Genomic DNA, 144,179 nt, shown 5'->3' on the forward strand with positions numbered 1-144,179 from the left:
CTCTCATTATAACTTTCTTTGAAATCACCGCTTATTTGAAAAAGATACGTATTTTCCTTGAAAATTTACTGATGATCTATCTGTTTCAGTTCGGGCATTTTATGTAACCATCCTGATGGACGTTGCTCTGGTTCGTCCAAAAGCTACTTGTCATTTTCTGTTACAGTCACTTTTGATTTTCTTGTATTTTGATGACTTTATAGTTCGAATGTGACATATTTTGAACACATTTTCAGTTGCCATTCTTAAATCCAGATTCGGTGACATCTCTTTCTGCATGTCTTTCCTAAAAAAATTCTTTTTCAATTTCATCAATTTTCTAAATTAAATTATAAGTGTACGTTTTATTATCATAAAAATAACAGATATAGTTTTCTGGTCGTTTTTAATCTAATAATGAAATCCCAATATTTCATCTATCATTCTCAACGATGATCAGTTTTTGACGGAGCAGAAGTTTTATTTTTACGCGCAAGACGGCATCAAAATGTCATTGATCGAAAATTTCTTTTTTTTGTCTTTCAGTTGAAACATCGAAATACATTTTTTTGGAATATAATAGTTTAAAAAAGTTTTTTTCCCGGTCTCAAGCTGTATTCTGGCACTAAAAACAACAAATGATATGATGTCGGTTTCACTGTTTTCATATCCAAACAGGATAATATGTATTATTAATTATTGTAACGATATTGGTGTTTTAAATACACGTCTTAGTCCCCCTGACGCCTTGTTACTCACTTTTTGTGTTATCTTCCGACATCTCTTCAGAATAATGTACAAATTTTAGTATATTTAAAAAGGTTATCTTGAAATGGATTTTTTTGTAAATATACAAAAAAAATCCAAAACTGTTTTTAGGTTTCAAAGTTTCTAGAATTCGTTGGTCAAAGTATTTGAACATTGCAAACATTTCATCCCCCAGTATTATCCCAGTTCCTGTTTTTTTAATGCTCAAACTGTTAGTTTTCTAGTTTAGAACTTATCTGTTTCAATCTGAGCATTTCCAAACACGTTGGAATCCTCAAGTCAATAAGTACAGTATGCGACCATTTCTATAGTTAGTTTTCACCTGATTTCTTCATAATCCGTATCGCCTTTTTTCAATACAACTGACATATGGTATACGCCAAGTCTGTTTCCCATTTTAGTTCTGTTTCAGTGACATAATTATTGCAACTTTTAATTAACTTCTTTTAGTGATATTTTTTGCAAAGTATGTATAGCTAGAAAATTTTTTAATAATGTCAGGTTAGAAATTATTGAAGAATCAAAAAAATGAAATAATGCTTCAGAACAACAGGCAATGACAAAATGTAGTGTAAAGTGTAATCATTTTCAAGCTTTATGAATGTTATGAAACATGAAAACTATATTTCTGAAACTTGCTCGAAGGACATGACCAATAAGTTTGATAACTGAAAACAAAAGTGATACCAAAAATAATCAGAAAACAAATATGCACTTTTCATCAGATAAAAAAAAAACATTTTGAAGCAGAAATATGTAGATGTTTTTGAGAAAAGAAGTTTTCCATCCTGAATCAGAGATGCAAAGAAGACAGTTTACGGAAATGCGTAAGTCGGAAGCTTTAATTTAGGGATAGACTTGCTTTTCTTTCACAAATTAATTTTTTCCAGATGTTTCTGGTATATTTTCTAGAAACATATGTTAGAAAAAACCGCCGATAACCAGTTTTTGATAAAATTTGACATTCGAAAATTATCTTGATAAGTCATGCACTGAAGACAATTACGAAAAATGCAGAGCACAAAAAGCGGAAGGCGGGAGATTGAAGACTGAAAAAGGACCATTCGAAAATCGAGTCAGATAGTTTGGATTACCCAATTTTCAACTTTTTGAAACCGTTAAGTTTCTTTTTTCAGAAAACTAATGAAAATACAGAAGAGAAAACGAATAATTTCGAAAATATTGAACAATTTCCGAACAAGGAGGTGTTTCTGAGTGCGCAAACAAAACGATAGTAAAACAGATTGTTTTTTTTTAAATTAGAAAACTGCGATTTGGACATTATTATCTTCAAATTTTCCTGTAGAGTTTTCCCGTTTTTCTCCTGTTTTACTGGGGTAATTAGTAATGTTCAGAATGTTTCTCCAGCAATAAATTTTGATTATAGGGATTTCAAACAGGTTTATATAAAATGTTTCAAGGGGTTGTGTTTAGTGAAAAAGACTAAATTAAATTTGATGCAGCATCGAGTGTCCCAATTTTTAAATTTCAACTGTACTGTTGGGATGCAAACAAAAAAAACCATTACCGTCCAGATTTTATCCTCCAGGTAAATCGGCTAAAACACTGAAAGTAGCTTTCTGAGCTTATTTGATTGTTTTGAAACAAAACCTGTCTGATAAAGAGCTCACGTAATTGATGGGCGAACTGCGCTATCATTGGGCAGGTTGCGGGACATTTGGGCAGCCCTGCGGAATGGCAGCGGCAACCCGCCCATTTGAGGCGCAGTTCGCCCGATCCCCGCGCATTGCCTGCCCAAACTCATGCCAGATCTCGCGTCACAGCTGCCCACCTTCGCGCATCGGCTGCCCATCGCCGCGCATTGCCTGCCCAGTAGCTGCCCATCACCTGCCCATGCGCAGTTTGCCCAAAACCGGCGCGGTCGCCCAAACCACTTGGCAACTGGCGCACTAGCTGCCCATCTGCTGCGCAAAATTATGTGAGAGATGATACTTATCAAAAAGGAAAAATGTGGATTCAACAGTTTTTTGAAACAGAAATGTATGTATGAAATAAGGAAAAATAGTGGAGTAGAAAGCCAAAAAAACATATGCAGCAGAGCTGTGCGGAATTCCTTCCTTCGACTTCCTTCTTCCTTCTTCCGGGCTTTTTTCACTTTTTTCTTCCTTCTTCCTTCTTCCCTTTTGAAGAAGTTATTTCCTTCTTCCTTCTTCCTTTTTAAAATATTTTACTTCCGCACAGCTCTGATGTGCAGGCAAAATAACGATGCATGCTTGCTAGTTAGCTTTAGTTTTAATAGCATATAAAATATTAGGATGTGCAATCTATAACCAAATGAATAGCCCGTGATGAAATATAAGAATATTGTGGAACAGAAACGGTGTGATATTTTTGCAGATTGAAGCATGCAGATTATAAAAAGTGGAAAGTGAACATAGAAAAAACCAATATCAAGCCTATTTTTTCTCAATCTTACGCTCAGTCGTATTTATTTTATCTATGAACTCTGACTTGCCCACTTCCCAAGAACTCCTTCAATTCGATCACTAGTTAGTCGATTTACAGTTTCGATAATAAGCAATAATGAATTAAAAACTTTTATTTCAATAAAACCCAATAGAAAGTTCCAAGATAACTTCTTACTTCAACAAAAACTAAGGTTTCTGACAAAAAATAAAAAATTGAAACAGATTGTATTTGACGAAACAGAAAAGAGCAAAAAGAGAAACTATTCAAATGAGTTTCAAAAAATTCTAGACGTTGTATCTTGATTAGAAGCGAGTTTCGACTAACCTCGAAAAAGAAAGGATTTTCGATTTTTCCAGAAAATCTGCATCGATCCATACATCTAGCATTTTTGAGAAAAAATTTTTTTCCGTCACCACTTGAAGGGAAACAACTGAACACAATGGAGCAGTGAATTTCATAAAAAGAACGACAAAAAGGTTCGATTTCGAATCAGAAATGAATAATATCAGTAAAATTGGATAACTTATGAAACAGTCAATATTGGTTTTAGAAAGTACTCTAAAATTTTGAAGATTATTGTTAACTTATATCCAATTTGGATTGCCTAGATTCATCGATACCAATATTCTTCTGTTAAATAAGAATCATGAAACAAAATATATTCGTATTTTTACTGTTTCAAACCGATATAAACCGCCAACTACCGTTAAGCGCTTGTTATTTTGTTTGACCAATTTCTTGTGTAGCGTCTTTGATATTAAGCTATTCGTGAAAGAATGAAATTTGTTAATCTGAAACACAGTGGTCAAAGTTGAAAAAAAAAACATGTTTCACATATGTAAAATTGTTCATTTTCAGTTAAGCAAAATTATAGGATTCACAAATAATCAATATTAGACGATTAACGTTTAGTCTTGTTTCACGCAAATTAGAACAATTTGATACAGAAAATACTAAAATCGAAACCAATGTGAGTATGTGCTCAATTGTATACTTTACACTCCCCCACTTTTTTCCCGCTCCCTCTCCCGTTTCCCCAATCAGATGATTCATAAGATTGAGCCTTGAATCATTCTATTTTTTTATTTTTAATATTACATTTTTTCACCCACACACCTATGTTTAAGCTCTGGTCAGTATAAAAGCCGAGGCGAGCGTCTATATTTTATCTTCAACAAATATTATTCCCACAGCCAGTTTAACACAGAGTAAAAGAATATTCACTGATGGCGTAACAAGACGAAATGGTTTTCTGAGTGTTCAATTGTGATATTTTCACCATCTGTAACTGAAATTATTTTATGAAAGAACTTAATCTATAAGCAGCTGAGGAGTACACAAATATGAGCAATTACTCTGAGAAATAACAATGACGTGATGAAGACCATATTAAGCAAGTGTCCCTTATTCCCACAAAAACATATTACCTACTGGAAGAATTCGCAATGCGTCATATTTGAAGTTCCGCAAAAACAGCTAACTGTTTCAAGTCATCAATGATTTTGGGGTCATCAAACTCGGTATTATCTGAATAGTGGTTAGAAAAATCATCTGTAACGGAAAAATTTTATGAGAGAATTTAACCTATAAGCAGCGGTGGAGTATATAAATAAATGTTATTATCGTGGAAAAATAACAATGACGCGATGAGGACCATAATAAACAATCGTACTTTATTCTCCTAAAATGGACAACCTGGTGGAAGAATTCTCAATGTGTCTCCTTGTGGAAAAAACACCTGACTGTTTCAAGTCGTCAATGAGTTTGAAGACATCAATCTTCGGTATTATCAGAATAGTGGTTAGAAAATAGAAAAAATAGAAGACGTTTCACTATTTCACCAACTTCACATCATCAGTGACAACAATAGACATACGGTATCATACCCTTTTGTGTGTCTCAACTTTCGTTGAAAATTAACAGATGATGTATCTGTTTCAGGTTGGGCACTTTATGTAACATTTTCGGATGGACGCCCATAAGCTGCTTGTCATTTTCCGTAAAAGTCACTTCTGATTTCAAGCTTTAGGTTTTTTAATAACTTCATTGTTCGAATGTGACATGTTTTAAACAAATTTTTAGCTGCCATGTGATTTATTGATTTATCGATAGCTTGTTTTCTAGTTGTATTATTATTCAAATACTATAATCTCACTTATGTCGATTATTCTCAACGATGATCAGTTTTTGCCGGAACAGAAGTTTTATTTTGTCGCGCGGACTGCAATCATATTGATAAAAAGTTTCCGCGCTGTACTCTGCACCTAGAACAAATAATGGTATGGTGTCGAATTCACTGTTTTTACATCCAAAAAGGATAACATGTACCATTAATTTTTTTAACGAAATTTGTTTTCATGTTTCAAAGTTCCAAGAATTTATTGGCTAGAGTTTTTGAAAATTGTATATCGAATACCCCCAATATTATCCCAGTTCTTAGCTTTCAAAAATTTTTAAACTGCTGGTTCTCTAGTTTGAAACTTATCTGTTTCAATCTGACCATTTCTAACCGTGTTGTAGTTCTCAAATCACTTTCATCATCGAACTCCGTTTAGTAGTTTTTTTAAAAGTTAAGCGTTTTTATTAAGCGTTTTTATAAAAGATTGATAGCTTGAGTAATTCTCAATCATGTGAGGTTAAAAAATTATTAAAGACTCACAAAAATGAAACTAAGCTTCAGCACAACAGTGAACCAACCAAGTCTAGAATTAATTATTTTCAAGCTTTATGAATGTTCTGAAACATGACAATTATATATCTGAAACTTCTTCGGATGACATCACCAATAAGTTTGACAACTGAAAACAAATGTCGTACAGGACCTAGAGAAGAATTTTCTGTAACAGTCACTTTTGATTTCAAGTTTCAGGTGGTTTTATGACTTTGTTGTTCGAATGTGGCATTTATTAACCGTGCTTTCTGCTGCCATCGTAAAATTCCAGATTCGGTGACATCTCTTAATTGCCGCTCATCTGTTTTTTTTCAGGAACTATTTACACCTTCCAAAGATTTCATCTTCCTCCTCCTTTAACCGAGAAAACACCATGATCCATTGGTCCTGTTTTTAGTAGACTTTCTGCATGTCTTTCCTAAAAAGTTTTTTCAATTTCATCAATTTTCTAAATTAAATTATAAGTGTACGTTTTATTGGCGTCAGGATAAATGATATAGTTTTCTGGGTCTTTTCTTTTTCTAATAATAAAATACCAATAATTCATCTATCATTCTCAACGATGATCAGTTTTTGCCGGAACAGAATTTTTATTTTTACGCGCTAGACAGCATCAAAATGTCATTGATCGAAAATTTTAACGATTTCTTTTGTCTTTCTACTAAAACATTATACAATTTTTTTTTGAAATGCAGTAATTTTTTATAAATTTTTCCTGTTCTCATGCTGCATTCTAGCACCCAAAACAAATAATGGAATGATGTCTGTTTCACTACTTTTATATCCAAACAGGATAATACTAGTGATTTTATTAACCATTCCGTCGTTTCAAATATGCATCTTCCTCCCAAACGCCATTTTACTTAGCTTTCGTGTTATCTACTGCCGACATTATTTAGGAACCATTTACGGTACAAAATTTACGGTATCTAATAAGACAATCTTGAAATTGAACTTTTTGTAAATATACAAAAAAAAATCCAAAACAATGTTTAAGGCTAAAAGTTCCAAGAATTCGTTGGTTAGAGTATTTGAACATTGCAAATACTTCATCCCCCAGTATTATCCCAGTTCCTATTTTTTAATGCTCAAACTGTTAGTCCTGTAGTTTAAAACTTATCTGTTTCAATCTGAGCAATTCCTAACACGTTGGATTCCTCAAGTCAGTAAGTCTATGTGCATACTGTATTAGACCATTTCTATAGTTAGTTTCCACCCGATGTCTCCATAATCCGTATCGCCTTTTTTCAATACAACTGACAGATAGTATGCATACTCCAAGTATGTCTTCCATTATAGTTCTGTTTCAGTGACATAATTATTGCAACTTTCAATAACTTTCCTTTAGTAGTGTTCTGCGACTTTGTGAAAATTATTGATAGCACGAATCAACTCTCAATGTGAGGGCAGAAAGTTATTGAAGAACCACAAAAATGAAACAAAGATTCAGTAGAAAATTGAATCGTCATCAAAATATAGAATTGGTTGTCTTCAAGCTTTATGAATGTTCTGAAACATGAAAACTATATTTCTGAAACTTCCTTGGTTGAGATGACTTATAATTTTGAAAATGAAAAGAAAAGTGATACCAAAAATGATCTAGAAACAAAAATACACTTTTCATAAGAGGAAATGAACATCATGAAGAATAAATGTATTTTTGAGATAATGAATCTTTCATCGAGTATCAGAGATTCGCCTAAGCCTATATACGGAAATTCGTGTGTCAGAATCTTAAATTCAGAAAAAACTTGCCATTCTATCACAAACCAGTACTTTTCAGATGTTTCTGGTATATTTCCTCTGAAAGTTATCTATAAAAGCTTCCGAATATAAGTTTTTATTGATATTTGATATTAGAACTTTTTCTTGACATACATCTGACATCGAGACACATAGTTTGGATTGCCAATTTTTCACCTCTTTGAAACCGTTAAGTTTTTTGTTTCAGAAAAGTGATAAAAAGGCGGTGAGGGAAAAATCAATAAGTTTGAACGTCTGAGCGATTTCCGAACAAGAGGTTAAGAATGCACAATGAAAACAATAGTAAAGGTACATTATTTAAAAATTGAGAAAACTGTAATTTTTAGTTATTAGACATCATTATCTCTGAATTTACTTGTTGAATTTTCCTGTTGCACTGAGGTAATAAATAATTGATTAAAAAAAATATACTGATTCCATCGACAAACTGATTGAAATCTTGAGGTTTTACAAAATTTTCGGTAAAAATAAGCGTGAAATGAAGTAAACTAATAGTACACATCAGAAATATATTTAAAATAAAGAAACAGTGACAAAAAGTTGTAAATTATCTTATTTTCCATCAGAAACCGCTTCAACAAAACGTAGAATAAAAAATTCAGAAGTCACAAATTTTATAAACTTTTTGAGACAGTTTTGAGACAAATGGGTTAAAGTTTGGGAAACATGAAATTTACGCCCCTATTTTCTCACCTTCACGATATTCCCCTTTTTTTTCACCCCACCGATTGTGCTACCCACAATCGCTCCTACCTTCAATTGTTATTTTACTATTAAAAGTTCTAAAAAAACTTGTTATTGAAAAAGCAGTCTACTGACCACCACGCATCACGAAAAGGACTTTATTTCTAGTCTAATTTGAAGAACATATGGAAGCAGAGCCATTGTCAATCAATTTTTGCACCTTTTGAAACAGAATATTTTTAGTTTTATGAACTGATTGAAAAAATGAGAAACAACGGATATCAATGTCCCTAAAGTAATGACAAAATGGGGACCGTCATAATTAAAAACAATTTGAATCATGTTATAATAAATAAACCAATGAAAAGTAGTAAATTCAAACCTAGCATATGATCTGAGTAGAAAGGAATTCCGCCTTCCGCCTTTCGTCTTTTCAAAAACGCTCAATACTGAATAAGACATTAATGATAGTAGGGATAAAAATAACACTTTGAAACAGAAATAGCTGGAAAACCCTTTGAAACTGAAAAGCTACGTCCGAACAAAATGTTCTGTTGGAATCATGGAAAACGGCTTTTTAGAACATTTCTGAAATAACAATTTTATTGTTTCTATGCGGTCATTAACCAGTATTTGTCATCATTAGTTTACTATATTCTTTACAATATATGTGAGCTAGATCTTCATAGAAAATAAAAAATCTACAGTTTTTAATTGTGTTCAAGAAGAAAACCCGCATTATGACTTGTTTAAGATGTTCAAGAAAAAATTGATAACACTGTTTTAATTTCTCCTAATTTTTTATCCTCACCAATTTTTAAGATAATTGCATGGACACCATTGACCTCAACAAAAATACATGGTATTAAAGAAAACGTGGCACAGTAATATATGTATCTCATCATGCTTGAAATTTTTTTTGAAACATAAACGTTCACAATGAAATAACGGGTCGGTTATGTTTACTGTCTTTGAAGTTTATGTGTTTTAAAATTAATTTGGAAAATGTGATTGATATGAGAAGTATCATAAAACATGAAACCAAATTTTGATTTCGAGAAACATTCCTGTTTCACACTGTCATTCTATATTGGTGGCTGGGAAAGATAAGCAATTTAAGCATAAATCAAAAAAAAGAATTATGCTCTTATCTTGTTTTACAAGAGCAGCATTAAAGCAAAATGGAACCATTTCAAAGTGCTAAGTTTTTTATATGGATTCACTTGAAATTTCTGATAAAAAAAATTAAAAATGGCAAAGAAAAATGAGAACATTCTCTTGGCAATACAGTTTCACGTGCGCGAGACAAGATTTTTCTTTGAATTATGGTACGCTTTTTTGACCCCTTTGTTGTGAATGACTTCTTCGAGGCCGATTCTCAGATTTACCTCGAAAAAGAAAGAATTTTAATTTTTATAACCCCTTGTTTTTTTCTGATTGTTTTTATAAGAATAAACGTTGTTTTTCAAAAAATGGAGAAAAGGTGACACCAGAATTGCACAAGGAATGTCGTAGTTCAAAAGATGAAAAGTATGAAAATTGCAAAACAGTCTGCTTTTGAGTATCGTAACCAATCGATAATTTTTTCTTTCTTTCTAGTAAATAAGTTATAAATCGGACATCAAAATTATTACAGATGCAATTACGAACTGATTGATCAATTTTTGAGAAGTGATGCTTTGCTTCTAAAACAGAAATTTTCCTAAGGTATCTTACTAGATAGCAGAGAAATTCAAATGAACATTTTTGTGAATTTCGAACTACAAATATCATTTTGTATTAGAAGAAACTATCAGAATGTTTCAATATTGTGGGAAGAATCTTTGGCACTGAAGCAGAAGGACATGCTGCAAAATAAAAATGTTACTGAAACAGAGAAAAATTCTCATTTGATACAAGTTATTAATTAAATATATTTTTCGCTTTCAAATTATTGTGTTCAATGAACCGATAACTGGAACAAATAGTAATACCGGGTTTAACTTGGCTAGAGACATCAGTGCTAGCAGAAAGTTGTAGTGAACTGTAAAGAGAAACGAAAAACAATGAAACAATAAAAAAATTGTATTTGAAACATTCATTAAACAGAAAATATTCAATGCAGAGATTGGTTTGATCGACTGTTTTACTAAAACAATTGTTTGTAGTTGTTTTCTCTAATGAAGACTTCGAAATATCACTCTTTAACACTTCTTTCATCAACCATGTTGACAAAAAGCTTTACAGCCTTCCAGCCTTACAACTTTGCAGCTGTACATGCAATCAGTAGAATTACTTCATATAACGAATGAGCTCAGAGTCCAAGAATAAAAATAAAATTTATATCAGACTATTTATGACAATAGAAATAATAATTTTTTATAAATAAATTGTAGAACTGTAGAAGTTTATGTACAAGAAAGTTGGTGATTTTCCACTGTTTCATAAAAATGTAATATTTTTGATACATCTTTGGCTTTTTTGATACATCTTTGGCATTAGTGAGTTAGTGAAAGATTAAAAAAATTGTTTTTTGTCGGTGAATTTACAACTTTATTTCAACTTTTCAAACATAAATTCTGTCATTTTAGTCAGATTCTCTCCAAAATCTCTCAATGTTCTACTAAATTTTCGAAAATCGGGCCCAGGCAGCACGGGTAGGCGCAATTTCTCACCTGCAGGTCTGAATATTGTTCCATATTTTCGGGTAGTCCGGCTTTCAGACAATTTATTATGAAACTTCCAGAGAAAACTAACTGCTCAAAAAATGATATTTCAGAAATATTAGGAAATATAGAAACAGTGACAAAAATTGTAATGCTCATCTCAGTTTCCATCAGAAACCACTACAACACGAAGAAGAATGAAAAATATTCAAAAATCACAAGTTTTATGAACTTTTTGAGACAAATGGTCTAAAGTTTGGAAAACATGACATTTACGCTTCTGATAGTATGACTCAACTATAAAATGAAAATGAGAAAAAATTACATATTGCAGCAGAAACAAAAAAAGCAGACACATATTTTGATGAATTTCAACTGTACCAAAAAGAAGGAGAATTAGGTTTCCCTAGCGTCAGTACGTGCTTAAATAGGCTAGAAATAGTCCTGGAAAATGATAAGGATCTATTTCGCCAGGAAAATCACACACTCTCTCGCATTCTACAAAGGATAGTAGTACAACCTCACTCGTTGAACAAGATAAAGATAAAGATGCGCGGTGGACCGCGACGCGAACACGCTCGCCGCCGACGGCATTAGAGAGAGTTTTGATGTGGAGGAGAGTGCGATTCTTTACTGACAAAAGGGAATGTTTACTGACAAAAGGGAATTAAGAGCGGTAATTTGAATTATAATTATTTGAATATTCCTGATAACAGGAGATTGAAAAGAGATAAATAAAGTGAATTAGTGAACAGATTGAAACAATATTGAAATAAGAAATTAGTAAGGCGGTGATGAGCCTAGTTTAGAGGGAAAACCACATAAGGGTCATCATTCATTGTTAATCGAATTTCGTCACTTTTGAAACTGTGCTTTTGCAACAGTACTTTTTAGTCTTACAGACTGATTGAAAAGATGAAGGGAAAACCAACAGATATTAATATGCTTACATTAATGACAAAACGTAGCCCATCGCAATTAAAAACAATTTGAAACATGTATCAAACAATTTAAAAAACAATGAAACATTCAAAGTGGCAAATGCAAACCCATGTGTCATTAATGATAGTGGTCTGTTTTTCTTTAGAAATTTCTGAATAATAATTTTATTGTTTCTCTGCGGTAATTAACAATGACTGTTTTTGGATGTTACTATTCCTTGACTGGCATCAACAGTTTACTATATATTTCCACAGTGAAAGTGAGCTAGAAAAAATAAAAAATCTACAGTTTCTAATTCTGTTCAAGAAACCCACATCATCATTTGGTTTCTATCCACTTAGTAGATTGATAACACAATAATTGCATGGACACCATTGACCTCTAAAAAAATACATGGTATTACAGAAAACATGACACAGTAATATATCTCATCATAATTGAAATGTTTTTGATGTTCTCTTTTGAGCTGTAGATATTTTGCTATCGATGGAGATCTAGCTCGGCTTCACTGTAAGAACACAGAGTAAGCTACTGATGACAACTGGGAAGAACAATAAAAGAACAACAAGCACATTGTTGGAGCAGACAGGGGGAATTGGAAATAAGTTACACAATAATCACTATGTCAATAATACTTCCACTGTCTTATGAGAATTAAAAAAAGTAAAATCGTCGTGGCGGAACAGTAATTACATTTACAAAAGTGAAACTCTCGAGGATATGTGGAAATAATAGTTTTGAGAGAATATCTGTCGCTATACTTTTTTGACAGTATTTCCAGTATCAGTTTGGCGTATATGTGTATGAAGATTCAAGAACAGTTCATATTGGTTACCTTGAAATCGTTGGTTGCAACAATAATAAAATTTGAAAAGGCGAACTTCTTTCTTACTTTAAAATAACATTTCACAGTCTCCCAGACTCCGAGTAAGAACTGCAAGGAAATTTTTGATCTAACCTCATGAAACGAAAAATTTGAGAAATTAGCAGGTCTAAAACGTTATTACTTAAATTTTTAGCGTAAAGCTTCAGGTCGGAAGTAAGAAAATTTCAGTTTTATAATTATTCTGAGAGAATTATCCACCCATTCAATCCAAAAAATCCTGGTTTCATATATTATTTCAAGTCGAAATGGCAATGTTTCATTTTGATTTTGGAAAAATCTACGGGATTTTTTTCATTTCTCAACATTATCCAACGAATGATAGCTCAAATCGTGCTCCGGAGATTTGTTCACATTTCTGTAGGACGGTTTTTCAATTTGCTCATTAGTTTTTGAGAAATCGATCAAATTCCGAATTTCTTTCAATTTTTTGTTATTTTCTCGAAAACTAATAAGCAAATTGAAAAACCGTCCTACAGAAATGTGTACAAATCTCCGGAGCACGTTTTGAGCTATCATTCGTCGGATAATGTTGAGAAATGAAAAAATCCCGTAGATTTTTCCGAAATCAAAATGAAAAATTGCCTTTTCGACTTGAAAAAGTATCTGAAACCAGGATTTTTTAAGATTGAATGGGTGGATAATGCTCTCAGAATAATTCTAAAACTGAAATTTTCTTACTTTTGACCTTGAGCTTTACGCTAAAAATTAAAGTAATAACGTTTTAGGCCTGCAAATTTCTCAAATTTTTCGTTTCATGAGGTTAGATCAAAAATTTCCTTGCAGTTCTTACTCGGAGTATGGGAGACTGTGCATTTAAAAAAAAAGATTCTGAAAAATAAGAATGTTATTTTAATATTGCATGTATTGTCCACATTTTCAAATGTTATGCAAGCCTAACATAAAATGTCTTGAACTGTATCTGAAAGCGATTTCATTTTTGTATTTGAGTTCACTCAAAACCCATTGCAAAACATTGATCAAATGATGCAAATTATCCTCTTGTAACAGTTTTTTTGTTTTCAACTTATTATTTGTCATTTTGTGAATTTTGTTAGTAAGAGCCTTGGAAAAATGAAATCCGACAATGCAAATTGGAAAGTTTTCAAAAATTAAAAATTGTATGAAGCAGAAAATTGGTGTTTATTTTGAGTGAACCAGAATAAGACTTTTTGAAACCGTACCATTTTTTTTGAGGATCACCGAAAATACTCACAAAATCTGGTAAGAGCATTCAAAATAATTCTTGGAAATGTTATGGAATTTCTGTAGCTATAATTATAACAACATGAAACATTGAAGCCAATTTTTGATTTCGAGTAACATTCCTGTTTCACACTATCATTATAAGTTGGTGGCTGGGAAAATAAGCAATTCCCGGTTGATCAAACTTAGAATGAATAAAACTGTTATCATGTTTTACAAGAGCAACCTTAAAAGGGAATGGAACCATTTGGAAATGTTAGATTTTTATATGGATTGGCGTAAAATTTCTGATAAAATCGTAAATGAACTAAAATTAGTAGAGAAAATGAGAAAACTCTCTTGTCAATACAGTTTCACGTGCGCGAGAAGACGTTTCCTTGAAATGTAATGTTATTTTTACTACTAGATTTTTCTTTGTGATTAACATTTTCGAGTCTGATTTTCAAGCTTACGAAGAAGAGGATTTTCGATTTTACCAAAAATTCTTCGTCGATCCATATCAAAAGATTTAAAATTTTGAACATGGTTCCATCTCTTTTTAAGGGAAACAACTGGAATATCATGAAACAAAATAATAAAGACTGTATGATTCTATCTTGTAATTAGACAGGAATAATATGAGGGAAATTGAAAAACTGATGTAACAGTAAATATTGTCTTAACAAAACGAAAAATTACTTTGAATTATAGAAGCTTATGATTAGATTGTTTCAAATCTGGATAACATAGATTAGTCAATACCAATATTTCTTGCATAGCGCTTTTTGCAGATCAGTAGCAGAAGCGAGTGTTCCTTTTTTATAGTAAAGCATGTGATTTTATGTGTCACATTTTACCACACTAGAAAATTTTGAGAATCTGTGGAGACGGGTCATAAATGCGGTCGGAGACAGACCCGCTCCTGATAAAACCTTCCCAAACTGAATAAAAATGTGTGAAAATACGGCTATAAGTGTGAGGATAAGCGATGCGACAACAGAACACAAGTTTAAGACAAGTCGTAAACGGTATTACGAAAGTGGTATTACGAAAAATTAGAAAAAAACTTAAGAGAAAAAATTTAATATTTAGAAAAGCGTCCAACTGGGAGTTCTGCTGGTCGAAAGGGGGCCGATTGGGCGCTCACAGCAGCGAATCACTAAAAATGGCCTAAATGACCCAAAAAGGGGGAGAATTTGGTTTCCCTAGCGTCAGTCCGCGCTTAAAAATGGCTAGAATATTCGGCAAAAAATAAACGGAAATATTCTGCCGAGAAACACACACTCTCAACGCATTCTACGAAGGGTGGTAGTATGAACCTCACTCGTTGAACGAGTTTAGGATAAAGATGCGCGGTGGACACGCTCGCGTCTAGCGGCATTTCAGAGAGTATTGATGCGGAGGAGAGTGCGTGTCTGCCGCTGTGCGACAGAGCGCGTTTACTGACAAAAGGGAATTAAAGGAGGTGATTTAAATTATAATTATTTGAATATCTCTGATAGCAGGTGATTGAAAAGAGATAAAAAAAATTAATTAGTGAACAGATTGAAACAATATTGAGATAAGAGATTAGTAAGGCGATGATGAGCCTAGTTTTGCGGGGAAAACCACATGACAGAGCTGTGCGGAATTCCTTCTTCCTTCTTCCTTCTTCCTTCTTCCTTTTTTGAAATTTTATTCCTTCTTCCTTCTTCCTTCTTCCTTTTTTGAAATTTTATTCCTTCTTCCTTCTTCCTTCTTCCTTTTTTGAAATTTTATTCCTTCTTCCTTCTTCCTTCTTCCGTTGAAATTGTTCGACTTCCGTGTTAAAAGTTCACAAAAATTTTGTAATTTTCGACGGAATTTTGGCGGAATTTTGGGGGTTTTTGACGGAATTTTGTATGAAACAACATCAAAATTCGTTTTCAGAGATGACTAGAAAAAAGTTTCCTCAAATTTGTCATTTTCAAAATTAACTTCCGATTTCCCGGTTTGGAACCCAACTTCCTTCTTCCTTCCTTCTTCCTTCCTTCTTCCTTCTTCCGGGCTTTTTTCACTTCCTTCTTCCTTCTTCCTTCTTCCTTTTTGAAAATTTTCGTTCCTTCTTCCTTCTTCCTTCTTCCTTTTTGAAAATGTTATTCCTTCTTCCTTCTTCCTTCTTCCTTTTTTGAAAATTTTACTTCCGCACAGCTCTGCCACATGAGTGTCATCATTCAGCCTTTAAGTTGTCGACGTCTTTGGGGAAATAGTTGACAATAGAATCTCACCAAATTTTCAAAAACGCGGATAGAACCACTTTAACATTATGGAATTCATGAAACAATGAAATTTGTTCAACTTTGTGAGAACGCGTGTTGAAAAATTGAGAAACAACAGGTTGGAATATTTGTGAGGCTTAAAATACGTATTGTACAGTAATAACTTACTCAAAACACCAATTTTTCACGCCACCAATAAGTACGAAAAAAATTACGAAAAATTATGGAAAAAAAAACAATTCAGTATTTGTGTTCAATGAATTCAATTTTAAGTTTTTCCGTTTTGATATGGCCTGGTTATTATACAGAAGTCGTAATTCAAAAGATGAAAAGTATAAAAATTGCAAAAAAGTTTGCTTTTGAGTATCGTAACCAATCGATACTTTTTTCTTTCTTTCTAGTAAATAAGTTAGTAATAAGCTAAATAAGCTAGTAAATAAATCAGACATCAAAATTACGAACAGATTTATTATGATTCAAGTTGTGAAGCTTTTCGCCGAAGTAAAAGTTCGACTGTGAGATTATAATTTTTGAAAACAATTTCAATTATTTCTTTTCTTCATATTTATGACACCATCTTGGAATTAATACACTGAAAATAAAGTAAATATTCTTACCATTTCGAAACAGTGACAAGATGAAAATAGTAATAAAGAAAAGCTGTCAGGAAAATGTCGGCATTTTGCTTTTCTTCTCTTTTTCTGGGAAACTAGTTTTACACTAGACAATATCAAAAGTTTAAAAATGTCTTAAAACCACCCGAGGAGTATTTTCTGGGATTCAAAAATCACTCAAAAAAACGAATGAAACTGAGAATTCTGGCTGGGCACAATAGGCTACACTCAGACTTGCCACGGACCGGGCCAGGCCAAGCCGAAATTAAAAATAATCCCGGCATGTAGCCAGGCCCGGCCCGGCCCAATTTGAACCATTTTTCGAAAAAACGTTTGGACAAACAAAACTTTTTCTGAAAAAAGTATAGTTTTCGACTAAAAATTAAAAATGCAATCAAAAAAAAATCAAAAGCTGAATCAAACTTAACCAGCTGTCAAATAAATGAAACATTATCTTGTAACTGCATAGCTTTTATTTTTTTTTGGCTGAGGTCTAGAATATACAGAAAAAATTAGCGGCAAGTTGCAACCAACTGGATCGACCCAACACCAGAAAAATAATACATCATTTTTAAGTGTTATCTGAAACAGACAATATTTTTAATACTGTTTCTGACCTGCACCATAGAAAAAAATTATTTTCTAAGACCGTTGCGCGCAATTCATTTCAAAGAATAACAAAAAATCCTAATCGTGAGCTGGAAAATAAGCGGGTTTATAACCAATAGATCTTCTTTACCGTAATCCAAAATCATATCCTATCAGGCTCTTCATTTAGGTTGGTTCTTTCAATCACACTCACTGGGACTGGAAAATTAGAAAAAAAATCAATCTAACATCTAAAACGGCACCTGAAAACTTTTATCGTGATTGCGAAACAGGTGTTCCCACCTAGCGCCTATTGAATGAAATTTGTTTTCGAATAAATTTTTCAAAGCGGTATAAAACGAGCAAATTTCCACCAAAGAGATTTTGAAAAAATACGGAGGAGTCGTTCATAAGATTTCAAAATGAGCAAATACCGGTGATAAAAATGAATTAAGGATATACATTTTTATAAAACAGACTTTGGTAGATTAATTTCCAATAAAAGTGCTAGCAATAGTTTTGGGCAATGGTACAAACATACCAAATTAACGAAACGAGGTCTTCTGGTTATTCTGAAACAGTTGCTTCGAATTTTTTTCAAAGCTATGATGTTGCAAAGTAAGGCTTCCATTCGGTCCAATTTTAGACCGACCTGACCGACCGCCGACCCGACCGACCCCCGACCGACCGATCGCCGACCTACGCAATTTTTTCTGTCTGCATGCGCCATATTTGACGACAATTTTTGAAAAAAAAAATCGGAAAAAAAAACAATTTTTAACACCAATTTTCGGTCATGGTGCTATTTTTTACGAGCACAGATTTATTTTTTCGATTTTCATTTTCACAATTTGAATTTCGGGAAATTATGAAATTTGTGAAAAAAATAAACTAAATTTAAACTTCCGCCGATAAATACGCAAACACTTCACGCACAAATGCGGACCTCGGTCGGGTCGGTCGGTCGGCAGTCGGTCGGGTCGGCGTCGGTCGGCGGTCGGACCGAACCCGACTGGACCTAATGGAAGCCTTATTGCAAAGTTCCGTTCTACTAAAATATCGCATAAAATCGAGTTTTCCAGCAATACTGACATTTTATAAAACACGATAATGCTTTGTTACGGCAAAAGCTAACTGTTGTGTTTTAAAAAACAAAGAACACTGGATAGTGTATATTATGCAGACAGTCGTCATAAATATAAAAGTTGAAACATAGAAAAAATTAATAGTATTTTCAGACAAAAGTTTGAAATTCTATCACCAGGTGGGATTTGAGAATCAATTGGTTTATTTTGGTTATGTTTCAGTTAGATTTTTTTTAGAGAATGAATCAAAAATCTGCTTGAAATCGATTTTCTTCCAGCTATGAACATAAGCTTGAAGTTCCTCAATCGTCAGTGTGGTTGAAAAACTTCCCATATATCAATCACCAGCGGATCAGACACTCGATAAAACATTTCTGAAACAGATAAATGTATGTTTCATAAGGTTGTGTTGACTGACTACAGATTCAATAATTCGTTGGTTCAGAGGGCTTAAGTTCATCAAAACTTTAAAAAAACCTTCAAGATTTAAAAAAATCCGCAAAATAAGGGTTTGAAAATAGTTATAACAATAAAACATGAAAAAATGGTGAAGAATGAAGGAAAGGCAAAAACTTACATCGCCCACCGAAAAACGTTCGAAGTCAAAACGAAAGGTGGCCAAGTTTTCCGTATGCAGCTTATGCATTTTCGCGCCCGGAGGCGGGTAAGCTGATAATAGTAGAACAATTCAATGAAACAGTTTCTGACCACAATCTAGGTCGCTTTTCATTTTTTCCAAGATGAAAAACTTTGAGTGATCCTCTTCCTCAGCTTCGAAATTTTCAAAGAAAAACCTAAAGTAAAAAAAAACTGTTTCAGCATGTGTACATGAGGAAGGATTTTTACAATTATTAATAAAGTAGAGCTCCGATAAACAGCTTGATTGGATCCAAACAATGAAATTAACAACATAGTACTGTTCACTGACAAATGAACGACAGCCTCGAGAACAAATTGAGAAATAATTATTTTTGAAAATTTTTTAAAAGATTTTCAGCAAAGTTACCAAAAACTCAAAACAATTCTGATTTGAAGAACTGAAGTGTTTTTATTTTGGTGTCATTCTTATACTAAAATTTTGTTTTGGAAAACTTCGGTGTTCCCGTTTCAACTCATTTGCAAAAAACCATTGCATTTTTTCAAAATTACTATTCGATCGTTAGGCAGTAAAGAATATGTAATTTATTGAAGCATAAAACGAAACAGCTAAACTTTTGAGAAGTGTGAGAATAAGTGTTTGGATTACTGTTACACTACTGTCTTAAATGGACCCTGTAGAACAACAAAACAATCGCTTAGCTAATCAATTTGAGGCAATTGCAAAAAATTAAAAGGACAATTAGTCGCGCTTTTTCATTTTCAAATGGAAATTAAAAAAGAAATATCAAGAAAATAAGCGCTTGACACAAGTTCAGTGAGAATACTGGCGAGAGAAGCAACTCTCGAAAAGTGAACGAGCCCCGCTGGTCGCCGCCAGTAACAAGCCTAAAAATTGCAGTTATAACTAATCAACATAATGTCAAAAACCCAGACGGGTTATTCGACAATAGGTAAACAGAGCTGTGGTGCAAGGTCCAATATGATGCCAAACTAAAATGAATTAAAAAATAACATATGTTTCAACTTCAGTTTGATGTCAGAGTCAATAATCCATACACCGTTATTTTTGTTTTCATTAGACTCATGATATTCCCATTGTGCCAATCATCTTAATTCTTTCCTCTTTCATGTTCCAAGTTTCCCATGTATCGATCGATATGGCATACAAGACAGTGTGAATAAGTGTGACATCACCTTGTAAGCGTTCCCAACTAATCCCTTATTCAAAAGTATCTTCTCATATTTAGTGCGTTTCGCGCGCAGAGCACGCAGTCACACTGTCATTCTCACGCATTTTTGCGACATTATACCGTGAGCAGTCACTTTAGGTTATGAGGTTATTGTTCTCTCACTTCCGTCTATCGATTGTAAATTTGTATTGTGTTAGTTGTAAATCTATGCTATTTTTAATTGAAATAGACTATCTTTGAGAATTTGTCACGGCACAGAATCATAGAAAGTCCATATGCAGCATCTCAAAATTTTTTTGGTAATTTCGATATTTTTTGTGCGGGGTTTAACCGAAAAAAGCTAGAAATAAAAAAGCTAGCACCAATCCGCCACATGGGCGCCGGTTAGTTGCCAAACGCCACCTAGATGCCGGATACTCGCCCTCTTGACCTTATTTGCCGTTTCCATCCCATTTCGGTGCCACACCGGCTAACTGCCATATACCTCGGCTAACTGCCATTTTCACGGCTAACTCCAGAAACTCATGGCAAACTCCTATATACATGCCGACTTCGTGCCAAAAATTACCTGAGAAGTTTCATTATTTTCCACTGAAAAAAATTTCTAAACTAATAGACCTGCAACAGTAATATACTGTCCTAGCAAAATGGTTTTTTGTTTTGATATACCGGTTTCTTGTTGCCCGCTTAATTATTGACTCTAGTTTGGTAGAGCCCGTTTGTCTTACTCTCTTGCGACATAAGGGTTCAATCAATTTTTTTTAATTAAAAATTGTTTCATGTCGATGATATCAGCTTTTCACTTTATTAATTTTTTAATAACGTGTTTCCGTTCCCCAACCATACATAACAATTTTCAGTAATGTACCCCAACTACTACCAAAACTTACACAACTACCCAGTGGCGGCTCAAAATCAGCAGGCAAATCCCAACGGGCAGCACGGTAACCAGGACTACTTACAGTATGCCGCAAATCAGTATTGGACACAGACAGGATATGTGAATAGTGAGTTAGCGTCTTACAACCGCGCTCTACCGAACCCGAAGAAAATTGTGAGATTTTTCAATGGGGATTTCGGTGGAGCGCAGTTGTAAGAGGTGTGTAGAGCCAGTAAGTAGAAATATGTTTCAGACTACAATCCTCCCGCGCCTCCCGTCCAAACCCCATTCGAGCCAGTCAACCCGGACGCCATTAAAGTCACACTGCACGACTCAAAACTGTGGAAAGCGTTTCATGTACTGGATAACGAGATGGTCACCCTCCCCAACGGACGTCAAATCTTCCCCACTCTCCACTACAACGTCGCTGGTCTCCCGCACTCAGCAAATTACATTTTTGGGCTGAAACTCCAACGAGTCAACAAGAATTATTTGATGGAATACAGAGGTGGCGAGTGGAAAGAGACTGGGAAAAGTGTGAAGGCAGATTTGGAGAGTAATGAGATATTTGCTGGAGTCATGGGTGGAGGTGTCAATTTCAAAAACGCTAGGATCCAGAGCATTAGAAGATATAATACAAAAGGAAAAGATAAGGAAGAATCACAAAAACCAAAGGCAGATCAAAACAAGAATATTTCGGTGAGTCACCCTCCTTTCTTCGCTCACTTTTCCACTTGTTCTCATATGGCGAAGGTTTGGTGTAGTGGTTAACAACCTTGTTTTTGAATCTGCTCCCCCCGAGTTCGAACTTTTTTTGCGGCAATTTTTTTTTCTTTTTTTTTCTGACAAAATTAGATGAGATAATATGAAACGGTGCAAAAAAAGTATAATCATGACCTATTTCTGTACACTTTGAAAATGTTGGGTCTCGCCACGAAAATCTAGATGTTTGGGGTACTGTAACTTTTCGTGGTGGGATCAAAGCGGTTTAAAATTTATGTATTCGTGATTAGTGCGTCAGGACCAATTGGAAAAGTATAATCATGAATATATTCCGTTCATTCTGGGTCTCGACGCGAAAACACTGTATTACTGTAGCATTTCGTGGCGAGACCCGATTTCTTCCAAACTACGTCATGATTATACTTTTATGAAAGCTCTCAACGTACTGAATCCGATTCTGTTCCCAAATACGCAAAATCTTAAATTTGTATTTTTTAGCTCTTCGTCACCAGCCACTGCCGTTACACCCCCATACTATCAGTCTACTATATGCAATCTACCGAGAAGAAATTCCTCAAATCATTCGTGTTCAAGGAGACACAATTCGTTGCGGTCACTGGTTACAAGGTAAAATTTATTTTTAGTTTTCAGATTTTAAAGAAAATTTTTTGTTTTAGAACGAAGCTGTCAGAAAATTGAAAACAAACAAGAATCCATTCGCTCGACCGGATTATAAGGAGGATTATAAGGAGGATTCTAAGGAGGATGTTGTGGAGAATTCAGAAAAGGATTCAACATGGGATTCTGGAATTTCGTCGATGAATAGCACAGTGGCGTCGTCAATTGAGTCACCAACTTCTAGAAGGGATTCAGGAGTCTCTTCTCATTCTCAGAATCAATATCAGTTTTGGGGCTCATCGATAACTCCAGGACCGTTAATTAAAAAGGAGCCCACTCCCGAAAATTCCAGATTCGATATGAATTACACATCCGGAGGAGCGTCTACTTCTGATTCTCAGAATCAATATCAGTTTTGGAACTCATCAATGACTCGAGGGCCATCCAGCGATGTTAAAATGGAACCAATTTCTTTTAATATGGATCTGAATTCTCAATACAATAATCTACCACCGCTACACTCTTGGCAACAGGACCCATACCCGCTCACGGCCACTCCAGGACCATCGAATCAGCCATGGGATGAGAACAGCTTCGGACAGAAGCAGAACTATAAGTTTTGAGTTAATTGAGTTAATTGAATAATTGGTTTAATTTTGATTCATTTGGATTTCTTTGAATAAAAATAATAGAAATGTAAAATTTTCGGTTTCAAAGCAACGCAATTATTCAGGGAAAATTAGTTTTTTTGTTGCTTGACGGCATGTCTGTTTAATTGCTTAAAATGATGCAGCTTACGGTTTCAAAAATGTGATTCTTCGAATTATTATCACAACCAATGTTACAGTCAACGGCTTTAAAGGATTTTTTCTTTTTTTTTAGCAATACATGTAAAGTGAAAGAGACACGAATGTTAGTTGAAAACAGCAAGGAATTGAGAAATAATTTTGTCCGAGAGGACTACACGACCGCGTGGAAAAACTTTTTTACCTATACTACTTTTGGGTCAGGAGAACGAGAATTGAAGCATTTCATTAATGCTCCAATTTCAAAAGTTTCTTAGAATCATCTGAAATATCGGAATCTGAAGTAAAAATCATGACTTCAGAACTCCTGTAAATTCGAAAACCAAAAGAGAACAAATACATTTTATTCGCGTTTTTAACAGTTTCAAACTCCTTTCATATTGAATATTTTTTCATTGAGACAATCATCCGTCCTAAGTAGTTTGTCTGCTTAAGAGCGCCTATAAACGGATCACCTATGTAACTAGTTCTTATTGAAAAGTTATACATTCGATTATGCTTTTCTGTTTTATGAAACCGCCAAAATCTGTTTCTTTTTTTCAGAGTAGTAAAGATCTGACAAATAATTGTTAATAAACATAACACCCGACAACAAAAATATTTTTATGTCTATCACGGTTCTGAATGTTAAATGAAAAATTATGATAACTGTGTCAAGCTTAGCATAAGTGTCCATTCTTATTTCAGAAGTGTTAATTACACAAATAAATTGTTTTCGCTTTAACCTTCCTCTTTTTTTTTTTGAAAAAAAAGGGGTCTGACTATAAGCGATGACTGGTAAGACTGATTGCAGAAATGAAAATTTTCAAAGTTACAAATACAGTTTGAGACAGGGAAAAATGAGTCACTAAGAAAAACGAACAAAAAAAATATCCAAATCTTTTGAATCAGTCTGTTTACGTTTTTTTCAATTTTAAATTATTTTTCCCACTTTACATATGTATTTCTTTACTGTTTTGAATGAGTTTTCTAATTCTAGTTTTTGGAATGCTCGAATGGTAATTGCGTGAAACCAGAAGTTTATGAAAACTATAATGGAAAAACTCATGAGATTCCCTACTATCAAAATAGCTAAACCTTCAAAAATCCTTGATTTATTTGCAATAGATTTATCAAACGTTTTTTCTCTAGAGAAGAAACGTTATTAAAACAGTGAAGTTATTCTGTTTCAATAGTTCAACATCAAGTTATAAAGTAAACTATATTTTATTCACATTGTTGGTTGGTTCACGCTGTACTCTTCGATATCAGTAATCACAAATCGCAAGAACTCAATGTTGAACTGTGATTAAACTGAACCTTCTGTTTGAATGCAAACATTTCGTGTTCAACGATTTTGACCGACTAGAACAATGCAAGCGCCAAGGTTTTCAATACATCAGAGAGCATTCTGCCAAGAAATCTCCAAAATGAATAAATGTGAAAAAGTTGAGAAAAATTCAGGATAGCAATCTCGGATAAGTGCATCCCAGCACACACCTTTTCTAAAAAAGAATAAGTTATTATATCAAAACAAAAACTGATTCGTATGCAATTAGAAGGCTTCGATATATATTAAAAGAACACACTTCAATGTCAACAAAATGCAAATTAAATAATAGTAGACGTCCTGAAACAGGTGAAAAATTGTAGCGACAGTCCAACTTTGAGACAAAAAAAACTGACTAATAGCCATTGTTCGGTTGGTTTTTCAATTTGAAAGTTTATTCGGAGTTATGCTATGATGTTCCTAAAGTGCTATTTGAGAAACTTGGATACTGTACGCAAGGAATGCACTATTAAGATAAAACGTATGTGAAACAGATACGGTTTTTGTTAAATGTTCAGTTTCCGAATAACTATTGTACACCAGAGTTGCGCGGAATTCCGACTTTCGACTTCCGACTTCTGACTTCCGGGCATTTTTCACTTCCGGCTTCCGCCTTCTGTTTTGAAAATATTAATTCCCACTTCCGACTTCCGGATAAGGAGTTTTACTTCCGACTTCCGTCATTCCAACACTGTAAAATTTGGGAAGAATACATTTCGCAGAAATACATGAAAACATGGTCAAATAGGATGAAAATAGGCTTTTCTATAGCCAAAAACCAATTTTCCAATGATTTTAGCGAGTTTTATAATTTTTGGAATTCGGAATGTTTGCGAAAAAGAATCTACTTCCGATTTCTGACTTCCGACTTCCAAGCGTTTTTTTCAATTCCGGCACCCGACTTCCGACTTCCGTTTTAGAAAAAATCACTTCCGCACAACTCTGTTGTACACCTTGTGTTATTTGCACATTTCACATTCTTGAAACCAAGAAACATACACTAATGAATCTCTCGAATGTTTAAATGTTCGTGAAACACTAGAAATATCTAATTTTGGCACACGAAAATATGGAGGAAAAATTTCTGTAACGATAAGATAGCATAAATGAGTAACATTTGAAACGGGACTCGGTGGACTTTATTTCCAGCTGAATTTCAAACTTTTAACGATGAATTTCTCTAATTTTTGGTGTATTGAAAGCTTTGTGAACAAATTGGCAAATCAAACTGGTAAATTGACTCAATTATCATATGAATGTTCGGAAATATTACTGTTGCAGGAACATATCATAAATGAGAATAATTTAAAACGGGATTCAGTGGTCTTTTGATTCTGTTGAATTTCAAACTTATTATATAACAATTCATTTCTCGAAGTTTAGGTGTATTGAAAGCTTTGTGAAAAACTTGGCAAAGTTCGGAACAGTAAGTGTTTATATTTAAAGGAGGACTGAAATCATATTTATTCATTTCAGATTCTGACACGTCAGAAAATTCGAGCAACTTTCATCATTAGAGCATGTGCTAAAATCGCTCTAATCGCTCTAAATTCACGTTTTCTCGGCTCAAATAGAGCTTTCGTGGAAGAGTTTTCCCACGCGAATTTCTCCCTTTGTGTAGTCCTCTCGGACAAAATTATTTCTTTTTATTTCTCGATTTTTCGTTTTCTTGCTTTTTTCAACACATTTTCGTGATTTCTTCTTCTTTTTTTACGGTAAACGGTCTCCCAAAGTCCGAGTAAGAACTGCAAGGAAATTTTCGATCTCCCCTCACGAAACGAAAATTTGAGAAATTTGCAGGTCTAAAAGTGAATTTTTTAATTTTTAGCGTAAAGCTAAAGGTTGAAAAGTCACTTCAATAAAGGTTAATGTGATGAATACATCAAAGAAAAACAATTATTCTTCTAAAAAACCATGATATCATGTCTTTTGAGTGTTGCATTTGATATTTTTTCTAATAAAACCCCATTTTCCACTGGAAAAATTGTGGCGAATTCTCGACTTCAAACTGTATCCAGCTCTCCATTTCTTGACGGTTTCATTTCAATTATAGCTCAAAAAATCCGCAATAAATAGATCTTGATTTCTGATGGATGGGTCACTTTTTTGCCTAATAATTTTCGAGAAATAATGGAAAAACCGAATTTTCAGGACAAAACTTCGATCTGTATCAGCGCCTTTATTTTTGCTCCAAAAATAGTTTTCTTTTTTCCGAAATGTTGCTTTTGCCTTTCTCGTTTTTTGTTATTAGCCGAGCGAATTCGTTACAACTGCGCCCCACCGCAAACGAGAGAGTATCGGCGAGAGACGCAGATTTTTTTCTCGCGCCAACAATTATTTTCACAGTTTTTGACCTATTTTCACTGTTTTTCGAAAGTTTTTAATGTAATTTGTTCTTAAAAACAGCGAAAATAGGTCAAAAATAGTAAAAATATTTATTCGCGCGAGAAAAAATTCTGCGTCTCTCACCGATACTCTCTCGTTTGCGGTGGGGCGCAGTTGTAAGAGGGGGTGGGCCGCTAATATTGACAATTTTCACTTTTTATTTCCTTTAATGTTCGTAATTTGAATAAAATCAAAATTTTCAGTTGAAAAATTAATAAAAAATTATTTTTGACTACTGTAGCGCGCAGCCTTTGCGCTCCACTGAGAACTTTCGCTTGCAGTTGTTTTTCGGGGTTTGGGAGACTGTGCGGTATAAATTGAAATATAAAAATATGACTTCAGCCCTCCTTTAAACTGAAAAGAAATTTAGAACAAAAAACCTTACAATCCGGTCAATAAACGTTTCTAAAAATACATAAACTCTCATGAAAACGCAACAAGTCAATACTCCTAGAACATGTTCCAGGTAAAATGTGTAATTTGTTGGTAGCATGAAAAAATTCGATATGAAGTTCTTTTTCAGGTTTTGTGTAAGTGAAGTTAATATGTAGAAACCGATCATCGAAACCCTATTGATGAAAAAGTTATGCATTTCTCAAAATAGGGAAACCGTAAACTTTTCCATTTTTGCTTGAATCGATTTCAAATAGATTATTGTTTCAAGAAATCAATTTTACATTATCTTGTAACTGCATAGTTTTTAATTTATTTTTGGCAGAAGTCGAAAATATACAGTAAAAATTAGCGAAAAATTGCAACCAACAGGAATAACCCAACACCAGAAAAATAATATTTCATTGTCAAGTGTTATCTGAAACAGACAATATTTTCAATACTGTTTCTCACCTGCACGATAGCAAAAAATTATTTTCTAAAACCGTTCCGCGCAATTCATTTCCTTGTGATTAAAAAAAAATGATATACCACAGTTAGTACAGGTAAATTTTGCAAAACGAAATACGGGCCGGGCCGGGCCAAAATCAGGAAAAATCTCGGCCCGGCCCGTTTTGAAACATTTTTTCAAAACACTTTGAGTTTTTGAATTTTTTTTGGGAAATTTTTGGAAATTTTTTGAAATTTTTTGAAAAAAGTATAGTTTTCGAATGAACATTTAAAATTGAATTAAAATGTGAATATGTAGGATAATTTAAGCATTTTTACTCTATTTTTTCGAAAAATTTCAAAAAAAAAATTGGTAAAAATGGGTACCCATTTTTGAATCCGGCCCGGTCAAGAAAAATCTCGGGCCGGCCCGATTTTTGACAAGTCTGATAATTACTTTTACAATAGTTTCATTTTAATTTAGCAGTAAATGCATTCATGTTGAAAATCGAAAACAGTACAACAACGCTTTCCTAACAGGAGACATTTCAAATCAGAAACAGAAAATAATACTTGTATCCTCGGTTTTTGAATCGAAATTTTTTTTACACATAAACCAAAATTCAATTTTCATATTCCAGAAGTTTCCAAAATGGTGTGAACTCATGTTTAGCCAATAGAGTTGAAATGATAATAGAATAATGATAACAATAATTATGTTCTTGAATCTCTGAAACGGAAAAAAAATTAGGACACAATATGTTTGGGTCTGTAATAAGCCGGCTGAATTTTTTTAAATGTTTGGTTTTTTGAACAAATATTTAGAGTCGATTTCACTGAAAACCCATTTTTAAAACTACAGTAAGAAGTTTTCGTTGCAGGACCCGGAGTGTTGTTGCGACAGCCTCAACTGCCAGCGATAGTAAATTTGAAACTGAGATGTATGGCTCAATTAATACGTGAGACTGATTGGATGGCTAGGAAAACCGATAAGTAGTGAAACCGAAAGTGTAATTTCTGAAATTGTTTTGAAATTTCACTATTTTCTGTTCAGTGGATAACTTACCGGAAGCACATTGAAATATTCAACAGAAATGTGAAAGTTTGCGGTATTATTTTGAAAGAAACTTCCGAAACAATGGAAAACCAAGTTAAGTACACATTGTGAAGTTAGGAACACAAATATGTAAGTCTGTTTCACGTTTCCCTGTTCAACAAGCATAACAATCTGCAGTATTAAAGATCCTAGTGCATATTTCCAGACACCAGACCATTAGGGAATAAATTTTGTTCTAAGTTATGGATTAGAACAAAACGGTTATTGTCTTGAACCGAAATATGCTAGTTTCATAATATCATCTGAAAAAACGGCTTTCACTGTTTGAAAAATGTTAAAATTCTTTTTCTCGCTGTCTTGAAACATGAAGCAAGTAAAAATGGAATAACAGTTGGCTCGTCAAAATCAGAATACAGTTTTGAATTATTAGTCATCGAGAAAAACTTTCCCAGCCTTTCAAAAAAAGTTAAAAAATCCAAAATAAAGAAGGTATAGGCTGACGAACATCGGGACTAAGTAAAAATTACAGCTAAAAAATGACAACCATTTTTTGGAACTCCTGAAGCAGAAGTTTTCGGAAGGTGGATTTTTCACTGATATGTACAATTGACATGCTGGTTTCTGTATGTGAGATGAATATATTCTCACATAAAATAAGCCTCCAGCTTTCAAACAGCGAAAAATAATGAGCGTGGTGCTATTCATGACATTTAAAAGTGTGTTGGTTTAATCAGTCTACCATCATCCAATTTTTGGTATTGAAAGAATCAGATTGTACATTTTAAGTAGTACTCGTAAAACAGTAACTTTAAACAGAAACGTTAGAAAAAAGGTGAATGGAACATTTTCAGTGTTTCAAGAAGGTAAAATAGAATATAAGTTTCACTGCCATCAGTTTTGGGGAATTTCAATGTGTTTTGTAACCGTATTCAGCAAGTGTAATGTTTTTTTTTCGATTCTATGAACTGTAAACGATTCTGATTTAAAAAGTTTAATAAATACTAAACAGATTGTTTGAGTGATTAAAGAACAATTGCAGTCAGGTTATAAGTGGGAAATAATGATTATACTGAAACACAATTCTTTCAAATCTGGAAAAATTCGAGTGAAACGATTTACAAGAGAACTGACTGAAAATAAACCATATTACTGCAATACTTTGGGAATTACAGCATTTAATGAACTGCTATTTCTAACAATGAATATACATGAAGACTGTTTGAAAATCATTAAGAAAATCTTACTACATATTAGAACTAGTAAAAAAAATTCTATTGGAAAGAGTGAGGATTATTGAATGTGAGAGCTTGTGTGCAAATTCGGATGAAATTTTCAGGACTACAATTTTCTTGTTTCAAAAAAATGAGATAAATGCTTTTGTTTATTTACTAAACTTGTGTGGTTACTCTTGTTTTAGAAACATACTGAAACTGATGGAGTTCGTATTCAAATTATTCCACTGTCACTTGCTTATTTTTATATGTCATCAAGCATTCCCTCCTATCATAACACGTTATTGCTGAAACAGAAACGGGTCGGAACAGGCTTTCTTGATTTTATCGAGTAACTAAAATTTCACTTCTTTTAAAATATTTACTACCAGATTGGAGCCCCGGGAAGAATAGACATGTAACTTTTAAGGAATGTCTAAAAGAAAACAGAAAAAATGACATTTGTAACCATTTGACACAAATTCGATGAATTTTCCGAATATCTGTATCACTGTCACATTCTCGGTTTCACTGCTATGAAAATATGAAGATTTCAAGAAAATGATAATTGCCTTTCAAATTGAACAATTGATACTTCATTCGTGACGTATGTAGAAATTACATTGGTTATCACATTTTACACATAAAAAAACTACTAGAGTGAAATCGTTAATTTGTACGAAATTATAGAAAACAACGCAGCCCTTAGCTTTGGAACTGTTGTGAAATATAAAAATTAGAAAAAAAATCAGATTCAGAACAAAACCAAATGAGATTTCTTTGAAATACAAATGTTAGATCTTGATAAAAAAGAATGAAGAGAAATTGATGTGAGAGTATGGTAGTGACATTAAGCAATCCATGAAACAATAAGTTTCTAGAGAAAAAATCTTGGTTTATGAACTTGTATTTCTGAATTAGGATAGGATGTAGGTTGTTTCAAACATGTTTTCCAGAGCTGTGCGGAATTCCTTCCTTCGACTTCCTTCTTCCTTCTTCCGGGCTTTTTTCACTTTTTTATTCCTTCTTCCTTCTTCCCTTTTGAAAAATTTACTTCCTTCTTCCTTCTTCCTTCTTCCCTTTTGAAAAAGTTATTTCCTTCTTCCTTCTTCCTTCTTCCGTTGAAAAGTTTACTAAAATTTTGTAATTTTCGACGGAATTTTGGCGGAATTTTGGGGGTTTTTGACGGAATTTTGTATGAAACAACATCAAAATTCGTTTTCAGAGATGATCAGAAAAAAGTTTCGTCAAATTTGTCATTTTCAAAATTAACTTCCGATTTCCCGGTTCGGAACCCAACTTCTTTCTTCCTTCCTTCTTCCTTCCTTCTTCCTTCTTCCGGGCTTTTTTCACTTTTTTCTTCCTTCTTCCTTCTTCCCTTTTGAAAAAGTTATTTCCTTCTTCCTTCTTCCTTCTTCCTTTTTGAAAATTTCACTTCCTTCTTCCTTCTTCCTTCTTCCTTTTCAAAAAATTTTACTTCCGCACAGCTCTGATGTTTTCATACTTTATGGCTAGTGTTAATTCTAACAAAGATAAATGTTCACTGAAAATTTATGGACACCATTTGCGACGAAACAAGTAGCTATTATTGAAAGAGTTCAAATCTTCTAGGAACATAACTGTTTTTGAGAACACCATGTCTTTATTTCACGTTTTATCGCATCAAATATCAACTTTCATTTTTATTATCAATTTTTTTGGGTTCTGTCAAAAAATTTTCAAGTTTCAGCAAGTTCCTGAACACATTCAAAATATGGAACTCGATACTACATAGGGCTGAAACACTAATTGATAATTAGCCGGAGATTACTCCACAGTTTATCTCAGCACTTCTCATCTCTCTCTCTGTATGAAAGTACTAGAAACAAATATAGTTTTCTGTTGATTGAGAGAAGATACAAAATATAGAACTGTAGTTCTCTGTACTAAAATTAGCTGCAAAGTTAATAAAAAGTACACAACAATAAAATACACGAATAAATGTGTCTATTATACACATTCTAAAACAGATATTTTCTTTAAAAGTTTTTCAGGTTCTTTTCTGGAGCCTAATATTTATATCATTGCATTTTTCTTCTATTATTGAGCAGAGCACATTGAGAGTCAAAAATTTCAAAAGTTTTTGGAACAGTGGATTCATGTATCTCTCACGATTTGAATCTGGAACTTCGTTCATTTCATGTTAAAACAGTAATAACATTTCCTCTACCGCACAGTGTTATGAGTTGTAATCAGAAAAACTAAAACTGTAATCAAAAAAAATTCTGAAGCAAGAATTCTTAGAAAGTTTTTCAAACATTGCTGTTCGTGCTTTCCATGGCGTACTTATCGGAAGGATTGTGTTATCTTATTACGAATCGCTGAAGAAAAAATCGTGAAGCACGATTATTTAGTAGCACATGCTATTTTTGAAAGTTCCTAAGTATTCTGTTTCACAATATACATAAGGTACGATAAATGAAGAGTATTTACAATTGCTCAATCAGATTTAATAGTGCTAGTAATGTCAAAAAAATACTGCACCAAAACGCCCCATAAGCATAAAAAGTCGCTTACCTCTTTTAGTCTGCAAGCATTATTCCGACTGATGATTTTTAGAAAGAAGTACAGTTTGGAGTATGAAAAAATTCAGATTCCTCAATTGCCTGTCTTGGACGGCATCGATACTTTTAGTCACACGGAAAACCGGAAACCACAGAATGTGAAGGACACAAATCAACTGGACTCGCCAAACGTGATATTCAAAGGTTTCTGAAACGGTGCGTTTTTATTCAAAATTGGTTCCACTACAGAACAATTTTTATTCAATTTAACCCCTATGTAGTTTTGCATTACTGTCTAGAACATTTCAAGTATTACCAAGATGAAATAGAGCAGAACTAATTCGTGAATGACTTCAAAGGCACTAAAAGAGAAGTTGAAAGATAATTGAAGAAGTAATAAATGAATTTAAAAAGAAAAAATAGCATTTGAAGCCAAAAATAGATGTTCTATAGTTTCACGGTTTCAGTAAACAATTTTTCCAGAACACATGTTAGTAGGACATTGCTTCTGAATTAAATTGCTAGATGCTTTTGAAGTAAATTGCGTAAATAACAGACATCTCAGATTTTGACTATGAAACAGTAGTTTATTCAAGTCCAGTGATTATTACAGTGGTTTTTAGAATGAAAAAAGGGGAACACAATAAAATATATAAAACTTTTGATAAAATGTTTTAATCTTTTGCGAATTCAACGAGCAGAATATATCGAGAAAGTGAATCTTATTTTAATTTAGTGAAACTGTGAAACCACGTTTTCCCTAAAATAGACAGTTCTTTTTTGTCATTTATTCAAAACTGTTTCACGTTCTCCATTATTTGTAGATTCTCATTTTGCACCTGTCCTATTTTTGAAATGAAATGCCTGTCCACAACGGGAAGTGACTGTTTCTGACTGCAGATCAGGCTTGTTCGGAAAAAACTTTTCGGAAAATCGGAAACGGAATTTTTTTTCCGATTTACCTGTTCGGAAAATCGGATATCCGAAATTTTTTCCGAATTTATTTTTCGGAAAAACCGGAAAATTCGGAAAAATTCGGAAAATGACAAAAACGACTTATTCGGGCCTGAAATCAAGGAATATAATTGAAATATCATAGATATTATCGATAGTAAACAATAAAAACAATTTATTAATTGTCAGGCCCGCTATTCTGATGGTCAAACCCGTCAACCGAATGTTTTGTTTTTTTTCAGTCCGACTTTTTTCGGAAAATTTTCCGAAAAAAGTCGGAAAATCGGAAAAATCGGAAATTCCGATTTCCGGTTTTGAACAAGCCTGCTGCAGATATATGTAGAATCCTTGTGGACAAAGTAGTACTCTTGTTTTATAGTTGTTACGAGTATCATAGTCCTAGAAGTTTTCTGACCGTTTATTCCAAAACAGATTGAATCAAAAACAAACTACTAAAAGTAGTAAAACGCAATAAAATCATTGTGAAACGGGAACATTGTTCATAAATATTGAATACACACAAGTTTGTTAATACTAATTGAATACTTTCTTTGCATGTTAAAATTTTAATAAAAAACCACGGATCAATAGTCCGAAGATTTGTGAAAACTAATTCTTGGCAATCTGAAACAGAATTTTTCGAGTTAAAAAAAAATTCTTGGTCACACCTTCGGAATGGAAATAGAACTAACGTGGTGTAGTTGTGGAAAAACGTTCAAAAAATCTATCCCGACTGCAAATTAATTTAGAAGTTTCCTAACAGCAGCAGTTGAGAAGTATAATAATTTGTATAATGATAAATCACTGAAATCTTTGAACGTGTTTTCTGTTTCAGTTGTCCGTGAAACAGGAAACAAAAAAAAAGGTTTTTTGCTTTACAAAATATTTAACAAGGTATTGAAACGACTAATGCATTGATTGTTATTGTATCGAATTAGTTGTGAGCTCTTTGAGGGGATTATTAGTCTAATGAAATCACGTCTGAATAAAAGTGTATCATAATTGTTCCGTGCAAAACAAACTAATCATCCCCTCAAATCAATAAAACAAAATTCCGTTTCTCTAATGTGGCTTTTTTGTAGTATTTTTTGCTTCTATCGAGTTTTATTTTCGCCCTCAATCAAGTTATATTGTGAACCGGTTGAAATAATTCGCCAAACCTTGATACAAGCATTAAGTAACAAGTTGTTACAGCAATATATTCAACATTGGAATTCTAGTTAAAGGCTTCCCGATACTAATTTGTAATTTGAAACTGAAAACTTTTAATGTAATTTATTACTCAAATTTCTAATTCTTCAGCTAATTTTTAGTTTCAACGCTAATCCAAACAAGAATAAAGTTAGAACTTTCTCAAAACGCCTTTTTTTTAAATTTGACTTGAAATCCTAAAAAATTGAAGAATACGCTGAAAATCAGACACATTGCACTGAAATCAAATATTGGGACCAACTTGTTTGGCTGCGTTTGGAAGGTTCTTTTCACCTGAATGATTAACAGATTGAGAACCTTCATAAATTTAGATGTACCGAAAACATACAAACGGTCATTCCAATTTCCTCTGATAAGTTTTTCATACTCATTACTTGAAACCGAACAATTCATGTTCTATTGGTTATTTCGCACGAGGAATCGAATGCTGTTACCCATTTTTCATGAAAACTTACGGCTGAGCCAGATCTGACATAATTGCAAGGGGGCTATCTTTATGACGCGCACTGTATACAGATTATAATTTTTTATTTCCTTCATAACTTGGTGACGTACGGAATTTCAAGCATTTTATTTATTTCTGTTCTGTTTTTTTTTCATTAAATTACTGTAGGTTTTTGAATAAAAGGAATTGAAGCATAAAATCTATTAAAGCTTTATGCTGAAATCCTCAGAAGATATAAAATGCCAAAATTGAAACTCACAGAATTTCTGGGAAAAGTTTCTGAAAAGCAGTCTTCTTTTAAGCTCGTGTTTAGATCCATTTAATGTTTCTCACTGTTTATTTCAAATATAAAACTACTCTGCAACAGTCGAAAACAACAAAAATATTGATTAGTCAAAAACAATTTACTGCCTCTCTAAAAAAAATTGTGATATTTCAAAATTATATAAATTAAAAATTAAAATGAGTGGGTGGAATTCGCAGTATAATGAATCAAAAACTTCATTTCATATGAAACCAAAGAAACCGCAATTTATAGTTTTTATAGAAGATATTTTATGTCAGTTCTGAAAACTTCACTGATTCTACAATTCTTGTTTAGTAGGTGTTTTGTAAAAACACCGATATTACTTCCCAATAGTTTTAAAATAGTCCAGCGTCTTACGGTTGTCTATATTTTGAATTAAACATATATTATTTCACATTTGAGTCTTTGAAAATGTTGTCTCATTGATTTCGTTTATTTATGGGTTCGCTCAGTGTCTTCCATGCTCAAATTGTCAAAATATGTAAACTTGTATTATAACTTTTGGTTTTCCGATTCGATTAATAGTAAATTCAACAAGCACTTTCTAATCTTTCAAAAATATTGAGAAACAGGTAATTGAAGTTTGAATATTGATCAGTTTCAAGTGAAAATTACTAACGTTTTACACACATCTTTATGTGCTGAACTATATACTCAGAGAACAGTAAGTTGACGCATTGAATGAAAAAAACAAGCAGCAACTTTAGATTGAACCGAAGCAGGAAAACTATCAGGCAAGATAATTTGTGAGAATCAACAATATCTTTGGCAACCCATATACATAGATTTTTTTTCTCATCAAGCTCCATAGCTTTTATGCTTACCAATATTTTTTCAACCGCGGTGAATAATCTTGGACTTCTGAAACAAGAAAAAAACGCTATAAAGAGTAGAAAGAAGTGAGGGCTTGTGTTCTTGTTTTCTGAATCTGAACGAAAAACCGCACATATATCGTCCAACTTTTGCCAATGAATATTCAACAAGAGTTTGAAACGGGCTCAGTTTTAGAAATAAAAATGACAACATGTCTCTCAAATCAGTAACATTGACAAATAAATGCAAAATATTCAAAACTCCAAAATAAAAATCATAAACCTCGCGAAAATCAGTAGAAAATTAATTTTTGGCTGAAGACAAGTCTATTTTCTGCTCTTTTGGACCATTTTCCCATTTAATTCTGCGAATCGTATTCTTCGTAAATTTCACAGTTGTGAAATGACGCAAGTCGGAAGTAAAATTTTCAAAGCGGAAGTCGGAAGTCGGAAGTGAAATAATCCCGGAAGTCGGAAGTCGGATGTCCGCACAACTCTGATAGATGAACCGAAAACAACGAAAAGGAAGTTTAGTAGTTTTACCGTTAATTTTACAATCGTTGTTGAAATGAACTTTCGATGGATTTTTTTTTTCAGTTAACTGTTTCATTTTTATTTCTTCAATCTGCTCTTTTAATATTTGAGTATTGGATTTACTCGTTTTTTTTTGGAATATTGTAATAACTTTTCGGTTTCTAAATAATATTATTTTGCTGTATATATTGAAAATTCGTTTGCACAGAAAAAATGAATGCATAATATCAATGAAACTTTTATAACTCTAGATTGTAAGACACCGAACGAATTCAATTGTTTTAATGTTTTAAGATCTACACATATCCATTCTTAAAACCACATTTTTCGTTAAAATCAATTTTGAGCTTGCAGCCAAGCCAAGCAATACCAAGCAGCCAAGCTAGCCATAGACTCGCAATTCCCACAGATGACGTCATCATTTCTTTTCTACATAAATTCACTGTATTATGTTCAATTTTTTGGCTAGACGCGTTTTATTTCTCAATTCTGGACTCAAAACAGAAATACTCATGTGTACATATTTTAAGTTCCTATCACGCTGACAACAGTTCGAATCCATGTATGTCGCTTGCAGATAGATTTCTATCGTTTCGTACACTGAACTTTTGAAAATGCTGGCCATGCTAATCATCAATATGAAACAGGAAATAGTTATCTATTTCTATCGCATAGGACAGAAACAGACTTTGAGAACTAAGAACACAACTAAAACTTACAAGTCAAAGAGCGTTTATTCGTTGCCAAAAGCAAACTTAGAACTAACTTTATCAATGAGTTCAATCTTATAAAGGCTTGAGTTTCATGATGTGGATTAGGGTTTCCGGTTGCCACGCGAATATACATTTCCTTTTGTTTCTTCTCTTCCAATGGGTTTCGAGAATGAAGAACTTCGGCGAAGCCACTTCCCCCTCCTCTCGGCGATCGGGCATCCTTTTCCGAGGTCTTTCTTCAATCCAGATTGTGGTCTTCTGTCTGCGTTCTTCTCCCACTGACATCTGACTGAATGACTCGGCAACGCATTGCGCAAGTACTTCTGTAGACCATCCAGCGACTTCCGATGCCATTTCTCCAAGATCAACGGTGTCTTGTGATTTCCGACGGGCATCAACGGATCCACAACTTCCACGTTCGCTGATGTCTTCAGCCATTCTTTCCACTGTTTGGCCACATTGTCCACGTCCCCGAATTCACATTGTAGACTTCTCGGCATCATCCAGACTTTCTCCACTTCCTTCGCAACTGATTTTACGAACTCAACTCTCTTGCTGTTCTCATCCTCCTTATCAGTGTACTCAACAAGCACCACTGCCTCCTTCACTTCTCCCCAATCGAACTTCTGAGTCCACCCCGTTATCGTCTTATTACGATACTCGAGAACACCTGGCCCTCTCGCCTCCAATCTAGGTCCGATGACCGCCACACTCGCCCGAATCTTCACCTTCTTTCTTTCCTTCTCCCCTTCCGACTTGAACACCTCTCCCACGTCACCCGTGCTTGCACTTCTCCCCCTCTCCCCACGCACGGCAACGCTCTTGCACTGTATCTCTGATACCTCCGTCGGAACCTTCCGAAGTTTCTCTCCTGGTCTCTCCAGTTTCTTCTCACCTCCAATGAACTGTACTTCTGCCGAGTTCTCTTCGGCATTCACCAAACCATATGGATCTTTCCATTTCAGCTCAACGCCAATGCTCTCAAAAGCATTAGTTCCTATCAGTATCCTCTCCACCCAATTGTCAACCAACTGGAAAACTACTCTCACTTTCCGCCCTCTGACCACCATGGGAATTTTGATCTGCCCCCTGACTCTCATCTTAGAGTTTGACGCATTCAAAACTGTGAATGTCGGCTTTCCGAACACTTCAACTTCCTTTTCCCAGTCACGACACCCCGCCTTCAACCTCTCATAAGCACTAGTCGACATCACCGATACGACTGCCCCACTATCAATGACAACCCGTCTCCGTTGTCCCAACATCTCCACCATTTCCACGGTTTCCACCCCAGCATTCTTGACAGTCCCCTCCTGGATCTGCACTTTATCGACTCTTTTCGATACACATTGCCAGGAACCATGTCCAATTCCTCCACAAGTGAAGCATTTCATTTTCGCTCCACTATCTCTTCTCTCCCCTACAGTTTTCCGGTCACCACGCCTGCCGTGCATCGAGAATTCGTCATCCGAATCCCTTGGGGACCACTTTCTGACCACCTCCAACCTCGAGGGCACCGGAACTTCCTTAGTATCACGGACCTGTCCAGCCTTCTTAGGTTCACTTTCCTGCTTTCTGAGCAGTCCTCTCAACTCGCTACTTGCCTCACGCTCCTCCTTTAGCGTCTTTTTGTACTTCGAGACAGCCTCCTCAGCTAATCTCTTCTCCTCTTTCAGCTTGTTCAATTCTCTAAACAACGTCTCTCTCTCCTCCTTCCAAGCATCTTGTAACAATGCCAACTCATCCCGAGCCTTTTTGGCATTCTCCACGATGCCACCTGGCACCATTTCTACACCTTTCTCACAGAGTTCACGCAACTCTTCTACCGTTTCCACTCCATTTTCCCTCATTACTCCAATAATCTCTAGCGGCCATCTCTCTCCGCCAAGCTCTTCAAATCGTTCTCGCAACTCATGACAGTACTTTTTCACCGGCTCTACAAGCACTTCTGACTGTCTCTCATTGCCTTTGCACGCCGCCTTGAGTGCCTCATACATATCACTCTCCATACGACCCGAAGACTCCAAAAAGTCAGTGAATCCCTTCACCAACTTGCGTCTCTCCTTCAGTCTCACCTCGTTCATTTGGACAGCCCATGACTTCCCGGAAGAAGTAACACTCGAGCTTCTCTTTTTAGTTCTCTCCGTACTGAACGACATCACCGTTTCTCACCACCGTCTCACCAATATCACACCAAAGTATCTCACCACGGTCTCACCGTTTCTATTTGTCCGACTCTTCGATCTTCGATCTCCGAGACAGGAACAGCACGTTCGCTGATATTTAGTCAACGAGAGGTTTTTTTCTCTCAAAACGAATTCGAATTGAGAAATAGTTCTAATAGCGAAGGAGCTCGGATCAGGTCTTATCACCTTCACCAGCGTCTGACTTCTACTACTACAACTAATTTGGTTCGGCCCCCAAGTTATCTATTTCTATCGCATAGGACAGAAACAGACTTTGAGAACTAAGAACACAACTAAAACTTACAAGTCAAAGAGCGTTTATTCGTTGCCAAAAGCAAACTTAGAACTAACTTTATCAATGAGTTCAATCTTATAAAGGCTTGAGTTTCATGATGTGGATTAGGGTTTCCGGTTGCCACGCGAATATACATTTCCTTTTGTTTCTTCTCTTCCAATGGGTTTCGAGAATGAAGAACTTCGGCGAAGCCACTAAATATATTTTTCTGTAAATTGGAATTTCCTCATTTTATTGCAGAAAGAAACACCATGTTGTCAAAATAATGCATTGTTCAATTTTAGAAACCACGCAATCAAGTTAAGGCACACCAGAGACGTACTGTCTCATTATCATTTCCCACAGTGTCATATCATTTTTTGAAAATGAATGACAAGATCCGGAAGAATATTGAGTCGAAAACTTCTGACAACAGTTTGAATCTACTTATGTTAGTCGCAGATGAAATTCTAAATGGATTTGAACAATTACATATAATCAAAAAATTTTGAACACGCCGACAGTAATAATTAACTAGAAACGGGTCTTTTATATTTTGCCATGTTTTTAAGGTTAGTTCCGACAACTCTTTTTCTGCTCAAAATGTAGCCATTTCAATAGCAGAAAAGAAATCTACCGAGTTGAAATAGATGGTATAAGATTCATTTTCCATCAAAAAAATTGAATTCCCTCGAGACTTCCAGAGTGGCACAGTCTTATGAGCAATTCTCACATACCGATGACATCATCATGTCCTCTCCGCACCATGACCGCCCGTCCCCTCCACATAAATTCCCTGTTTCAAATTGTAATTTTTGGGATAAATTTTTTTTTGTTTATCAATTCTGTTTGAGTTGATTGTTCTTAATTATTGTATAAGAGTCATTCCACTATGCTACACCAGAATTTGGAAATCACCGGAAATATGACTAGAAATCAAGTGACAGTCGTGAGAACAAAAACTTTCGAACACGCTGACAGTAATCATCAACTTGAAAGAGGAACAATTTCTCTTCTGCGCATTTTTCAGTCTTCAGTTGGCTACCACACAGTGGTAAGGTCCGCAACGAAAATATTTAAACTTTTTCCGAGCCGCGTCGCGTGCGTGTCGCGGGTGATATTGAAAGATACGACAAATAAACGTAAAATTTGAATTTGGCACCGTGCCAGCCATAGTGCGACGGAGCGCGGACATACGCCTTCCATTGCTGTGCCACTAATGTGCACATCTCCTCTAGAAATGTGGCGTTTTTAATGCAAATATGGAATTCACGTGGTCGAAATACTATTGATTTATTGTTTCCCAGAGAACCAAAGGCGCACAGTAGTGTTCCGATTCGCGAGACGATTCTCGCAATTCTCGCTGTTTCTCGTTCTCGCATTACTCGCATTTTATATTTTATTCTTGCGTGAATGCGAGAATATTTTCATTCTCGCAAATGCTCGCATATTTCTCGCCTCGCAAATGCTCGTTCTCGCACGTGACCGCATTTTCTAATGCTCGCGTGATGATCGCAAAAAATATTGCGAGACTCGCGAGTCTCGCAATAGTGCGTGAACTACAGTACATTTCACTGTTTTCCTCTGTTTTTGATAATGAGAATCATAAAAATAAAAAGAACGTGGCGGACTTATTCATTTTCTTCTCTTGGGGAGTCTTGGGGAGGTTATTGAAATGTTTGGCGGGCTGTCATGAGAACCCAGAACGCTAAAACAGAATGAAAACTTTTTATGTAAACGAGTACGTAGAATTCAATGAACACATTTTTAATTTACCTGAAGAACAAGTCAGGATGAAAATTGTGATGAAACCTTGAACTTGAAAAATGTTGCGGTCTTTAATCATAAGAAATACAATAGGATGTTCAATCCATCTAATTTATAATTACGTTTTCAGGTCACCCAAGCAAACTTGACCAATAAAACGTTGGCCTAATTTACCAAAAACTTCAAAATACATATGTCCAAAAATGTTTTTGTCTAATAAACGGCTGAAAATGTTCACTGACGTTTGAAACATACTGTGATTTAACTCAACCCAATTAAATTAGTTTTTCGGATAATTTACGTGACTTCAAAGTTTCCATTTTGGTACTCACAAAACCCTGAATAACTTATTTCATAAAATCGTTTTGCAAGATTGGAATGCATATTCGAAATCAGTGCAAAATTTCCGATCTAGTGATATCTGTCTCGACCCATAAATCCATCTCGACTCGGGATTCTTCCCTAGTAAGAAAAATGCTATTTTCAAATGCGAGTCTCGCGAGTCTCGCAATTTTTTGCGATCTTCACGCGAGAATTTAAAAAATGCGATCATCTGCGAGAACGAGAAATGAAAGAATGAGAAAATGCGAGCATTTGCGAGAACGAGAATATTCTCGCATTCACGCCAAACAAAAATAAAAAATGCGAGTACTGCGTGTGCGAGAAATGCGAGATTTCTCGCGCTCGGCGAGCATTGCTGATCGCTTGTCGGAACACTAGCGCACAGTGTCATAAGCAATTCTCACATACATACAAATGACGTCATCATGGCCTCTCAATACCACGACCGCCCGTCGTCTCTATCTAACGCGCGCTCTCTCACCGTCCATCTCTCCGTTCGACTCACCCTCCTCCTACGTTCTTTGGCCCAGGTCAGTCAGTCACCCATTCATTTCTCTTTTTGTGCACTTCTTTCTCCATGGATTCGCTCGATAGCGTTATCAACTCCGTAGCATCTCCGGCACAGCTGTCGGTTAACGTTATCAACGCCGTAGTATCCCCGACACTACTGTCGGATAAAGTTATCAACTCTGTGGTATCCCCGGCACAACTTTTGGATAACGTTATCGATTCCGTTGTATCCCCGAAACCACCCGTAGAAAAACCAGTACGGTATTGCCTGATTTGCGGCGACAAATCGTCTGGATGTCACTATGGAGTTCTGACCTGTGAAGGCTGCAAGGTATTGATTTTTTTTCTGATTCTGAATATCAAAGGCATAAAATTTCAGAAATTCTTCTGCCGTGCGTACGACAAGGAGTATCAATGCAGATACAAAACACCATGTGCGATCACCCCGAAAACTCGAAATGACTGTAAAGCTTGTCGACTCAAAAAGTGCAGAGAAGTGGGAATGCATAAACAGTCTCGTGAGTATTCTGTACAAATCTTCAAAAAAAGTTTCTTTAAAACAATATAAATTTCAGAGCCTCCGAAACCAGCCAGCAACCGCCCACAACCAATCGACACCATTCAACGTGAGCATCCTGGACAAGCCTTCAAAAAAGTTTCCACAAAAAAAGAATTTTCAGAATCTCTGCTCCCAGCCATCAACAACGTATCTCTCCAACCAGCCAACAAAAGCCCACAACCAATCGACACCATTCAACGTGAGTATTCTGGACAAACCTTCAAAAAAAAATTTCCTTTTAAAAATAAATTTCAGAACCTCTTCAACCAGCTAACAACAACGTATCTCTGGAACCAGCCAACGACAGCCAACAACCATTCAATCCCACTCAAAAGGAAAAGTTTGAATTCGCATGGGTATGTTGACTAGATATGGCTTAAAAAATGAGGATGCGATTTCAGATTACCCAACATATTCATCAATTCCATTTGCCGACTTATGGCTACTCGAATGAGAGAATGATGATGATGACGATCAAGGATGTTGAACTGGTGAGTTATTGATTTTCGGCAGAAGGGGGACCTGGGAAGGTTAGGGAATAGGCCGTGAGGGGTTAGTCTTATGGGCAAAATGTTGGGAGTGTCATAGTGCAAGCGATGTGAACCAATTGATACAGTATTTCATTGAAATAAGAAATCGAAAAATGGTAGTGCTGATACGGTAACTCACAAAACCATACCCAGAGCTGTCACAGGTTTATCGATCTAGCTGTTTTTTGGTTCACTGGATTTTTGAAACCCGTTAGGGGAGGCAGTAGCCTCACATTTGTCTACGTTAGCATGTTTAGCTCAATCCTTAACCAGCGTGATCTAGGTCTGTGAAAATACCAATAAGATAATAATCTTTTGTTAAGAAATTGTATTATACAGCAGTGTTGAAACGGTCACCCACAGAGGGAGCGACCGCCGTCCCACGCAATTTTTCCTGTCTGCATGCGCCAAGGCTGTTGAAAATCGCGGCCGGCCGAGGCCGCGGCCGGCCGTGAAGGGCCGCGGCCGGCCGCGGCTTTTTCTTAAAAATCTCAAAAAAGCCGCGGCCGGCCGCGGCTTTCTAGCATATCAACTGAAAACATGACTTGATATGCTTTTGGCTTTTTGGTACAAATCTGACAACCAGGGTTCGACCCCCCCTCGTGGCAAAACTTTTTTGTTTTTTGTTTTTGGCTTTTTGGTACAAATCTGACAACCAGGGTTCGACCCCCCCTCGTGGCAAAACTTTTTTGTTTTTTGTTTTTGACTTTTTGGTACCAATCTGACAACCGGGGTTCAATCCCAACTCGTGCCAAAACTTTTTTGTTTTTTGTTTTTGACTTTTTGGTACCAATCTGACAACCGGGGTTCAATCCCAACTCGTGCCAAAACTTTTTTGTTTTTTGTTTTCGACTTTTTAGTAACAATCTGATCACCAGGGTTCGACCCCTCCGGTGTCAAACCTTTTTTCATTTCATTTCTTGCTTTTTGGTACCATTCTGAAACCATTTCAAAACAAAAAAAACATTTTTAGATAGATTACAAGTGTTTTTTTTTTCAAAACAGTCCTTCTCCGAAAAGGCAACTTTGGTCTTCAGATTTTCACCAAAAACCAAAAATGAAATGAAAAACAACTTTGACACCAGTGGGGTTGAACCATGATTGTCAGATTGGTACTAAAATGTCAAAAACAAAAAACAAAAAAGTTTTGGCACGAGTGTGGATCGAACCTCGGTTGTCAGATTGGTACCAAAAGGTCAAAAACAAAAAACAAAAAAGTTTTGGCACGAGTGGGGATCGAACCCCGGTTGTCAGATTGGTACCAAAAGGTCAAAAACAAAAAAACAAAAAAGTTTTGGCACGAGTGGGGATCGAACCCCGGTTGTCAGATTGGTACCAAAATCTCAAAAACAAAAAACAAAAAAGTTTTGGCACGAGTGGGGATCGATCCCCGGTTGTCAGATTTGTACCAGAAAGCAAAAAACCAGCAAAACTTTTTTCAAAAACGACAAAGTTTTGCAACTTTGAAAAAAAGCCGCGGCCTCGGCCTCGGCCGGCCGCGGCCGGCCGCGGCCGGCCGCGGCTTTTTCATTTTTTTCTTCTCGCGGCCGGCCGAGGCCGCGGCCGGCCGTGCGACAGCCTTGGCATGCGCTGTATTCGACGACAATTTTTGAAAATGAAATTGGCTGAAAACTGACTATTTTTGGACTAGAACGACAAAAATGAAATAAATTGGGAATAATTTGAACAGAATTAGTACTTCCTCTAATTTTGAATGCGAATTTTGGTTATTGTGCAGTTTTTAATGAGCACAGGTTTATTACTTCCATTTTCAAAAATTACTCGAAATTAGTCAAATTTTTCAGAGTGAATCATGTTTTTGAAATGTTTTGTATTTTTTTATATTTTTATCGGGTTATGTATATGGTAGTACTGATACAGTAACTCATAGAACTATAACCAGAGCTTCCACAGGCTTACTTTAGCGGTAGAGTTGCCTTCTGGTTTTCGGGATTCTTGATAACCCCGATCTACCTAGCAGCAGACTTGCAAAATATCGGCCCGGCCCGGCTCGGCCCGGCTCGGCCCGTCGGCCCGGCCCGGCCCGGCCCGGCCCGGGCCGGGCCGGGCCGGTAGAGAAAGTTGCCGGCCCGGAGTCAAAAAATGAGCACAATTTTTTCACAATATTTTTCGAAATTTTTTGAAATTTTCATCAAAAATAGTCAAAAATCCTATGGACACTTGAGTTTTATCGATATGTAAAAACATAGTCGGAAATTCGACTTTTTTGCGAAAAAATCAAAAAAATTTCAAAAAAATTCAAATTTTCAAATTTTTGTACTGTGACCCGGGCCGACCGGGCCGGGCCGGGCCGGGCCGGGCCGGTGAAAATTCTCAAATCGGCCCGGCCCGGCCCGGCCCGTTGCAAGTATGCCTAGCAGTGGTCTTGGATTTGACTATTTGGTTTACTTTATTCGTCAACAAGCGTAATCAGAAGATTCATTATTTAGATCTTTAACTCTACAACTTAATACAGCAGCGAAACAGTATATCTTACTTTCAGTATTTCATAGAATCATAGTCACAGCTGCTACATGTAGTTGACTGTGTAGTTGAAATCCTCGTCACCATGCACTCAGATATCTCAACATGGTTTAGCTTGTCAATTGTTTTTTGGATATAAAAATCATACTTGTCAACCGGGCCGAGCCGGGCCGACGGTTTTTCTTAAATAATTTTTTTTCAAAAAAATCGTACGAGGTTGGATGATAGCTCAAAAGATAGGTATTTTGAATTGATTAAATTTAAAATTAAATTTAAAATCAATTTCCCAAAAAAATCTCGACAGCTACATACAATCGCTCTCGGCCCGGTTCGGCCCAGCCCGGCCCGGCCCGGACGGGCCGAAGGCTCTATTGGCTCGTGTGGTTATTTTGGTAAATTGGTTTTATATTCAATTGATGCATACTTGTCATTTGACGGGCCAGGGCCGGGCCGAGGAAAAATTTTGCCGGCCCGGCCCGGGTGGAAAATTTTGTTTAATTTTTGCACCCCAAAAATAATTTTCAAGTGCTTTTTTATCACTAAATTCACTGTAAAACTAATAAAAATCGTCAATTCAGTCGAATTTTTGCAGAAAATGCCCCAAAAACCACTTTTTCCAAAATTACTGCTGAAAAAACATGTTTTTTGAAAAACGTCGCTTCACCCGGGCCGACCGGGCCGACCGGGCCGGGCCGGTGAAAATTTGGAAATCGGCCCGGCCCGGCCCGTGACAAGTATGAATTGATGACAATTCACAATACCTATCTTTTGAGCTATCATCCAACCTCGTACGATTTTTTTGAAAAAAGTTATTTAAGAAAAACCGTCGGCCCGGCTCGGCCCGGTTGACAAGTATGGTAAAAATTCAAAAAAAAAATTCGACACGGTTAAGGCTGAAAATAAGCAGTCAGTAGTTATAACTCTCAAAATATTGGGAGAAGAGTTTTTAAACAAACAAATACTATCTAGATTTTGCGCTCCTCAATTTGACATACTAGTGAAACAGTATCTTAAAACAAACAAAAATTGTTTTTTCTTCAGAAGACCAACACGGAAACTCTCCAACACTTTATCAACGAAATCAACTCCGACATCAAATCCTTCATCCCCTTCACCAGAAACGTTCCACTTCTCAACGGTTTGTCCTCCGAAGACAAAATCATTCTCCTGAAAAGACACGCATTCTCCATTTATCTTGTTCGATCCGCACCAGCTTTCACTGACTGCGGATTCCTTCTCAGGAATGGTGGCATCATTGCCTGGGAGAAGTTCCACAAACTCTTCTACGGGGGGTTGGGCATAAAAATGAAGTCATTTGCGACTGCGATTGAGTTGATGCATTTTAGCGAGGCGGAACTCGGAGTGTTCTTGATGCTTATCATGCTCCAACCGATTTTAATGAAAGACGTCGTGAAGACGGGATTCGATAATGTGTTTGTGCTGATTGAAAATTACGCTCTGATCTCCAGAACCTTGTATTACAAATTGTCAACTCGAGATCAAGAAGAACGATTGTTCGACAGGATTCAGGGACTCCTCGAACAGGTTAACACTATTAGTGAGTTCTATTACCACGACACGTGTCTCACAACCGCGCTCTACCGAAACCCCATGAAAATTGTGTGCGGAATTGAGAGACTCAGAAAAAAGAGACATTTTTCAAGGGCAATTCGGTAGAGCTCAGTTTTAAGAAATGTGCGAAAAGAATATCAAATTCCAAAATAAAAATTATTGATCGATTTTTCAGATAATCTCCACAATCAAACCCTTGATTTGATTAAAAAAAACCTCATCTGCTTTTCTGTTCCTCGCCTATTCTCTGAAATCTTCGGTGTCCCACGGACCGTATTGGATGAAGAAGTAGCCGAGCACATAAGACGAATTAAAGAATCACAAGACTTTTTGAAGTCTCGTGGGTTATTGAATATTTTGTGACCCAAAATATTTGAATTTTTTCATGAATTTGTGCTGAAATTTTTGAAAAAGAGAATCAACTTTTGTTTGAGTTATTTCACATGATAATTCAGAAAGAAGATCACAAAATCTATGTGTACTACTAGAAACAGAAAAAAATACAGTTTCATAACTTGCTTGTCTTCAAAAATTATAGAAGTTGCTAATGTGATGTATTGATGTATATGACTCAAAAAAAAGCAAAATTCATCTGGACGAAGTGTAAAACTAGAAGAATGAGGAGTAATTTTTCACAAATAGCGCACAAAAGTTGTTTCTAATTAATTTACTATCCCGGTCCATTCTTCCTTACACTATACTACATGTGGGAACCATACATCTCATTCTTAAAAGCTGGAATTTCATATAACCACTCCTCTAGTGTCAACTCATTGCCATGAAACTGGATTTATCCAAAAGCATTCCGAATTATTTTTGGTTGTATGTGATTTTTTTTTCCCAATTCTTTATTGTATCCCAATATGTCAGTGGGTATTCAAAAACCGCTTGTGTTATGAAACAAACTTGTATCAGAAAATTTTCAGTGTCTATCTATTAAGTACCCATTGATCGAGACATGTGGTCAAAATATTCACAATGATTTTGAAACTGTAACAAGTGAGAATTCACAATGTGATAGCTGAAAATTGTTAATACGATCCTATTTTGAATAATCGAAAATTACTGTTCAAATTCATTTTATTAATGAAACCAATGAATATTTGAGCAAAACTTGTAATGAGTCCTTTGAGTGAAACAGTATTTTTATTCTGTCATGATAAATCTGAAAATGAGGAAATAAGTGCTTTTTTTTAAATCACTAAAGAACTAATAAAAATCATCAATTCAGTCGAATTTTTGCAGAAACTGCCCCAAAAACCAAAATGAAGTGTAATATGAACCGAACTCTTATGAACAATGAATTTCCTACAAAGTTTCAGTTTCTTTATGTCTTTAATAAAAAAATGTGTCTGTACTAGTCCATCGAATCCAAACCTGAATACTTTGCAAACAAACTTTAGGTCGACAATATGAACAGTAACCATCAAATGTCACAGAATTTAGTTGACCAACTAGAAAAGAGTAGGAAAGAGAGGACTAGAAAGATGAATAAAAAAAATCAAAAGTTTATAAAAATGAATTTCCTGAAACCGTAAGTTTATTTATTGTAATTGCGATACGTCACTCATTTTCGTATAGCCAAGATTAAAATAGGCATTTTACTTTATTTGAAAGCTTATTATGCCAAAAACTACCGGAGTATTTAAAACAAGTTATATATTCTCGGGTTAATGAAATTGCAAAGTTTTTTTATATGTATTCAATACTCTGATTAAGTTTCCTGAGAACAACATAGATTTCTTGTTGTAGATATGAAACAGGTTTTTTTGATCGGCACAGAAAATCGGATGGTGTCGGCAGCCCGGTCCCTGCAGCTTGGAACTCGCATAATCTGTTTTTTTTTAATTTCAAAATTACTGCACTTGAAAACAACAATCTCATTACTATCCCAATATTTCAGATGTAGTATTCACTAGGTTTCTGAAACAGTAACGTAATTCCAACTATTTGAGAGCACGTCCCAGTGAGAAGTGAAAAATGAAGACCCCTTAGCCAGACTTGAAATTTTACAGTTTCACTTAGAATGGGTACTATGATGTCCATTTTCGCTAATCTCACCTGTGTCATCAATTCAGAAACTAAAAGTAAATGGACCTAATGCTGAGAAACCGCTGAGTTTAACAATTGAATGAAGTCAGTTTTTTGGAAGGTTGTGATTTGAGATGTTTTGGATTTAGCACCGATTTGCATAATAATAAGCAGCTGCCAAGTTGTTTTTACGCCGTCAAACGAAGAAATTAGGTGCAGGTAAGTACATATGGTCTCGGTGCAACATGATTTATGTATATTTTTAAGAGGGAGAAAAGAGGGGAAGGAGAAAAAAAACGTAGGGAAGTGCCGTTGCGAGAAGAGGCGAGCGTTGGCCTAAAAAGGCCGGGGTACTGTAGACCAGGGCTGTGCGGCAACAAGTTGCCGAGTTGCCGAATTGCCGAAAAAAGCTTTTGCCGCACAGCCTTGCTGTAGACAAATGCGCGCGCCGTTTAAATAATGAGGAGCGGCAATAAATTAATAGAATTCGGTAGAATTAACCGTTTTTAAGTAGAAAAAAAGGGAATATGAAGTAGAGGAGCAGAGATAAATGGCTAGAAGAGTTGTTTGGGGGATTTTGCTGGGAAAGTCGGTGTGACCCGAAATTATGGGGCCGATAAATTGGCAGGTTGAATATTAGAGGTGTCAAACTGACAACAGAATACATATGATTACTGATGAGCGTACATGTATGCATCCAACTAAAAATTAACAAAAAACATTGAAAAGAATTGTATAAATGAGTTATAAGAATCGATAGTGATGTTCCGATGTTGCACGCATATCAAATGTTATTTCCAGAAAAAAACTTGATTTGAGTCGTCATGAAAGGGCTCAATAACCGTGTCAACTTAAACCACAAACATAAAATTGAGACCAAATCAGTTTTTGAAAGGATTTGAGTTGCCAAATTTCACTTGTTTATTCAAACATTTTATGAAATACATCTACAGAGACTATTTCTGATGACAATAACTTGGAGAAAAGATGAACTCTAAAATTCAGTTGATACTTTTTAAAATCGGTGTTTCAAAGAAGCACTCGGTTCCGAATTTTCAAAATTTCTGAAGTTTGTGAAACAGTTACACAGCCAATCAAAATGAGTTTGTGTATAAACTGAATAAATCCTTAAATACTAACATTCGTTCTTTTCAAATATAAGTTCTGTCAGAATTCATAATTTCGGGAATCCTATTCCAGTTTTTATGGTTTGGATTGTTACACTCTTACCGTACAATCATATCATTAGTTTGAGATGTTTTGAGCATTTCCCTGTTCCATGAAACGGAAATATTTAGCATTATTTTCATAATAAATAATTAAAGATACATAAGTACAGTCAGATTGGGATGTGAATAAGAATAGAATAGAGAACAAAATTAGGATCTATATGGGGATTTTCTAGAATGTTCTTTCATTCTTGTTTCCAGTAAATAAGAGCTAATTGTAACAGCGTATGCATAAATTAATGTTCTGATAAATCAATAAACCGTTTCAAAATTTCAATATTGAAGGAATCGTAAAGAGAATTAATTTCGATTTTCAAGATCATTTGATTGCTTTTTCAACTATTTGATTAGAAATGCTCTAATTTCCTTTGTTATTTTTTTTAAATAAATGTGCCAGAAATAAAAATTGTAGCCCGATTTACAGCAGCATGTTTTAAAAAAACTGTGAGAAAAAAACGACTGAATAGTTTTGAATTTTCAAAGTTTTCAATAGTTTCAGTTTCAAAATGTTTTTTTGATGTATTGAAATGCAAATATTTGTGGAAACTACGAGTCAAAACAACATACGTTTCAAAGATGTTCTGAAGCAGAAATAGTCTACTGGGAGTGGATGTTGGGTCAAATGACAATCATAACCCTTGAAAAAGAAATTTAAAAAGACAATTGTAATTTCATTTGTTTTTATTAGATTAAATACAAATTTCTGTTTCTACCTGTAATAATTTATTGTCAAAGTTATCGATTTCTCAATTACTCCTTGAAACGTAAACAAGTCCAGTTTGCTCATAATTTATTGTATTTCGAATTTCAAAATATTTATTTGAGTTATTAGCTTTTCAAAAAAAAAATAAATTTAATAGTTGGACAGCATTAGTAACATATACGATAGACGAAATTTAGATTTCATAAATTGCTCAAATCCAACAACCCTAATTTATCGATGGAAGTAAAATTTAGTTTTAATGGGCTCGAATAGTTAAACACTGCTTCTATGAAGGGACAAATACATTTTTATTTCAACAAATCCATTAATGCAGAGTGTTGTATTTCACTCTATTTCTTGGTTTCTATGTTCACGTGGTGCTGAAAAATCGTTCGATTTGTGTGAAAGACTAACATATGTAGTGGATTGGAACTCATTGGAACTGAACTGAAGAAAACAGTAATGATGTGTTTTGATGATTGGGAATTTTTTTAGTGATCACGGTTTGCAGAAAATGTGGAACACATCAGATTCCAGAGCGCATTCACAAGTTTCTGCGGTTTATGAAACCGGAATATTTCTTAATAATTTTAGATAACATATAATGCAAATAGTATTTTCAACAAATTAAAAAAATTATTACTCAATTTCTTTTGGTTGTTGAAATCGGTTAAAATCCATAGCAACTCTGTTGTATACATTTGGAAAACTATGATATTAAAAATTCGTGTCAAAAATTTCTGTTTCTCTGTGCCACCAATTGTGGTTTTCAAGTATCTCAACATTACACATGTAATTTTCACTATTTTCCTGAAACAGTAACTTCATTCTTTATTATTTAAGCACATCCCAGGTACGGGTAGGAAATAAAGACCCCCTTGGACAGACTTTGAAAATTTACAGTTTCATTAAGAATGCATTTTGTATTTTTTTTAGATTTGGCTACTAGGAGATCGAAATCTGTCGCTCGCGGCAATTATATTGAATTTTACGGTTCAGTATGAGCGTATCAAACAACGGAAATGTTTAGTTTCAATCAAAAGTTCCACAACAATCAAAGTGAAAAATCGAAAATTGGTGCTACTTTTGGATCGGTGAATTGTGGTTTAACGACATTCGGATTCATGAAACAATATAGTCATATCACTCTGTTTTAAGATTTCAGACTTTCTGTTATTTTTGAAACAGTCGCATGAGTTTTTCAATTTTCACCACACAAAGTTAAACTAGAATTTTAATGTAAAATGAAGAGAGGAAGGAAACGTGTGTTCTATAATGTAATTCTTGTGTTGTTATTAATAACAATTTTCTTAGTTATAACAGAAAATGATGTAAACGCATGAATTATAGCAGGTTCGAAACAGTATCTTGAATATTTTCTACAATTGTTTTCAATAATTTGAAAACGCTAGGAAACTTATTTTTGCTTTCAAAAAATCACATCAGAGCCACTACAAATAATAGAAGAGCCACTACAGATAAATATTCATTAATATTTTAGAAAACGTGGGAAACACAGATTTCAGTCAATATCTGTAATGATGAACTTCTCACACAAAAGTTCGCAATTTGCCGCGCATAACAGTCTGCAAACTACTTCTCAGTTCTATCAGGTCGTAGAAACAGAGATCTTGGTTTTAAATTACTTATGCAATTAAACAAATTGTAATGATACTTTTCAACTTTCTAAAGAAATCGCTGTTACAGATAATGCGTTTAAAATTTGGATGATTATTTTCAGAGATAAGTATGCATAAAAGGATCACTTTTGTTAAAAGTCTCGGATACAAACGATTCATACTTTAGGTTCTCATCAAAACAGTAGTATGAGTTTTTTCATTTTAGGAATCCGATTCCGAGTTTTTTTGGTTTCAGTTTAGTATGTTCAACAATGAATTTTACAAAACTGAATTTTCCAGTTTCGAGTTGTTAGCATAACACCTAAAGCATGTTGAAATTGATAAGGTATGATTTGAATGATGGTGAAAGAAATAAAATAGATAACCGGTTTCATCGACATTGAATGTTCTATCCAATATCTTTTGAAAACGGATTCTTTTCTTTTTTATTTATTTCTGAACTCTTGATGCTTTAAATATTCCATGCGCTCAATGATTCTGACAATTTTGAGCCGTACTTTTTATAATTCAGCGTCACGGGTTTGAACAACTTGCAGCACAAAACTAGTCCAACATTACTGAATTTGGTTCGAAAACTATATGATGTTGTTGAAACTTGTTACATAACATTCATGAAACTGAATATTATTTTAGTTTTACGTTACTCACAAGGTGTAAAGGTGTCATGTGGTGTAATATATATTCATCAAAACGTTAAAAGTACTCCTATTGAAATGAAAACATCAAACAGCAATTGGGAAATTATAAATCCAACTATCAACACTCACTATAAGGTTCTGAAGCAGAAAACATATCGGAACGTAGGACCACTGGAAGTATACATGACAGTTTTTATTAAAATTTATAAAATTTAGAAAGGGTTCATTTAAAACAGCTATCGGCATAATAAATAAACTTGATGAGAATGTGTTTGGTAGTAAATCAAAAGAACTGTTTGGAACAAACAATTTGAAAGAAATTGTTCTAAAATTTTCTAAAGATTTGTATTTCTTTTGGTTTTAAAATATTAACCCGCAATGAGTTTATCCTGTTTCACAACCTGCACATCAGCATTTCTTTTTCCTGTGATACCGTTAACCCAACCTTTTATATATATATATATATATATATTCATTTTCAGATACAGTGTATATATCTGATGTGGCTACGTAACGAGGATGACCATATTGATCTGTATCCAAAAATTGTATTCTATAAATAAATCCCGTTTTTCGTGCTTCTTATCAGTGATATCACACAAAAAGCTCTCACCCTCGAGTAACCTCTTTACTATTCACTCAATTTTTTCATGCAAAGATCTATCATTTTTATTACATCTAGACAAATAAAATTTAACACAATTATAAAACAGTCAAATATAAGTGTATCCAATCATCCTAAATATCAACCAAAAAATCCGATTTTCCAATCCCTCCACCTCTTCCATTTCTTTTTCTTTTTTGATAGTTTTTCTTCTTTGATCTCAATTTCTTCGGTTTGAATTCCACCGATTTCTTCTTTGGCTCTGGTTTTGATCTCGACTCCTGAAGTCTCAATTCCTGCGTCAATCGTTTGTTTTCTTTCTTCAACCAGTGGATTGCAACTGTTTCTGGGCTCTTCTTGATTGGAAAGGACTGCTTTTCCAGTTCAGAATCCTGATCCTCAGCTTCTTGCTCCTCGATCTCCTCTTTGATCTCCCTAATAACTCTCGGCGTGTCTTGCTCAGGTATCTCTTGTTTCACGATACCAGTCAGACCCTTCTGCTCGCTCAGACACTTGATCAATTTGTTCGCATCGTCGAGTCTCTTCTTCAACTGCTCGCTCACTCGCTTCTCAGTTCGCAGGTTCCGAACGACTCTCTCCAGATTCTTAATTTATAACCAAGATCTCTGCTTCAACGACCTGATAGATTTATTTCACTTACTTCTCACGGTTTTCCCGTTGCTCCTTCAGAAATTTCTTCGTGAGGTTTGACGCCATGGTTTTATAGTGTTGGAGTTGGTAGTACATTTTTCAGTTGAGTTTTGTTCTTCTGAAAAAATAGAACTGATATTCACCAAAAATAAGAAAGAAAGGAAACAGACCGCTAGAATGAGGTACAGACCGCTAGAATGAGGTATCTTGACAGTGGAGAATCAATAAGTCGTCCTCTTATTTGGGTGTCGTGTGCGCGCGCTAATTTTTGACCTACCTGTCATTTTTTGGGAAGAAAACGGGTCTCCAATCGTCTTTTTTTGTAGGATTGGTCAAGATCTGATTTTGAGGTCGTTCAAGTAAATAAAACTGTATGAAAGTTTTTTCAAAATATATATTGAACAGTAATTATTTCATTGACAACACCGTATTGAACCGCATTTGAGAATGACTCCGGGGCGTTTTGAGTTTTTTTGCCACTCACATTCAGAAGATTATTATTCTACAGTTTCAAGAGCTAGAGAAATTTGTACACTGTGATACAAGACCATTGATCGTGTAGTTTTTTTTAGGCGTTTGGGCATTTGCTTTTTATGTAAGAAGTTTTGTTTTTCTATGAGAAATCATGGCTCTATTACAGTTTAGATGTCCTTTAAAAACTTGAACGTCCCAAAAAACACTTAGACGTCCCTTAAAACACTTAGACGTCCCTTGAAACACTTATACGTCCTTTCAAACTCTAATTTTTTTAAAACGTCCTTTCAAAAGTTTAGACGTCCCAAAAAACGTTTAAACGTCCCATAAAATGTGTAGACGTCCCTTGTAATCCCAAAATATAGTTCTGAAGATTTAAACGTCCCAAAAAACATTTAAACGTCCCAAAAAACATTTAAACGTCCCAAAAAACATTTAAACGTCCCAAAAAACATTTAAACGTCCCAAAAAATATTTAGACGTCCCTTGAACACTTTCAGTGGCTTTTAATGTTGAAGGGACGTCTAAACATTTTTTGGGACGTTTAAATGTTTTTTGGGACGTCTAAATGTTTTTGAACATATTTGGGATCCGAAAGGACGTTTAAATGTTTCAAAGGACGTCTAAGTGTTTCAAGGGACGTCTAAGTGTTTTTTGGGACGTTCAAGTTTTCAAAGGACATCTAAACTGTAATAGAGCCGAAATCATAATATTCGAAAAAAAGACCACTCAAATTTTGAAAACATTCTCGGAGAAAAACTTATATATTTCGGGTTTCGATGTGCCAGATATGTATATTTTTCATCAACAATTTTAAGAATTCGTTTTTCGAAAAAAAATTGTTGTTTTAAAGTATTGGTTGATAATATTTAATAATAATGAGAAAAAGTAAAAATTTCTGTTAGAATATCGTGATTTTTTATACACTTCTATAAAATTGGTTGAAGATGTAATTTGACATGCAACAGAGAGATAGTATCAAGTGTTCCAAACCTACACACACATTAAAAAGGTTTTTGAAACAGTTGCAAAAATGTGTTTCATGTTTTTCAGAAATAACCGACAAAACTATTAGAAATAAATATTGTGTATGAATATTCTGGTATGATCAATTTTTTGAAAATTTCCAACAGTTTCTGATTTTTGAATTATTAAGGCTTCTCCTGTTCTGGAAGAGTTTTTTTAAGAGCATGGTTAAGAAAAGATGTGAATTTGGCAGCCCGTTATTCTTATTGTGAAGGCCTCCTAACAAAATGTATACTGTTTCTATCTCTGCCGAAAAGGGTAAGGGTTTTTTTTAGCAATGTTAACCATGACAACCTTACGTTTGCTAGAAATAACCGATTTCAAACTTTCACAGTTCAAGTCTGCCTAGATTTCTATGTTGTTAACAAATTATCATTCTCATGATTTTTTAATTAAGACTTCTGTTTCAAGTTTAAGTCTAATTCTTATTTGGTTTTAGTTGAACGCTATCGATTTGGCATTGGTTGCTGCGTCCAAAATACCTCGTGCACTAAATAAATTATATTAACAGAAATTTAAGAAAACTGGTTGAAACCTATTTTCTCGTAGTTAGTTGAAACTTTTTCAGCTTCACTAAGGTTGTGTATCCCTGAGTTCGGCGGAAATCAAACATCTTGGTCATTCTCAATGAAAATTAATTCACTAATGTTCAGAAACAGAAAATTTCTTTGAATTTTTTGATAGATAGATGGATATGTATACAAAAAACGTCAAACTACATGTTATTATATATTTATTGGCTGAAGAAATTTGATCCACATTCAGTAGATAAGTATTCTACAGTTTCAAAAGCTAGAGAAAATTGTACACTGTGATTGAAAGCCGTAACTTTTATCTTTAGGTATTTTTTGACCTGGTTACATTGTAAAAATTAGTTTTTCTTCCAGTTGAAGTATTGTGACATTCTCAATGCATGTTCCTTGCTCTAGTTACATGCGTGTTTTTCAGAAAAGGCGACAAAACTATGAGAACTTATTGTACACGTATAAATCTCTTTCCTCGAATCATCAATTCTACCAATTTTCCCATCAGTTTCTGATTTCTGACTTCTCAATGCTTCTCCTATTCTGGAAGAGTTTCTTTATACAATTTGATTATTACCCATCCGCCGGTGGCTGACCACTCGCTCAAAGTTCGGCCTTGGGACGCGGAGTGGGTCTCGACACGTAATTTCGATTTACGGCGGCTCTTGACCGTACTTTCGCCATAAAAAAGTTTTTTACTACGGTAGTCGCGTCGAGACCCACTCCGCGTCCCCGGGCCGAACTTTGAGCGAGTGGTCAGCCACCGGCGGGGTTATATGGAAAATTGAGAACATTCTATAAAAGGTGGAAACCCGTTATTCTTATTGTGAAGGCATTCTAACAAAATCCATACTGTTTCTATGTCTGCTCAAAGGATAGGATTTTTTTCAGCAATGTTGATCCATGGTTTGACCAATTCCCAACTATGACAGCTCCAGTGTGTCTAGATTTCTATAAGTTTGTAACAATTTATCGGTCTTCTGATTTTTCAATTGGAACTTCTGTTTCAAATCTAACACTAATTCTTATTTGGTTTTAGTTGAACACTCTCCATAATGTATTTTTTTCGGAAAATGATCAAGAGACACATTTTTATTGTTTTGTTAATCGTTTCACACGTTTCACACATAGCACAAAACAAATGGCTTCAACATAAATTTATGAAAACTAGTTAAAACAAATTTTTCTCGTTGTTAGTTAAAACTTTTTCAGTTTCACTAAGGATGTATATCACTAAACTCTGCGTCTTCGAGAATTCTGGAAACATTGGGTTTTCAGTTTCCAAGTACACATGTATATCGAATCTGCAAAAAATTGTAGTAACAGAATATTTTGATCAGTTATGCGGAATTCCGACTTCCGGACAAGAAAGTTTATTTCCCACTTTCGCCATTCCATAACTGTGGAATTTGGAAAGAACACATTTCGCGAAAACACATGGAAAAATGGTCTAAATGGACAGAAAACTTTTCTTCAGACAAAAACTAATTTTCCACTGATTTTCGCGAATTTTTTCCTGGAGTTTTACAATTTTTGCAAAAAAATCTACTTCCGACTTTCAACTTCCATTTTTAAAATTTTACTTCCGACTTCCGTTTTAGAAAAAAAAATCACTTCCGCACAACTCTGGTCTTGATATTTCTATAAGAACTCATTTAATTTATACTGTTTCTCATTGGTTTCTAACTATTTTCTTTATTTCATTGGACAATGAACTCAGTATCAAAGTATGATGGAAAAAGTTGATAAAACATTATTGAGTTTCAAGGGGCAGTTACTGATGTCAGCAGGCACTTTGAATAATTGCATTTCTTGTCCCTTTAATTCATATCTCCTTTTAATCGAAATATTTAAACTTTGTTCCCTTCATAATACCTTTATTTTTAGCCTGAACGTGTTATGAAACACTTCTCTCTATTTTATTCCCCTTGGTTTTTGTGTTGTCATGCACCTGCCCTTCCCGTGGCACAACATCGTCAACATTTCAGTTTTAACCTGATTCCAGCTGCAAAATTGGTCGATTTTTGAGCATAAAAGTGAGGAGACTAACCAGTTATTAATGGTTGCACCTGTCTTCGAGTTAGAGAATTTGTGATTTATTCTGTTCATTTCATCCAATTTCAAACTTCAGTTCCATGACTTCCAACTCAACTTTATGGCCAAATACTATCCATTTCAATGAGACTTATATGAATTACCGTATCCAATGGAACGGTTGGCCTCAAATATGTGCAATCCTCCCCTGGATTTACATACTTCCAAGTTTTCACGTCATCTGCAAGATATTCTCAGTCTACATATCGACTAACTGGACCCGACCGGAGCCCGGATTGAATCAACATGTGTTTCTAGTAATTTCGTTATCACAACTCACTGTTTTCATCTTTTTCTTTTTTGATTGGTTTATGGTTCGACTTCCGTCTACCGGGTTGTTCACTTCATGGTGTGCTTCAATTGAGCCGAATCATTTTTTGAAGTTTATATTCATGATGGCATATTACACAAATTATTGCGCGATGATTTTTCCATTTCTGATGCCTGTGGTGAGGTTGGTGGTGGTCTCGTTTCCAAGGAATCATTTTAAGGTGAGGATGACCCATCCTGGAGGGGGGAAGACCTGGAATAGTAGGTAATCATAGATCTATATTGGCACTGTTGGACCAAAATTGTTTCTACATATAACATAAATTTTCGGTTTCATTGAAATAACTTATGTGCTTGAAGTTTTCTAAAAGTGATTCGAACTACAGTTTCAATTCGGTCCAGTCAGGTTTGGTCCTACCGCCGACCGACCGAGCCGACCAAGGTCTGCATTTTGTGCTTGAAAAGTTTTTATTTATCGACGGAAGTTTTTTTCCAAAAATTTCAGAATTTTCCGAAATTCAATTTGGGTCTAAGCGAATTATTAACATTCAAAAATTAACTAAAAGTACATATAAGCCGTTTTTGAAACAGAACATTTATGACTTGATGGGATTTTTCAAAAAAAAAAACCGGGGATTCCGATTGTTACCAATGTAGATGAGTGATACATTAGACTAATTGTAAGACTGCTTTTGCAACAAGAATTTTCGGTTTCATTTAATAAATTTATGTTCATAAATCCATTGTTTTCGATTACATGTTGGGGATCTAACTTTCACTGTTCCAGTTTTTAACAGTTCTATTGTTGTTTGTTCTATATTGTCACAGTTTTGTTTTGTCAAATTCTGTTTTTTCCGAGTTCTAAAGTCAAACACCAACCAAAGACTAAATAATATCATTCAAAACAAAAACTAGAATTATATGCCTTTTTTGAAACAGAACATTTATGATTATTATGACAATTTGGAAAAAAAACCACCGGTGTTTCCTATTCAAGATGTGTGACAGTTTAGGCCAACATTGTTTTTGCATCAAGAATTTTCGGTTTCATTTAATAAATTTATGTTCATAAGATTTTCCACAACCAATTTTTCATGGCATTTGCATAGTAAATGTTCCAACAGAGCCAGGTTTGGAAGCATTGAGGGGTCCATTTTCTGTTCTATTGGTGGTGTCCCTAACCCGAATCACAACAGGCACTAATTAGAGAACAAAAAGAATTGACGGTTCAGCGTCGCTTTGATGAGATTAAGGACAGCACCGTGATATAAACTCTTTCAAAATGCAAATTTCGGGTTCAAGCTTTTTAGGATTTAATGAAAGTATAAAGAAGCTGTGCCCAGTGAAAAATTTCAGTGACTTGAAATATAATTCCTCTCTGTAACAGAAAGCATATGATTTGTCGACATTACGAGCTGAATGAAATTATTTTTGAGTAAAAGTTTACTTACGCATTGTTATCGGTACAGATAAGTAACAGTTTATAAGTGGACCTCATGAAACATCTTTCGTTTTCCACTAACTACGTTTCCGCGTTACAGGTATTATTTAATCCAGTTTATAAACTAAAACTGTATTCTAAATCTTTTTAAATTTTTTACTTTTTCAAAATACCCATGAACAGATCACAAATCCAGCATAACCTAATTCCTTTTATATTCAATTTTCAGATAAACTCAATTCTCCTGCGCGTCAGTGTGCCTCTCATCTGGCTCTACCCCCTCTGTTTCACCTTTTTCCTTATTCCAGCCGTTGGTGTTTGTCGTCAAATTAGTAGTCCATATCCGTTGGGCGCAATTCATATTTATTATGCAAATGCTGCGTTTGGGGTAAGTTTCATCCATGAAATAGAAAACATTTTAAAATTTATCCTCAAATGTTTTGTGATCTCGTTGAAACCGGTGATGTCTGATAACTGTGATCATAGAAAGTGCTTCAAACCTAGCAATTTTTAAAGTAAAGTTATAATTACCACTTTCATAAAATTTTGCAAATGAGAACTCGAAGAACAAATTGAGTCACCGCGCGCCAAAGACACTCCAGCCCCCAAACTTTCTTTATTTCCAGCTCAGAAATTCATATTTCTACCTCTACAACACTATTGCATGGCTCACACTTGCAATTCTGGCCAACATTCTTCTATTCCTGAAAGTTGCAAAGGCCAGAGCGCAACTCATCAGTTTTCAAAAAAGTGCAGTGTCTTATAAAGCGGAATTATCGATTACAATTACTACTGTAGTTATGATACTTTTCTATGTTATCAATGGAGGCTTTATAGTGAGTTTTATATTTGATAACAGAAAGTTTTTAATTTTTATTTTTATTTCCAGATAATTTATGTCCTGTACTATGGTACAAGTTCCTATTTCTCATTTTTGGTTATCGTGAAAGCGTTTGCAAACGACGCGGAGACTTGTGTTGTTCCGTGGATATTCTATTTGACTCATCCGGTATTCAAGAAGAAAGCAATCAGTAGTGACTTGGTATTTTCAACGTGTTCATTCAAGAGACGGATTAATAATAGTTGATATTTTTAAATTTGTTTTGATAATAATGATTGTAAAATCAGAGGATTTTCTTCACTTTTTAAACAGAAAATTTTTTTTAGCATTTTTCCTTCTACAGCTCGATAATGCGATCATTCATTTCAAAATTTCGAAAAGTGATGGATATAATGGTTTCTTTACATTGAACACTGTCATATTCAATCTCTGAATTTGTAACCGTTTCAATAAACTTTTAGTTTCACTACAATAACTTTATTGCTTCAATTGTAGAAGCGCGGGATAGTTTTCAATAATGTGAATATATCAGAACATGATTTTGCCAGAAGTAAAAAATTAAAACTGAGATAAGGTATTAATAAGTGTAAAATGTTGTTGAATTAATTCCACAAGACAGAGCTGAAATTAGTTGTTGGTGTTCATAGAGATGAACTCTTCGTCTGTGCACTGTTGAACTAATGCTGTGTTTCCAATTTATCGAAATTCTGAAACAAATTTGATTACTTTATGTTTTTCACGTTTTTTTCTCGGTTTTAACACTTTTACTTCTAGAATACTGTTCTCGTTTAAACCATCAGCTTTGTTATTTATTTTGCAGATTCACTCAATTTTCTCCGTGTCAGTCTACCTCGATACTGTGGGAATGATATGAATTATTTTGAAAAGAAGTGTAAAGAATGCTTGATGTAGTAGTTGCTTTACATCATATTCATAGTTGTCAAGGCCCGGGCCTTGACAACTTTGGTCATATTTAATCTCTGAAACAGTGATAACTGTTTCAGTGAATTTAAAATTTTAAAACTGTTTCAGTGAATTTATATGTTTTACTATATTTTTGTTTCCATAGTAACGTTTCAACAAAAAAGCGTGAAATGCTATAAGTTGATTTAAAAACTCCACTGTTTCATAAGTTATGTTTCCACGAGTAATTGCAAATGTGGGGATTTGTGAATAAGTTCTGACTTATTTAAAATTTGCCCTTTCTTGGAAAATTGTCAAATCATGGATTTGATTTCTTGATCTTTAGATGACTCAATTGTAGAAGCTCGTTCGCAATTGTGTTAATATATCAGGACATGATTTTGCTTGAAGTTATCAAATTTAAACTGGGATAAGGTAATAATAAGTTTAAAATGTTATTGAAATAAATCCTCATGACAGGACTGAAATTAGTTTGTAGTGTTCATTGAGATGAACTATTCTTCTGTGCACTGTTGAACTAATGCTGTGCCTCTAATTTATCGAAATTCTGAAACAAATTTGATTAGATTACGTTTTTTCAACGTTTTTCTCTGTTTTAACATTTTTATTTATAGAATAATAGTTTCGCTATATCGAACATTGTCTTACTCGAACACTGAAAATGTGACTGTTTCAATATATTTATATTTTTACTATATTTTTGCCTCCATAATGGTGAACTGCTAGGTTCGATTTTGTTCAAATCTATTAATAAGTTCAAAATGTTATTGAAATGAATCCTTAAGACAAGGCGGAAATTATTTGTATAGCTTGTAGTGTTCATTGAGATGAATTATCCAGTATGTCCACTGTTTAGCTAGTGCTGCGCCTCAAATATATCGAAATTCTGATTTTAACATTTTTTCTTCTTGAATACAGTTTTCGTTTGAAGCAATAACTCTTCTTGTTTTGAAGATTCACTAAATATTCTCCGTGTCATCTCAAAATATCTCAAAATTATGGGAACGATACATATAAAATGTTTCGAAAATAAAGAAGAATTCTCACCGCAATCGTTTCAATATCTGAAACCGTGACTGTTTCAGTGAATTTATATTTCATACTATATTGTTGTTTTCATAGTAACATCGAGGCTCTCTATTATCACATGCAACATTTGAAATGCTGTTCTTTGATTTAAAAACACCGCTGTTCCATAAGTTATGTTTCCACGAGTAATTGCAAATGTGGAGATTGACGACACAATTTCAATTGAAAAAAAACAAAAAATTCTCAGACAGGTTTGAACAGAATCGAACCTAGCAGTCACCGTTTCTAGTAATTCGTATCTCTGGTCTGAGAAAATCGAAACGTATTCGAACTTTTAAACAAGAATAGTTACTGTTACGGTAAACTAATGAAATTTGGTTATTGTGTTGTAACTAGTAAAGAAAGTATAAGTTCCCTTACTAATTACAAATCAGGCAGGGCAGATTAACAGGGTGAGAGAGTATGAAAGATGAGAGGAATAGAGAGGAGAGAAATACGAGGAGAGACCGAACGGAAGGAATAACGAGAGGGAGACAAGGAGGACATACCGAGGAGTTGACGAGGACAGAACTACACAAAATGCGTAGCTCAAAATACATTTTCCTGTGGACACTGTGCTAGAACTTCCTGAGAAACAATGATCACAATCAAGTAACTTTCTGTCTTCTTCATTCATTTCTGAAACACGTTATAGTTGAGTGAAATTGTATAAAACTAGCGGGTTGGGTCCGAACTGAAACCAATAAAGATGGGAAGAGTACATCAACAACAATATTTATTTAGTTCGAACTCTCAAATAAGAGTAAATACTGTTACGGTAAACTAATGAACTCTGGTTATTGACTTAATTATGATTTCGACAGAGACACCACTGATTCTCCTCACTGTTACATGTAAAACGGTTGTGTCCGAATCACTTTCATAGTGTCGACATTATTTCTTGAAATAATGAAAATGTAAGGAATCCGGCCCCTCAATCAGAATTAGCTCTTGCTGGTACCTCAAATAAATTGGAACATCATAAAAAATAAGTGCGTGTTGTCAACTTCTGGATAATCGACCCCTGCTCCGAAGTGTGGTCAAACAACATTACCCTGAAACTGTGAAAATTGATAAACTGCTAGAAATAATAAAAAATTAAAGATTTTAAGAAATCTTATATGGTAACCCGATTCACAATCAAGTAACTTCATGTCATCTGAAATGTAACATTTCTGAAAAAAGTTCTATGAAGTTGAGTAAAATTATATTAAACTAGCGGATTGATACCCAAAAGAAAACGAAAAAGTTGGAAAGAATTGAGAAATAAAGAAACTAAGGAACAGTGAATCATCGAACATGAAATAATGATGAAATCCAATGAGTTCCGATAGTGGTAGTGTTGGTAATAGTCTCCAATTTTTCACATGAATTTTGCAGTTTCACGTTGTCTTTTTTAATTTTTTGGAGACATGTTCCTATATTGCAGTGTTTACTTTCACATGTCTCATCTACTGAAAAAATTTATGTATTACCTACTGCAGCAATGAAAACTCATCTGTTACTAGAAACTGATAACCCATGAGATGAAAGTGAAATGAGATGAAACTATGAATTTTGTTCAGAAAATCAAAGAAACTAACTGAGAACGTCAACATCAAAGCTCCATTTTCTCAAACCTTAGAAAGTGGTCTCCTTTTATTATCGAAATAAAAAAGTTCCGACATTTTTTCCTCGTCGGTGTTTGCGGACTCAAGCCAAAATTATCAAATTTTGGCTTGAGTCCGCAAACACCGAGGGGGAAAAAATGTCGGAACTTTTTTGTTGCGACAATACTGGAATAAAGAAAAAAACAACAGGCAATTGAAACTCAGAAGTTGGTCTCAAAAGCGGAGACATGTTTTCTGGTAGATATTTGGAATCACTATATAACGCATTCTCTGTAAGACTCGAGCATCGTCATAGTACATAGGGGCCTAGAGTCTGTGAAGAAGTTAGGGCTTGCATTTTTATACAAACTTGTATTATGGGCCTCTAGTAACCCATATCCACAATATTGGCTCCCGGCTCGCAGGTACGGTAGTACGGTAGGTGCTCAAAGGTGCAAAAATGAAATTTTTTCTGTTATGTCGTAGAAAGCTGACATTTTTACCATGTTTTATAGGTGTAAAATAAAGTATTTCCACAAAGTTTCAAAACATGATTCAAAAAATTTCCCGAGTTGTAAGATAAAATCATCAATTTTTAAAGAATTTTTGGATTAAATTGAAAAAAAAGTGCCATTTTTGAAATAACATGTCTGAGTATTTTTTTGTTTTAAATGAACCACTTAAAGTCCTTTTCGAAAAATTAGACAACGCCCTATATCATCGATTCCCAACAGTTGAAAAGTGACAAAGTTGAAAACTAAAAAAATCGAATTTTCGAATTTTTTATTTTTCTTTTCACAAATGAATAGTCCATGTTTTTTTGAGTATTTTTTGTATTGACACTTTTAATTTTTCTTCACATTGTCATACTAAAAAATTACAATTTTTGAAAAAAAAATTTTTTTGATGATTTTTTTTTTGAAATTTTTTTTTTTCAAAAAAGTATAAAACTGATAATTTATTGCAAAATTATTTCTTTTAATTTCAGAAACTATTGTTTTAACTCAATTTAGGTGTTTTCATAACAACTACGGATAAGAGAAACTCGAATCACAACGACCCCGAATCACCAAAAAATTTTGGAATTTGTTGATTTGTTTATTTGAAAAAAAGAACCAAATTTGAAGAAAGCATATAAGGTTCAAATCTGTCGTTGGTTGTCTTGTTTAGTTTAATTAATAGCGTTTTGGAAATCACTATTTCCTCCGCTGTTCTCATCATACACCTCCTCCGAGTCAACAAATTTTTTCCATCTCTACCGATCGGTGCACCGAGCCGTCCGCCAAAAAAGAAAGTGAACAAAAGTCAAAGATAAATCGGGAAAAAAATGAAACATCGTGAATAAAAAAAATAATAAAGAAACACTTTTAATATTCGAACTCCCAATCGCACAGAGCAGTTCTGATTCGGGGTCGTTGTGATTCGAGTTGCTCTTATCCGTAGTTGTTATGAAAACACCTAAATTGAGTTAAAACAATAGTTTCTGAAATTAAAAAAAATAATTTTTCAACTAAATAATTTCAACTGTTGGGAATCGATGATATAGGGCGTTGTCTAGTTTTTCGAAAAGGACTTTAAGTGGTTCATTTAAAACAAAAAAATACTCAGACATGTTATTTCAAAAATGGCACTTTTTTTTCAATTTAATCCAAAAATTCTTTAAAAATTGATGATTTTATCTTACAACTCGGGAAATTTTTTGAACCATGTTTCGAAACTTTGTGGAAATACTTTATTTCACACCTATGAAACATGGTAAAAATTTCAGCTTTCTACGACATAACAGAAAAAATTTCATTTTTGCACCTTTGAGCACCTACCGTACTACCGTGCCTGCGAGCCGGGAGCCAATATTGTGGATATGGGTTACTAGAGGCACATAATACATGTTTGTATAAAAATCTGTCCCTAGGGCACACGTTGCTCGAGTCTTACAGAGAACGCGTTATATTCACTATTCTCTGTTTCTCATATGTCATGTTTCATCTGTTTTAATGAAACAAACAACGAAGCAAGTGATAGAAAACTATATTTTCATTTATTATTATTATGAGAAACAGATAAAAATATTAATGAAGTTTAGATCCCATTTATAGTCAAAATTGGTAGTTGGAGTTTTGAGTGAAATCGAGAGTCATATTATTATTATCCCACGATGACTTATTGGATGGTCCAGTAGGCCGAGTGAGGATTCCTTGGTGTTCCACTTGTTCCATATTGTGGTGGACGGCTCTGCATGGAATTGGTTGCGATTGACATGGAATGAGCAAATTATTGGTAGCCATGGATGCTTGATCAAGTGGTCTACAATCATTCATTGAGTACTGAGGTGCTCCGTTGCTTACAGTTGCTGAGGAAAAAGCAAAAGTAGGAACACCGGGAGTCACGTTGTAATTCAAAAAATTCGGAGCATAATGTGCGACTGTGGAGGTTGAAGGTCCATGAGTCAACAATGATTCCAGATTAGAGTTCCCATTACTTTGAGGAACGCCCATTGTGGATACGGTAGCCTGATAACACTCCGAATCCTCCTTTGCAACTATTGGTGAGTGGGACGATGTCATTGTGTTGTCCGCCAAGGAGATTCCAGAATTGTCTTCTGATTCCTTAAAATCACGTTTCCTATTTTTCATCAAATTCTCCTTAAAGTCAACTCTAGCAAATTTGTTTTTTGCTGTTTTCCAGTTTACCACAGCGGTGTTCTGAAAAAAAATGCTATGCCATTTAGCAAGAGAACAAGGAAATGATACCTTCACACAAGTGACTGCAACAAACTGTGTTACCTCGATTTCGAATGATTTGGGGAACTGTCTAGAGGCAATTTCAGATTCCTGGGAATAGATACTGAGGACTGGAATATAGCGGCAGCGAGTGTTGATAAGAAGTCCTTCCTGTCTTTTCTCCTCAGTCTCTGTCACTATTCTGGTTCTTTTCTTTTCAGAATAGATTTTAGCTGTCTTGAAGAATACTCCCTGTTCCATCCATACGCTTCCTTTACAAGTATCCGAAAATATCTCATTGCTCTCCCAAGACGCCTTCACCTTGATTTTACTTTCTTCCCAACCCCCCTCATTGCGTTTCAAGATATTGCTGTTGAGTCGCTTGAGTTTTAGGCCAAATGTGTAGTTTTCGTGTGTATTGAGACCAGTGACCAGGTAGTTGAGTTGTGGGAAGAGCATTCTGTAAAAGGATAATTAAGAAAAATGATATTTATAGGAAAATTACCTTCCGACTGATAGAACTAGCATCTCGTTGCGCAATTTATGAAGCTCCTTCCACTCTTTTTCATCTTTCAGCGTTACTCTGATATTGTCAGAATTGTCGATAACCGTTTGGGGTTGAGGCGGCAGTTGTGGTCGCTGGAATTCATGGGCTGGTCCTTGTTGGCTCCAGTGATGACTGACTGCGTGTGGTTGTGTATTCAGGAAGGCATTCTGGGGGTATCCATACTGTCCGTTATTCCACATCACGTGTTGATTCATCCGCATTTGATCCGTCAAGCCTTCTGATGGGTACTGAGGAAAGGGATTGGGGTACATTTCTGAAAATAAAAAATAGCCTTAAAATCAAATTACTGAAAATCGGTTTCAATAAGAACACAAAGAAATAAAAGTGAAGCAGAGATAATATGGAAATGGTATCTAAGCACAAACTAATAAAATGGAAGGGGATCTAGAAAAACCAACTCATCGTCCACTACAAGAAAAAACGGGGGCTAATAACAAAAAAACAGTCTGACCAGCAGGATTAGGATGTGTTGTGGGAGTAGCCTACCTCTGACACGTCCACAATATTTAAGACAAGATGGATACTGTAAGATAGCAATGATTCAGGGATACTGTACCCTAACTATGCTGCTAACTGTATACCCAAGAGTATACCTGATCAGTTATGGCTGGCAAGTGGAAAAAATTAGGTACTCTGGGAAGTATACTGTATCCTTGTACATATTTTATGTTACGGGTCATAAAAATTATTATACGTATCTTAAATAAGGAAAGAGGAGAGTTTACGAATTGTATCTCACAAATAGCTGTAAGATATCTGGAAATTCTGAAACAGGAACAGGTATTTCTTCTGAATCATGGCGGGAATTTTCATGCTGGTGTGTATCACGGAACTGACTTCAATCTGCTGATTAAAAAAATTGTTCCTGTAGCTGGTGGTGGGTAATAATGTGTTGCTAAATGATAGAAAACAGTGTAAGAACATTAAAAATATATGTTTTCCATGAAAAGAGTGTAACGGATTTAGTTACTTTCTGAGATAGTGCCAGCAGATACAATTTTTTTTCTGTTTCAGAAAACTCTCGATTACCTCGCAATGTACATATTATTGATTCACAGGATTTGAATAGTCAAAACTTTTTCTCGCTTGTTTGCTGATCAATCTGCTATTAACACCTTTGTTTCAGATTATTCATATTTTAACTGATGCCTAGCTGAGTTTCTCAAAAATGCACAACACCGTAAAACTCAGTATATAAAATGTACGCTTTAAATTTGAAGAAATTATGTTTCAACAGTTTGATTTATTGGAATCTTCTGGGAAAGTAGTGAAATCCAAAATGTTCTTATTCAGAACTACACAATAAAATATGAACCTGTTTCAAGAAATTTTGAATTTCCAAAAAAAAATAACCGTTTCAATATGATCATTTTCTCTTTGAACTGAAAATGTATTCAGTGGTGGCGTTGTCCGAGCACTAATTTTCAATAAAATCTTATTAATGAAACGTGAACAATGTTAAAAAGAATTTCTATCAGTATCTGTGCAAAATATAATCATAACATGGTCGTGAAACTCGATTTTGAAATAAAACTTGATAAAAATCGTTCACGCGATGTAACATTCAGTTGAAACTATTTTCATGAAACAGTAGAAAAACACTCGTGGTAGAGACTACAGAAAATTGTTTTTCTATGTTTCAAAAACTTAATTTCCAATCACATCCATGAAAGTTTTTGCGTACAGCTCAGAGTTGAGCGGAATTCTGCTTTCCGCCTTCCCCATTCCGTCAAAAAAAAATTTCACTTCCGCCTTCCGCATTCCGCCATTTCAAAAACCGCATTCCGCTCAACTCTGGTACAGTTCCGTTATTCCTGGCATTGCAGGAGATCTAATTTATTATGAAATGGGGGTATTTGAGTTTAGAACTCGGAAGAATAGAACTGAGACAAAATAAAACTGTGAAAATATAGAACAGGAAAAAACAGAACTGTTACAAAGTGGAACAGTGAAAGTTAGAACTGCTACAAAATAGAACTCCACGAAATAGAACTGAACACAATGGAACTGTTACAAAATAGAACTGCTACAAAATAGAACTCTACCACTGGTTTTGAAAATGCTTATTGGGCTTATCTAATATAATTTTATACAGTTTTTTGTTGACTATTAAATAGACAAAGACTTTATCTTCATAAAATAAGTGTTTTTAGTCGATTTTTCTCCTCGAAAATTGGTTATAATTCGTCTTAAAAGTCACGAATGCAAACGCGCTCCATTCGAACTAGAGTTCTATTTTGTAACAGTTCTATTTTGTAGCAGTTCCATTGTGTTCAGGTCTATTTTGTCGAGTTCTGTTTTGTAGCAGTTCCATTTTTTCGTAGTTCCACTTTGTTCAGTTCTATTTTTTCCTGTTCTATATTTTCACAGTTTTATTTTGTCGCAGTTCTATTCTTCCGAGTTCTAAACTCAAATACCCCCTATGGAATGTGTTTCTCGTTGTGAATAAATCAGGTAGATCAGCTTCTGACGTTTTTATTGAAAGTTCTTCAAGAACTCAAAAGTGATCTTACTAATTTATCTTTTAACCGTTTCGCAAACTTTACAATTGAAATTTGATAGTGAATTGAAGTAATAAAGAGTTTTCTTTTCTTGTCTTACTAAATGAATAGTTCTGTCGGTCCGCCCGACGCTTCTCTCCAAATAACTTCTCTCTGAACAGTTTCAAAACATATTTGGGGGTATACACCGTGCGCTTCAATTTTTTGGACCGTGGGTACCAGATTACTGTAGGATTACTGGAGCTACCGTAATGGAGTAAATGGAAAATAGCTTCAAACTGAAAGAGTGTAAGGACTCGAGTGGTAACAACCAGAAAATTCCAGAAACTTTGAGAAATGATTTTGAATTTTGGCGATATTTCAAATTGTTAGCAGGAATTCAAATTTTCGAGTTTCAGCGGATTTTTTCCTGTTTCAAATTCAATATTTTTTGAGCAAGTTTTACATTTAACCAATCTTCTACCCACGTTTACCAAAGTTTTGTTGTTTATCATTATAGTTTCAGTCTTATTGCCATCGTTCATTTATTTTGAGTTAAATTCGTCCAAAATGCTGAAAATGAATCAAATATTTCAATGTTTCAAATATACTATTCCTTCTGTTAGAATTAGTAGAGACAATAACTTTTCTAGTCGGAAAAATAAAAACAATAGTAACGAAACTGATTTGAAGCTAGCTTTTTACAATTGAAACCATGATACAGTTTCAAAAACTTTTCTTAGTTTATGCAAAATTGAAGACCGGTATGGTGAACCATACCGGTCTTCAATTTTGTGTTCAACTAGGAACGTCAGAGACGGATTTCACAAGTTATGTACATTTCTTGTATCTCACAAGTCAAAACAGTATACCTAACTTCCCAAGCAAAAGTATACCTGATCTTTTATAATGTGGACTGTATCCTTGTAAAATATAGGTGATTATAACATTTATTGTTAGACAGCAACAACTATCCGGAATAGCAAAATAGAGCTTACTAGAAGATATCTGGAACTTTTGGGACAGCAATATTTTGTATCACCAGTTGTGGTTTCGTATATCTCTACTATTCTCTTTCTTACCAGTTTTCCCATATATGAAGCTATTAAACTCAGAACCTGAAAACGGAGATGTTTTTCATTATCGTTTCTTTTCATTGGATTGTTTAATTAAAAATGAACTGGCTAATTGATACGGTTGCAAAAAAAATCCGTTTCAGATAACCGATGTTATTAATGATATTAATAATTAAGTTATTAATCGGAATATATCTTGAAGTTATCTAAAATATTAGCTGAAAAATCAAAGTGAAGCACTTTTCCTTATAACTAAAATAACGGTTTCTTCATTCTATCACATGTAGAAGTACATTTCTATTGAACTGAATACTTAGAATTCTAACTGCAAAAATATTTGCATAGTTGTCAAGGCCCGGCCCGGCCCGAAGGCCCGGGCAAATTGGCGCGAAAGTCAAATTTTCAAATTTTTTCGAATTTTTTTGAATTTTTTGAATTTTTTCGCGAAAAAGTCAAATTTTCGACTATGATTCAGAACAACTTTCCCCTCAATCAGTAATGAGCTTTATGAAATAGATATATGATGTTTTTATGGAATAAGTACTTTATCACGGTGTGACCAATTACGAGTAATATAAATCACCGTTTACCGTTTGGTTTCCGGAAAGAAATGTTTGGTTCTCTTCAAAGATACACCGAAGTCCATTTTGAAAGACGCGGAAGACAGAAGACGGTAGGAAAAAATTGTCGCATTCAAAGAAAAAGAAATACGAATGCAAAAATTACCAACGTAATGCTTACTCCAATCGCGGAAAAAAATTAACAGAACAGAGAAAAATGTTTTTTTTTTGAATTTCAATAAACATTTTCGAAATGTTTTTAAAAACAAGTTTCATTTTTATTGAATTATGTACTTACAGTTAGCACATCATTCTTCATTATTTCAGATTCAAGACGTATTCGAACTTCCCATGTGTTGATTTTCAGATTAGACAACCGAGATCCGAGTTTGCGATTTGAGATGTTAGGGTTTTTGGAAACACAACTATACATACACAAAGTTTTTCTATACCCGCAAGATGAAACATTTTGTTACATTCTAGAAGCTTAAGACGCACTCTCTGACTCGTTCGATCACCCATAGGCACACGAAAAAAGTCGACCATCTCCGATTTGCCTATAATTTCGATCAATGATAGTATAAAGTGTTCTCAGTAAATTGGGGTACTTTTTGGCCGGGTCCGTCACCTGGGTACCTAGAAAAATCAAAAATCGATATTTCTCGAAAAATTTTCCTGAAGTAGTTAGGAATGAAATCTCAACGGGAAATTAATGTAGACACTATTTTAAGCATTTTTTGTGTTCAGAAGAAAATTCCAGCTCAACACCTTCATAGTGAAAATTTTGAAAATTCATGAAATTTTCGGGTTTTTTTCATGAAATCGTTTTTATCTCGGCAGGGACACGAGAAGACAGCGTTTTTTATTTAAAAATCTAAATTTACATAAAATTTGGTATCGGAAACATGTTGTCCCTACTCGTAACTCGGGGACCAAAGAACGGTTTTTGGGAGAAGAATGAGAAAAACTTGGATTTTAATTTTCGAGGTCCTCCGGTAAATCATTTTTGATGTTCCAAAACCATGGTTTTTTGTGTTTTTTATTCAATCATGCCATTTTTCTTCTGTCCCGACACATATTTTGATCATACCACGAAAAAATATTCGAAAAAATTGAATTTTTTGAAATTTTGAAATTTTTTCCAGAATTGAATCATTCGAACCGAAATATTAAGGATATCAGTATAAAACTAGGAGAACATGACTGGAACATAATTTAGGTTCATGAAACAATTAATTTCCTTTATCGGGTCGTCTGAAACTTACGCTTTAATGATGAAATTTAGCGAAATGTTCAACTAGGGAAGTTGATGCAAAGGAACTTTATACTTGCAACGTTATTTGACAGAGGACTGTGTTGAATATGACAGAAAAAATGAGAAAACGATAAAAATTGACTGATATAGCAAGATTTTCGAAAAAAAAAACTTTTCTGACTTACAAAAAAGGTCAAACTATTGAACATGTAAAAGTCTAATTTAGTCTTTTTTTCGAAAATCTTGCTATATCAGTCAATTTTTATCGTTTTCTCATTTTTTCTGTCATATTCAACACAGTCCTCTGTCAAATAACGTTGCAAGTATAAAGTTCCTTTGCATCAACTTCCCTAGTTGAACATTTCGCTAAATTTCATCATTAAAGCGTAAGTTTCAGACGACCCGATAAAGGAAATTAATTGTTTCATGAACCTAAATTATGTTCCAGTCATGTTCTCCTAGTTTTATACTGATATCCTTAATATTTCTGTTCGAATGATTCAATTCTGGAAAAAATTTCAAAATTTCAAAAAATTCAATTTTTTCGAATATTTTTTCGTGGTATGATCAAAATATGTGTCGGGACAGAAGAAAAATGGCATGATTGAATAAAAAACACAAAAAACCATGGTTTTGGAACATCAAAAATGATTTACCGGAGGACCTCGAAAATTAAAATCCAAGTTTTTCTCATTCTTCTCCCAAAAACCGTTCTTTGGTCCCCGAGTTACGAGTAGGGACAACATGTTTCCGATACCAAATTTTATGTAGATTTAGATTTTTAAATAAAAAACGCTGTCTTCTCGTGCCACTGCCGAGATAAAAACGACTTTACGAAAAAAACCCGAAAATTTCATATATTATTAATTTCCCGTTGAGATTTCATTCCTAACTACTTCAGGAAAATTTTTCGAAAAATATCGATTTTTTGATTTTCCTAGGTACCCAGGTGATGGACCCGGCCAAAAAGTACCCCAATTTACTGAGAACACTTTATACTATCATTGATCGAAATTATAGGCAAATCGGAGATGGTCGACTTTTTTCGTGTGCCTATGGTCAGTTGATCGATGCTCGATCGACTCGGAGAATGCGTCTTAACATCCTTTTCTTGAAACAGTGAACACAGCATCTAATAAAACCCGAAAATTCAATACTTGTCAAGGCCAGGACTCGGATAATTGGCGCCAAAAGTCGAATTTTTTTGAATTTTTCTCCCGAAAAAATTAAATTTTCAGAATTAGAAAACATTCTTATGATTCAGAATTAAAAAAAAAAATTATCAAAAAATATTCTCACATGTTTGATTTTTGAAAAAATTGGGGGTTTTTTTTATAATCCGGGCTTTGCCGGGCTTTGACAAGTATGGAACAAAAAGTATCTGTGGAGAAATTTTCAGAATTGCTTTGAACGTTTAATTAAAAATTCACCAACTGCTCAAATTTTGACGGTACTCTGAAACAGAGACCGCAAGATGAGGCCGACTCATAAAATTTCTACTTTACCTTTCAGTTGTCTAGTTTGTGTGCCTGTTCACTCCAATATCAATTCCTGGGGCATTCCAATACATTACAAACTAATCGGAAAAAAGTTTCATTTTTCAAAAAAAAACCGATTCTAAATCTACAAATTACAATTTATCAAGATAATTATCAAGGGCTGGAATTCCCTCTTTGAGACCTTTTCGTTTTCTTATATCCGTTACAATTTGATTCGGCTTGCTACCAATTTCCAAAGGGTCACCGGGTAGTACCTGCCAATGATCAAACACGCATTGCGGGAATGCTTGTCCACCGGTGTTGGATCGGAGATCTGCTGTGAATCCAAACGATTCGTTGACAGGTAGATATGCTTTGACAATGAAAATCGGAGTTCCAATGACTTGAGATTCTTCAATGACAAGGCCACGTCGCTTGTTGATGACACCGTAGATTCCTGAAAAGAAATCATAAAAAGTAATTTACTAGAGTGACCATTAAGAATTACCTCCTATTACCGGCTCCGGACACTGAATCTCCACCAGATACACCGGCTCGAGGACTCGTGGCTCTGCAGTCAACTGTGATGCGTAGAACACTCTCCTTGCCGCCGGAATAATCTGAGCCCCTCCACGATGCATAGAATCCGAGTGGACTGTGACGTCATGGATGTTGAATCTCACACCTCTCAAAGTCTCCTCACAAAGGACACCTTCTCTAGTCGCCCAACTGAATCCGGCCATCATTGGATCCTTGATATCATTCAAATATTGTACTCCTTTGGTCACATCGAAAAGAAGATTCGGGCCAGTGCCATCTGGACCGAAGCACCATATCCTCCGGGCTTCCGTAACGTCATAGTTGTACTTCTCTGATAGAATTTTGGCGCGAGATTTGAATTCATCACGGGCGTTAATGACTCCTCCCTCGATATCATCTGCGAGACCATCTGGCATTGGCTGAGCGGAGCAGTGAAGTCGATTCAGCTTATTTGCAGACTTCGCAAGACAAATCAGGCTAGACTCCGCTTGAACTGTCTCCCGATACGAAACTACTGGATCCGAAATCTTCAGTGGGATACAAGCATGGTCCTCCTCCAAGTCTTTCAAACAAATCTCCAAATGGAGCTCCCCGGCTCCAGCGATAATGTGCTCACCGGAAGATTCGAAGGTGCATTGAACCATTGGATCCGACTTGGCTAGTCGCTTGAGTCCTTCCACAAGTTTTGGTAGATCAGCCGGGTTCTTTGCCTCCACAGCGACACGGACCACCGGGGACACTGAGAATTTCATGACTCGTAAGTTATGAGCGTCCTTAAATGTTGTGATGGTACCACCTTTCACAAGGTATTGATCAACTCCAACTAATCCAGCAATATTTCCACACGGGATATCCTCAATACACTCCACAAACCGTCCCATCATGATAATCGTTCGTTGGATAGTCTTCTCATACAAGTCATCCTTCTTCCCTGGTACGTAGTTCGGTCCCTGTATCCTTGCCTTCATTCCAGTCGCCACTTTTCCAGAGAACACTCTTCCAAACGCATAGAATCTTCCCTTGTCAGAAGTCGGCACCATTTTCGAGATGTACATCATAAGGGGACCATTAGGGTCGCAGTTTTTGATTGCCAATGCTGCATCGTCATCGTGTGGCCCTTCATATAACATTTCCATTCGGTACTTCTGCGCGGCGACGGGCGATGGAAGATGGAAGGCTATCATTTGGAGCATGGTGTCACCTGCTGGCAACCACCGTCGCATGAAGGCTTTCAAGAGTGGTTTGCCTTCCAGGTCCTCTTCGTCGTAGTCAAGCTTGATGGAAAGTTTTTTCACGAGCTCCTGGATCTTTTCTTTCTTTACATTCATGATGGCATCGAAAACCATGAGTATTGGTTCAAGCACAAATTGATTGAATCCTCGTTTGCTGCTATCATCGGTTTTGGTACAGCTCCACTTTTTCGTGGTAGGGTTGAAGAATCGGTCTCCCCACAGGTTTTTCATCAGTTTGTCGACCTGAAAATTTACTTTTTTGATTGGATTCCGGCTGTTTTACAGATAAATTCCGAGTTTTTTGAGAAAACGCGTCAAAGGCGCGCCAGACGGTTTGGTTTTGACTTTTCCATAGATTATTTTGGGATTTGAGTCAAAATTTTCACATATCTGTCGCAAAATTGATGAATTTATGATGACCAAAACTTCTAATTTTTTCTCGGCTGGCGCACCTTAGCCGCGTTTTGCTGAAAATCAGCATTTTATATAGGATAATGAATTAGACCTTCTCAAATTGATAGAATACTGCAGAAAATCACAGTTGTAGAAAACGCGTCGAAGGTGCGCCAGACTTGATGGATTTTTTATTTTTTTTCGAGCGATAATTCGGGTGTTTGACCTATTTCCAGTAAGTTTTCAACAAATTTCGACTCTTTTACAGCTAAAAGTATGTCGATTAGATTTTGGCGCACTTTGGGCATCACTGATACCAGAGCTGAATCGAAATTGCGGAAGGCAAAATTCCGCTCATCCCAGAACCCTACCTGAACTCCAAACTTGTCAGCGTACATCTCCGAGAACTGCTTCAACGTGAACGCCCATCCATGGAGACCAGATCCAAACCCAACATTTCCAGTCGATGGGTCTACCATAACTGGGCCCATTGGACCATCATCATCCAAATAGGTGGCGATGATCACATTGACATTCTCCACTATCCGTCGGAACGTTTGATACATCTCCTCGGCTCCCAGCTGCAATTCTAGAAGAGCTCGATCCATCTTGTTCATGAACAATATCGGCTTGATTCTCTCGGCAATCGCCTGCCGTAGAACGGTCTCCGTCTGAACACAAACTCCGGATACACAGTCCACCACTACCATAGCTCCGTCAGTGACTCGAAGCGCCGCGGTGACTTCAGATGAGAAGTCGACGTGGCCTGGAGAGTCGATGAGGTTGATCAGGAAACCGTTGAACTTTTCGGGTTTTCCGTTGACTTCAATGGTTTCACATTGTTGTTCCCCTTGGACAAAGTCTAGATCCTTTTTGTCGAGCTCGAAGAATAGGGAGATGGCGCTGGAAAAAAATGTAAATATAAGATTATGGGTTCGTCTATATGATTGTGTCATTACTAAAAATTGCATGCCCTAATCTTTCAAAATAATATTGTTACCGTATAATTTTGCATTCGACCTCCCCAACTTACGTCGACTTGATCGTAATACACCTCTCCTGCTCATCCTTCCTTGTGTCCGTAAATCTCGCTTCACCGGCTTTCGACTCCGCGATAATACCCGCCTTGGACACGAGGGAATCCGTCAAAGTAGACTTTCCATGGTCCACATGAGCGATGACGGCCATGTTACGGATATTCCGTCTCCGGTCCATCAGGGAGCGTATCTCATCGGCGGTGAAGTTGACCTGGAAAAAGAGGAACATGAAAATGTGAGGTAGATATTAGCTCGCTTCGATAGAGCGCGGTTGTAAGACGTGTCTCGTGCTGATGCGATCCAAAAAATTGTGTTCCATTAATATTGCGGCAGTAATATGCAAGGTAAGTGTGCTATCTATAAGTGGACTATATGAAAGTCAGAAAATTTGAGTTTTCGTCAATAATTTTTTCCGTTTTTATCTGTGAATATCAGAAAACTTATTTTGGGTGAAATGTTGCTTCCGTCGACTTTTTTTGACTTTTTTGAGTTTTTCAAGAAAAAAAAAAGTAAAAAGTAGACAAGAATGTTTCGGAAATTGCCGAAAACCACGCCCATTTCCTGCGGCAGTGCTATTGAAAAACTCAAAAACCTTATATTTCTGTATCTACATTTCAAAATGGTTTTTTTTTCGGAATTTGTTTACGATGCAATAGAAAAACTTTAAAAAACCAATAAAACAAGTTGTCAAAATAATTTTGGAAAATCTTTTAATTTTAAAAGCATGTCACAATGTCAGCACGATGAAGAATGAATGCAAGTTGTGAAATTGTTTTGTTTGGTTAAAATAAATTCCGAAACTATCTCAAACGGAGCAACTCAACGTCGAACATGACACTGTTTCTGGTATTCTTGATACAGTAACGTACGGTACTAACACCAAATAAAATAGTATGTTCACAATGAGCTAAGCCTACCTCTGCATATATTGATAACCGGGTTACAACTTGTGGTGACGGTGAAATTAGAGCTCTTACTGGAGAGACCTAGCGAAATAAAAAATTGCTCCCGAATTAAAAAATATATTGGAAACAGTAAAACCCTATATGGCTTGAAACCAACATTGTTTAATCCTGGTAACGTGGTTAACAACTTTTGAGACTAAAAGAATAGACTGGCATCATTGCGCTAGAATTACCTATGCGCTGGTCTAAAAATGACAGAGAGCCGTTTTTCCCGAAAATCAAATTCTTTGTGAAAGCGAAAAATTTGAAACAATGAACTGCCCAAAAATGTGTTGCAACAATCTTTTTCAGTTTTCAGAAGAGTCAACACAAAAGGAAAACACAAACAAAAAATTTAACAGTTTTCGGAATTTTTTTTAGTTTTGAAAGACTGTCGCGATGCTACTTATTACCCCACACTCCGCGCTAATGGGCTCCATACAAAAAAAGTGTCAACAACAAAAATAAAACTATTGGTTTATTCTAGTCACCGTAGGAAAATTGAAATAATAGGAAAATTATTATCTCCGTGTCAAGAAAGCCAAAAAAAAATGTAAACAGGTGAACGTTCGATTGAAACCTCACCCCAAAAAAATTATAAATTTACTGTTTGAAACAGGGGTTATCTTTAAAAAATTTTGGAATGCCCATTACTGGTTTGATGGGATAAATAGACACTCACCATGTTCCCTTCTCTTGCAGCTATCTCTTTTCAGCTACACACGAGAAACAGGTCGGTGAGAAAAGCGGTGAGACACAGACTGAATTCGAATCAAATCGTCAGACACTGAAAATTAAAACCAAACACAATTTTTCTAAGACAGTAAAAAAAAGAACTCCCATCATCAAAAATTTCTCTCAATAAATATGTTTTCCTTCTCCGATAACACATATGAAATATTGCGAAATTTTGCATGCGAGGTTGCAAGGGGGGAACAGAACAACACAAGGGTGTAACATTTCGTCACTGACCAAACAACTAGTTTATTTATTTTTCAGAGCGAGAGGAGAGGGGTGTCTACGTCATCTGGCGCGCCTTGAACGCCTGTCCCAGAGGGAGGAGAGGGCGGACATCAGGATACACAGACATGCGTGCGAAGAGATGGGAAGAGCGGTGTTTGTTTGGTATGTATTTGAAATGTCTCCATTTGAAATGTAAGTAGGTCAGCGATTGTTATTTGAGTTTTGATGTTTTCTTGAAAAAGGAATTTTTCAAAAGTCTGGTGCGCCTGCGGCGCGACTTAGTGCTTTTTGAAACCTGAAATGCAGTATTTAGTGCAACCAATGGGATGCGGTAGACATAGGGACAAACAGATAAGTTTGCTGTCAAAGCTGTCTGGCGTGTTTTTGACGCGATCGAGATTTTCGATTTTGTGTAGTAAAAAGCTGAACATTTAATTGGATTTCTGATGAATGAGCTTAAAAACATTATATACGAATGGTGAAGTTTTGTTTTGAACTACATAAAATAACAAACAAGATGTCATTGATAATGTGGATTGTGTTTTGTAAACTAAAGTTCTTGCAACGGGAAAAATCAATTATACCAAGGTGGGAGGAAAATTGAGTTGAAAATGTAAAACAAATAAAGAAAAAAAAATTTAACGTGATAGGACTCACATTTGAGAATACGAGATTCTAACAAGATTGAGATCTTAGTAAGTTCTGATATTAAAATTTCTTATAATAATTCATTTGAACCATCCATGAAACAATTAAAGAAAAAATGTATTTATAGAAAAAAGTGCTCATGGCGAAACAGAAGAAATTGCCAAAAAAAACTTGAATATCGCTAATCGAACTTTTAAACTGTTTCAGCAGCTAATTATATTTGATTGATGGATCTCTAGTTAGTATTTACTATCAATAATTTTCTCGTTATTCAATACCCATTTCACTTCCGTTTCAATAAATTAAATACTACGATAAGACAGGAGCGTGGTTGATATCTGAATTTGATCAATTTTCTCCCATTTCAACAATTTAGTTTTTATTATGTTTGTTGGGATTTGTATAAAATCTTTTTCTTCAGTTCTCAATTGAAGTAACCCTCGTTTTTATTAATCAGTACGATTACAAGTGATGTGTTGTTGTCGTGTTTTTTTTTACGTTTTTGAATTTGCTAAACCAGTTGGGATATCGACTATCTTACGATTTTCTGTTTTATAATTGTGGTAAAATTGATTAGAACCAAAATTTTTGATAATGAAGGTTAGATTTTGAACTTTAAATTCTTTTATTAGGTATTGATGTAAAACTTTTTTTCAAACTTCTCTTATTTTTGACAACTAGATATAATCATTAGTTGGAAAAACTTACGAGTTTTCCTCAATCTTGTACGGAGTGTGTACTTTAAAAATTTTTGTGTTTCAACCAGAGTTGCGCGGAATTGATTTTTTCTAAAACGGAAGTCGGAAGTAAAATTTTGAAAACGGAAGTCGGAAGTGAAAAAACAACCCGGAAGTCGGAAGTCGAAAGTCGGAAGTCGGAATTCCACGCAACTCTGGTTTCAACGTGATGAGGAAAACTGATTGCATCCAATATCTATTGCGAAATTCCATCTATTGCGAAACTTTCAAATGTGTTCAATTACTTGTTAACACAACAGGTTATCTTCGTGTTTCTAAAGCAAGTACTGTTTTATCTATTTCATTTTAAAGAAGATCTGCCATAGTTATTCTGAATTTGGAGAGTCAGACCCATCATTTGGATCTATCGAATCAAAAACTTCACAATCGGAAGAGACAGTGAATTTTTTTTTAATTGAACTGTAAAACTTGTTTCTAGAAACATGTAATTCATTATTTTTGCGGATTATTCAGTTGAATTACCAGAAAACCGTTAAAACACTTCAGGATTCCGATTAAAAATGTTTGATTCGTTCATCGCTATGTACTGCACTGCCACACTAAATTAAATGAAATGGCTACTGTTATCACTATAGGTTTTCAATGCGTAATACTACTCATTATTATTGGCACAACTTATTTTTTGATCCATTGAACAAGAACAAATGCAATTTATTATTACGCTTTAAGTTTGATATATTTCAGACTTTTATGAAACTGCTAATGTTTTCAGCACAACTGGTACTAATGATTCATTCCTGTATTTTATAAATTTTAGATTTCACGGTGATCATAAAAATATTCACTAGCATCTGTATCGATGTCAGATTCTTTTGTAAATTGAGCTTTGCAATTAACCAAAAACTGTATCAGAAAAAACTGAATACTGTTTCATTTTGTGGTTTTTTATATCTTTCGAAACTCAAGATCGTTTTTGTTAACACACATATAATGGATTAATTATTATAATTATTGTTTATTTACCCATTCTCGATACGCGAAGGTTAACCAGTAAAATACAATAAACAAAAAGAAAATGCAATAAATAGATCAGGGGCAGCCAAGTTAAGAAATGTGACACGGATGTGTGCTGAAGAAGTGCGTAATGAACGAATGATTATTTGATATCAAACTATTGGAACAGTTAAGATAGTGTTGTTGTTGGAAAGACCATTCTTTATGCGGATGGGTCTTCTTGAACATTCTTTTTTCTCTGAATCAATTTCAAATAGAAAACGAACCTTTTTCTTCAGTTTCTGTAGATTTTTTATATGTTTAAAAAAAACAAAGGGGTATTTTTTATTTTGCCTTACAATTGAAAACATAATAAAACAGCAACTATGTGTGAGGTATGACACAGTATTTTTTTCGAATTTGAAACATACTTCGTAGTTATGTGTTGAATTTGGAGAAGGTCACCGTTAACTGGCTATTCGATGTTTTTGATTTAGATATCCCAAAATAGTTTTGTTATTGAAAGTAAAGGGTTGGCTGGCAGCAAGGCTATCGTACGGCCGGCCGCGGCATTTCTTGAAAATTTCAAAAAGCCGCGGGCGGCCCAAGAAAGTTTTGGCACCAGTGGGGAACCCTGGTGGTCAGACTGGTACCAAAAAGTCAGAAATATATGAATGCATGTTTTCAGTTGAAACTCTAGAAAGAAGTTGCTGTTTGAGATTTTCAGGAAAAAGCCGCGGCCCTTCACGGTCGGCCGCTATTTTTAAAAGCCTTGGCTGGCTGGGAAGAAGACGTCGTAAGGATTCTGAATCTGATTCAAAAATTTTTCAGTGTCAAAGTGGACCGAGAGGCCAGTTTACAGAAAAAAGTTGTGGAGAACTACCAGTCTAACAAAATGAGATTTTAGACACTTTACTCATGAAAAATTTGAAACAGTTTTTATTTAACATTACTCCATGGAGAGAGCTGATACTCTCAGTTGAATCGGACTAATTCGAATGAAAAATTTTTATTTTCAGACTGTCTTCAAACAAAGAGAATCGCTATGCCATGATTGATCTGAAACTCTAAAAATAATATAATTATTACTTGAGTAATTTTCCAATTATCAGTATTTATGCAAGATAAAACTGTTTCATATTATTAATAAAAAATTGTTGAACTATTGAAAAAATTATTCTTCCTGCGAAGTTAACTTAATCCGATTTGATAATACAATTTTTAGAAGAACATTTATTCAAGGAAAATAATATATAAAACAATTATTAAAATTAACTCTAATAATTTTTTCAGAACAGGTAATTTTTGGAATGAACTAGTGAACATAGCTTTTGTATAACAAAATGCGTAAAATAATGTGCAAACTATAACCTTTGATAGACGAAACAAAAACGAGTTATTCTTGTGAGCTCTCATTTCAAAATTATTTGCAACCGACAGAAATTAAAAAAGTTCAGTTTCATTGAGAAATAATCACAACTTTATTTCTGATATAATTGTTTAAGCTACAAAATCCGAAGAAATCCGAGTCTGAAAAAAAAGTATCTTCTTCGGACAAGGATGAAGCCAAAATAGTTAGATTCCTCATTTCAAATAGCTGTCCCATTTTCAAGTTGTCTAGAAACGCTGAAGCCGAAAATATCCGGTTGACAAAAGAATTCTCATCGCTCAAAAATAATAGTAGACAATGTATCCACGTTATCGATAACTAGCCCGTTGTCAGTTGAACAAAACTAACTTCTGCGTAAAATTCAATTGCTCATTGAAAAAAATTACCTGGAAATACTAATAAAACATAGACGAATAGGAGAATTTTGGAAAAAAATCAAAATCTGTAGAATTAGGTTAAAAATCAATAAACGTGGGGGTAATTGATTCGGGAAAACTATGACAAAAAAGGAAAAGATGATTCGTAACGAGCTAGAAATTGTAGTGTAAATTTGGTTTTTTGAACGAAATAAGATTAGTACTCAGGGAATTTTGAGCGATTCGCCCACCGTCTGGGTGATTCGCCCACCAATTGGGCGGCCGTGCCCACCCGGGTTGGGCACTACCGCTCAAATCAAGGGCGTATCGCCCAACGTGTGATGTTTTTAGCGCTCGCTTTCCTTGCCTATTCTCATATATTTTGCTTTTAAAAAACAGAAGGCAGTTATTGTTTTCATCAATATTTATTAATTCAATTAAAAAGAAAAAAATTATCAAGTCTCTGGCACTTCTTTTTTGTTGTTGGCTGTGGGAGGAGTTGGTGATTGAGAGAAAACCATCGATTCACGAATTGGTGTTGGAGTATGGTTTCATGATGATCCGTATTCATCGGGGAGAAATCTGTAATATGAATTATGAAAGCATGAAGAGTTAGAACCATATAACATTTGGTCCTCTTTGAAATCTTTTTTCACATCAACCGGCGGATCACTTGCAGAAAGAAACGATTTAGCAGAGTGGACATTTTGAAAAATATATTTTCATAAATTTCGCGAGCGTTTTTACTCTATCAAAGTACACAAACCTCAATTAGAAATCCATCCTCGGGGCATGAGTTGCAGATTGAGCAACTAACGCGGTTGTTGTTCGCAACAAAAAATGACCCCCTATCCTTTTCGACGAACAATTTTCTGAAATCTTAATCGTGTTTTTTAGATTAATTTGTGTAATTTTTCACTTACAAACATCTCTTCTTCTATCGAATGGTGTTCTTTTTTCATATTCATAACAGAATAGTGTCTTTGAAACAAAGAATTAATACAGAATAATAATGAAAAACAAAGAAAAGTTGAAATGATTTTTCTAGTACGATAGAGCGCGTGTTCATAAACTGGGCGAATCGCCCTACAAATGGGCACTTCGCCCTGCCCCACCACTCTTCCACTCTCAATTCTACAATCTTACCGTCGCCCAACCCTCGCCCACTGGGCACTTCGCCCAAAACGCCGGCTATTCGCCCTAAATGAAGGCACATCGCCGATACTGTAGGCAATTCGCCTACAGTATGCCCACCTGATGCCCAACCCTTGCCGAAAATTCCCTGAGTAGAAAAGTTCACCATCGATTATCATTGTAATCAAGAAGAATGAACTTATAGAAAAAATTCTCATGCAGAAACAGAAAATGTAGGTTGTACATATTGTCATGGGGCAAAGATCTAGGCCACATGTTCTCCATGATACACTCACCAGCTGTCATTATTTCAAGACAAAACACCCCTCGTTCTCATCTCCCCTCTATCTCAGTTTAGCTTCCACCAAGCGGTCGTGGTCGGTTGGCTCCCGCCGACTCTCCATTATACCGCCACATTCAATAAAGATTGTGCAATCTAAATCATGGATAACCTACATCACAGAACACAGTTCTCTCGTTAACACGGTTTAAGAGAACGCACTTAAACCCGCGTTACAATATTTTCAAATTTTTCAACTGTTGCAGGCAGTTTTTTTCTTCTCAAGTTGAAGTTTCTAGTATTTTGCGGTTGTTATTCATCATAACTACTACCCGCCACTCTTAACTTCTTTTCTCTGTTTTAAGACATTAATCTTGTTTGGAAGTTCGTTGAAGTACTAATTGTAATGTTTTTTTCAAAATTGGTTAGTACCGTCAACTACTTTAGAATTTTGGAAGCGTTTTTAACTGTGAAGCTGTAAATAAAAGAGTCACGAAGATATGTTGAAGCTTTCCTCAAACTTGGTAGGAGATTAACCAGTTTTATATAGTCGCGGAAAATTATTTTCTATAATTTTAGTTTTCTCTTATGTGGTGTTCGGAACCGTAAAAATATGAAGCCATTTTTCGGGATGTTGCTTGAAAATTCGAGACGTAGCTTAATTTTTTGGTTGACTCGCCATGAAGGAATGATCAAAAATATATGGTTTTTATGGATCAGATTTTTTTTTCCTGTTTTACATTAATTTTTTTGATATGAGTAAACACAAATTAACAATTTGTTTTAATTCTGTGAACTCATTCACAACGCTCGATTTTTTCATATTATAATAATATCAACTTGCATTGAAATTTGTTCATATGTAACAAGTTTTAGTATATACAGAATAAAATGTTCCCATTATTGGAAAACAGCAGAATACAACTGAAAATTACTTTTCAGAATGTTAAAAGTGTGGATTCATGTTTTAAACTGGCAAGGGCTGCTAAAACGGCGTTTCTCGACTGCAAACCCAATTTTCAAAATTTGATTTTGGCGCCGGTTTTTATCATTTTCATTCATTTCTTTCAGTATATTTTCCAATCAAAAAACAACGCCGGTTTGGAAATGAAAGCCAGCAATGGAAGCTAATTTTGGAAATGAACTTGCTTTTCATGCAATGAACGCAAAAATATGCGGCCCTGCATGCCTGCCTTTGTCGCAACTAGCAATCCTAAAAATAAGCACTAAGATCCAAGAATTACATTCCAATATACGAAAATGCAATTTTCCAAAATCAGCAAAAGCTTCATTCTAGTCTGAAATAAGAGACTTCGTTGAAATATTTTTTACCCGAAAAGTATTATGGTCGGATTTGTTTTCAGTATAGTTTTATCATTTTATATTGAACTGCATTTACAGCTTATGTAAAACAATATCATTTTCGAAATTTGAATTTCTAGTATTTTATGATTATTCATTGAAATTATTGTGGAAATTTCTAGTATTTTACGATTATCATTGAAATTACTACCCCTACTTCTAACAAAATTTCCCTGTTTTAAGAAATTAGTATCTTGTTTGGAAATTCTTTGTACTAGTTGTCGTCTTCACATGGGTCAAATTTTGTTCATATGAATTCAAATAATTTTCCCGCGAAACCGGAAACTCAGTGAAGCGCGTTTGCACACGACGTGGCAGATTGCCAATTGAGTCGCCGATCAGCATAATGCGGCCCGAATGCGGAACTTATAACGTGGACACAGTAAGACGAACGATAGGGTGAAATTTTTCGAATGAAGCTGACTTTTCTTCCATTTTTCTCGCTATTTTCGAGTAAATTTCGCACAAAAAATATCGAATTCATCAAAAAAGAGAAAAATACAAATTTTTAATAATTTAAAAAAAAAGTGAAACATATGAAACCATGTTTTGAGATATTGCTTGAAAATTCGAGATGTAGCTGAATATTTCGAGACGTAGCACAAGACTGTAAAGTAAAAACTTGCTTGAAATTATATGCATTTTATGGATCAGAATTTTTTTTCCCGGTTTACATCAATTTTTTAATATGATTATGCACAAATTTGCAATTGCTGTGCTCTATTTTTTTCAGACAATAATAATATCGTTTTCAATTGAAAGTTGTTTACATGTAAAAGGTTTCAGTATTTACAGAATAATGTTTCTATTATTGGAGAAGAGCAGAACAAAAATTGGGAATTACTATTCTAAATGTTTGAAATACGCATTCATGTTTTAAACTGTCAAGGAATACGCACATATAGTCGTTTTTTTAGTGTCACCACTTTTAATTGAAGCACTAATATAGCTTATGTGAAACAATAGAATTTTCAATTTGAATCTCTGTGTCATTTCCGTATAAAAAATTAAAATAGAGTTGATCTTTTTTCTAGAATCATTAGATTAGCCTTGCTTCAGCACAGTGATAAATGGAAAATGTTTGTCTTGCAACGGTACTAAAGTGTTGATTCTGATAATAAGGCGATGCAATCTGATTGATGTTTCAAGAAATTGATATGTAACTGATCCGACAATGTTCCATTCAATTTTTCGTTAATGTCACTTATTTTGCGCTAATGTCACTCATTTTCTGTTGACAGTTAGTGTGATGTAGAAAATGTTAACCCTATCATGGGAGTTAAAAGAGGACTGAAGTCATATTTTTTATTTGAGAATATGATACTCCAAAAAATTCTGAGCAAAAATATGCTGAAAATCACTCTAAACGCTGTAAATTCTCGTTTTCCCCGGCTCAAAAGGAGCCTAAGAGTTTTTCCACGCGATTTTTTCCCATCGTGTAGTCCTCTCGGACAAAATCATTTCTCAATTCTTCGTTTTCTCGATTTTTCAACAAAATTTCGTGTTTTTCTTCTTTTTTACAATATAAATTGAAAAAATCGAGAAAACAAGGAATCGAGAAATCATTTTGTCCGAGAGGACTACACGGTGGGAAAAATTCGAGTGGGAAAACTCTTCCACGAAGGCTACTTTTGAGCCGGGAAAACGAGACTTTAGAGCGTTTAGAGCGATTTTCAGCATATGCTCCAATGATGAAAGTTGCTCAGAATTTTTTGGAGTATCATATTCTCAAAAAAAAAGACTTGAGTCCTTTAAATTCAATTATTATTATAAACCATACAGATTCAGTTTCACAATTAGTTTGAAACATGAGTGAATTTTTTAAATACAATTTGACAGTAAAAAAAGCGAATAAAAATGTACTTTGGAAAAAAATTTCCAAAAACATGAAGAAAATATGAAACGTGTGTTTGCTGTCACTAATAACTCTAAACTGCGACCTAAATATTTACTGGAAGAAATGTGGAAAAGACTATACAATGTTTATTAAAAAAAACAAAAAAGTTTATCATTTATTTGGAACAGCAAGTTGGATTATCCAGCAAAATCGCAATTTTTTTTCGAATTAGCTGCCGATATTTTGAAACAATTTTCACAGTTTTGACAATCAGAGAAGAGGATTGCAGTTACACCAAAAACAATGTGACGATCACAATATCTATAGACTGTATTTAAAAATCGTGATGAAACTAAATTTATTTCGTACATCTTTCGGTATTAAATAAATGCGAAAATTTCTAGTTTTACCTACTTCGAGAAACAGAATAACAAAAAGTTTAAAACTAGGTATCTGATTTACTAAGTATCGTGTTTTTACGGTTACTGTAAAACATTTAATTAGCTAGTGCTTTGTTGTAGAACTGACATGGAATGTACTTCATTTGCCCCCCCCCCCCCCCTAAAGTATCTTTTTTTTTGCTCATTCGATGAGTTTTGCAAAGAATATATGAGCCATAACGGGTTTTCCTGTGACGTGACCTTGTTTTTGAGAAATTGAGATTTTTCGAAAAAAAGTTTTTTTTCGAAATTTTTTCTAAATCAATTTTTTTCACTAGCTAGATGTAATATTGAAAAAAGGGATCATGACATAAAAGTAGCAAATTTCAAGGGCTTCAAGAATAAAAATTAAATTTGTAAAAAAAATGTTTTTTGAGTGTCAAATTTTTAAAAAACTGACACCAACCCGAATTTTCGAAAATTTCAAACCGCTCTAAAAAAATTTAACGGGATTATTTATTTTTTTCCTGTTAAGGGTAAAAAGTGCAAAAGATGTACATTATTGTTGGGCAAAAAAATTAGGGGGGTACCCCCCATTTACGAGAGAAATTTCAATTTGAATGCTTTTTTCAGTATACAAAAAGGGCCTGTAAGTCAGAATTCTAACAAGGCATCTATTTCAAGAAAAAGTAAAAGAAATTTTGTATTTTCATAATGCATTGTTAATTTTCTAGTAGTAATCGTGCCGTCTTGTCGACTTTCCTTTTCACAAAATTTCTTCAAAAATCATTAATTTTCAATACTTTGAGACTTCAAACACTCATAACTTCTTCAAAACTGTAAGCAAAGTGTTGAAACTTCGGGAAAAAATTTTTAAACGTGTTCTTGTTTGAAAAAATTAGATTTGGTCTGTTTTTTTTGACAAACACGTTTTTCCGATTTTTCATAAGGGGGGACCACATGAAATTTAGGCTAGAAATGGAAAAAAAAAATTTTCTCAAAAACAACCCAAAAAAAGATGATTTAAGCTTCAAAGCAACAGAAAACAGTTTTGGGTCGTTTTTGAGAATAACATTTTTCTTTTTCTTTTGCACTTTTTACCCTTAACAGGAAAAAAATAAATAATCCCTTTAATTTTTTTTAGAGCGGTTTGAAATTTTCGAAAATTCGGGTTGGTGTCAGTTTTTTAAAAATTTGACACTCAAAAAACATTTTTTTTACAAATTTAATGTTTATTCTTAAAGCCCTTGAAATTTGCTTCTTTTATGTCATGTTCCTTTTTTTTCAATATTATGTACATCTAGCTAGTGAAAAAAATTGATTTAGAAAAAATTTCGAAAAAAAACTTTTTTTTCGAAAAATCTCAATTTCTCAAAAACAAGGTCACGTCACAGGAAAACCCGTTACAGATTTAAAATACTTGTTTACAGTTTTGAAGTGTGTATTTATGCTGCTTAAAAACTGAAGTTTATTTTTTTTGTGAGTCAAAAAATCCTCCGAGTTCATCTCACATGTCGCAAACTTAAAGGCGGCAGTTCGGTTAAAACATTATGGTGGTGGATTGTTTGAAGAGAAAATTATCATAAATGATACAAAGAAATGGGTTTCAAGTTATTTGAAAATTTTCAAATAATTTGGTCAAATAATTTTATTTGATATGAATTTGTCAAACATTATTTGGTCAAACAATTTGTTTGAAAAAAAAGTTCAAATAATTATTTGAAGCAATTTATTTGACTTTTACCCCAAATTTCAAATAATTCAAATAATCAAACAAATAATTTGCCCAGCCCTTCTCCAGTCCCATGTCCCCTAACTATGAAAAAACAACTCAAAAATTAGATTTTTCATTCCCAAGAAACACTGTTGTGCTTTTTTCAGCAAACAATTCATTAGATTCGCATAACAGAAGAAAGTTTAAAAATGGTAAACAGATCACAGTTGCAGGTTAATGACTTTCCTCGTTTGAGAGTTGGAGACTGCAATTGAATATTCCAAAAGTTACGTGTAATGTAAAAAAAAGTCTGTAACAAGAATTACTCCGACGAGTAATCCTGAGAAAACTATTTATTGAACTAATACCTTCAAGAACAAAATAACTGACAATCAGGAAAATAATGTGAGAATAATTTTTCAACATTCTTTGAACAACGACAGGAGCTTCCTTTTTATTGATAATGTTTTCATTGTCGGGGTTTATTTGTCTTTCTTTTCCATTTGTTTTTGTTGCAGTTTTACTTATTCTATAAATACAGCGTGCATCGGGGTTTCACATTACGTAGCCGATTTTGCTAACAATCAAAAACTAGACCAACGTTTCAAAAATCTGACACAAAAATCCGAAAAATCCTTTTTTCATTCTTCTCAAATTCCAAATAATTATAGTTTGCCCTGCCGATTTCACTGCCGTTAGCCAGTTTCGTTGCATCTGACACCTGCTATCTAAATTTCAATCGCCATTCTGCCGTCGGGATATCCAAGAAACGTGTTTAGACAAAAAAAAACTAGAGAAGGTCAACATTTCGATGGATCATAATTTTTCGAAAAATCTGAAAATATTCTGTGAAACTATTTGAAAAAAATTTTCAACCAAGTCAATTGATACTTGAAATTAACGATCGGAGCAATTGGAGCAAAAACAATAAGTTTCGAAAATTAAAATAAATATAACATGAACTTTAATTCTGAGAACTATAAATAATCTATTCAAAACTGTAACTTTTTTTATGTTTGAAACAAAAAAATGATTTTAAAAAATTAAAAAGTAATGAAAGAAATTTAAAGACAACCATTCTGACATCCAATCGGGTCGGGTTTTTATATTTTACCGTAGATTTTTTTGCAGAACTTTGCGTTTACAGTTGGCATTTTTGCGATTCTATATAGAACACAACTTTTATTTTTGAATAGCTGAAATGAAAATTTGTTCCATTTTTTACAATCGAGCTCGTAACCGGATCAGGTACAACTATGTAAGAACAGGTTTTCGTTTGTTTCATTTCGATTGACTTCAAAAAATAAAAATCAAATCCTAAGAATCGAAAAATCCTCTTGAAATCCAAATAAATATAGTCTGGACGGCGATTTCGCTGCCGTTAGCCTGTTCCGTTGCATCTACCACCTGTTATCCAAATTTCAATCTCAATTTTGCCGTCGGGATATTCAAGAAACAGATTTCAACATGTCGAAAATTCAGACGTCATTTGTTTTCAACATCCAACCACTTTTCGAATAGCAATAATTTTTTTCGAAATTGTTCCATTGAAATTTCAAATTTGACACACAAAGTTCTCAAACGGAGCACAATAGGTTTTTGCAACTTCCCTCACAGAACATGTATCAAAATATCAAAATGGGAGTTTCGAAAACTAAATTTTAAAAAGTTTACGCACAAAAATGGACGTTCTGAATTGTAAAAGAAGATTCTAAAATAATTTAACGTCTTATCGGAAACCGTGTATTATGTCAGTATAAAACAAGAACAAGAGAGGACTTTAAATTAGACAAAGAACAGAATTTCACAGTTTCTGTTAATATACGTCGTGTATGAAACAGTTTTATATGTATAAGAAAATTATTGTCGATGAAATCCTGTTATTATCGGGGTTTTATGATTCCGAGTTTTTTTTGCGGAGTATTGCAAAAAATTGGGCACCGATTGGAGAAAACGGGGGATAGCAGATAACTTTTACCTCTTTTTGAGAATTTCTGTTAACAGATATTGCTTGATGTTTACATTAATGTTTCACTTATACACGAAGTAATATACGTCAATAAAATAACGGTAATTTTTTGGGAATTTACTTCAGAATCTTCCCAGATGCAATGACATCTCTATTTCGATTTTTTATTTCGAACACAAAAATCCGAATAATTATAGTTTGCCCGACGATACGGCAGCCGATAGCCAACAAGTTTTCTTTTTTGTTTTTCATTTCGATTCATTTCAAAAACTCAAGTCCGAAGAATCGAAGAAGTTTTTTTTCATTCTTCTCAAAATCCGAATAATTATAGTTTGCCCTGCCGATTTCACTGCCGTTAGCCAGTTCCGTGGCACCTCGTCGCTTCTATCTAAATTTTAATCTTAACTTGCCGTCGGGATATCCACGAAACAGATTTCAACGTGTTGAAAATCCACACGTCTTTTTTTCAACCTTCAATTTCATTTTTTTAATGCACCAGTCGGTTCACGTCGCCTGACGGCGACTAAACCTCCTTTTCTACACCACCCTTCTACTTGTTACAGCGCCTGCGGCGCTTGACTATCGAGATCTCAGAATTCTCTCCAACATATGAATCGTAATATTTTTCTTAACTTGTTAGTAGTTTTCTAGCTGTGAGCAGAAAGTTCCGGAAAAACATAATTGTCAAATCTCTTCTTTTCTGATACAATTTTGTTCTTTGAATCCTCCATTTTTTCTAAATCTAGCGATAAGAAAATATCTTCCACATCCCCACATGGGACACAACCAACTGATTACAGTCAACGTTGCCTAACAGATCGGATTATACCATTTCACCTATACCATTTGAAAAACAAACTTAGCAGTGAAATATAGCGCCTCGCAGTATGGATTAAATTGATCCATCCTTCCCATGTTGTGAGGATCTGGTTGTGCATCAGTAGCACCTACTCGAAAAACAGCTCGTTGACGTGTCGACTTCCGAACTCGATGTGGTCTGCCCGTCTCTTTCACTTGAATTCCATATGCTCTGATGGTGTTGGCTCTTGTTCTTCACGCCGTCCCATCTTCGGGATCTTCTTATCGTCTGATAGCAGCCTGGGTAATCATTGAAGCTTGTCCAGATTTCATTTGATCTTCGGACTCATTTTTCCTGCTGATTTCCATTCGTTTGGTGTTGGTTCTGATATAGTTCGACTGTCGACTGCTCAGTGTCAGACTGTAGAAATCGTCGGACTGATGTATCATTTGCCATAACTTTCAAACTCAAAGATAGTAAAGATCCGGACAATCTTGAGTGTTGGAAAGCAGAGCCGGATGTCTCCTTTTTGTCGATATTTTTCACCGGCTCCTGTGTCATCAGCTGAGTGCACTCGATCCCGTCAATTCCGTTAAGTTCCACGCTTACATCTGAATGCGAGCTGATATCGTACCTATATTCATCTCTCATTTTTTGCTGACATGTCAACAATATTTGCTATGGAATCCTGACAATATCAAGTCCGGATAGCTTCACCGGACGTCTTCTTTTTGTAGTTTTTCTTTGTCAATCTCTGTGTCGTGTCCTCTAGCTTATCAATTCCTCCGAGCTCTCCCATCTGATTCTGATCGATGGAACACACTTTCATCTATTTCTTGTTCTGTACTCATCAGACTTAAACCATTCAATCCGAATGTCAGACTATCACGAAGCTGTGGAACAGCATCCGATGTGGAGGTGATATCGCGGGGAACAGGTGAAGCATCACCATGCATCCAGTGAATTGTCGGCGGGAACAGTTAGTAGTTGGAAAGAAAATGATAGTTATCAGCAGTTGGACAAAACGGATTTTACGTGGCCCATATAAGGCCTTCACGCGACTTCCGCTCGCACGGCTACCTATCAATCTGGAAGGAAACAAAACGTTTTTAGTCCTCAATTTTTTCTGAATCCGATGATAACGAAAAATGCTTGTCGCCGTTCCTTTTTTAGGAAACGGTCCGCATTTGTTCATGACGTAGATCTCACTGGAAACAAACGGCATGTTCAGAAACTTCTATTTTTTCGAATCTATCAACAAAAAAACAGAGAACTTTTCGTCGCCTCGGGATCGATCGAAAAACTAACTGTAGTCAACGACGCATATCTTGCCAGATCGGATGCGTCGACACGCCGCCCTCAACCACGCGGCCCACGGAAAATGCAAGCCGAAGAAAGGAAAGAAATGACGGCGCTTAGGCCGACAGTTTCACGCCTTTTTTCCGTTTTTCATTCCCCTATGCTTTATCAGTGTTTTTGGCTCAGAAGACGTCATTTTGAGAATTTTGAAAAAAGAAAAAGACGGGCATCATTAAGAGAAAATTTCTGATATTTTGGTCCAAATTTGAAGAAAATCGGTTCAGTAGGAAGGGCGGTAGGATCGGCGACACACAAACAAACATACAGAATCTGGTGTTTGTTAATAGTAAAGATAGCAGTCATGTTTTGTTTCCAAAGTTGTATGTTTGGTTGATGGTACATACAAATTGTATTTTGTAGTTGCATTTTTTTTTGAAGATAAAGCTTGAAAAAAAAATTGGGAAAACTTAGGTAGCAGAAGTATCAACTAAATTGAAAAATGTTTAATTTTCCATTCGAAACGGTGTATTATTTTAATATTAAAAGAAAAAGATATTTTAATATTAAAAAAGATTTAAAAAATTCAAAATGTCTACCAACCAGAATATAATAGTTTCTGTAAATTTACGTCGTGTACAAAACAGTTTTATACGTAAAAAAGTTTGTCGATGACATCCTATATTGTCGGGTTTTTATGTTTCATTGCGGTGTTCTGCAAATAATTGGAAATTTATGATTGTGTTTCACTACTGACACAAAGTAATAAGTCAGTGAAATAACAGTAATAGTTTGAATATCGTCTTCAAAATCTTCCCTGCCATGCAATAACATGTTCTTCTATTTTGAACACAAAAATCCGAAAAATCCTTTTTTCATTCTTCTCAAAATCCAAATAATTATAGTTTGCCCTGCTGATTCGGCTGCCGTTAGCCAGTTCCGTGGCACCTCGTCGCTGCTATCTAAATTAATATCTCAATTTTGCCGTCGGGATATCCACGGAACAGATTTCAACGTGTTGAAAATTCAAATGTTTTCAATATCCACTGTTTTTTTTAGAATAATAGTCATTTTTTGTTTCCAAAGTTGTTAGGTTCCGGATTCATGAAATCGGGATCAATATGAGAAAAAGAGAAGAACTCTCCAAGTTTCGATTTGAGATGAATAGCCATATCTTGAAACTGAAATGAAATTCCCAGTTTCAGATGCATTTTAAGAGTGAAGTCAATTCAATTTTCATTTGATACGTTGTATTTTCAAACTGTTTTAACTGTGTATCGCATACTCAATTCTGAATTTTCTTAAATTAAAGTAATGGAACAGGAAATCTGAAAACTTGAACCACGCAGTTTTGACTTTTTCACTTCATTTCTTTTCAAGAATTTCCTGTGATGGAATTTCAAAAATCGTATTCGAACCGATTTCGTTTTCCTGGAAGTTGACCTCATAACCTTTTCAATTCCAATATCTCATCCTGAACAAGAATCCATCCTATTAAAAATGACATCCATTCAAAACAAATCTCAATTTTCCATCTTTCTATTCCTTTTGTTTCAATTCTCAATTCTTCCCCCGAAATTCTCAATTCTTCCGAGAACCGTCTACCTGATCTACCGTTCTCATCTATAAGACCCTCCCTCTCTTTATTTTTTTTCACCGCCGGATAATAAAAGAGACTAGAATTCTATTTTTCAGGGGTAGAACGAACTAGGACACTGACACCATCTATTTTCATTTAATATGGTGAGTTTCCGGTGGTTTCACCTACAAAGAGTATCTACATAAAATCTGTTTCAACATAGTCATTTTATACATTTTTTATACACATTTTATTATCAGTCAATTATTTTTAGATGTGCCGCTCAAAAATGATCTACAGTCAGTCCACTATTATAATCAGTTTGCTTGCATGCATACTGATCATAAACATATTGAGTTGCTTCTCAGTATTCAGGTTGGGTAAGTGTTTTCACTGTTTTGGATTCTTCTTAAATCTGAAAATTTTTAAATTTTTTTATTAATTTTTCTATTGTTTCTTGTTTAGAACAAAAATTCGAAGCCGACGAGTTAATTGATATCTACAACCCTAATGCCTTGAAAGACCTCCGTGCGAAGTACAATTTGAAGGCGGATAAGTACAGTCTGGAATTGTCTCAAGTGGCTCGGGGAGCAGATCACAAGAGATTCTTTGGAAAAGTGAAATTGGAAGCATTCTGTGCGATAAAAGAAAGGATAGGAGATGTTGATGATGGAGGGAAATATGTTTGTAATCCAAGAGCAGTCAGGAAAGATAATTGCACGTAAGTTTTGAAAAATAGTGGAGTGTGATAGAATGGTATTCGAACAATGATCTGAAAAATAATTTTTTATTTCGAGACAATAACCAATACTCAGTTTTACCAAATTTACTTCTGACCTTCTCGAAACACAAACTCTTTTTCAGTTTTTTCAAAATTATTTTTTCTTACAAATTTTTCGATCTATATCTCTCTCGGACAACCAGTCTGGAAGCATCAAAAACACTGAGACGATTTTTCGGATTCATGTTCAGAAGAGTATCTTGATTCGACATCTCTTCCTGCCATTCTCCCACTGAATAGAACAACAAAATAGACAATCATGTTTTAATTCACACAGGAAGAAAATTGAAGATGCTTTGAACTCCTGATAGGAATTTTATTACCTATTAAGTTTTGACCGTTTCAAGCAGTTCAGAAATACGCAGTGACTTTTTATCGAGAATGCATTATCACCCTTACCTTGTTACGATTGGAAAATTGAATGTCTTTTGAATTTCAATTGGAAATTCCAAAATCATTCATTTCATTAATTTGTATTAGCGATTTCCAATCACTCACTTCTGTGAACTAAGAGTGATTTTTTCTCGATTTTTGAAACGGTTCAGTTTTGACTAAATTTCAGTGCTCCACAGTGACTTTTTATCAAGAATATACGATCATTATCTATGACATTGTTTTAATAAAACTCAAATCCATTGCAGACTAATCTCCCTTGGCCTCAACAATGCAATTTCCTATGACCAGCACATACAGAATGTGACAGGAGGACATTGTAGAATACTTGGAGCTGATAAGGATTCACAGAACATAACAATTCAAGAGGATTATGAAAGAATAAATGGACAACTGTTTGTTGGAATGATTCCGAATGAAATATCCATTTCGAGTATGCTGAAAAAAACAGAGAGAAGAGAAGTTGAGTTATTGAAGATCGATATTGAAGGAGGGGAGCATGAGGGTCTAGAGCCATTCATCAGGGAGTATCGAGTTTGTCAGGTAAGAGCATTTCACCATCCGAAAAATTATACAGAAAAACGTTTCTTTTCCAGATCTTCATAGAAGTCCATGGAACCCCATCTGAACATCTGAAAATGCTGCAAACCATGGCAAAGTGAGAATCTATTCTCCAGATTTCAAAAAATCCAACGTTTTTCCAGATACAACTTCCGAATCTTCAACGTGGAACCCAATCCTTACTGTTTCAATTGTTGTGAATACAGTCTGATTCAGGACAGTTGTATGGATCAATATGGAGTGTATCCGTTGGTTCCGATTGTGCCGAAAATTGAATTTTAGGTTATCAAGTTGTTTGACAAGTGTGATAAATTTATTTTTCTGATCCTCTGAAAATGTTCTCCCGCTTTTAATAATTATGTTTCTACATCATGCCATGTAAGCTAGCGAGTTGTATGTTCCAGTATTTTTATTCAACAATTTTCAAATCATCTATGTCTATTAATCTATGTGACCATTGTACCTGCGTGTTTTATGTTTCAGCGGTATTCAAAATCTTCAAGGCTGAATCTAAGTGACCAAGATCCAAAAAAATAAACTCACTGCTAGTATTTCGTGACAAAATAATTGCGAAACAGTAACATATTTATAAATTATAATAGTGATCACTCTCAGTATTCACAGTCATTTCCAAATAAAAAACAAAAAATAAAAACAACCGTTTTAATAAGAATTTCAAATACAAGCAGTTTTCATTTGAAACTTTAAATATTTTACATAATTTATTTTTCCAAAAATATAGAAAACTATTATAGGAAGGGCCGCACCCATTATATTCTAGGCCACTGAAGTGTTGAGATATTGGAAAACGAAGGGTGTGTCTCGGGTGGTTCCGTTACTTTTTTTCAGTTTATTTGACCTACAAAATTCGTATAAAAATTGGAGAACAAGCTGACATATTCAGAATTTTTCTGTTTCATTTTCTTTCTGTTTTCTCAAGATTTTACAAGAAAAATATTAAGCCTCTCCTTTCAGTTTGTTCCTTTAAAAATGATCTACAGTCAGCCTACTATCTTTATCATCTTCCTTTTATGTTTCTTGATCATAAATATCGTGATTTGCTCCTTGATATTTAGGAAAGGTGAGTTTTCATAACATAATGTTCCATTTCAATACCGAAACTTCTAGAAAAACATTTCGAAGCTGATAAGATGATTGATGTCTACAACCCGAATGCTCTGAAAGAGCTCCGTGCAAAATTTAATCTAAAAGCAGATAAGTATAGTCAGGAATTGTCTCAAGTGGCTAGAGGAGCAGATCACAAGAGATTCTTTGGAAAAGTGAAATTGGAAGCATTCTGTGCAATAAAAGAAAGGATAGGTGATGTCGATGATGGAGGGAAATATGCTTGTAATCCAAGAGCAGTTAGGAAGGATAATTGCACGTGAGTTCGGAAAAATAGCGGGATTCGGATTTAAAATGTAGGCCTCAAATCAGAAATGTTAATTTCAATGTTTCTAAACAGTAATTTTTGAAATTTCACCAACTCTACTTATGACCAATTTCAATCTAGAAACTAATCACAGTGTGTTTCGAAACTATTTTCTTTTTCAATTTTTTCGATCTATATCTCTCTCGGACAACCAGTCTGGAGGCATCAATGTACACACAAAGACGATTTTTCGGATTCATGTTCAGAAGAGTATCTGGATTCAACATCTTCCTGCCATTCTCCCACTGAATAGAACAACAGAATAGACAGTTCGGTTTAAATTCACGAGGGAATATTGAAGATTTTTTGAGACTTCTGATGGGAATTTCATCAAAATTGAGTAATAACTGGTATTCTTTCATTTAAGAAACAGGTCCAGTTTTTATTGTTTCAATACGTTTAGAAATCCCTTGTGACGTTTTATCAAGAATTCTCTTCAATCATTGAGCACGTTTTAAAAATAAACATAAACTCATTGCAGACTAATCTCCCTTGGCCTCAACAATGCAATTTCCTATGACCAACACATTCAAAATGTGACAGTAGGACATTGTAGGATACTTGGAGCTGATAAGGATCCACAGAACATTACAATTCAAGAGGACTATGAGAGAATAAATGGACAATTGTTTGTTGGAATGATTCCGAATGAAATATCCATTACGAGTATGCTGAAAAAGGCAGAGAGAAGAGAAGTTGAGCTATTGAAGATTGATATTGAAGGAGGGGAGCATGAGGGTCTAGAGCCATTCATCAGGGAGTATCGAGTTTGTCAGGTAGGGGATTTCAGCTCCACAGAAATTTGAAACACTGTGAAACATTTCCAGATCTTCATAGAAGTCCACGGAACCCCATCTGAACATCTGAAAATGTTGCAAACCATGGCAAACTGAGAAACTATTCTCCAGATTTTAGAAAAAATCCAACATTTCCAGATACAACTTCCGAATCTTCAACGTGGAACCCAATCCATACTGTTTCAATTGTTGTGAATACAGTCTGATTCAGGATAGTTGTATGGATCAATATGGAGTGTATCCGTTGGTTCCGATTGTGCCGAAAGTTGAATTTTAAGTTATCCAATTGTTTGACAAGTTTAATAAATTTACTTTTTCTGAACTTCACACTTCATAAAACAAACCAATTGTTCTGCAAATGTTCCCAATGTTGTTCCAGTGGTTCGAACGTAGTTCCTGGTAAAAGTTATAATATCTTCCTCACCAACATCTTGACCTCTTTTACTGACTATTGTTTACAGCTTCTCAAAATGTGTTCAAGAGCAGATTGCCACTTGAAACTGCTGAAAACGCACTCTAAAGCTCAAAACAGTTCAACCCTGAATTTAAGTGATCAGCAAACAAATTAATGAACTCACTGCTAGTGTTCCGTTACAAAATATTAGCGAAACAGTAACTTTGCCATTGTCATTATGGGATCACTCTCAGTTTTCATAACCAATACCTCAGAAAATAAAAACAACCGTTTCATTAGGAATATCAAATACAAGCTAATCTCACTTTCTACTTTTCCAAAATTCTCAAAATTAATTTTTCCAAAAAAACATAGAATGGCCGCACCCGTTGTATTCTAGGTCAGTGAAGTGGTGAGATAATGGAAATCGAAGGGTGTGTCTCGGTTGGTTCCGTTACTTTTTTTCAATTTAATTGACCTACAAAAGTCGTATAAACATTGGAGAACAAGCTGACATATTCAGAATTTTTCTGTTTCATTTTGTTTTTTTTTCTAAAATTTTCAAATGGAAAATATGTTTCCTTTAAATTTTCAAATAAAAATGATCGATAGTCCGTCTACCGTCATCATCAGTTTACTTTCATGTTTCCTGATCATAAGCACATTGACTTGCTTCTCAGTATCCAGGTTGGGAAAGTATTTTTCACCGTCTTTGATTCTTCTAAAATGTGAAAAACGTTTTTATTTTACTTCTACGATTCCTCTTTTTCCCACTTTTAGAACAAAAATTCGAAGCCGATGAGCTAATTGACATCTACAACCCCAATGCTCTGAAAGAGCTCCGTGCAAAATATAATCTGAAGGCGGATAAGTACAGCCTGGAACTGTATCAAGTGGCTAGAGGAGCAGAACACAAGAGATTCTTTGGAAAAGTGAAATTGGAAGCATTTTGTGCGATAAAAGAAAGGATAGGAGATGTTGATGATGGAGGGAAATACGTTTGTAATCCAAGAGCAGTCAGGAAAGATAATTGCACGTGAGTTTTGCGGGCAATGAAAGAATATTAATGGCCTTCAATCAGAAATTGTAATTTTAATGTTTCTGAACTGTGATTTTTTAAAATTTCTAAAAAAAAGTTAGTGTCACATGTCAGTTTCACCGACTTTACTTCTTAGACGATTTTTCGGATCCTTTTTCAGAAGAATATCTCAATTTGACATCTTCCTGCCATTCTCTCACTGAATGGAACAACAAAATAGACAGTCTTGTTTTAATTTACTAGAGAACAGTAATGAGATTTCGAGACTTCTGAAGGAAAGTTTAGACTGATAACTTAAATTTGTGAAACAGTCCTGTTTTAATTCACATGAAGGCAAGAGAATTATTTGAAAATCTTCTGAGCTTCCGATCAAAGTAAAAATCTCATTACCATTGGTACATTTCATTTTCTCATCATAAAAAGGTATTTCATTTTAGAAACGGGTTCAGTTTTTACCATTTCAAGATGTTCTGTAATCCACAGTGACTATATATCGAGAATGCCTGACCGCCAATGAAAAAAAAATAAACATAAATCCATTTTAGATTGATCTCCCTCGGCCTCAACAATGCAATTTCCTATGACCAACACATCCAAAATGTGACAGGAGGACATTGTAGGATACTTGGAGCTGATAAGGATCCACAGAACATTACAATTCAAGAAGCATATGAGAGAATAAATGGACAACTGTTTGTTGGAATGATTCCGAATGAAATATCCATTTCGAGTATGCTGAAAAAAGCAGAGAGAAGAGAAGTTGAGCTATTGAAGATTGATATTGAAGGAGGAGAGCATGAGGGTCTAGAGCCATTCATCAGGGAGTATCGAGTTTGACAGGTAAGAGATTCTTCAGGATCTCAGAAACTTGAAACACTAGCAACTTTTCATTTCCAGATCTTCATAGAAGTCCACGGAACCCCATCCGAACACCTGAAAATGCTGCAAATCATGGCAAAGTGAGAAACTATTCTCCAGATTTCAAAAAATCCAACATTTTTCAGATACAACTTCCGAATCTTCAACGTGGAACCCAATCCATACTGTTTCAATTGTTGTGAATACAGTCTGATTCAGGATAGTTGTATGAATCAATACGGAGTGTATCCGTTGGTTCCGATTGTGCCGAAAGTTGAATTTTTTTGCAAATGTAATAAACTTATTTTTTCTGATCCTCAAAAACACTATGATAAGCGAATGTTTTTATTATTAGTGTAATAAACTCACTTCTAGTATTCCATGAAAAAATAAAAACGAAACGGTAACTTGACTTTATTTATAATGAGGATCACTCTTTCTCTCTGGATCAATATGTAGTGTATCCGTTGATTCCAATTGTGCCGAAAGTAGAATTTTAGGTTAAAAATTACTACATGTTCCTCACAAAATTCTTGAGTTCTTTCACGGAGTGCTTCCAGCGAACTTAGTGACCTCAATTTTATCTATCTTATTCAAATCGATTTTCGAAAGTAACTTGACCACTGATACTTGATAACGACGAATCATGGATAGACAAATAGAGCATATCGGAGCTCGGTACCCATAACAAAATTGTTTCATGTTTAAATTGAAACTGTAGTTCGGTTTTTCCCAAAAAGTTATTTTCTTATTTTTCTAGCACCGCGGAAAAAATCCGTATCGAGAAGATAATCTTGATTTGAAATTTACCTCTCATTCTCCAAAGGGATATAAAAACGGACCCTGTTTTTATTTTCGCAATGGAATATATTGAAGATCTTTTGAACTTTTCGTAAAAATTAGTAAACAAAGAAAAACTTCTTAGCGATGTAGTGATGATCAGATTAGGAGTACTATTATTAGGCTTTCCACGGGCGTTTCGGCGGGCGGCGACCCGCCAGTGCCCGCCCTAGCCCGCCCTAGGATAGACTGGCGTGACAAAATGTTTCTCCTTAATTTATTTTTTTCATATTATCTAATCTAATTTTGTCAAAAAACCAATCGCACCCTCTACTCAATTAAAAAAACAGAAAAACAATTTTGCAGCAAAAAAGTTCGAACTCGGGTGTATCAAATTCAAAAACAGAGTTGTTAACCACTAGGTCAAACCCTTGCTTGATAATATTGAGGGGGAAGAGCGTGAAGAAGGGAGGGTGTCACGCAAAGAATGGTGAGGCGGCAGGGCCGCTTTAGTTCGGGTCGGGCGGGCATTTTGCCATCCGGATGGAAAGCCTAACTATTATGGAGCTACCCACATTGAGAAAGAATCTGAAAGTCAGATATTCTCAAACTGTCCATCTTTTAGCAGGATATCTTGGCAGAAAGTATCAACGTACAAAATGAAAAATAGCTCTGAAGAGCCTTTGTAGAGCCCCGAAACCAGAATATTTGTCAAACCAACATACTAAGCAAAAGACAAATCAAATTAACACATTTTCACAATACTGAGAAACAGTAGCAAATTTTTCATTTCCAGATCATCATAGGTGCACGGAGCCGGACAAGAAACGTGACGACATTCAAGATAGGATAGCTACTTGACATTTCTGCCAACATTCTACAAACGTTTCTCACATCATTGAATCTGAATTTGAATTTAGGTAAGCAATTACAATAGCTAAGAACTCATCGAATGAACTGATTGATTTCTGTTACAAAATAATAGCGAAACAGTAACTTGAACATTGATATCTGATTACGATAGCTGAGGAATTCAAATTTTTCTGTGCAACGAAAGCTCGCCCCGCCCCCAACGCGGCAGTGTTCGAAAAGGGGCGTGGCCGCCCCTAGTGAGCGGGGCGAGTATTCCTTTCACAGAACAATCTGAAGTCATAATAACTTATCTTCATAACATTTTTTTGAAACCAGCACTCAAAATTTTCAAACGTTTCGGATTTAATGTATTCATAGAGTTCATTCTACACAGAACCCATATAAAATTCCAAAAAAGTTATCATCAGCTGTATTCATCCAGTGTGTGCTTACCGATAATTACTTTCCGGTAAATGCCCTTTCCGGTAAATTACCGGTAAATTTACCGGTAAAATTGACCGAAACGTTCCGGAAATTCACACTGCATTCATCATAGTACAAGTCCTGAAACCTCATAGTACAAATATAGTTGTTGGAACGGGAGAATATTTTATTTCGGGTCCCAAAGATTATCGGCTCTGTTCGACAATAGCGGGACAATCCCCGAACAAGCGGGACAATCCCCGAATGAACGGGACAATCCCCGAATGAATGGGACAATCACCCAACTGATACACTCATCACATTTTTTAATATTTGTGCCTATTTCTTTTTCTGTTTTTTGTTATCGAAAGAAGTTATTACAGTCATTTATTTATTGAATTATCATTAATGGTTTATTCTTCTTCAGTGTAATCCTCGTCCACAGTCATTTCCTCTCCTTCAGTGTACTCTTCATGTGGACAATTCAACGGAAACGGTATCCATCACAATCCAGCAGTCTTACATGCCTTGACCAAATACAGAATTCGTTAAAATTGGAGCACGTGGGAAATAATTTTGCTCAATTCCCGATAGTGGAGCACGGTCACAACTTCGCCTACAGTACGTCTCTTGAACTTCGCGTACGTTAGTTCAAGTTCTTCGAGCACCGACTTCCCCTTTCCAGCATAGAAGCCATTACAATCCGTGACAGCCACCTCGTTCGTGTACACCTTGACACCGAGGACTACACTGAAGGAGAGGAAATGACTGTGGACGAGGATTACACTGAAGAAGAATAAACCATTAATGATAATTCAATAAATAAATGACTGTAATAACTTCTTTCGATAACCAAAAAACAGAAAAAGAAATAGGCACAAGTATTAAAAAATGTGATGAGTGTATCAGTTGGGTGATTGTCCCATTCATTCGGGGATTGTCCCGTTCATTCGGGAATTGTCCCGCTTGTTCGGGGATTGTCCCGCTTGTTCGGGGATTGTCCCGCTTGTTCGCCATTGTCCCGCTATTATCGAACAGAACCCAGAAACTGATGAATTCCATTTCCCCAATAAGTTTATTTCTTCTACTATTTCAAGCGTCTCTTAAATTTCTATGACCTGTCTAAATGCAATAAGCCGCGGCATTCTACTTGTAAATTACAGCGAACTAATTTATTCAGTCTGAAAAATGGACGTTTGGAAGATTTTCTAGTATGAACTGTTTCTTTTCCTCTTTTAGGTCTTTAAAAAAGTGCAAGCGTAGACAAAAATGATGTTTCTCTTTCAAAATGCGACATTTATTAGTGTATGCTTTTTCACTGTTTCACCATTATATTTAACTTGGAAAACTAATGAAAAATTGTTGTCACTAGAAAACTAATTCTTGATGAAGATTGCCATTCAAATTGTTCTTGAAATGCATCTGTGATGCACGGAAGACAATTTTGAAAAATGCGGAGGACGGAAGAGGAAAAATCAGTTAATCAATTCTTATAGACTTGAGAAAAGGTCATCCCAATAAAAAAAAACGATTTGTAGTTTCAAAGTATAGTAGCGTTAAACATACTGAAAAAAAACACTTTTCAGTGTTGAAGTTGCCTGCAAAGCCCAAAATAAAATCGAAAACTTTTCAATTGTGGTTATCAGTTTAAATGTACCTCTATTTTCTTTAATAATGGAGGAAAAAATCTGGAATAATATAGAACATACATGAGACAGTAACTTCTTAATAATTTTTATGATTAAGGTTGTTCACAGTTAGAACAATGCTACCATAAGTGGTTGACTTTATTATCACTACTAGAAACTCAGTTTCAAGTCAAACAGTAATTGATTTGGTGAAACTGGTGAATAATTCGTCGTTTGGATCCCGTTCTAGTAAAAGTGAGCAGCCGGAGATAAGAATTATCTTTGCCCACTTTTGTCTAGAAACTTATCACTGTAACCATTTTTACGACTTATTGAAAACAAAAAGCAACAAGAATTTGGAACTGTTTCCAATTACCCGTTAAAGATTGGACGAATCATGAATAGTCATTAAGTCGAGTCAATCTTGTTCGTGACATTCTCCATTATTAAACGTTTGTTTAGATGCTGGTATATGTCACTTCATAGATATCAGATAAATCAAATACAAAAAAATTGTTTCCTATTTCTCATAATAAAATATTCTAACTTTCTGGTCATAAACATTGCAGTAAAATTTAAAAACAATGAATCGATTACCGGGAAAAGTTCTATAGACAACTTTTTCGAGAGAGTGAAGTCACGGCAAAAACATACGTTGAAAAACTGAAAAGCAAAAAAGCAAGAATTCCTTCTGAAAATGATATTGCATATTTTTTCAATGATAGCAATTAGTATTTGAATTAGTCGGGTTTATCTTTGTTCTGAAACATAAATTTGTTAGTTTTGTTTTAAGTAGTATCACAACTTGGTTATACGTTTTGCTTAATAATCCCTTCATTATGAAAATAATCTTAAAATGATTACTCATCAACATCACTATGACCAGACTCTTAAAAAAAGTATTGTTTCAAACTGAATGATAACTAATAAATAAGAGAAATGCATTCAGACATTAATTTAATGAATCTGATAAAAATTCCTGCTACATCCTTTTTATATTATTTCAAAATATAATTTATTAACATTGATAAGATCCAATCTTTGTTTGTGTACGAAAACAAAATTTAAAGTTCCAAATGACAGAAAAAAAAGAAAGTTTATTAAAATGGAACGCATTGTTTTTATTTTTGTTTAAAATATCTGTCATTAACAATACTCTCATTTTGTAATTTAATAAAACACTAAAAAGCATCAAAAGTTACAATAGGTGTCTTGAGGAAAATCTCAAAATGTTAACGGTTTCCAATTGTTTATAAATTATCTTCGATTTTTATACATCAATATTATCTTGGCATTGAATGCTGAAAAATTTCTAACGAGTCTAGTGGTTTTTGATCGCTTCAAATAAAATGTTTTAAAATATTATAATTCATGCTCATTCTGACTCAGTAAACATTTGTTCGTACGGAATGTGATATTTGAATTCAACAGTCAAAATGTAAAACAACAGTGCTCAACGTGATTTACTAAAGTTAGCGTGAAACTTCTGACGCGTGAGTGTCGGGTTGTAAAATAGTAGATAATCATAGAGGAAATCGTATAGGTTTTGAATAAAATTAAATGAAACCGTGGTTTTTATAATATCAATTTTATAATATCAATTCCCTGAAACAAATCTGCTAACAACATCCTTTATGAAAGTCGATTTTTTACACGAAAAGTTTTTATTTTCTGAATTTTCATCAAGATTTCAGCGAATGCCACTGACACTGTAACGTAAAAACAATAATTAATTTCGATTTTTTAAAGTTACTGAAGTGAACGCAATAAAACATGTTTCAATTTTTAAAACTCACCAAGGATGAACACTCTGCCTATGTGTTTAACAAAAAACCGTAAAATTTTCGTCTTTGATTATCTCCTAAACATCAGCTAGTACACTTTTGTAATGTTGTTACTTTTTTGAAAACGGAAATTATTTTTTATTTTTCTGATACGGTCCGAACTAAAGTAGTGACTAAACCCCAAAATACTGTTTTTAAAATCAAAAAATCGTTGTCAGTATTGTGATGTTTGTGAAAACCTTATTGTAAGATGTTTGAAACACGAAATTTTATCGTTTACCTAAAATGTATTGTCTGTTTGAAGTAGTTTTTTTTCAAAATTTTCAGATTTCAATCAATTATCTACAAATAAAAACGCTTTATGAAAACAATTATTTTTCGCATTTTGTTCTTGTCTGACAGATTTGAAGGATTGATAAACATAGTTTAATCGATGGTGTAACATTTATAAAATTTGTTATTTGCGTTTTTGCCTCTTCTGAAGCAGTAAATCTTTCCTTTTTGTCGCCTGGACAGTTCCGGTTAAGTAGTGCACACGGACTCCTAATGGTTTACCAAAGTATCGTTTGATCTATCGGAAAAGTTTGAAGTGGGTTAATAGTTTTCTTGAAACTGTTCATTCATTCTCATAAACATTTTCTTCGATTCTCAGCTGTGCTGAAACAAGCAAATAGGTAACAAATTTATCAAACATTATAGAATTAATTATTTCATGAATAGTTCAAACAATTTCTTATCCAGTTTGAAAACTGTAGAACAATTATAAATATTGATAACCAAGATACATGCAAGCAAAGCGATAATAATAATAGTTGGCGTACTGCATATCATTTCTGTTTGGTGGTTTCTGAAAGTATACTTGGTATTAAAAGTTTGTGGAAACGATTAACCGAAAAACATCTAAACAGTTTTAATAAAAATACATTGAAACAGACAGCTTTTATTTTTGAATAGGTTGTTACGGGTAATAAACTTACTATTATCTGATTTTTTAGAATTTATGCGATAAATGTCTTCCTAGTTTACATATTTGGTCTTATATAGTGACTGCCTATCTTCTAGGAGGATCCATAATAGGAGGAGGGGTTTTAGATTCGGAAAACCCATTTGAAACTTTAAAAAATGCTTAATTAATCTTTTTTATTTTAGAATAGAAACAGGATCAGATATGTCTATTTTAAATTTTGATTCAGATCAGAATGGTTGAGAGATGTCGCAGGAAGATAGTCTTTCGATCATATGAGAAAACTATTTAACACTCAGAAAACACAGAATTGTGTGTGCATTGATGCTAACATTCTTGTTTTCTTGAGGAAAAAGTAAAACAAGCGGAAAGGCGGTACATATTTGTGGATGACTTATCAGTAAATAAATCATTTAAGTAAAACGTATATAGATTTCATGAAACTGAAACTAATTAGCTTAATGTCTTTCTCATGGTACTGAACACTGTGTTGAAGCGAATTCAATCTAATCGGTAAGTCTGAATTACAAAATCAGAACAAAGTATACGATCTGCTTTAACTTCCAGCCTGTTCCTTTCTATGTATTCGTTCAAAACCGAAACTGTTTCACTCCAGTCATTTCTTTGGACAAGTCAGACAGCATTAATGATTGAAAATTCATATTTTAACGCCTTCAGATTTTCAGTTCAATTCAAGGGAAAACATTCTACATGTGCGAAAAAAACATTATTACAGAATTGAAACATTTCGAAGAAAAAATGAAACATATTCTTTATACAAGAATTCGGTGCTACAGGAAAGTGGAGAACGATACAAACTCATATTAATGGCAAAATAACGTTAACAGTACTTATCTGTTCCTCATAACAAGTTTTCGAAACAGTAAAACTATTTTAAGCACCGCCCGGAGCAAGCTATGTCTGCGAATAATAATAAAAAAACCAATTCATTTTCATAATCATATGGATCTCGGGTTTTATAATGAGAGTAATTAATTCGAAAGATTGGTCCCATTTTGAAAAAGAAATCAACCGCCGACAGATTTCTGTTTCACCTTATTTGTAAGCAGCACCTCATCAAATGGGAAAACAGTTATTTTAACAGGAAAACAGTACATTTTCTTTCGTTACTTTTCTGATAAATAAAAGCTGATTAAGAGGCACTATCTGTAAGAGTGAGAATGTTTGTGTTGGGTCTTGGCACAGTTGCAAAAAGTTGTTTCAATCCGAACTCTTTTTACATCATATGCACCCCTATAGTAGTGATTTACAAAAAATATGTCACCAGTCCCCTATGACGTCATCCTAGGAAAATATGCCCAATAATCGACTTTTCGCCTAAAAATTCATAAAAATTCCAATTTTCTAGATAACTTTGTAAAACTTTTAGTACATGTTAGGAGTGTTTTTGACTACCTCTACACAAATTTCCAGCCTTTCAGACACCCCAGAAACCGTTCAAGTAAATTTAATTTTCATGTTTTTTCAACTTTTCTCAAAAAATCCCTCTAGAAGCCATAAAATTTCAAATCGTATTCATATTCCCCGCCAAGTGTTCTATTAGATCCAATCAAAATCATAAAAAAACCATTGGACCATCTTGAGATATTTCTGCCCACTTCTCCCTCAAACCCACCTAGGTATGGGGTGGTACTTTTTTAAGACGCACGCGTCAAAATTTTTTGCCGCAGAGGGACCAAATTGTCCCCCTTTTTGCATCGTTAATAACTTTGCCCGTTTTTGAGCTTTTCACAAAATTCTTCTTGTGGTCATTGGAAAATCGCCGTCCCGTCATTCCTGGAAAATTTGGTGGTGATTCCATCATTTGTGGCCGAGCTATGAGCCGTAGAGTGAAAGTCATTTCATTTTGGCTTGAAAAGTTTTGGTTTTTTAATGTTTTTTAGACTTTTAAATTTTGTTGTGGGCTTAGTTTTGGGTGTAAAAATAATATTTTTATATGACTACGTAGAGAAAAAACAGGGCTAAATGGAGAAAAAAGAATTATGTTGATACCTCTTTTCAAAAAAATTTTACAGAGAGAAAAGTGAAAATATTGAAATTTCTGAAAATTTCCGATTTTGTTTACTTTCCTCCTTAAATTTCGAGTTCTATCCGACAGATTTTTTTGAATTTCGGTATATAGGTGCAAAATAAGATGGGGAATCATCTTATTGCGTCAGAATTGTGATTTAAGACACCCCCCGCCTGCTACGGCCGATGATTTGCCGAAAAAATCGAAAAAACTACAGTACCCCGAAATTCCCGCTCATTTCTTTCACCGGTTGTAACTCGCTCAGTTTTGAGAAATTTCAAGATCCATAAAAAAAGAAATGTGTAGAAAAAAAATCTCTATCGAACCATGTAAAATTCGATATACTTTTAGCTGGTAAAACTATCAGAAAACCGGATTTTGTGATTTTCTTAGTTTTCTGTCATGCGGTGGATTTCTTCCATTCGCTGTCCTGAGCACTGGATTCACTGAATCGCTCTGAATTTTTGAAACCGATCTAAACTTTTTGAGATCTAATGGAACCGAAAAGTCCGATCAAAAAATATTCAAGCCGGACGATTCTGTGGAGAAACCTGAATCTCCACTGACATTTTTTTCGAATACACTGACCATTTTGTCACTGTATGTGTCATTGTACTGCTGCGAGGTGCGCCCCTCTTTTCTACGCTCACCATGAGAGCGCCACTTCGTGCATCGGTGGCGCAGTGGTTGAGGGCGGGTGTGAGAATCAGCAGGGCTTTGGTTCAAATCCAACTGTTTATTATTGTTTTTGTTATTTTTTGTATGAACTTTCTAAAAGATTGTGCTAAAAAATCTTTACTATGAACAAACGCAAACGGATGTATGTTTGTTTGTCTGTCGCCGATCCTACCGCCCTCCCTACTGAACCGATTTTTTTCAAATTTGGACCAAAACATCAGAAATTTTCTCTTAATGATGCACGTCTTTTTCTTTTTTCAAAATTCTCAAAATGACGTCTTCTGAGATAGAAACACTAATAAAGCATAGAGGAATCGATAGCGGAAAAAGGGGGAGAGACAAAGCGTCGTCTTTTCTTTCCTCGCCCCTGCCGCAGGTTCCCTTGGGCCGCATGGATCAGGTGGATGCGTAGCAGCGTCCGATCTGGCAAGTTAAGCTACAGTTAGTTGGTTCGAACCCATACCAGGACGTGAAGGATTTTTTGATATCAGTGGATTCCGGAAAAATAGAGGATTCCAAACGTGTGGTCCGTTTCTGGATTGATCCACGTCATAAAAAGTTATGAGCCGTTTTCTAAAATGTGAAGACGTGAAGGATGTTTTGATATCCTCGGATTCCGGAAAAATAGAGGATTCCAAACGTGTGGTCCGTTTCTGGATTGATATACGTCATAAAAAGTTATGAGCCGTTTTCTAAAATGTGAAGACGTGAAGGATTTTTTGATATCAGTGGATTCCGGAAAAATAGAGGATTCCAAACGTGTGGTCCGTTTCTGGATTGATCCACGTCATAAAAAGTTATGAGCCGTTTTCTAAAATGTGAAGACGTGAAGGATGTTTTGATATCAGTGGATTCCGGAAAAATAGAGGATTCCAAACGTGTGGTCCGTTTCTGGATTGATATACGTCATAAAAAGTTATGAGCCGTTTTCTAAAATGTGAAGACGTGAAGGATTTTTTGATATCAGTGGATTCCGGAAAAATATAGGATTCCAAACGTGTGGTCCGTTTCTGGATTGATCCACGTCATAAAAAGTTATGAGCCGTTTTCTAAAATGTGAAGACGTGAAGGATTTTTTGATATCAGTGGATTCCGGAAAAATAGAGGATTCCAAACGTGTGGTCCGTTTCTGGATTGATCCACGTCATAAAAAGTTATGAGCCGTTTTCTAAAATGTGAAGACGTGAAGGATTTTTTGATATCAGTGGATTCCGGAAAAATATAGGATTCCAAACGTGTGGTCCGTTTCTGGATTGATATACGTCATAAAAAGTTATGAGCCGTTTTCTAAAATGTGAAGACGTGAAGGATTTTTTGATATCAGTGGATTCCGGAAAAAGAGAGGATTCCAAACGTGTGGTCCGTTTCTGGATTGATCCACGTCATAAAAAGTTATGAGCCGTTTTCTAAAATGTGAAGACGTGAAGGATGTTTTGATATCCTCGGATTCCGGAAAAATAGAGGATTCCAAACGTGTGGTCCGTTTCTGGATTGATCCACGTCATAAAAAGTTATGAGCCGTTTTCTAAAATGTGAAGACGTGAAGGATTTTTTGATATCAGTGGATTCCGGAAAAATAGAGGATTCCAAACGTGTGGTCCGTTTCTGGATTGATCCACGTCATAAAAAGTTATGAGCCGTTTTCTAAAATGTGAAGACGTGAAGGATGTTTTGATATCCTCGGATTCCGGAAAAATAGAGGATTCCAAACGTGTGGTCCGTTTCTGGATTGATCCACGTCATAAAAAGTTATGAGCCGTTTTCTAAAATGTGAAGACGTGAAGGATGTTTTGATATCCTCGGATTCCGGAAAAATAGAGGATTCCAAACGTGTGGTCCGTTTCTGGATTGATCCACGTCATAAAAAATTATGAGCCGTTTTCTAAAATGTGAAGACGTGAAGGATTTTTTGATATCAGTGGATTCCGGAAAAATAGAGGATTCCAAACGTGTGGTCCGTTTCTGGATTGATCCACGTCATAAAAAGTTATGAGCCGTTTTCTAAAATGTGAAGACGTGAAGGATGTTTTGATATCAGTGGATTCCGGAAAAATAGAGGATTCCAAACGTGTGGTCCGTTTCTGGATTGATATACGTCATAAAAAGTTATGAGCCGTTTTCTAAAATGTGAAGACGTGAAGGATTTTTTGATATCAGTGGATTCCGGAAAAATATAGGATTCCAAACGTGTGGTCCGTTTCTGGATTGATCCACGTCATAAAAAGTTATGAGCCGTTTTCTAAAATGTGAAGACGTGAAGGATTTTTTGATATCAGTGGATTCCGGAAAAATAGAGGATTCCAAACGTGTGGTCCGTTTCTGGATTGATATACGTCATAAAAAGTTATGAGCCGTTTTCTAAAATGTGAAGACGTGAAGGATTTTTTGATATCAGTGGATTCCGGAAAAATATAGGATTCCAAACGTGTGGTCCGTTTCTGGATTGATATACGTCATAAAAAGTTATGAGCCGTTTTCTAAAATGTGAAGACGTGAAGGATTTTTTGATATCAGTGGATTCCGGAAAAATAGAGGATTCCAAACGTGTGGTCCGTTTCTGGATTGATCCACGTCATAAAAAGTTATGAGCCGTTTTCTAAAATGTGAAGACGTGAAGGATTTTTTGATATCAGTGGATTCCGGAAAAATAGAGGATTCCAAACGTGTGGTCCGTTTCTGGATTGATCCACGTCATAAAAAGTTATGAGCCGTTTTCTAAAATGTGAAGACGTGAAGGATTTTTTGATATCAGTGGATTCCGGAAAAATAGAGGATTCCAAACGTGTGGTCCGTTTCTGGATTGATCCACGTCATAAAAAGTTATGAGCCGTTTTCTAAAATGTGAAGACGTGAAGGATTTTTTGATATCAGTGGATTCCGGAAAAATAGAGGATTCCAAACGTGTGGTCCGTTTCTGGATTGATCCACGTCATAAAAAGTTATGAGCCGTTTTCTAAAATGTGAAGACGTGAAGGATTTTTTGATATCAGTGGATTCCGGAAAAATAGAGGATTCCAAACGTGTGGTCCGTTTCTGGATTGATCCACGTCATAAAAAGTTATGAGCCGTTTTCTAAAATGTGAAGACGTGAAGGATGTTTTGATATCAGTGGATTCCGGAAAAATAGAGGATTCCAAACGTGTGGTCCGTTTCTGGATTGATATACGTCATAAAAAGTTATGAGCCGTTTTCTAAAATGTGAAGACGTGAAGGATGTTTTGATATCAGTGGATTCCGGAAAAATAGAGGATTCCAAACGTGTGGTCCGTTTCTGGATTGATATACGTCATAAAAAGTTATGAGCCGTTTTCTAAAATGTGAAGACGTGAAGGATTTTTTGATATCAGTGGATTCCGGAAAAATAGAGGATTCCAAACGTGTGGTCCGTTTCTGGATTGATCCACGTCATAAAAAGTTATGAGCCGTTTTCTAAAATGTGAAGACGTGAAGGATTTTTTGATATCAGTGGATTCCGGAAAAATAGAGGATTCCAAACGTGTGGTCCGTTTCTGGATTGATCCACGTCATAAAAAGTTATGAGCCGTTTTCTAAAATGTGAAGACGTGAAGGATGTTTTGATATCCTCGGATTCCGGAAAAATAGAGGATTCCAAACGTGTGGTCCGTTTCTGGATTGATCCACGTCATAAAAAGTTATGAGCCGTTTTCTAAAATGTGAAGACGTGAAGGATTTTTTGATATCAGTGGATTTCGGAAAAATAGAGGATTCCAAACGTGTGGTCCGTTTCTGGATTGATCCACGTCATAAAAAGTTATGAGCCGTTTTCTAAAATGTGAAGACGTGAAGGATGTTTTGATATCATCGGATTCCGGAAAAATAGAGGATTCCAAACGTGTGGTCCGTTTCTGGATTGATCCACGTCATAAAAAGTTATGAGCCGTTTTCTAAAATGTGAAGACGTGAAGGATTTTTTGATATCAGTGGATTCCGGAAAAATAGAGGATTCCAAACGTGTGGTCCGTTTCTGGATTGATCCACGTCATAAAAAGTTATGAGCCGTTTTCTAAAATGTGAAGACGTGAAGGATGTTTTGATATCCTCGGATTCCGGAAAAATATAGGATTCCAAACGTGTGGTCCGTTTCTGGATTGATCCACGTCATAAAAAGTTATGAGCCGTTTTCTAAAATGTGAAGACGTGAAGGATGTTTTGATATCCTCGGATTCCGGAAAAATATAGGATTCCAAACGTGTGGTCCGTTTCTGGATTGATCCACGTCATAAAAAGTTATGAGCCGTTTTCTAAAATGTGAAGACGTGAAGGATGTTTTGATATCCTCGGATTCCGGAAAAATATAGGATTCCAAACGTGTGGTCCGTTTCTGGATTGATCCACGTCATAAAAAGTTATGAGCCGTTTTCTAAAATGTGAAGACGTGAAGGATGTTTTGATATCCTCGGATTCCGGAAAAATAGGAGAAATCCAATTACGCTCCACTGTAACACCCTGAAGGGGGTGTTGAGAAGGAGGTTTAGTCGCCGTAAGGTGACGTGAACCGACTGGTTGTAAAAGTTTCGGATTTTCTGCTCGAACACGGGAAAAATATGGCCAGTCGGTGTCATAGTTTTGAACTCAAAAGCTGGACGTTCTTCCATTTTCCTTCAAGTCGAGCAAGCTAATTTTTGAATACAAAACTTGCTAAGCACCGCGCACGAGGCGCAGCCGAGTACTGCGGAGCCCGCCGGGAGGCGGGGGACGCTAGTCGATTTTTTCAAAAATCACATAAGGGTCCCCTTATGAAAAAAAATTTTTCACGAAAAATTCAAAGAAAAAATTTGTTTTGAAAACAGTCAGAATATTGATAAAACACATAAAATAAACCAATTCCAAGATGTTACACCTTAGAAATTAGTTTGAACCGATTTCGTTTTTTTCTTCACCAATTTTTTTTTCCGTTTTTTTAACGTTTTCATCAACAATTTCTACAGAAGCCATAAAATTTTAAATAATATACTAATTCCTCGCTAAACTTTGCATAAGTTCAAAATAAAACAGTTCCAAAACCATTGGACCATTACGAGATTTTTTCATTTTATTCAAAAATCACATAAGGATCCCCCCCATGGAAAAAATTTTTTATCGAAAAAAAAATTCTACATCATTTTCATGCAAAGACGTTCAAATTTTTTTTATAAATGGGTTTGTATTATTTTTTCAAACTTCTGAACGTTTTTGGGGATTTTTTGAGAAAAGTTAAAAAAAACATGAAAATTAAATTTACTTGAACGGTTTCTGGGGTGTCTGAAAGGCTGGAAATTTGTGTAGAGGTAGTCAAAAACACTCCTAACATGTACTAAAAGTTTTACAAAGTTATCTAGAAAATTGGAATTTTTATGAATTTTTAGGCGAAAAGTCGATTATTGGGCATATTTTCCTAGGATGACGTCATAGGGGACTGGTGACATATTTTTTGTAAATCACTACTATAGGGGTGCATATGATGTAAAAAGAGTTCGGATTGAAACAACTTTTTGCAACTGTGCCAAGAGGAATCCTCATCTTACAGACAACGCCTCTTAATTATGAAAATGTTCCTAGCTTCAGCAAATTTCGTCTTAAGCTGGCAGTATCAATTGGAAGGGAGTCGTACAAGAAGTGTTGAATATGGTCAAAATCATAGAGCTTGTTGTTTTGATGAATGTCACAACTTATTGAAAAACTAGCAGTAAGATTCACGACATACGAGAGAGCCATACAATTTGTTTTCCTGTTCTTGTCTCCATAACTATAATAATAGGAGGAGCGGTTCTAGATCCGGTATTGAGATACTCCATTTGAAATGTTTTTGATCTTTTCATTTGCGAATAGGAACAGAATCAGATATGTCTAGTTTGAGCTTTGATTCAGATCAGAATGGCAGAGAGATGTCACAGGAGGATAGTTTTTCGATGGTATGTGTAAGATAATTACTTGACACTCGTGAAAGACAAAATTTTCATTGATGCTAAAATTCTTGTTTTCATGAGAAATAAGTCATAACAAGCGGAAAGTCTCATCTGTGAATCAGTTTCTAACTTTAGGTAAAACAGATATAGATTTGATGAAACTGATAATTAGCTTAATGTCTTTCTCATGGTACTCAACACTGTTTGAAGCACATTCAATCTGATCGGTAATCAGACGAAAATTATAGTCTTAAAAACAGAAAAAAACCAAAGCTTGTTCCTTGGTTTTTTTTTAAACCGAAACTGTTTCACTCTAGTCTTTTCTGTGAACAAGTCAGACAACATTAATCCGTGTGCCGTTATTTCTTTTCAGTTTTTCTTATGAGGTCAGGATTTGTAAAACCGGGCACTATGTATCTCCGTGCAGACTTTCAGTTCAATTCAACGGAAAACTTTCTCCATGTGCACGGAGAAAACATTATTAAAAAATTGAAATATTTCTATTCAGTAATGCTCTAACAATAAGAAACACATTCTTTATATAAGAATTCGGTGCTACAGGAAATCGAGGCAACATGTTACTTATTATAATGACCGAGATCATGTTATCAGTATTTTTCTGCTTCTCATAAAAAGTTTCAGTCTTGATACAGTAGAACTATTTTAAGTATCTCCGGGGCGAGCTAACTGACTGCAAAGAATAATAAAAAATCACTTCATTTTCATAATCAGACTACGCATTTATTAATGAGAGTAATTAATTCGAAAGATTGGTTCCATTTTGAAACAGAAATCAACCAACGACAGATTTCTTGTTTTTTTTTCTAAGCAGCTTCTCATCGATTGGAAAAATAATTCGTGGATCACCGGGGGCTAGTATGACCATCAATTGTGCTAGGCATACAAAAAAATTCTATTTTCAGTTTCATTTTCATGTGAAAACTGTAACAAATTATTCAAAAACACTGCTTGATCAATTATCCCGATCCATTATAACCCGCTTTGAAATATTTATTTTTAAATTCAAAACAACTTGTTTGTGTTACAGCTACCTACTGTTTTATTGCAAAATCATTGGGAAATCACTGCAAAAATGTCCGAATGGAAAGTGATACACGGAATAGATTAACTTTAAAAATTTTGATGTAAAATACCGCTGTTTCAAACTCAGCAATTTTCGGATATCATATTATAGTTAACACAAGTAGATGAAACTGTAAATCATAGTTTCTTTCCAAATCAAAACGCCATAATGGGTATGACTTCGCAGAAAATATGGCTCTGTTCCAAAATCGGAGGCCCATAAAAAAATCGGAGGCCCATGGCAGAATCGGAGGCCCATGATAGATAGAGAATGTCATCGTTTATAAATAATGAAAAACTCCCTTATAAGCAGCTGAAGTAGTGCAGAAGTCTGAAAACCATGTTGTAACTACATAATGCGCAAAGCTGATTTTTTTTTTCATTCATTGCTAATTATTGAACTGGATCCTATGATTTTTTGAGTTGAAAATGTTGAGTAACTTTTATATTAGGTTGGCAAGAAAGTTTTTGACCATGATTTGTTTTGAATACTATCGCACACTCGACGAGAATCAAAATAACATACACACATTTTCAGTTACACAAACTCTCTGGGAGTTTAATAATAGTTGAATTTTCTCTTGCGGTTTCTCTTGTCCAAGCACCACACCCGTTTTCATTCTTGATCATTCACTCCTTCACCATGGTTTTTCATTCTTTGCTCAAACTAAATCCAAATCTGGCAGCGGCAGTTGCCAAATAACTTAAGTTTATAAGAATGAACCCCACTATCGTTTCACTATAAGTAGTTGGCTTTGTTATTTTAGGAAACACATCTTCTCTATGGTCGAAGGGACATGTACTAACATACCATAGGAACAGCGTTTGTACACGCTGTTAGCTGTAGAGAGAGAATGTCCATCCCAGTCTTCTTGTGAGTTATTAGTGACAATCCACACTATTCAATCCACAGTTAAAAAATTCTTGAAATGTGTCGGCAAGAAGAAAAAATGAGACATGAGTTCGCCATATTTTGGTCGAGATTTTCCTTTAATGAAGGGTAGTTCTGCAGCTTCAATTTCTCTGTTCTCTATCAAATTTTAATTGATTCAACTATTTGGTAAATTTTAATGAAGAGAGGGTCTTGTACAGTAACCACCACAGAAACTTCCAGTGAATCGGCGTTGATCTAACGCCAGCAGACATTGTCAAATGAGAACAGTCCCAAACGAAAGTCATGGTTTCCCTACACACCGTATATAAATGGAATCTTCTTGGCAAGTCTAAAACAATAATCTTAAACAACTATTCTTTCAATATTCAAGAAATGGAAGCTATACGCGAGTCCTCAGCTCCACGCGGTCAAAAAGTCCACCACCTCCATGATTTTGCTCTTCCACGTGTTCCATTACCGACGACGTATATTCTCACCTAATTCGACAAAATAGTTCTTGCTTACTCAAATTACAGCTCTGACCTTCCTCTATCGGATTGTCATATTTTCGGGGTAATCCAGCGTGTTACCGCAGCATAGGACTTCGAAACTTGAAGTCAAGTCGAAAAATAGGCCATAGTTTATTTTGGCCTGAAGCAACCGGAGTTTTGGCAAGAGGGTACCGGGAACGTACCCAGTAAACATCAGACTGTTGCTTACCAAGATAGTCACTATGAATGCTATTGGCTATGTTTTCTGTGTGAGCAGGAATAACTTGAGTTATGGTCAAAAACTTTCTTGCCAACCTAATAAAAACAAAATATAATGTTAGAATGCTTCTGTGCTTCTTGATCATCGTGCTACAGCTCCAGAAGTCCAAAGTGGTATGCTCGGCTAAATCGTCATAAATCATTGAAAAATGGTTCAAAATGGTTGAACATTGCAGGAAAATATGTTTATTATGTTTATTAACAATTTTATAATCAAAAATAATGTTTTTGATTTAAAAAATTTTGATGTTTTTTTCATGCGAAAAATTTTGGTTTCCAACTTTTGCCCAATTTTTCATGTTTTTTGATTATAAAACAGTAACAATTTGCGAGTTTGAGTTAAATTTTTATGAAACATCAGATTTAGATTTTCATTAATTTAATTATAGCTGTTTCATAATCAAAAAACATGAAAAATTGGGCAAAAGTTGGAAACCAAAATTTTTCGCATGAAAAAACATCAAAATTTTTAAATCAAAAACATTATTTTTGATCATAAAATTGTTAATAAACATAATAAACATATTTTCCTGCAATTTTCAACCATTTTGAACCATTTTTCAATGAGTTATGACGATTTAGCCGAGCATACCACTTTGGACTTCTGGAGCTGTAGCACGATGATCAAGAAGCACAGAAGCATTCTAACATTATATTTTGTTTTTATAAAAGTTACTCAACATTTTCAACTCAAAAAATCATAGGATCCAGTTCAATAATTAGCAATGAATGAAAAAAAAAATAAAAATCAGCTTTGCGCTTACAACATGGTTTTCAGACTTCTGCACTACTTCAGCTGCTTATAAGGGAGTTTTTCATTATTTATAAACGATGACATTCTCTATCTATCATGGGCCTCCAATTCTGCCATGGGCCTCCGATTCTGCTACGGGCCTCTTATTTTTTTATGGGCCTCCGATTCTGCCATGGGCCTCCGATTTTTTTACGGGCCTCCGATTTTTTTACGGGCCTCCGATTCTGCCATGGGCCTCCGATTTTTTTATGGGCCTCCGATTTTGGAACAGAGCCGAAAATATTATATGACACAGTGCAAAAAAAAACTAGCTCCGTTCCAAAATGAAATCATAAAAACCTTTTTTATATCAGGGAAATGCGGTGAAAACGGTTTGTCTTCCAGCTTCGGTTCCAGTTACGCATTTTTTCAGTGTGATGATTCATAACATAGAGGCAATTCAACTTCAAAACACACCGATCACTCCCAGTGGATTCGTTTCAAAAACCAACGCTCAATATGAAGATTTGAAGAAACTGGAACGATTGACAAATAAAAATCGTTAATGAATAAGAACTGAGACGCTTTATGGTTTTCATGAAACGTTCAATACTTTTTGTTCTCAAATTTTGGAATTCTTCTATTGAGATCAATTTTCATAATCGTAAATAATAATAAAAATAACTCAGAGATGGTTGTCATTGTTTCTATGCGTTTCGGAATGTGTAGTTTCGAAATAAATCCTGAAATCCAGAAACTTTTTTGAAACTTTGGACTTAAAAGAAAAAAATTCAAAGTTGTCTCGAAATGGATCATGATTCCTAAAATTCTGATAGTGGGTATACATACATATGTAGGGAATTTGAAGCCGATGAATTATTCAAAAAAAAACACTTACGCGCACATGATTTAATGGAAGCATAGACTCAATGATATTATATTTTTTTCTCCAAAACCACTAAAATGTTACAATTAGGCATTATCGGTTTCTCGAAACAGTATCGAATGTCACTTTGAATGAACAATTTGATAATGTTGTCTATTGCAATTTTAAAAAAAGTTCGTATCAGTATGCTTCTACTTTTCAGCTGCCTGTGAATTATGAGAACACGAATATCGTATTATTGAAAATCAACAGAGTCAAGGACGCCGTGAAAGAGTCCCAAGTTCCTCCAACTCCTGACCCTAATTAGTTAATTAAGAATTTTGAAGAATTTTAAGAATTTTAAGGAGAAGGCATGCGTGGAGGGCCGCGAATGCAGTCCGTCCTGATCATACTAGCAACCGAAATTGGACGGGTCTTGAGATAACTCGCTTCAAAATGACAATTGGAGTTGATCACTCTATCAAGTTGTAGATCTCGGTGAAATCTACACAAGTCTATTATCATTTTCACTATGAGTTTACTGAGAATTGCTGTAAAATCTGTTTAAGAATCAAGGCCCGGCTTAACTCATTTTACGGCTGTATATATTTTTGTGGTTCATTTTCAAAAAAATTGTCTCTTTCTATTCTTTGAACCATTTCTTCCCATTTTCTGCGTGAACTAATGAATTTTCAAGATGAAGATAGGAACTTTTCAGCCCGAAAAAGCCAATGAAAATGAAATTTCAGGAGAGCCGCGGAAACACAAACAGGTTCAACTGATTCTGTTCGAGAATTCATATTTTCGAGGAATTTTCTTACTTCCTGAAGTCGTAATATCCTCATTTTTTCAATAGCTTATGCGTGGTGACCAGTATGGCCATCAATTGAGCTTGAAATTAAAAATACAAATACATTTTCAGTTTCATCTACTTGTGTTAACTGTAACAAACTATCCAAAAACATTAGTACGATTTTAAAATAAATCCATTCATTGTAGAGAACTATAATGTAATTTTTAAAGAAAACCTTTTCTATATTTATTTAGTTATTATTTTGATTCCATTGTAATCTGCTCTGTAACATTCATTTTAAAATTCAAAATCACTTTACTTTCGTTTCAGATGCCTTCTGTTTTACAAAACTATAAAAAGAAAAGATGATACCAAAGTCAGTTATTGGAATGGAATTTTACTCTACACCGGTTTCGAAAACTAGTAAAGAAATAAACCTGGTTCCGGGAAAAGAACGTGTTTGTGACAGTGATTGCTACAAAGTGAGATAATTATTTTCCCGCATCATCTGGGACTTAAACATTCAGTTTTGAGAAAATGTACGCTCTTTGAGTATTCGTTTGGATCAAAAATCCCTGAATGATATTATGTAACTACAAAACACATTTCCTTCGCATCGAGGATTCGCATCGAAAACCAACAGTCAATATGAAAATTCATAAAAACAGAAAAGAACGAAAAATAAAAATCGTTAAAAATGAGAACTTCCGTTGTTCAGTATCTTACTGTTAACATTTGATTCAATGCAAAAAAGAGGTAATGTTGAAACAGGATTTTTGTTTAATTTCTTCTGAAATCTGCAAAAATTACTCTGTACTACCAGAAAAGCCGCAAATGCTGTAAAACAAAAAAATTCAAGATTACCATAAAACAGAGATTTATTTTTTTGCAGCTAGGATTACTGCACTGATTTTTCAAGCCCATTACGAAACCAATTCATAAAAATAATCTTCTATTAATATTTAATTAACACAATAATTGAAACTGCGTGCTCTGAATTAGTTGTCTATGTGAACTTTTCCAAGATGCCAAAAACACTGCTCTAATGAAATCTATGTACCATTAATTGATAAAATTTTGATATAGACTCATTCAATTGGTGAAACAGACAAAAATTATGTTTCGCACATTCTTTTTATCGGACACTCTCTGATGAATCTAATTCTGTAAAGTAATCGAAAAGCGGTCGATTTCACTCTTGTCTTTTCCAAGTAAGTACTACAATATATTTTCAACAAGATAATTACAAAATCTAGTGCAACAGTAATTTCCGGTACTGTTTGGTTAAAAATTGACTATTAGTTCATTAAAAAAGAACTCAATATTCAGTATTTGAAAAATGCACGTTCAAATTACTTTCATTGTAATACTACAACCATTGTAACACTACAACTAGAAACTCGTGGAAACAGTAATAATAGGTTGACTGCAAAATGAACATCCCAAAATTAGTGTTAATTTTGCAAAAAACAAAATGTGTTTCAGCTTCAAAACTTGGTTAGGTCAAACCGATGAACATTCGATTTTGACATAGATTTTATAATTTTTTGTCTAAGTAAAATTGCTAAATTTTGATAATAACCCCTTACAGTTTTCGGTGCGATGTCTGAAATTTCATGTTTCAATGCAATGTGAACAGTCTTCGCGTTTTGAAGTAGCGATTTTCTCTATATTCGGATATGCAACTTCACAATTGTACAAAAAAAAAGAATATCTTAGCAAAGCACTGGTAAAAATGTTTTGAATTGAAAAAATTTTAGCAAGACCTAGATTTTTAAAGCTTTATTAAATTTCCAACTGCAGAAAAAGAAAGTTGAAACTGTGTTCTTATGAGCCTGAACTCACCAATCATTTTGATCGAAACACTGGAATACTGTTAAGAATCTGTTAAGAAGATGAATTTAAAAAAAAAATCACTAGAATAAAATTTCACACGGCTTGAATACTATAAAACACTTTTATTAGGAAACAGATTTTTTCGTTTTTTATATGAATGCAATTGTCCACGGAGCACAATTTTCCGTTGATACAACTTATATGTCTTTTTTGAAATTGTAACTTTCCCACAAAAATAAGATTCTGGCTATTTTCTCCTTTCCCGTTAGTTTATGTACGTACATGCCTTTTAAACGTCTAACTTCATTGAAAGAAATCCTCTATACTTCAACGTTTTCTTTTAGTATTTTGTATTACAGACCGTACTATTATACTAGCTCCACAATAACTGAAAGTGTTGTGCAATCATGTGGAGATTTATAAAAACAGTAATCGCAGCTACATACATCTTGATGGAGCGCTATTTTTTCTGAAAGGAACCATCAAAATAATAGTTTCTTGAAATAGCCCTCTTGACGATCTTCGGATCGAATTAATTCAAAACTGTATTCTTATTTCCCGAAGAATTGAAACAGTGTTATTTGTTTTCATTAAATCTGCGGAGTTTAAATGTTCTCCACAATGAGAAAGATGTGAATACGGTAGAAATCATGGTGGAAATGTTTCTTATGGATTACAAAACTTTTTGAGACACTACGAAAGAACCATCCGTGCTTACTCCTGTTTTTGCCTCCACAACTACCCACATTACAACAATAACAATTTTTTCTTATTCTCCTTCCCCCTTGCCCTACACATATTATATAAGTCTCCTTATTTCCCGGTTTCCTTTTCTCAGGTTTAGTCTCGTGAGGGACTTTACCTGACCTCCAGTGACATTTATTGTATACTTAAATAGTTAAATAAAAATATCAAATATCAAACAAAGAGACAGCATGATTGATGTATTGCTTTATGAGACGTTTTATGGTTTTCTTGAAACGTTCAACAATTATTTTTTGTTTAGTCCAAAGTTTGGACGTCTGTATTCAGTACTTGTCTTTAAAGAGGTATTTATTGTCGGGGAGCAATAATGCCGACTAATGCAGAGTGTTTCAATGAATAATTTCCGTATTTATTGATAACTAAAAAAAAATGTTTCTAATTTTTTTTGTCAATATTTGTTTTTTTGTTAATAAATTGATGAATTCTTTTTTTCTGAATCTTTCTGCTGTTTTTGATAAAAATTAATTCAAATTTCATACAAATAAATTCAAAAAATGATTCTCATTGTCATTCGAACTAAATCATTAATAATAGTGAGACCTATACAATGATTTCTTGGTAATTTGAAACCGATTAATACTTTTTAAAAAACACTTCAGGACACATGATTTAATGGAAGCATAGACTCAATGCTATGGTATTTTTTTTAACAAAAAATGAACAGCTGAAAAAATTATAGTTGATGGTACAATAGAACATTATCGGTTTCTTGAAACAGTATTGAATTCCACTTTGAATCAATGATTTGATAGGTTGTCTGTTTCAATTGAAAAACTTTCATATCAATAACTTCAGCTAACTATGACTACTAAGACCGGCAACAGAATTTCGTTCTATTGAAGATCAGCAGAATCATCGACGTCGTGAAACAGATTTTGAAGTTTGCAAAATGTTGTTTCAGTAAAAAATTTCATGTTTCCAAAGTATGTTATTCAGTAACCATTGTGCAGCTTTCAGGATTGCCAGAATAGTATGCTGGAATTGTCTCGCGATTTGACAAAAGGAACACCAGTAAATTGGTGGAGGGAAGTTGGTGACTAAGTGAAACGTAAATTCTTATTTTTTAAAAAACACACTTTCTTTCTAGTTTTGATTAAATATATGTCTTTTCACTTGTAAACTGTTCTTGAAATCGAATTGATTTAGGATTAATGTGATTTTACATTAAATAATTTCTGTGTAGGGTGAAACATGAGAAAATAGTGTTCATTTCATATCCCTTGGGTATGAAAATAAAGTTTTTTGCCTTTTTTGAATTCTCAATCTAGAATTAGTTTGTACTTTATTATTATCAGTTGGCTTTATAAAATTTCACTGTCACAGTTTTCTGTGAAAAAAAAAGAAAAACTCTATACAATGTAATCTTTTGACTCAAATTATTATGATATGCGCACATCGGGAAAGAAAATTGAAGAATGAGCAAAATGCCGATAAATTCAGCAATAATAACTAACACAGCTGTTGTGCACAATAAAAGAAGATAAAGAAACTTGATGGAGACAGAATATGAAATCATTTTCACAACGAAATAGAGTTAATCTCATAAATGCAATTCTGACAATCAGAACATTACTTGGACATAACATGACTTCATTGTTTAAAATAAGGAAATAACTTTGAGAAAACAGTAAATTTCGTTAACGCGAACCAGATTTTTAAAAGATTTTCACATAAGGCCATGAGTCACTAAAATACACCTATGAGTCATTATGAGCCAATAAAATCTATGAGGCACTAAAAGTCAATTAATTTCTAAATTATGTCAGTTCGATGCATCAGGAATATTTTGAATAACAATAGTTCAGAAATTTCAACGTCTCGAAGCCTTCGAGTTACCCAATGTAAATATTCTCTAAACAATATTAAGAGCATTTCTTTTCTTGTAACTTGATGTTAAAATACCTAAAACTATAAAGTTACTCCCGTTTTTTTGATTTCTTTATCTAGCTATTATTGTAGTTCAAAATCAATAAAAAAAATTTTGAGCATTTCATATTTTAGAAAAACTAGAGCTTGCGGCTCTATAAACTGATTGTCATTTGCAACATTTGTGACACAACTTTTACACTCCGATGTGAGAAAAAAATAGTTTCGCGTTTCTCATTGCAATCTACAGGTGAAACCTCGGAATAAACATAAATTATTTTTTTAAAGTGAGAAAATAGTTTTGAGAAACAGTAAGTTTCATTATCACTTTCCGTTATAAAAGCAGGAACAAGGAACCAATAACTTTTCCTTGCATTTTCCGTATTAGCACGGTACGCTTCTAACAACCGCGCTCTACTGAAACCGAAGAAAATTGTGTGCGAAATTGAGAGACTCGGAGAAAAAGAGACATTTTTCAAGGTCATTTCGGTGGAGCGCAGTTGTAAGAACTGTGCCGAGCTAATATAATGAAAGTTTGAGAAACACTCAGTGAAGCTCAATGTCTCTTTAACATATATCAGTTTGCTGTATCAGCAATGATTTGAATAACGTATCTTCTAAAAATGAAGTTTTGGAGAATTTAATGTGTATTCCCAAAATTACACAGGTATTCAAAAACTTAAGTTTACCTGTCTTTAAAAGTTTCCAGTTTTGTAGTGAGAAAAAAATCATCAACTTGAAAAAGAAACTTGGATTTATTCATCGAGGAACTTGTAATCAATTAATTATGTACATAATTATAAGGAGAGTTTAGAGAATTTGAAAAAGTCAGAATGCAAAACTTGAGAAAAACCACAAATAAAAATTGGAAGAAACCGGCAATTAAAAAAATAAGAAGAAGGGCGGGGCGGGTAAAGAAAGTTGAAAGCCCCATCAACCGAATAAAACTATTATGAATTAAAGGGAATGCACAAAATACAGAGATTAATTGAGTATCTCAATAGGAGAAAGTGAAAGCAAGGAAATCATGGATAGGCGCTACAAATAAGGTGTTATCAGAAGAAAATTAGTCGGTATTGAAGACATTTCCCAAATTTCTTCTGCCCACATTCATGAACATCTCTCCGAGATCGTTAGTTTTGGTGGTGTTGATTTCAGCCATCATCTGGGCGTGTGCCGCGCGGATCAGGTCCATCTTTTTCGGATCCTTTCTGGCTTTCCGCATTACATCACGATGAATCGCCATCATATCTGCTTCAAAGTCTTGGAGATCCTGTTCCGATGGAGCTGGGTTCTGAAATTTAAAAATTGGACATATGATTCTAATGTTTGGAGCATAGTTGTCAACCGAACCGAAAAGGGCCGGCGCGAAACAAGCTGAGTTATATGAGCTGAAAAACATATTTGTCCGAAATCCGGATTCCGGATTCCGGAAAATGAAAATTTGCATTCCGATTCCGGATTCCGGATTCTGAAAAATGAAAATTTTCATTCCGATTCCGGATTCCGGTTGTTTGAATTTTTTTCCGGAAACCTGAAGTTTAAGTTTAAAATTTTTTTTGAGTTTTAAAGACAACTGCATTACTTCTTTTTCGGGTTTGAACCTCGAAAGTAGTTTTAAATTTTATATATAATTAAAAACACTCAAAAAAATGACTTGGTCTATCAAATTTATCGAATCATTCCGGATTCCGGATTCCGAAATTCCGGAATTCCGGGTTTTTTTGACATTCCGGTTCCGGTTCCGGATTCCGGTATTTGAAAAACTTCATTCCGGTTCCGGATTCCGGTTTTTCGGAAAATGGCATTCCGTACAACTATGCTGACAATTATACGAAAATGCTGGTGACTAATCGTTAATGTACCGCGGGCCGGGTTAGAAAGCGGCACTTTATCCCGACTCGGGGTGCATTAACAGATGTTTATGCGACCCGTAGGTGGGTCACAGACATAGTTCTCGGTGAGAGCTACATTTTGGTATATTTTTCAGCTCACACGACTCAGTTTGTAGCGAGTTACGCGGTTGACAAGTATGGTTTGGATAACTTACAACAGACGCCGAAGAATCTGGCTCCATTGGTCCAGATGTGTCCATGGTCTGATCGGCGGGAATGAAAACAAACGATGCTTTTGGCATTGTCGCAGGGAGATACGAAGTGGCTATTGTTGATTGATCTGGCACAACTTCAACTTGTCGACGTTTGACCGGTGTAGCTGAGTAGTACTCCGCCTTGATGGCGTTCAGAGGCAATGTGGGTCTGAAGATTTGTGGTTTTTATGGAAAATAGGAAAAAAAGAGGAAAACTTACTTAACAGATGCTGGTGTGGCGGGTGCTGGTGTGGCGGGTGCTGGTGGTATGAGGTCCTCATCGTCATCGTCGTCACTATCATCCTCTCCGAGATCAATGACAATTGGGGCTCCATTTTCATCAACAAGATTTGCCGATCTCATTTTCTTTTCCATCTTCTCCGTGCGGAAGGGTTTTACAAAGGGATACGTTGGCCACGCCCACAGCTTCTCCTCCACCTCCTTTGGGGATAACTTATCCGTTTTGATATGCTTCAGAAGGCGGTTGTAGAGGTGCTGCTTTGCGGATCGGAGGCAATCCCTTATGATTGAGGCTGAAAAAATACATTAATTTATAAGAAAAATAATAATAATATAACTTACGATGCACGACGAGTCCTGTTCTTTTATACACTGAAACTGCCGTTGTGCAGTACCATTTGTGAATATTCGCTCTATTCTTGGCACCTTCCATTGGATGTTTGGTGCTGGAATCCAGAATGATCCACTCGAGCAACTGCTTACTGTTTCTGGAGACAACAGTTGCCCACTTTTGCTCCTGCACATTTGGAGCTTGAATTGCGAACAGGTACTGAGGCATTGTCATGTGCGCACCGGGATTCTCAATTGGCAGAGAAGGAAGGACGACGTGTGGTGGTACCGGAAGTTCTTCCCAGAGTGGACGAGCGACGGGCTCTTGTTTGGGCATGCGCATTTCAGACTGCATTCTGGAAATGGAAATTAGAGAGTGGGAAAGAAACAGGAAGTAAGGAGGAGACGACATTGAGAATCAAACATTTCTGAGGCGCCGAAGAACGAAACGCGGAAATACGGAAGGTGGAAGACGGAATTCGGAAACGGAATTTTTTGGGGCGAAACCGGGCATTCCAGAACCATCAAATTTCGCCAACAACTGTGAAGAAAATCCTTTAAAAAAGGTAATGCCTGGAAAGGTAAAGGATAAAGGATAAAGGATAAAGGATAAAGGATAAAGGATAAAGGATAAAGGAATGGGTAAAGGTAAACGGTAAAGGGAAAAAGAAAAAGGATCAAGGATAAAGGTAAGGTTTCACGTTTCGTGTCAAAATGTCATGGTTTCAAAACGTCTCAAATTTCAAACGTTGGTTTCAAGATGTCCTGAAGCCATCTTTTCGCTACCGCAGTAAAGCGCGGATGGGAAAATTATAGGAAGCAACGTCAAGTATTCAGTTTGAATTCAAAGTCTAGCGCGACAAAACCTCGCGGCAATATTGCCAAAGTGGGAGGAGCCAATTAACCCCTACACACAGATCACATTTTCAAGGAAAACAGAGTACTAACTACTATCCCATTGGCAGAGGAAGAAAACAAGGGAGACACAGGAGACGAGAGGGTCTTGATAGAGAGTGTACGCTCTACAACAGCGAATCGTCGACTTTCGAAATAAATATTTAGAAGAGAGACCGATGCATTCATTCATGCGTAGAGAAACCCAATGAATGGAGGGAGCAGAGAAACACACAAACATATAAAGGGAGAGATTGTGTGTAAGAGAGAGAGAGAGAGAGTCAGAGAAAATTGCGAAAGACAAGAATATTCTTCTTTTTCCTCTTTTACTCCCATGCGGCGACAGCTGTTGGAAGTTAGGAAAAGTGAGAGAGAGAGAGAGAGAGAGAGAGAGAGAGAGAGAGAGAGAGAGGAGACGTGCAGAAATGTGTATTAGAGAAAAGATTTGCACGCTCCCGCAACTAGGACACACTATGCGTTTCTTTTTCCTCTCCATCTTTTTCGCTCTCCGCTGCTGAGAGAAGAGAGAAGACAAGAGACAAAGTCGCTGCTTTCTTTCTAAATCGATAGAAGAGAGAGTGTGTAAAATGAAGAGAGCGAGACGCAAGGAGTGTCGTCGTGTGAGGAATTGAGAGACGGAGAAAAAGTGTTTCGATGGAGCGCACTAATCAAAACAGTGCAGCGTCAGTAAGGATGAAAATTTTTGACGATCTTGAAAGAATAGCTATTGGAAGACATCGTGCGAGGCGCAACGACCCCAACGAACAAATTTGATTTTGTTTTCCGGTCCTCGAGCACATTTTCCGGTCCTCGAGCACATTTCTTACATTTTCCGGTCCTCGAGCACATTTGTTTTCCGGTCCTTGAGCACGTTTTCCGGTTCTCGAGCACATCACGCGTTGCATGCGCGTTGCGGGTCATATTGAAAGATACGACAAATAAACGTAAAAATCCTTGACAAGTCTTTTTTGGCACCGTGCCAACCTTGGTGCGACGGAGCGCGTTTCTGCGAAGCACTGCTGTGTGCGTGACCATGTGACAGCGTGACAAAATTGGCTACGGCAGTGTTGACGCCGCGCGCAACCAGCATAATCTCTTTTTCCTTCCTTGCATTTCTCTTTCCCTTTCCTTTCCATCCATCATATGGACGACCACTCTTAACAAGGAGCACACTATTTCCTTTTTCTCTATCCCTTTCTTCGTCTTTTTCCATTTTAAATTCCATCAATGTCGACGAGCGCTGCGGAGAGGAAGGAAAAGCCGCACACATTCAAACAACCAGCCTTCGTTGCTGTCTTTCTAAACTAATGGAAAGGAGAAAAAAGGAATTAAGTGTGTTGAGAGACGCAGAGAGAAAAGATGGGAGTGTTCGGTGGAGCGCAGTTGTCAAAACAGAAGTGAGAATGCGAAAAACAGTTATGCACGGTAGTGGTAATTACCGGCTTAGGCCGGGCCATCAGTTGCTGGAGAGCTTATTTTGTGAGGGGCTATTAAAGTGTTTGCTCAGAGAGCAGTCACAACTCGGGTATGGTCAAGCAAGGTACAGTTATTTCTCTACAGTACTGATTTTATTACTGGATCATCCGCACATCCCACTGGTTTGCGTGGTTGCAGGGCGATGATCTGTAGAGAGCTGTTACCAAGCCAGCCTCAACACCTTCAATAAATTTCTCCATTCCCAGGGTTCCTCTTAGCCAAAGGTGCCGGATATTAAGATCTACTAGCGTCTGGCCGAGTTACCCGCCGGGTACCTCGCGGCCTTCCCGTCTGTCATCGACTTCGCAGTCTCAAGAAGGTGCTCAAACTTGGGTAATTAAACCAATTCATATAGGAAAGATATAAGAATATAACATAAAAGATTCAACAATTAACAATAACAAATGGGGGTGAAAAATATGAAAGTAAAAGATGGTTTCGATATGATTCCATAGAATTCGATATTTATATGAATGAGACAAGGAAGCTCGGTCTGTAGGGGGCGAGTATACATTCCCAGACAGAGCGGGGGAGAAAAAGTTTAATAAAAATATGACTCAATTCAATTTCGATTGATTTGGTAGATAAAGGATTCTTTCGCTATTAAATTCCAAAGATGCTCGGTGTTTGATCTTGGAAGTTAGGATAATGTGCTCGATTGTATACTTTACACTCTCCCACTTTTTCCTCGCTTCCTGTCCCGCTCCCAATCAGATGATTCATAGGATTGAGCCTTGAACCATTCTATCTTTTCTATTATTATAATAATATTACATTCTTCAACCCCCAAACATCTATGTTTAAGCTACGCCTCTGGTCAGTATAAAAGCCGAGGCGAGCGCCTATATTTTATCTTCAATAAATATTATTCCCACAGCCAGTTTAACACAGATAAAGTACAATATACAATAAAGAAATTATACAAAAAAGAGACCCGAATCGGGTTCACACGGTCTCCCACACTGCGAAAAAGATCTGCAAAAAAACGTGAAGCCGTTTTTTTCACGTTTTGATTCAATTTTTCTATTTTTGCACTGAAAGTATAGTATTTTCAGGTTTGCAGACGTCGCACTATATGAAAAACGTCCCTTCCATCAGAATTATATCAATTTCTATATTATAAGCAAGAATTTCTATATTATAAGCAATTTTGGTCAGAAAATAACTTTTTTGATACAGTAAAACAGATTTTCAAAAAAAAAAAACAGAACTCCAGGCTAAAATTTTTTTGAACATCTGTTTTTCTGTATCAAAAAGTCAATTTCAGACCAAAATTCTTGTTTTCTTGCTCATACGATAGAAGTTAATTCAATTTTCCACAATTCTAATGGATGGGACCTTTTTCATCCATTGCGACGTCTCAAAATCTAAAAATACTGCATTTTCAGTGCAAAAAATAGAAGAATTGAACTAAAACATGAAAAACTCGGCTTCAGGTTTTTTGCAGTTTTTTTTCGCGATGTGGGAGCGCGTGTACTGCAGGAAAACGGCGGCGTGACCATGTGACCATGTGACAAAATTGAGTGCGGCGGAGTCAACGCCGCGCGTGACCAGCACACATCTTTTTCCCTTCTCATATGTATTTCTCTTTCCTTTTTCTCTCTTTCCTTTCCTTTCAAAATTTTAGACGACCACTCTTGAAAAGCCGCGCGCAACTAGCGCACACTATTTTCTTTTTTTTCTATCTCTTTCTCCGTCTTTTTCCATTTTAAATTCCATCAATGTCGACAAGCGCTGCGGAGAGGAAAGAAAAGCCACACTCAAACAACCAGCCGTCGTTGCTGTCTTTCTAAACTAATGGAAGAGAAAAAAAAAGGAATTAAGTGTGTTGAGAGACGCAGAAAGAAAAGATGGAAGTGTCCGGTAGAGCGCAATTGTTAAAACAGATTTGCGTTAATAGGAATGATATTTTTTAAAAAGCTCAGAAGAATATAAAGCCAAAGGAAATCAGAAAAAGCAAAAAGCAATAATGCAAGTACAAATGAAAGAAGGATGAAACAGGAACACACAAAACAAACAAAGCGTAAAATCGCGTTGAAAACATTTCAACTTGCAAGGTCTCCCACTGCGAAAAAAGATCTGTAAAAAATGTGAAGCCAATTTTTTCACGTTTTAATTCAATGCTTTTATTTTTAGCACTAAATGTACAGTATTTTCAGGTTTTGCAGACGTTGCAATGGATGAAAAACGTCACACCCATCAGAATAATATCAATTTCTATATTATAAGCAAGAAAACGAGATTTTTGGTCAGAAAATAACTTTTTTGATACAGAAAAACAGATTTTCAGAAAAATGGGGATAGATTTTTTGACAGGAATCATATTCGAACAAAAGTTGTAGGAAATGTGCTCGAGGACGCTCTGAAACTATTACATTGTTTGGTAAAAGAACTGCTGGCTAAAATTTTTCTGAAAATTGGTTTTTGTATCAAAAAAGTTATTTTCTGACCAAAAATCTCGTTTTCTTGCTCATAAGATTTCTAAAAAATTCAATTATTACAATTCTGATTGATGGAACACTTTTTTCATCCATTGCGACGTCTCAAAACCTCAAAATACTGCATTTTCAGTGCAAAAAAATAGAAGAATTGAACTAAAACGTGAAAAACTCGGCTTCACTTTTTTTGCAGTTCTTTTTTGGCGATGTGGGAGCGCGTGTACTGCAGGAAAACGGCGGCGTGACCATGTGACCATGTGACGAAATTGAGTGCGGCGGGTGCTGGCGCCGCACGCAACCAGCACACATCTTTTTCCCTTCTCAGATTTATCTTTCCTTTTTCTCTCTTTCCCTTCCTTTCAACATTTTAGACAACACGACCACTCTTGAAAAGCCGCTAGCACACACTATTGCCATTTTCTCTCTATCTCTTTCTTCGTCTTTTTCCATTTTAGATTCCATCAATTTCGACGAGCGCTGCGGAGAGGAAAGGAAAGAGAGACTCGCACACTCATACAACCAGCCGTCGTTGCCTTTCATTCTAAACTAATGGAAAAGAGAAAGGGGAATATTAGTGTCTGCGTGGGAAATTGAGAAACGCAGAAAGAAAATTGCATGGGGGGTATTCGGTGGAGCGCAATTGTCAAAACCGTTTTCCGCTAATAACGAATTTTTATAACATTTTTTGAAAAGCGAGAAAGAATATAATATCAAACTAGGAAGCGACTAAGCGAAAAACAATTATGGAAGTACATAAGACGGAAGGATGAAACCGGAACACACATAGAGTATCAAAAAGTTGTAAATTTTGGCCGTTTTCATTGTCCAACTTTGAGAATGTGTTACGGTATCACTGATTGTCCCACAAAGTGAATTATGTATAAACCATACAGAACAAAGGTAGATCTGCATTTTTGTAGTTGACAAATTTTTTGTACGGACACTCCATAAAGAGTTATGGTCATTTTAAGCGGACAGCTCAAAAATCGCTCTATTTTGCACTGAAATTGGACGATTTGAGAGAGAAATTACTTTGTCGATATGTAACTCTCTAGGGAGTACCCGTACAAAAAAGCTGTCAACTACAAAAACACAGAACAAAATTAGTACTTTATTTTTGTAGTTGACAACTTTTTTGTACAGACACTCCCTAGAGAGTTATATATCGACAAAGTAATTTCTTCCTTAAATCATCGCATTTCAGTGCAAAATAGAGCAATTTTTGAACTGTGCGCTTAAAATGACCATAACTCTTTATGAAGTGTCCGTACAAAAATATTGTCAACTACAAAAATGAAGTTCTACCTTTGTTTTGTATGGTTTATACTTAATTTACTTTGTGAGACAATCAGTGATACCTTAACACACTCTTAAAAATTTGGTCATTTTCAACTAAAACAGGTCAAAGTTCGTATATTTTATCACGGCACCGTAAGTGAGAAAGCATAAGTAAGAAATGCGTGCCGCGTCTACACTGTCGCACTTAATTTTGTCACGTTGTCACATGGTCACGACCACAACAGTGCGAGGCGTAAGGCCGCGGAAACGCGCTCCATCGCACAACGGTTGGCACGGTGCCAAATAAATACTTTTCTCTTTCACTACAAACCGCGCCGCGCACGCAACGCGACTCGAAAAAAAATTTGTTTGTTGCAGATCTTTTGAATCGTAAATTTACATGTTTTTAACCAAAAACAGAAAGTTTAAAAGGGGGATTATACGGAAATAGACAGAGAGACCACAGACACACAAAATGGTGAAAAGGGGAGAAAGAAACGAGGGCAGCAAGTATATTTACTCCCATGCGGCGACCGATGATAAAAGTAAGGAAAAGAGTGAGAGAGAGAGAGAGAGGAGACTTGCAGAAATGTGTATGAGAGAAAAGATTTGCGCGCTGCCCGCGGCAAGGACACTATGCATTCTCTTTCCCCTTTCTCATGTGTCTCTGTCTTTTTCGCTCTGCGCTGTGGAGAAAGAGACGGCAAGAGAGAAAGCACACTCTTCAAACAATCCTCGCTGCCATTCTAAACCGATGGAAAAGAGAAGATTGGAAATTGGAGAGAGTGTGCAAACGTGGAGAGAGTGAGACGCAAGGGGCGTCGTCGCGTGGGGAATGGAGAGACGCAGAAGGAGAATTGATGTTTGTTCGATGGAGCGCACTTATCGAAACCGTGCCGCGTCAATAGGAATTAAAAATTTTGACGAGCTCCAACGAATGGCTACCGAAAGGCAAACTACGGGTTGGGGACGCTGAGGCAAGGCCTGCAACGAACAAATTTGAATTTTTCCGAGTCGCGTTGCGTGCGCGTCGCGTGCGCGTCGCGGCTTTTATTAAAAGATAAGTAAAATAAACGTAAAAACCCTTGGCGTTGCAATTTTAAAGACCTTGTTTCAAAAAAAGAACCTATTTTTGAAAAATTTCGACATTTTTAAAAAATTGAATTTTGAACTTTGCCGTCAATTATCCGCGCGTTGACAATCACTATATTTCTGCAAAAACCATCTTGATATGACCTGAAAAAAATGGCGCGAAAAAACCATGCGGCAATGTTGCCAAAGTGGGCGGAGCCAATAAATCCCCTCACACAGCTGTCACTTTTGAGGAAAGCATAGTTACTTCTATTGCATTGGCAGAGAGAAAGAGAGAAAAGGGAGACACGGGAGTCGAGAGTGTACACTCTCCAACATGAGTCGTCGTATTTCGAAACAAATATATAGAAGACAGAAAGCGAGCGTGCAAGGGGCCTCGCTGCATTCATTTATGTGGAGAGAAGATTAATGAATGGAGGGAACAGAGAAACAGACAACCAGAGAGAGAGAGTGAGATTGTGAGAGAGTCAGAGAAATTGTCAAGGATTATTCCGAGAAAGTGGAAATAGAAGACGGAAAACGGAAATGCCCTAAATTCCAGAAAGTCAAAACGAAATGCGGAAAACTGAAGTCGATGAAGTATAACCAAAATGATTGAAGATTGAAGACCTAAAATGGAAAATGTGAAACATAGACAAAATGATCTTGCAAAGTAAAAATAAAATTAACGAAATTTACGTTTCCGATTTACAAACTAGTAGTAAAAATTCAGTTTACATGTTTTCAAATCAAAAAATATGGGATGTGAAAAAATCGATAACACGAACACACACTAACGTGCAAAAATGGGAAAATATTGAGTGGCGCTCACCACTCGACCACGGATCGCTGGCCGAAAGTGTTGTTCAGGTGGCGTGATATTTGGGGCAAAACACAGCCAAATTTGGGTGGAAAATCGAGTAAATCACATGTATTAAATTTCGATTTTCAGACCAGAATATCTGGATTCTGGAGGGTCGTCAGCAATTTTTGAAAACTGATTTCCCATCAGAATTCGATTGTCTATCGATTCTGCTAGGTCACGTTGCTGAACTCCAAAGTCAGTCCTGACCATTCCCTAGTCAGACAAACAGAGCGAGAACGGACACACTCTGACCGTCGGTTAGAAGATAAAAAAACGGTGAGGGGAGAGACTTTTTCTGATTGAGGGGAGAGTGCAAAAAGAATGAAACATTTTTGCGGCCAAGAAAGAGAACCCGGTGAGAGAGACAACGCGATTCAGATGGTGAGTCAGCCAGATTGAGGTCGCCCACTCTCACCACGGGGCACCAGAACAAAACAAATGGAATGTGGCTTGAAGAAAAGTTTTGATTGTAGAAAACATTATTGGATTTCGAAAATGAAAGTGAATAATTGATGATCTTGCACTACAACAACGAATAACTACAGCAGTTCAACAGTTTATGACTTTGGTAAAACAGAAAAACGTTGGAATTATTTCGGTGAAAAAAGTGTAAATGAATTAACAATACGCAATAACGTTCCTAGTCAGTGTAAAAAATGACGAAATCAGTTTAAACTGATAGTCATTTATACTTTTCACGTCGACTAGTCGAAAGGAAATAGTCAAAAATATTTAGAAATGACGGAAACGATAGTCGATTCTGCTATTTCGTAAAAAAGTTGAAATATTTAGAATGAACGTAAAATAGACGAAACGAGAGTATTCAGAGCAGAAAACAGAAAAAATATAATATGAATTTTAAATGCAAACCCTTCTTCTCATTCATTTGTGTCGTTTTGATAGTTTTTTCTTTATTTTCGATAACCAATGGTTAGGAACTTTAAAACTGTCTACTGTCGAAAAAATAAAGTTTCGACAAGGGTTTTCAAAAAAAAATTCGCGGGCTGGAACACGCAAGCGCGTAAAGTTGTGGGCGGAGCTTAAACTGCAAGCTTCGCGGTTCTTAATTTGGAAAAAACAACTGGAATTAGAACCGCGCCGCTTAATTAAGCTTGCAGTTTAAGCTCCGCCCATAACTTCGTGCGCTTGCGTTTTCCAGCCCGCGAAATTTTTTTTGAAAATCCTTGTCGAAACTTTATTTTTTTGACAGTAGTGAGAAACTTCCAAATGCAGCAGTTCAAAAGTTTATGTCTTTAGTAAAACAGAAAAACGTTGGAATAATTTCAGTGAAAAAAAAAGTGCAAATGTATTAGTAGCACTGATTGAGTTGCCATCTTCAGAACTGTCTCTTTCAGGAACTATGTTCTTTTCTAGAACTATTCAGTACTCATTGAGAGCGAATTTGAAAAAAAAAATATAAGAAAAATGATAACCATTGGCTTGCATGTGTACATTTCATCACGTAATAATAAGTTCTACTGAAAAATAATCTGGATGAGCCAGTAATTGCTAACTTCTGTTATTGAAAAATGAAATCGCTGTATCAGTGATATTTTGTTATACGTGTTCTATTTCTGAAACCTCAGCGTTCTTATTCGAATTTTAAATGTTTTTCATGCTATCGATACAATACTCAAACGGCTTCCTTTTATGAAACAACTGAAACAGGAACTTTATGATATGTATAAAAATAGACATTAATTGTTGAAAAGCTGATGGTAAATACAATTTGCAAGAAAGGAAATTGAACGATTTAACACAAATAAATTTTGAAAAGGAATGTGAATATGAAAGTTTCAAACGGTGAGGTAAATTGAAACGGTGAGATGGGGGGGGGGGGGGGGGGGGGGGATTACTATACCGAGAATTCAAGTCAAAACTCATTCAGGAACCTTCACATCCTTAAAAAACTCTGCCAATACTAAGAAGACCGATTCCAAACTTTTAGCCGGAGTCTTCATCTCGAATGCCGCTGTCACCGCAAGCACGGCGTCCCTTGCGGCTCTATAGAGCGTCTCGTTATTCTCGTGGATTCTCAACAGCTTTCGGTTGAGATATTTCATATCCTCATTGAAATGGTATTGATCGGTTTCGCTCCGGTCCTGAAAATTTTTAGATAACAATTTATTGAGGTTTGCGTAAACTTACATAAGGAAAATACTTGTTTCGATTGTGTCTAAGAGGATCCGTTTGCTGTGGGAACCCAAATTGGTTTACGTGGTGAGTTTGAGGCAATTGTATGTTTTGAGATGAACCCGACACGTCTGGAGAAAAACCTGGCACGTGTCGGGACGAAGCTGGCAAGTCTCGCTGCGTTGGCTTATACTGAACCTCCTGATGTTGGCTAGAAACCGCTGGCACGTGTCGAGAGGATTCAGATGTGTTTGGCTCGAAGAGAGGAATTTTCTTTGGAGGTTCTCCTTCTTCTTGCTTGACTTGAAGAAGAACAGAGCGCTTCAAGGCGGATGGAGCTGGTGACTCTTTCTTGATGTTGTCAGCAGGGGTGGATCTGAAAAATGAAATGTAAAGGAAAGAGACGTCCAGAGTTTGCGGGATGGCTCAGTGACTTTTCTAAAAAAAATTTTCCAGACAGTGGTTCAAACAAATTGCGTTCAAAGGAGGATGAGTTGGAACCAGGGCAGTGCAAAAAATTTTTCGGTTTTGGTGGTTTTCGAAAACGTTTACAATGAAATTTTTTTTGATTAATACTTTTCGAAAAAAAAAATTCGGATAATTTTCGAAATCACAAATAAAAACTTAAATAGAGATTTTCTGGATGTCTGTCCGCGAAATACACACAGTTTTCCTGCAAATTCAAGATTTTTGCCTTTGAAAAACACAATTTTTTCAGACACTTTTTTTGAATTTTTCTTTTCAAAATTTGTCGGTTTCATCGGTCAAAAATTTTCGCGAAAAAAGTTTTTCGAACATTTTTTTTGCGCCTGTGAAAGTCTCACTGCACTTCGACAACACCTCGCTGTTTTTAAAATTGGGTTTAAAAAAATGTGGGACCCCCCCCCCCCCCCCCGTTTGAGATACATAAATTTTTCAAAATTATCTATTTTATAAACTCACTCTGCACTTCTGTCATTCTCCATCTCCTCCTTATCGTAGTCGTCATTTAATTCAAAAACGAAAGGCTGCCCATTTTTATCTTTCAACGCCTTTGTCCTCAATCCCTTTTCATATTCTTCATGCCGATATGTTCTCATGTATAGATAGAGTGGCCACTCCCACATTTTTTCCTCCACCTTCTCTTTCAATAATTTTTTTTCGATAGTAAATGTTCTCAGACGTCTTCGTAGCCCTATTTTTGCCGCAAGAAGACAACCACTCACAACTTGCTCTGAAACCAACAAAATATTAGCTCGGCACACTTCTTACAACCGCGCTCTACCGAAATTCCCTTGAAAACTATTTTTTTCCTCATTTTCTCTGAGTCTCCCAATTTCGCACACAATTTTCTTGGGTTTTGGTAGAGCGCTATTGTTAGAAGCGTGCCGTGCTAATAAAACACAAAATAAACATTTTTTTGAACTCACGGCTGTAAAGAATCCCAATTCTCTTCCACACTTTGATAGCAACAGTTGCATAGTGATCTTGTACCTTCTGATGGCTATTCCTTTTCTTTCCAAGTCGAGGAACTTCGGTGAAGCAGTGTAGGATCGTCAACTCCAGTAACTGTTTGGCTTCACAACTCTGCCCAACGCGAGCCCATGTTTGCCGCGCGATTTCTGGAGCACACGCGAGCTTTTTATATTGTTGGAACGTCATGTGACGTGAGGGGTATTCAGGTGGCAGTTCAGGAAGAACGATGTAGGGTGGTGGTGGTTGCTCCCAGATTGGTCGGGATTCGGTTTTGATGTTGGACAATGGAGATGACATTCTGAAAATGAAAAATTTATTTTGGATTCGAGGAAATTGAGAAAAAGCGTCTAAAATCAGCTGAAAAAAGCGGTTGCCATCGCCTGCAAACTATTTTAGACATGAGTGATCAATAATTAGAAACTGTGATAAATTCTTGGAAAAACTGGTTAGGTTCGTCACGTAAATTTGACGACAGTAATCCAATTTACACAAAAAAAGAAGGGTCGTATTAGCGATCAAGAAGGGTGCCCCACTATTTTATCGCAACCAAAAATTAGATGGATTCGATGATTGAGATAAACAGTAGGCTGAACATTTCTGAATTATTCGAAATTTCATGGAAACGGGATTAAAAAAAGAAATATTTCGGCTGGAGGCTTACCGCCTGAAGGCTCACATGTTGATAAAGTTTTCTTTAAAGCAACTACTGGCAGTAAAATCTTGATGAAAAGTAGCTCTACAATAAAATAACTTGGAGAAACCGTAAAAACATGGGAAAAAAAATTTCAGACACGCTTTTGAAGAGTCCTTTAAGTCCGGTTAAAACAATATCTGCTGGCATACCCCCGTATAATATGTACAAGAGAAAAAAAAGAGAAAAAGTGTCAAATGACATGTAGATGCGCACGCACACACATATAAATAATCCTAATGCCCCCATATTTTTTTATTGATTTTTACTAAGAGCCTGTCAATGTTTGGAGAAAGGAGATGTGACGTGGCAACACAGGAAAGATGAAGGACGGATAAGAGAAGAGGGAATAGAGAGATTCGTAGCTATATTCTGAATTTTTCAGATTTCTATGGAAGACGGAATGCACAAAGGGGTCTATTTGGCGGAAGACATAAAAACCATAAAGGTTATCACCTTGAGTATGGTTTTTATTGTAGACTACGGCCTCAATAAAAGTTCCACAAAAGAGACGATATACGGAAAGTAGAGAACAGTAAAAAATTGCAGAACAATAGGTGAGGCAGAAACATTATGAGAAAGACAGACGACGTCTAGAGACGTGTTCTGCTATGCAAACAAACTTATTGATCGACTTGGCAACGTTTTCTCATGAGAAGACCTTTCCTGTGTATGCGTGTGTGAAGGTGACCCCGAACAGGTGGTAATCTATAAAAACGACGTTAGAGGTACATGTTGGAGAAAAGACGGCGAAAACGAATAACGAAAGTATGCCGGAAGGCAATGGGATTCGAAAACTATAAAAAAACCAAACGTATGAAACTTGTGGAAGTTCTGAAACAGAAAAAAAGTTGCTAAGGTTCCCATAATGTTTGCATCAAAAAAGAGTGAAACGATCTCTTCTGAAATTTCAGAATGACAGATCAACAGTTAAACAAAATTACCTGCTTCGCAACTTATCGATTAAAACAGATCTCATCGAATTTGACTGACTAATTATGTAGCTATTTCGATCAATTTACTGTTCCATTCAAAACAGTAATTGTCGATAGATAAAAACCAATTAATAGAACAGCTGTAAAGG

At 35.3% G+C, this 144,179-nt stretch overlaps 10 protein-coding genes across 10 annotated transcripts; 6 read left to right on the forward strand and 4 right to left on the reverse strand.

Annotated features, from left to right (window-relative positions):
- Positions 1-21,127: 21,127 nt before the first annotated feature.
- Positions 21,128-23,109, forward strand: GCK72_012429 (uncharacterized protein; the record flags this gene model as incomplete). Its single annotated transcript, XM_053729106.1, has 4 exons — positions 21,128-21,272; positions 21,399-21,844; positions 22,367-22,495; positions 22,546-23,109. The coding sequence occupies 4 exons, from the start codon at positions 21,128-21,130 to the stop codon at positions 23,107-23,109; spliced, it is 1,284 nt and encodes a 427-aa protein (XP_053583878.1).
- A 19,633-nt stretch (positions 23,110-42,742) lies between these two features.
- GCK72_012430 (uncharacterized protein) lies at positions 42,743-48,183 on the forward strand (the record flags this gene model as incomplete). Its single annotated transcript, XM_053729107.1, has 7 exons — positions 42,743-43,006; positions 43,055-43,193; positions 43,251-43,433; positions 43,490-43,590; positions 43,636-43,725; positions 47,290-47,806; positions 47,996-48,183. 7 exons carry the CDS (start codon positions 42,743-42,745, stop codon positions 48,181-48,183), a joined length of 1,482 nt encoding a protein of 493 aa, XP_053583879.1.
- Positions 48,184-54,799: 6,616 nt separating this feature from the next.
- On the reverse strand, positions 54,800-55,382 carry GCK72_012431 (uncharacterized protein; the record flags this gene model as incomplete). Its single annotated transcript, XM_053729108.1, has 2 exons — positions 54,800-55,259; positions 55,327-55,382. 2 exons carry the CDS (start codon positions 55,380-55,382, stop codon positions 54,800-54,802), a joined length of 516 nt encoding a protein of 171 aa, XP_053583880.1.
- A 4,492-nt stretch (positions 55,383-59,874) lies between these two features.
- Positions 59,875-62,232, forward strand: GCK72_012432 (uncharacterized protein; the record flags this gene model as incomplete). Its single annotated transcript, XM_053729109.1, has 4 exons — positions 59,875-59,925; positions 61,375-61,533; positions 61,772-61,981; positions 62,035-62,232. 4 exons carry the CDS (start codon positions 59,875-59,877, stop codon positions 62,230-62,232), a joined length of 618 nt encoding a protein of 205 aa, XP_053583881.1.
- A 5,431-nt stretch (positions 62,233-67,663) lies between these two features.
- GCK72_012433 (uncharacterized protein) lies at positions 67,664-69,106 on the reverse strand (the record flags this gene model as incomplete). The annotated part of the gene is made up of 3 exons (XM_053729110.1): positions 67,664-68,269; positions 68,318-68,747; positions 68,793-69,106. The coding sequence occupies 3 exons, from the start codon at positions 69,104-69,106 to the stop codon at positions 67,664-67,666; spliced, it is 1,350 nt and encodes a 449-aa protein (XP_053583882.1).
- A 28,416-nt stretch (positions 69,107-97,522) lies between these two features.
- On the forward strand, positions 97,523-99,265 carry GCK72_012434 (uncharacterized protein; the record flags this gene model as incomplete). Its single annotated transcript, XM_053729111.1, has 5 exons — positions 97,523-97,628; positions 97,714-97,969; positions 98,671-98,965; positions 99,019-99,080; positions 99,127-99,265. The coding sequence occupies 5 exons, from the start codon at positions 97,523-97,525 to the stop codon at positions 99,263-99,265; spliced, it is 858 nt and encodes a 285-aa protein (XP_053583883.1).
- Positions 99,266-100,134: 869 nt separating this feature from the next.
- On the forward strand, positions 100,135-101,489 carry GCK72_012435 (uncharacterized protein; the record flags this gene model as incomplete). Its single annotated transcript, XM_053729112.1, has 4 exons — positions 100,135-100,367; positions 100,897-101,191; positions 101,243-101,286; positions 101,351-101,489. 4 exons carry the CDS (start codon positions 100,135-100,137, stop codon positions 101,487-101,489), a joined length of 711 nt encoding a protein of 236 aa, XP_053583884.1.
- A 718-nt stretch (positions 101,490-102,207) lies between these two features.
- Positions 102,208-103,863, forward strand: GCK72_012436 (uncharacterized protein; the record flags this gene model as incomplete). Its single annotated transcript, XM_053729113.1, has 5 exons — positions 102,208-102,343; positions 102,387-102,642; positions 103,191-103,476; positions 103,543-103,604; positions 103,650-103,863. The coding sequence occupies 5 exons, from the start codon at positions 102,208-102,210 to the stop codon at positions 103,861-103,863; spliced, it is 954 nt and encodes a 317-aa protein (XP_053583885.1).
- Positions 103,864-129,201: 25,338 nt separating this feature from the next.
- Positions 129,202-131,149, reverse strand: GCK72_012437 (uncharacterized protein; the record flags this gene model as incomplete). Its single annotated transcript, XM_053729114.1, has 4 exons — positions 129,202-129,429; positions 130,186-130,393; positions 130,445-130,757; positions 130,807-131,149. 4 exons carry the CDS (start codon positions 131,147-131,149, stop codon positions 129,202-129,204), a joined length of 1,092 nt encoding a protein of 363 aa, XP_053583886.1.
- A 9,547-nt stretch (positions 131,150-140,696) lies between these two features.
- Positions 140,697-142,701, reverse strand: GCK72_012438 (uncharacterized protein; the record flags this gene model as incomplete). Its single annotated transcript, XM_053729115.1, has 4 exons — positions 140,697-140,918; positions 140,965-141,325; positions 141,892-142,162; positions 142,359-142,701. 4 exons carry the CDS (start codon positions 142,699-142,701, stop codon positions 140,697-140,699), a joined length of 1,197 nt encoding a protein of 398 aa, XP_053583887.1.
- Between the last annotated feature and the right edge of the window lie 1,478 nt (positions 142,702-144,179).

This window comes from Caenorhabditis remanei, chromosome IV (genome assembly GCF_010183535.1).
Source record: "Caenorhabditis remanei strain PX506 chromosome IV, whole genome shotgun sequence".
In the NCBI taxonomy this organism is placed as follows: domain Eukaryota; kingdom Metazoa; phylum Nematoda; class Chromadorea; order Rhabditida; family Rhabditidae; genus Caenorhabditis; species Caenorhabditis remanei.